The sequence below is a fragment of the Euprymna scolopes genome, chromosome 12, assembly GCF_053919585.1.
Source record: "Euprymna scolopes isolate OS-2025 chromosome 12, ASM5391958v1, whole genome shotgun sequence".
Lineage (NCBI taxonomy): Eukaryota > Metazoa > Mollusca > Cephalopoda > Sepiida > Sepiolidae > Euprymna > Euprymna scolopes.
In genome coordinates this window covers 81,235,163-81,379,341 of record NC_136493.1, presented here as the reverse complement: position 1 = coordinate 81,379,341, position 144,179 = coordinate 81,235,163, and the positions used below count along the sequence as shown (strand labels likewise).

General features: G+C 34.1%; 1 protein-coding gene across 1 annotated transcript; it reads right to left on the bottom strand.

Moving 5' to 3' along the window:
• Window positions 1-24,956: 24,956 nt before the first annotated feature.
• LOC145291376 (uncharacterized) lies at window positions 24,957-140,083 on the bottom strand. The gene is made up of 19 exons (XM_080137164.1): window positions 139,806-140,083; window positions 123,762-123,803; window positions 115,332-115,405; window positions 114,508-114,576; window positions 102,676-102,798; window positions 93,263-93,308; window positions 93,006-93,123; window positions 89,712-89,777; window positions 83,489-83,612; window positions 77,857-77,956; window positions 69,825-69,883; window positions 68,666-68,730; window positions 55,611-55,709; window positions 54,396-54,438; window positions 53,433-53,547; window positions 52,682-52,760; window positions 47,125-47,194; window positions 32,193-32,293; window positions 24,957-26,342 (listed from the first exon to the last, which is right to left on the bottom strand). The coding sequence occupies exons 1-19, from the start codon at window positions 139,828-139,830 to the stop codon at window positions 26,216-26,218; spliced, it is 1,545 nt and encodes a 514-aa protein (XP_079993290.1). The 5' UTR covers window positions 139,831-140,083; the 3' UTR covers window positions 24,957-26,215.
• Between the last annotated feature and the right edge of the window lie 4,096 nt (window positions 140,084-144,179).

Below are 144,179 nucleotides of genomic sequence, written 5' to 3'. Positions count from 1 at the left end.
GAGGATAAACTCGAGGATGAGAGTTCAAACGTGCACCGTAGTTAAATTTGGGAAAGAGGATGGAACAACTTTCTCTTCTGCCTCTCTCTCACACACTTTATCTTCTCTCTCTCTCTACCCCTGTTTCTCTTCTCTCTATATTAGCACTTATCAAGGCCAATAGGCAACTCGAGGATAAACTACACGATGAGAGTTCAAATGTGCACAGTATTTAAATTTGGGAAAGAGGATAGAACAACTTTCTCTTCTGCCTCTCTCTCACACTCTTTATCTTCTCTCTCTCTCTACCCCTGTTTCTCTTCTCTCTGTATTAGCACTTATCAAGGCCAATAGGCAACTCGAGGATCAACTCGACGAAGAGAGTTCAAACGTGCACAGTATTCAAATTTGGGAAAGAGGATAGAACAACTTTCTCTTCTGCCTCTCTCTCACACTGTTTCTCTTCTCTCTCTCTCTACCCCTGTTTCTCTTCTCTCTATATTAGCACTTATCAAGGCCAATAGGCAACTTGAGGATCAACTCGACGATGAGAGTTCAAACGTGCACAATATTTAAATTTAGGAAAGAGGATCGAACAACTTTCTCTTCTGCCTCTCTCTCACACACTTTATCTTCTCTCTCTCTACCCCTGTTTCTCTTCTCTCTATATTAACACTTATCAAGGCCAATAGGCAACTCGAGGATAAACTCGACGAGGAGAGTTCAAATGTGCACAGTAGTGAAATTTGGGAAAGAGGATAGAACAACTTTCTCTTCTGCCTCTCTCTCACACTCTTTATCTTCTCTCTCTCTCTCTCTCTCTACCCCTGTTTCTCTTCTCTCTATATTAGCACTTATCAAGGCCAATAGGCAACTCAAGGATAAACTCGAGGATGAGAGTTCAAACGTGCAAAGTAGTTAAATTTGGGAAAGAGGATAGAACAACTTTCTCTTCTGCCTCTCTCTAACACTCTTTATCTTCTCTCTCTCTCTACCCCTGTTTCTCTTCTCTCTATATTAGACCTTATCAAAGCCAATAGGCAACTCGAGGATAAACTCGACGATGAGAGTTCAAATGTGCACAGTAGTGAAATTTGGGAAAGAGGATAGAACAACTTTCTCTTCTGCCTCTCTCTCACACTCTTTATCTTCTCTCTCTCTACCCCTGTTTCTCTTCTCTCTGTATTAGCACTTATCAAGGCCAATAGGCAACTCGAGGATAAACTCGACGATGAGACTTCAAACGTGCACAGTAGTGAAATTTGGGAAAGAGGATGGAACAACTTTCTCTTCTGCCTCTCTCTCACACTCTTTATCTTCTCTCTCTCTCTCTACCCCTGTTTCTCTTCTCTCTATATTAGCACTTATCAAGGCCAATAGGCAACTCGAGGATAAACTCGACGATGAGAGTTCAAACGTGCACAGTAGTGAAATTTGGGAAACAACTTTCTCTTCTGCCTCTCTCTCACACTCTTGCTCTTCTCTCTCTCTCTACCCCTGTTTCTCTTCTCTCTGTATTAGCACTTATCAAGGCCAATAGGCAACTCGAGGATCAACTCGACGATGAGAGTTCAAACGTGCACAGTATTCAAATTTGGGAAAGAGGATAGAACAACTTTCTCTTCTGCCTCTCTCTCACAGTCTTTATCTTCTCTCTCTACCCCTGTTTCTCTTCTCTCTATATACGCACTTATCAAGGCCAATAGTTAACTCACGGATAAACTCGACGATGATAGTTCACATATGCACAGTATTCAAATTTGGGAAAGAGGATAGAACAACTTTCTCTTCTTCCTCTCTCTCACACTCTTTATCTTCTCTCTCTCTCTACCCCTGTTTCTCTTCTCTCTATATAAGCACTTATCAAGGCCAATAGGCAACTCGAGGATAAACTCGACGATGAGAGTTCAATGTGCACAGTATTCAAATTTAGGAAAGAGGATAGAATAACTTTCTCTTCTGCCTCTCTCTCACACTCTTTATCTTCTCTCTCTCTCTCTCTCTCTAGCCCTGTTTCTCTTCTCTCTATATTAGCACTTATCAAGGCCAATAGGCAACTCGAGGATAAACTCGAGGATGAGAGTTCAAACGTGCACAGTAGTTAAATTTGGGAAAGAGGATGGAACAACTTTCTCTTCTGCCTCTCTCTAACACTCTTTATCTTCTCTCTCTCTCTACCCCTGTTTCTCTTCTCTCTATATTAGCACTTATCAAGGTCAATAGGCAACTCGAGGATAAACTCGACGATGAGAGTTCAAATGTGCACAGTAGTGAAATTTGGGAAAGAGGATAGAACAACTTTCTCTTCTGCCTCTCACTCACACTGTTTCTCTTCTCCCTCTCTCTACCCCTGTTTCTCCTCTCGGTATTAGCACTTATCAAGGCCAATATGCAACTCGAGGATAAACTCGACGATGAGAGTTCAAACGTGCACAGTAGTGAAATTTGGGAAACAACTTTCTCTTCTGCCTCTCTCTCACACTCTTTATCTTCTCTCTCTCTCTCTACCCCTGTTTCTCTTCTCTCTATATTAGCACTTATCAAGGCCAATAGGCAACTCGAGGATAAACTCGACGATGAGAGTTCAAACGTGCACAGTAGTGAAATTTGGGAAACAACTTTCTCTTCTGCCTCTCTCTCACACTCTTTCTCTTCTCTCTCTCTCTACCGCTGTTTCTCTTCTCTCTGTATTAGCACTTATCAAGGCCAATAGGCAACTCGAGGATAAACTCGACGATGAGAGTTCAAACGTGCACAGTACTCAAATTTGGGAAGAGGATAGAACAACTTTCTCTTCTGCCTCTCTCTCACACTCTTTATCTTCTCTCTCTCTCTACCCCTGTTTCTCTTCTCTCTATATTAGCACTTATCAAGGCCAATAGTTAACTCAAGGATAAACTCGACGATGATAGTTCAAATATGCACAGTATTTAAATTTGGGAAAGAGGATAGAACAACTTTCTCTTCTGCCTCTCTCTCACACTCTTTATCTTCTCTCTCTCTCTCTACTCCTGTTTCTCTTCTCTCTATATTAGCACTTATCAAGGCCAATAGGCAACTCGAGGATAAACTCGACGATGAGAGTTCAATGTGCACAGTATTCAAATTTGGGAAAGAGGATAGAACAACTTTCTCTTCTGCCTCTCTCTCTCACACTCTTTATCTTCTCTCTCTCTCTACCCCTGTTTCTCTGCTCTCTATATTAGCACTTATCAGGGCCAATAGTTAAATCAAGGATAAACTCGATGATGAGAGTTCAAACGTGCACAGTATTCAAATTTGGGAAAGAGGATAGAACAACTTTCTCTTCTGCCTCTCTCTCACACTCTTTCTCTTCTCTCTCTCTCACCCTGTTTTTCTTCTCTCTATATTAGCACTTATCAAGGCCAATAGTCAACTCGAGGATAAGAGTTCAAACGTGCACAGAAGTGAAATTTGGGAAAGAGGATAGAACAACTTTCTCTTCTGCCTCTCTCTCACACTCTTTATCTTCTCTCTCTCTCTCACCCTGGTTCTCTTCTCTCTATATAAGCACTTATCAAGGCCAATAAGCAACATGAGGATCAACTCGACTATGAGAGTTCAAACGTGCACAGTATTTAAATTTGGGAAAGAGGATGGAACAACTTTCTCTTCTGCCTCTCTCTCACACTCTTTATCTTCTCTCTCTCTACCCCTGTTTCTCTTCTTTCTATATTAGCACTTATCAAGGCCAATAGTTAACTCGAGGATAAACTCGACGATGATAGTTCAAATATGCACAGTATTTAAATTTGGGAAAGAGGATAGAACAACTTTCTCTTCTGCCTCTCTCTCACACTCTTTATCTTATCTCTCTCTCTCTACCCCTGTTTCTCTTCTCTCTATATTAACACTTATCAAGGCCAATAGGCAACTCGATGATAAACTCGACGATGATAGTTCAAACGTGCACAGTAGTCAAATTTGGGAAAGAGGATAGAACAACTTTCTCTTCTGCCTCTCTCTCACACTCTTTATCTTCTCTCTCTCTCTACCCCTGTTTCTCTTCTCTCTATATTAGCACTTATCAAGGCCAATAGGCAACTCGAGGATCAACTCGACGATGAGACTTCAAACGTGCGCAGTATTCAAATTTGGGAAAGAGGATGAAACAACTTTCTCTTCTGCCTCTCTCTCACACTCTGTATCTTCTGTCTCTCTCTCTCTCTCTCACCCTGTTTCTCTTCTCTCTATATTAGCACTTATCAAGGCCAATAGGCAACTCGAGGATCAACTCGACGATGAGAGTTCAAATGTGCACAGTAGTCAAATTTGGGAAAGAGGATGGAACAACTTTCTCTTCTGCCTCTCTCTCACACTCTTTATCTTCTCTCTCTCTAACCCTGTTTCTCTTCTCCCATATTAGCACTTATCAAGGCCAATAGGATACTCGAGGATAACTCGACGATGAGAGTTCAAACGTGCACAGTATTCAAATTTGGGAAAGAGGATAGAACAACTTTCTCTTCTGCCTCTCTCTCACACTCTTTATCTTCTCTCTCTCACCCTGTTTCTCTTCTCTCTATATTAGAACTTATCAAGGCCAATAGGCAACTCGAGGATCAACTCGACGATGAGAGTTCAAACGTGCACAGTATTCAAATTTGGGAAAGAGGATGGAACAACTTTCTCTACTGCCTCTCTCTCACACTCTTTATCTTCTCTGTCTCTCTCACCCTGTTTCTCTTCTCTCTATATTAGCACTTATCAAGGCCAATAGGCAACTCGAGGATCAACTCGACGATGAGAGTTCAAACGTGCACAGTATTCAAATTTGGGAAAGAGGATGGAACAACTTTCTCTTCTGCCTCTCTCTCACACTTTTTATCTTCTCTCTCTCTCTCACCCTGTTTCTCTTCTCTCTATATTAGCACTTGTCAAGGCCAATAGGCAACTCGAGGATCAACTCGACGATGAGAGTTCAAACGTGCACAATATTTCAAATTTGGGAAAGAGGATAGAACAACTTTCTCTTCTGCCTCTCTCTCACACTTTTTATCTTCTCTCTCTCACCCTGTTTCTCTTCTCTATATATTAGCACTTATCAAGGCCAATAGGTAATACGTAAATTTAACTACTGTGCACGTTTTAACTCTCATCCTCGAGTTGCCTATTGGCCTTGATAAGTGCTGATATTGATAGAAGGGAAAGAGGGTGAGAGAGAGAGTAGATAAAGAGGGTGAGAGAGAGAAAGAGAAGAGAAAGAGGTCTAGAGAGAGAGAGGATGGAACAACTTTCTCTCCTGCCTCTCTCTCACACTCTTTATCTTCTCTCTCTCTCTCACCCTGTTTCTCTTCTCTCTATATTAGCACTTATCAAGGCCAATAGGCAACTCGAGGATCAACTCGACGATAAGAGTTCAAACGTGCACAGTAGTCAAATCTGGGAAAGAGGATGGAACAACTTTCTCTTCCGCCTCTCTCTCACACTCTTTATCTTCTCTCTCTCTCTCTCTCACCCTGTTTCTCTTCTCTTTATATTAGCACTTATCAAGGCCAATAGGCAACTCGGGGATTACAGTTCAAAAGTGCACAGTAGTCAAATTTGGGAAAAGGATGGAACAACTTTAATGGGAGGATGAGTTATTCAACGACACAAACCTATTTGGTTATATATATATATATACAGTTTGTAGAAACTACGTATATTACCACTTATCAAGGCCCATAGGCCACTCGAGGATGAGAGTTTAAAAGTGCACAGTAGTCAAATTCGGGAAGGAGGATCGAACCGCTATAACAGGAGATTGAGTTATTCAGCGACTCCTACCTATTTTGTTATATATATATATTCTATCTTTATTAGCACTTATCAAGGCCAATAGCCAACTCGAGGATGAGAGTTCAAACGTGCACAGTAGTTAAATTTGGAAAAGAGGATGGAACAACTTTCTCTTCTGCCTCTCTCTCACCCTCTTTATCTTCTCTCTCTCTCTCACCCTGTTTCTCTTCTCTCTATATTAGCACTTATCAAGGCCAATAGGCAACTCGAGGATGACAGTTCCAACGTGCACAGTATTCAAATTTGGGAAAGAGGATGGAACAACTTTAACGGGGGGATGAGTTATTCAACGACACCAACCTATTTTTTTATATATATATATATATACATTTTGTAGAAACACTATATATTACCACTTATCAAGGCCCATAGGCCACTCGAGGATTAGAGTTTAAAAGTGCACAGTAGTCAAATTCGAGAAGGAGGATGAAACCGCTATAACAGGAGATTGAGTTATTCAGCGACTCCAACCTATTTCCTTATATATATATATATTCTATCTATATTAGCACTTATCAAGGCCAATAGGCAACTCGAGGATGAGAGTTCAAACGTGCACAGTAGTCAAATTTGGAAAAGAGGATGGAACAACTTTCTCTTCTGCCTCTCTCTCACCCTCTTTATCTTCTCTCTCTCTCACCCTGTTTCTCTTCTCTCTATATTAGCACTTATCAAGGCCAATAGGCAACTCGAGGATGACAGTTCAGAAGTGCACAGTAGTCAAATTTGGGAAAGAGAATGGAACAACTTTAAGGGGAGGATGAGTTATTCAACGACACCAACCTATATAGGGGAATTCAGACTTATGGAAATATATCTAGCATAATCTATCTATTATATCTATAAAAGTGAAAATGTGTGTGTGTGAGAGAGAGAGAACAATTCTCAACCTATATACTAAACAAATTTTTTATCTACAGATTAGAAAATTTGTATATAGGGTATTCAGACATATGGAAATATATTTAGCATAATCTATCTCTTATATCTATAATAAAAGTGAGAATGTTTGCGTGTGTCTGTGTGAGGTAGCAAGAGAGAGAGAGAGAAAGAGCGAGAGAACAATTCTCAACCTATATATTCAACAAATTTTTCATCTACAGATTTTAAAATTTGTATATAGGGTATTCAGACATATGGAAATATATCTAGCATAATCTGTCTATTATGTCTATAAAAGTGAGAATATGTCTGTGTGTGTAAGAGAGAGAGAGTAAGAACAATTCTCAACTTTTATATTCAACAAATTTTTTATCTACAAATTAGAAAATTTTTATATAGTGTATTCAGACATATGGAAATATATCTAGCATAATCTATCTATTATATCTATAAAAGTGAGAATGTGTGAGAGGAGAGAGAGAGAGGGAGAGCAATTCTCAACCTATATACTCAACAAATTTTATATCTACAGATTTGAAAATTTGTATGTAGCGTATTCAGACATATAGAAATATATCTAGCATAATCTATCATATCTATAAAGGTGAAAATGTGTGTGTGTGTGTGTGTGTGTGTGTGTATGAGAGAGAGAGAACAATTCTCAACCTATATACTCAACAAATTTTTTATCTACAGATTTGAAAATTTGTATATAGATTATTCAGACATATGGAAATATATCTAGCATAATTTATCTATTATATCTATAAAAGTGAGAATGTGTGTGTGAGAGAGAGAATGAGAGAGAACAATTCTCAACGTATATATGCAACAAATTTTTTATCTACATATCTGAAATATCACATTTGTATAGAAGTAGAATTTTGGATACCTATTTTGATACCTAATAAAAGAAAGGACGCTCTTTGGGGCGGATTTTGATGATAACAAGTCACTATTAAAGAAATTATAGTAAACATTGAAATAATTTAATAAAATTGCATGGTAATCACCCAATTTCTGCCACAAAATTTTGATTGGCAAAACTCATAAACAGAAAATATATATTTTCTAATTTCATCTTTTTTTTTTTACATAATCTGATTTGATGTTTTCCTTAATATTCAAATCACTATATTTTGCTGCTTAATATCAAATACAGCAAATGAGTTATTTTTTATGCATCAAACAATTACATTTTCTCATTCATCCAAACTAATCACTGAACATCAATTTCATATTTTCTTCACTAAAATATTACTGTGCTTGATGTCATCAAGTGGAGCGGATCATTTTTTTTTTCATTTGTTCACACATTTTTCCAATTTATATATATTTTGTCTAAGATTCTTAGCCTATGTCATTGCATACCAAGCTGTTTATTAAAAGTTAAGGTTCACTGTAAACACATACGTTACACCAAAATAAAAACGCTTCAGATAATGTCTTGATATTCAATTCAGTTTCTCACATGACATCTTATGAAGTTAGTAGAAATGTTACAGACTTTTGAATCTCAAACACTTTCAATACTGTGCACTGATATTTTCTTTTTTGGAATATAAGCACATTCATGATTTTTTTTTTACGCCAACAAATGTCACATTGTGTAGCAATATACTGAAACAATTATAAAAATATTTGTTTTTATTTTGGATGATGCAGGGCATCCGAAGAGAGATTTTTCTAACAAAATGAAAGTATAATTTTTAGCAATAGGTATCTAGGAAAAGGCCACTACATATGTTATAAGTTCCAAATTTCCACAACCTGGCAAATACTGGTACACGCTAGCAAATTTAGATTTGCAATTACAAAATATGATTCTAATTTTTTCCTTTGCTCTTTATTCTAACACTACACTAAGTTTACTGTGTTATTTCGCTACAGTTGATATTGTGTAGAACAATAAGAAAATCAAAGTGAACAATGCATTCAACAAAATTTCACACACATTTCTAGATACCTATATCTAATAAGTTCAAAAGAAAGGACACACTTTGGGAGGTATTTTGATGGTCAAGTCACTAAATAGAGATTAGCTGGTTTCCCGGCATAGCCCAGGATATCATAAAGATTGACTGAAATACATGTTCTAGCTGGTTTCTAGGCGTTGCCAGGGATGTAATATAGACACATTATGTTGTATATTACCTGTTCTCTTCTCCCTAAAGTAAAACAATTTAATATACATGCTGTAAATTACCTATGCTAGGGATAAAACATGAACAATACCAGTCCTAGGGTAGATAAAACAAATAATACATAGAGATGAAAGATTCCTCTCCCCTAAGAATAAAACATATGTTCAATATCTGCTTTTGTTTTTTCATTGTTTATACGGTCCCGAGCAACGCCGGGTAGCCCTGCTAGTATATAATAAAGAAAAGATGTGTAAATTAAAAAATTTGGAAGATAAACAAATGAATTATTTTTTTTTTTTTTTTTTTACTTATCGAGTTAACAGAAAATGAAATCTTTCGTCAATTCGTGGCTGTGAAATGAATCGAACCGGAAGTTCAGTTTTATCAACAGAACAGATTCGCAGTAACGGTTAAAAAAATATATTTATTTTATTTAATATTTTAATAATTCGCGAGGTAAATTTATTTTAATAACATAAAAACATACCTCGACTCTAAAGATGGGTTGTCTGAAAATTTCAAATAAATTGGTAACGTAGAAAAATGGTTTTATTCTTTTGTAACGAACCAAATTTACATTTTTATATATATAGATATAAAATAATACATATATATATATAAAATAATATATATATACTAATATATATATATATATATATATATATATACATATGAGCAAACAGTTAATAAAACATGTTAAAAAAACACTTTAAAAAGAGTTTAAAAAAATATTTAATCTGAATTTTTTATATATATATATATATATATAGATAAATAGATAGATAGAAGAAGAAGAAGAAGAAGAAGAAGAAGAAGAAGAAGAAGAAGAAGAAGAAGAAGAAGATAGATAGAAGATGTGCTGCGGCTGGTGCATAATAGATTTGCATTTAATGTCTTGATTTTTAATCCTATTGAGGTCAAACTCAGACGGGAAAAAATGAGTTCATTTTATTTAGATAGATAGATAGATAGATAGATAGATAGATAGAAGAAGAAGAAAGAACATAGAAGATAGAGAAGAATAGATAGATAGAAGAAGATAGAGAAGAATAGATAGATAGAAGAAGACAGATAGAAGATAGATAGAAGATAGATAGAAGAATAGATAGAAGAAGATAGAAGAAGATAGATAGAAAGATAGATAGAATAGAAGAAGATAGATAGATAGATAGATAGAAGATAGATAGAAGATAGATAGAATAGATAGAAGAAGAATAGATAGATAGATATATAGATAGATAGATAAGGAAGAAGAAGATAGATAGAAGAAGAATAGAAGAGATAGAAGAAGATAGATAGATAGAAAAAGATAGAAGATAGAAGATAGATAGAAGAATAGATAGAAGATAGAGAAGAAGAAGAAGAAGAAGAAGAAGAATAAGAAGAAGACGACGAAGACGACGAAGAAGAAGAAACAGAATAGAAGCGAAAATAGACGAAGATAGAATAGATAGAAGATAGAATAGATAGAAAGAAAGAAGATAGAATAGATAGAAGAACAGATAGAAGAAGATAGAAAAGAATAGAAGATAGATAGAATAGAAGAAGATAGATAGAAGAGAAGAGAAGATAGAAGATAGATAGATAGAAGAAGATAGATAGAAGAATAGAATAGGTAGATAGATAGAACATTGATAGATGGAAGATAGATAGAAGAAGATAGATAGAAGAAGAAGATAGATAGATAGATAGAAGATAGATAGAAGATTGAAGAAGAAGATAGAAAAGAAGATAGATAGAGAAGAGAAGAAAGAAGAAGAAGAAGAAGAAGAAGAAGATAGAGTCACACCTTCTTCTGAGTAAAAGTTTATGTAAGAAGAAGAAGAAGAAGAAGAAGAAGAAGAAGAAGAAGAAGAAGCCTATAACCCTTTTAGAGAAAAGGAAATTTAATAGACACTTCATTATCTGCAACGAGAGAGCCCAAATTTTAAACCTTCTATTTGTTCGAGGGACTAAAAGAGAGAACTTTTAAACCTTTTGAAGGTTCCATTTGTTTTAAGAAAAGAGAAGAACAAAAAAAACATTAAAAAAACAAACCTTTGAGAACTCTTCTTTGCATGCTTTTTTTGTTTCAGACCCTCCTTTTACCAAGTAAGTCTTTTCATTTATTTTTAAGGGAAACCCCACCGACCTTTTTAGAGAAGTCTCGTATTTCGGGACTCCATTGTAAATTATATTTCCTCCTTTTTTTGTATTTATTTCAATTGAATTTGAACTTTGTTGTATTATTTTTTCTGTAACCTTGTTAATGTGGTAATTTTTACCGTTGCTTTGGGGAAGCAAAAAGCAACCAGCCACTTACCTTTTGCCAAATAAACTTTGGACTTTTTAATTTTTAATTCAGGGTCTTATACTTGTTCTTTCTTTTCTTTGTGTTGTTGCATTGCTATTTTCTTTTTTTTTTTTTTTTCTTTTTTTCATTTTTTTAGAACAAGTTTCCTAACAAAGTCTAATTTTGATAACAACCCCAACATTCCGACACCTTACATGAAATATTTTTTCAATTATGTTATTTTTTTGTGTGAAAATATTGAACAAGCAATGCCTAATTAAAGGATAATATCGATAGTTCAAGAAATTTATTTTTCTTCCAATTATATTGATTTCAGTAACACACATTTTAGGGGCTTTTTTCGTAACGTTACTGAAATATTAATTTTTTTATTTTAATTCTTAACATCTATGATGCGTTTTTATATATAAAAAAGCAAACAGAAATTCATGCATCTTTTTTTTTTTAGTACTTAAACCTTTAACTTTAGCAGAGGTATTTGTTGTGGGGCCGGTCATCCTGATCAATCGATCCAACAACTAACAAGGTAGACATGGGCAAAAAATAAACAGCAAAAAGGCTAAGAAAAATGACAGGCGCAGGTTGTTTGGTTAAAGACGAGGGCTGAAACTGTCGATATTTATTTGCTTCCCCACTAGCAAATCAGGCACAAGGCCGTTTTTTAACATGGAGAGTTAAGGGGAGGGGGGACCATTTCTCCCGAGAGGCAACTGGATAGTGACAATTGGTATGAAGGGTTTCCCTACAGTGACCAATAACTGATTGCTCAAAAGCAATGGTCTTATATGTGGTGCTTCCCCCACATATGGTCTTTGAGATTCATGCCCAGCCACTGCAGGGACCGGGCGAAACTGTCGGTATTTATTTGCTTCCCCACTGAGCCAATTAGGCACAAGGACGTTTTTTAATGTGGAGAGTGAAGGGGAAATGGGAACCAACTCCCCGGGGAGGAGGGGAGCTGGATAGTGACAATTGGTATGAAGGGTTTCCCCTACATTGACCAATAACTGATTGCTCCAAGAGCAGTGGTCTTATATATGGGGTTTCCCCACATATGGTCGGGCGAAACTGTTGTATTTATTTGCTTCCCCACTGAGCAAATTAGGCACAAGGCCGTTTTTTAATGTGGAGATGGAGGGAGGGGGGAGGGAAAGAGGGATCCTGCTCCCGAGAGGTGGGAAATGGGAGCTGGATAGTAACTGTGGTCATAGGGTGATCCCTACCTTGACCAAGTTCAGATATGTGGGGTTACCCCCACATATGGTCTTTGCTAGTCATAGCTGGTCTTTGCTAGTCTTAGCTTTGCAGTATCTGCCGGAACAGATGGTATTTATTTGCTCCCCCACCGAGCAAATTAGGCACAAGGCCGATTTTTAATGTGAGGAGTGAAGGGAGGGGGAAGGGGAAAAGGGGACCAGCTCCCGAGAGGTGGGAAATGGGAGCTGGTTAAAGGTCAGGCATGTGGACCCCCACATCTGGTCTTTGCTAGTCATAGCTTGCATTATCTGCCGGAACAGACACTCTGATCTTGTCCGCCCCCCGTGCCGCCAAAGCGGGGGGGGGAGGCTGTGGTCGGGCGAAACTGTCTGGTTGGGACGAGGCTGACTGTATTCATTTAGCCAGCGTGATGGTAGAAGCGTCGCTCCCAATAAGACAAACAAACGACTAATTAATTCTAGAACAAAATTTATGCAATCAAAAGTAGCTTGGGAGTTTGTTGATTCCATTTAAATTATTTTCGTCTAAATAGTAAAAAGTCAATTGCCTGAATTATTGGCATTTTGTTTGATGAAGTTGATGATGAAAAGAAAGGGTAGGTGAATAATGTATTCACTGAACCCGGATACGTTTATACATTTAGCTCATGTTAGCCTATCGCGTCCTTTGTTTAAGGGAAGGGAAGGCGAAAACAAACAACGGGGGTGGAGAAAGAAAGAAAAATGGAGGCGGTGATTTGAAACCGCGACATGTTTTTTGTTTACAAAAAATAATACATTTTCACTATAAACAAAATAATGCATTCATTATATTCTGTTATTATCAATTGATAAATGCTGACAATTTCATTAAAATTGGTTGATTTCCTGAATTTTGTTGAATTTTTTAATGAAAGGCGGGGTCAAAATGTTCATGCATTTTAGGGATCAGCCATTCATCTTGAATGTACCTATATAAAACATACATCTTGTAAACATAAAAAACACAACTATGAAAAATAACAGAATTTTGTTATTTATAAAAAAAAAATAGCCAATTCATGTGGTCATAACAAAAGACTTGTGATAATAATTTGGTTCAGTCACTGGTGTTAAATAAATGTTAACATCAAGTGTGATACACGCATTTTTTTAACGTGATCATCAGGAATTGATGTCGCAATAAGAATGGTTCAACATATGAAGTAGAAATTGCTCTAACGAATGAGTTGGAAATTTGACATATAATAATTTTTAAAAATGTAATATTTGACAACGAAATTTAACTTCCCAAATATGCATACAAATATATTAATACCAACTGGATACAGAGGTGTATGCACTTGTTACCGAGGTTGAGTTGTAAATATTATACTCTTTTGGAGGTTGAAGGTTCAATCTTCAGTGCGGACAACATTCAAAATAAAATTGCAAATTACTTAAAACTTTTACCAAGTAACGGTGGACGGAATTGACTGAAACGTTGTGAAAATAACGCTCAAGGTGAAAACAGTAGTTCAAATAATACAAATAGTATGAATTCTGCACTATCTATCCTTGTATTAAAACTGAGTTATCAATGTTTGCTTTTCACTAAGGCTTTTTTTGGGGGGGTATATATTTTTACCCTATAAAACATACAACTTGTAAACCTAAAAAAAACACAAAGAAAAATAATTTGTGTATGCATTCTTTTGCGGACTGTTATCCTCATCTTCATAGTAGTTGCTGCTGAACTTGAATAAGGCCAGAGGACGAGTTGGCCGAAACGTGGTTAAACAATGACTATTGAAGATGAGGATAACAGTCCGCAAAAGAATGGACACACAAATTATGAAACCTAATCTCAAAGGATTCCAAAAAATAAAAATGATAAAGAAAGAAAAATAACAGAGGAGTTTTGTTAAATATAAATATAAAAAAATAGCCAATTCATGTGGTCATAACAGAAGATTTGTGATAATAATTTGGTTCAATCACCGGCGTTCAATAAATGTTAACATCAAGTGTTTGATGTACTCATGTTTCGAACGTGATCATGAGAAATTGATGTCGTAGTTAAATAAATAAGAATGGTTCAACATTCAAAGTAGAAATTGCTCTGACAAATGACAGTTGGAAATTTGAAATATTGTAATTGGCAATTGTCCTGAAAAGGAATTGGAGTTCACGAATATTGTAATTGATAATTGTCCTAAAACGGTCGAGAGAAGTGACATAGTAATCGGGTTTTGGTACAGGGTTGATCAATCGGAATTGATTGAAATATAGTTGAGTGTAGTCAATAGCTGATCATTTCAGAAACTAGATGAGTAGAGTTATTCAACAGACAAAATTATAGGAACAAGTTGTTGTCAAGGAAAACTACCGAATAAACTGAACAGACCTGTATTTTTAATCTGATTCACTCCAAACAAGGCATATTGCCACTTGAAACACAACAGTCTACTATTTGCGACTATGTCTAAGGGGAGACTGTGGGGAGTTGAGCAGTGAGATGTCTGTTCACATTACATTCAAACTTCTGCAAGTTAATGCAATCATGGAAGCAAGAAATAGAGAAAGAATTTCAAAGTTTAGCTGTCTGAAGGAAGAAACTATTATAGTAGAAGGCTTTCCGGCATTTAGGGATTTCTACAGTGAAGAGGTGGGATTTTGCTGCTTGTCAGATTAGTAAGGGGTATTTAAGTCAAGGGGAAACAAATGTTGTAAATTTATCAGAGCACATCCCATTAAAGTACTTGTAAAATAGGCACAGGGATGCAACGTTGTGGCAATGGGACAGAGAGTGGAGTTTGGCCAATATTGCAGGTTTAGATTAGTCACTCTTTTTTGGATCAAGATAAGTGGTAGATGCACCAACCTAGATGTGACAACAATACTCATAATGCATACATAGATGAAGCAATTATCTTATAGTTAAATAATAAATGCTGAAAACGCTTTCATTATAATTATTTAATTTATTTTTACCTTCTGTATGAAAGCTATTTGACTTATATAGCATTATTTTATCACTTGAGACTGACTCAACCAATCATAACAATCTTGGTGCGAAAATAAAACTGATATCGAATGCACAATGGCCATTCTCAAGATTTACAGGGCCACCCTACTTTGAATTTCCGGCATTTGGGGACCTCTTAGGTGGGATTTTGCTGATTGTCAGATTAGTTAGAGGTATGTACGTTGAGGAGGAAGAAATGCTACAAATTTGTCAGAGCATATCCTATTAAAGTACTTGTAAAATAAGCATAGGGATGCGACATTGTGACAATGGAACATAGAGTGGAACTTGGCCAATACCGCAAGACCTATTAGATTGGAGATTCTTTTTTGAACCATGTCTAAAAGAGATAGACTAGTGGTAGATGCACCCGCCCAGATATAACAACAATACTCTATGCATGAGCGAATGGTGGATTTATAAAGATAAAAGATTCTGATGTGAATAATTTTCTAACATGGTAGAGGGAGCCCACCTTCTTTGCAGCAACCTTCGCAATGTCCTCAGTGTATTTATTCCAATTCATATTGCCTGTGGATGTTAAGCTGCACTGGATGCTATGTTGAGAGGAATTAACTTATCGTTCCAGTGGCAGACCAAGGTGTTGCACATAAAGACTGATTCTGTGTGTGTACTCAACTGGGTGTCAGACACTCTCAATGGGAAAGCACGAGTTCACACCAAGACTGCTAGTGAGATGTTCCTTAGAAGATGACTAAATACCCTCAAAGAATTGGTGAAGAACTATGGGCTCTCAGTAGATGTAACATTGGTTGCATCAATTCACAACATGGCCGATCAATTGACATGCATACCACAACAATAGTTCAATACCATGAAGAAGGATGCGGAACCTGAGCCACTGATCTGTTCAGTGCATGTCACAGAGCTGGATGCGGCCCAGATCATGGCCAATCACAGAAACAGTGGACATCCAGGAATACGACGGACCTGAAGAGTTTGCTCTGTGTTACATAATCACAGCATTAGATTATGTGTTTTAGTGAGAAAACATTTTAAGTTTTAAATTTCATCCTTTTTAACCAACGGAAAATATATCTTGCTTTTTTTTTTGTTTTGTTTTAATTATTGCAGAGGCAAAATAATTTAGAGAAAAAGAGGTCAAACCTGTAACGAGGGAAGGAAAGGTCATAGGGACAGAGAGAGGATGAAAGAGTCGACTAAAAGATTCAACAGGTTTTAATCTTCCCTCAACCTCGTAAGGATGAGTCAGCCAGACGATAAGGTAAATCGGTAAGAGCACACTGCCTGATCCTTTCTTTTTTTTACATTGGGGTCACCACTTATTAAGACCCAGAAGTCACTCGGGGATAAGGGTTATTGCGTGTACAGTAATCAATGAGATAGTAATTGTAGTAATCATTAGTATTCGAGATTTGATAAAATGTCTTACTTAAATATTCGAGATTTTGATAAAATGTCTTACTTAAATATATCATATGCCGTACCACACATGGAAGTGATGAAGAAGTCATAAGAGAATGAAGTAGTATGGAACATACGGTACTCTTGCATAATTTGACCTGAATTCTCGTGAATTCCCGTCAAGCATGGATCAGGCAAGACTAGCTATCATCGGTGTCAGCCAAGCGTCATAACAGATGCAGACTAATGAAAAAAAAAAAACAGGAAAAAAATACAAATACAAATGTAAATAATCAAAAATAACAAAAAAAAACTACCTTGGAAAATGAAAATGTTTATTTTATTGTAGTATTTAATTTTTTTTTTTTTGCAAAATATTTATTAACTGAAAGTTTGTTTTTTTTCTTCAAGAAAAGATTTTTAACCGTATAATTGTTAGCTGTAAGTACAAGTTTTTTTCTTTTCTTTTTGTAACCCTATTTTTTTTATTATTTTTATTTCCAAGACTTTTTATTCACTCAAGTTTTTTGGGGTGAGGGGGAGGGGTCCACAGAAATTTTAACAAATTTTTTTCTTTTCGGTTGTTAATTGCCGGCAGAAGAACCTTCTTGAGATGAGGATATTTTCTTAAGAATCTTTTACTTCAGTCGACTGTTGAACGGCCATCGCCAGTAAAGATGGCGGGAGATGGAGTAGAGGAAATATTTTTTAGGGTTGCCATTTCAAACGCCCATAAATAAATGATTTTTACTATTGTTGGAATCTCCAACTTGGATCACGCAAAAAACGATCCTGTGCATAAAGATACCTATTTTCTGCACTGTCCATTTGTACATCTCCAGGAGAAACCATCATTTACACACGATTTTTTTTAAGCAAACATTTGTGTTTACAATTGTTGCACCTCATTTTTGGGGACAGCAATTTCTTCTCCTAACAATGAGATTGTCTGCATTGGCGTTTTTATTTCTTTTTCTAACATGCATAGATTTATTTCCTTGCATGTCATTTTTCTGTTTGGCGAGTTTGAAAATATATTTGTTTGTCAGCTTTCTTCCAATTCGAATTTCGTCTGCTTCCATTTAGATAGCACTTTTTCATTGATTAATCTAACTCCCAGAAATTGAATTACAAAAAAAAAAATAATAAATAAATAAGTAACTAATGAGAAAATAAAAAGTCACCCCCCCCTTAATATCACCTTAAAAATTACTAAAAACATAACAGAAAAAAAATTAAATAAATAAAATAAAAATCGAGTTAGCGTTTCAATAGTTGAACAATGCTCGGCTGATACCGATGATTGCCGGTCTCGCCCGATCCATGCTTGACGGGATTTCACAAGAATTCAGGTCAAATTATGCAAGAGTACCGAACATACAAACAAAATCAAGTCAGTCTACCTTCAAATTCATGTAGCTAAGAAGCTGTGGTAATACCAATTAGTCAACTGCAAGGATCAGATGTATTGTTTGGCCAGATTGGAATTTGGACTAAATTCCACACCAAAAATTATGACAACAATGCTTAAGATCGTGTTGACCAAAGATGATGTCGTGAAAAGAGCCACCTAATGTACTGGTGGACAAAACAGAGGTGACTGTGGAAAGGGTGAGGGATCATGTCAAAACATGAGCTGACAGCTAACCCATCAGAGTCATTAGAAAATGGAATGGCTCTTGCATTGAAATAAAGCAGGAAAATTGATATTTGAAGGAAATGAGATTCCTGAAGTCAAGGATAGCCGAACCAAGCAAGAACGTTTTACAGTATGCGAGAGATAGATTGGTCATTACCCTGTGGTCAGATGGTTGCAGACTGCATGCAGTTTTATTAGAAGATAAACTGGTGCAGACCAATGGGAGGATGCAATTGACTAATTTATAATATGGAGTGTTGTTAGCAGTCTGGCATTAGAGGCTTTGTTAGAAATAGGAAGAGTAATTGCTGAAGATGCTGCTTGGCTATGAAAAAATAATGATAGTGCTCACATCAACATTGCGGAGCTCAATGTCCATTCCTGAATTTATCATCGCCACAATTAAATTCAAAGGAAAATGCTGCATAATGAAAATATTCATCATCAAGACCTCTTCTTTGAATATGAACTACAAAATCTCTACCCATTCTGTTGAGGCATTGGATATAATAACTTTTAATTTCATGCTTCATGTGACTATCTATCCCCAAAGAATTCTCATCACTATTCAACAGAAAGATGGAAGAGATTCCTAGATCTACCATTATTCTTTTACATCGACTTTTCCATCCCACCAATCACATTATAGAATACATTTTCATGTGAAGAAAAATATTGAGGTGGAGTTAAGTCCTGAAGAAAATGGATGCAATCTAGGTTGTCAATGGATCTACTCCCTGGTGATAATCCCTTCAAAAATGAGTGGTGTACAGATTTGCATTGACATGAGAAAACCAAACGAAGCTATTCAAAGGTTTAAATAACCCATGCCAACTGTAGATGACCTGATTGAGTATTCAAACCACTCAAGTGTTTAGTAAACTAAACTTATCAAGTGCATACCATCAACTACAGTTGGATGATTCGGTTTATTTGGATTCTTAAGACTACTGTTCTAATTTTGAGTGTCACTTTCACAACGTTTCAGTCTATGTAATCTCTGACATTCCTCAAATGTATCTTTTTGAAATCAGGAATCTTTGTTTCCAACTTTGGAATCTGTACGGAATTTCGAATGAGATCCTTTATTTAATTCACAGGGGTAGCATGCTCTTGTTCCATCAGCCATAACTATTTAGAAGTTCTGAGTAATTCGCAATTGAATTTTGGGTGTCATCTACACTGAGGATTGACCCTTCAAACTCCAGAAGAGTGTAACTTTACAACTGAATTTTACCAAGTACTTTAACCACTACGCCAGGGTTCCTTGTGAAAGCTAAGTGAATCGAACAAGCCTCACATGCTAACAGCTTGAATTCAACGATGGAATGTCTACAGAATGCCGGGGCAAGACGAAATAGAGAAAAGTGCCTTTTCTCAATGAGACAATCCACTTTCTTTCATCATACCTTCAGGGAAAATGGAGTGCCACTAGATACAGATAAAATTGCAACAACAGTGAACCACAAATTCTCGACCAATGTTAGCATTCCTAGATACATACCATGATACATCTTGTTACATACTATGTATACATATGTATCAAGATTTATCCTGCATATGCAAACCTCTGCAAGCCACAAGGACATGAAACAGTGATATTCACAAACTGATAGAGAGATGTTAGCTGTGATGTATATCATTGAACATTTTCACCTCTATTTATATGGGTTGAGATGCACCTCACTACTAACAACCATCTCAGCATTAGTAAGTATCTTAAACCAGCCATGTTCAGAATTAAATGCTTACAGCTATGCCTCATGTCATCCGAGTATAGTTTGGTATACCAGCCTGGGAAAGATGACTTAATTCCCATCAACTATATCAGCTGATACCTCCATCATACTTAGCCAAAGCAAACCATGCAGTGTATAGAATTGTCTGTATAGATGTTTAGACCTTTGACCTAGGATTCCTAAATAAGATAGACCAAGTGAGTGAGTGAATTTTGCATCATCAATGCTCTGATCCTCATCTGGCATCAATTGAAATGGATGGCTCTGGTCTTGGGGAAGCTCCATGTTTTGACTAGCTTCTGGGATTGACCTTTACTCCTGATCTGAAATGGAACACATAAATCAAATCTGTTGCCAAGATCGCTGGAAAAATGGTGGGCTCCTTCTACTGCTCCAGTAGATATCTCACTGATGATGCAATTCTCTATCTATATAAAAGCCAAGTACGTCCAAGGATGGAGTACTGCTGCCATATCTGGGCAGGAGCTGCTAAAAACAGACTATCCTGCCTTGGCAGAGTACAGAATAGACTTCATAACCTAGTGGGGGATGCCCTTTTCTCTTCCTTGCAACCTATCTCCCACAGAAGGGACGTTGCAAGCCTGTTGTTGTTTTATCGTTATTTCCATGGCATCTTCCCCATGGAGTTCGGATTATGTACAGAACTGACGGGCGACTTTTTAACATCAACAGATTTAGGGCCAAAGGTCGAACGAACACCATATCCATTATGGAGCTACAGTATGCAGACGATAACGCCCTTGTAGCCCTCTCAGAAGAGGACCTACAGTGTACACTGGTTGCCTTCACGAGGGCGTACAAACAGCTAGGACTAACAATTAATATAAAAAAAACCCAAATCCTCCATCAATCACCACCAAACAGTACTCCAGTCTCACCCCCAAACATCTCCATTGACAACGCTAGACTGGAAAATGTGGACCACTTCCCATACCTAGGCAGCATCCTATCATCAAAAGCCAACATAGATGATGAAATACAACACCGTCTCAGCTGTGCCAGTGGGGCTTTCTCAAGGCTAAGGAAGAGAGTATTTGAGAACCGTGACCTTCTGGCAAAAACCAAAATCATGGTATATAAAGCTGTCTTGCTGCCCACTCTTCTCTATGGATCGGAGACCTGGACCACATACAGGAGGCACGTAAAAACCCTGGAGACGTACCTCCAAAGATGCCTCCGAAAAATCCTCAGAATTAGTTGGAAGGACCGACGCACCAACACCAGCGTCCTGAGTGAGGCTGACATTCCCACTATCACCGCTACTGTTGCTGAACGCCAGCTCAGATGGACTGGTCATGTTGTCCGAATGCCGGATCTCCGCCTCCCAAAACAGATTTTCTACTCTCAGCTTGTTGAGGGAAAGCATGCCCAGGGTGGCCAAAAGATGAGGTATAAGGACAACATCAAAGCAAATCTAAAGCGGTTTCACATGGACCTTGAGACATGGGAGGACGTGGCTGGGAGCAGGTTGGCATGGAGGAGCGCTGTCCACGAAGGTGCTGCGCTTTATAGTAGTGACCTAAATCAAGCTGCTGAGGATAAACGCAAACACAGAAAGGACAGATTATCAACCAGACACACCCAACCCCACCCCGCCACCACTACCTTTATCTGCCCAAATTGCACAAGACAAATTGGGTCTAGGATTGGGCTCTATGCTCACCTGAGGACCCACAGAAGCCACAACGGAGGACAGTCTTACTCGGACACGAGTGACCGCCGATGATGATTTCCATGGCAAGTGCTCATCTGAGCTCCAATCTCTGCCCCCCCCCTCCCAATCTTTCATGAAAAACATCCGTCTAGCTGAAACCACTGTTAGTAATTTTCCCCACTCTTTATCTGTGCCTAAATCAAAAAGTAGGTTCCATGAACAAAGCTTCTTTCTTAGAACTGCACGCCTGTGGAACTCTCTTCTGTTTGTCTGTTTCCCACCTGACTACAACTTGGATGTCTTCAAGTCCAACATAAACAAATTCCTGATAAACCGCCCCCTTAAGTAAGAACCTTTATCAGATCTCCATTACTAACGATTACTACGATATTGTCCCATTGATTACTGTACACACAATAACCCTTATCCCCGAGTGGTCTCCAGGCCTTAATAAATGGTGACTTTCATGTAAAAAAAAAAGAAAAAAAAAAAAAAGATGTACACATCACTACTAAGCACCTTCTCAAGGTTTGTTAAGTGTTTTAAGCCAACCATTCCAGAATTAAATGTTGACGTCTATGCCTCGTGTCATCCAAGTATAGTTTGCTGTACAAGTCTGGGAGAGATGATTTAAATCGCACCAACTATCTCAGCTGACACTTCCATCATAAACAATATGGTGAGACATATGTAAGGTACGTGGCTCAACACACTATAACAAAATCTATCACTGTTGAAGAGGTGGTGATAGCCACTAGAGAAGGCGCCCTGTTGTAGAAATTGATGCATTGTGCATTTCTTTTTTTTTTTTTACACAGGCATCACCACATTATCAAGGCCAAGAGGCCACTAGAGGATAAGGGTTAAAGAGTGTACAGTAGAAATTAGACAATATAGTAATCATTAGTAATGGAAATTTGGTAAATTTGTTAACTTATATTGAACGGCTCATCAAGAACTTGTTTATGTTAGACTTGAAGACAACCATATTGTAGTCAGCTGGAAAGCAGGAAAACGGAAGACAATTCCACAGGCGTGCAGTTCTAAGAAAGAAGCTTTGTTCATAGAATCTACGTTTAAGTTTAGGCACAGATAAAGAGTGGGGGGAATTATTGATAGAGTTTTCAGCTAGACGGGTGTTTCTTGTGAAAGTTTGGCAAGGGGGACCATAGACTGAAGCTCAGTCAAACACTTTCCATGAAAATAACGATACATCAGAGACAAACTCGCAACATCTCTTCTGTGAGATAGAGGTTACAGGGAAGAGAAAAGGACATCTCCTACGAGGCTACAAAGTCTATTTTGAACTCTATCAAGGCAGGATAAGTCCTTTCTAGCAGCTCCTGCCCAGATGTGGAACAGTATTCCATCCTTGGATGTACCTGGCTCTTATATAGATAGAGAATTGCATCAGCAGTGAGATATCTACTGGATCGATAGAAAGATCCCACCATTTTTCCAGCGGCCTTGGCAACAGATTTAATGTACATGTTCCATTTCAGATCAGGAGTAATGGTCAAGCCCAGAAGCTTGTCAAAACATGGAGCTTCCCCAAGACGAGAGCCATCCATTTCAATTGATGTGGATCAGAGTGTTGATGATATAAAAAGAGAAGTTTGGTTTTAGATGCATTAAAAGCAACCAGCCACTCCTTTCCCCATTGTACCACGTGCTCAAGATCAGAGGAGAGAGAATCGGAGAGAACTTGGTCATTTACTGTCTTAGATGTGTTACCATAAATGGTAGTGTCATCAGCATAAATGTCTACAAATGATGTAAGGATGTGATTTGGAAGATCATTAATGTACAAAGTAAAATAGAAAGTAATGTAAAGAGTTGGGCCCAGGATGGAACCCTGAGGGACTCCAGCATTAATACTGTGAGCTTCTTATTTTTGACCCTCAACTACTACTCTTATGAACCTATCAGAAAGAAATGATTTAATAATTGAGAAGACATTTCCAGCTATACCATAGCTAGAGATCTTGTGAAGTAAACCTTTATGCCATACCCTAACAAAGTCCTTAGATATGTCAACAGCAATTGCCCTAGAAAGGTTGCCTCCATCGAGAGATTTGCTAATCCTATGAGATATAACTGTAAACACATCTGCTGTAGATCTAGCAGAAGTGAAACCATATTGAGTGTCACTAAGAAGGTTATTTTTGTTGAGATGGTTGATTACTTCTGTATTTAACACAGATTCCAGCAACTTACTCATGACGCACAGAAGACTTATTGGCCTGTACTGAGAGGGGGATAAGCGATCACCTGAATTCTTAAATACAGGGCATACTGATGAGATTTTCCAGGGTGATGGGAAGCTATTCTCCTAAAGACAACGTTTGAACAGTTTTGTAAGTATGAGCGCTAGTTCTGGTTGAAGTTTTTTGAGTACTATAATTGGAATACCGTCAGGGCCAGTTGCTTTACTGGAATCAAGGTTTTTGATTAGCTTGGCAACATCACATACAGATATATGCATATCACATAGTGTGTTTTCTGATACAGGAGGAAATATTGGGGGTTGGCGGCCTTGGTCGCAAAGGGTAGAATTAGCTGCAAAGTTCTTGGCAAATAGTTTGGCTTTGTCTGATGTTGACGAGATTACCTCAGGTCCATTGATGATAGTTGGGATAGAGCACACGCTTCTGTTCAGGATTCTGTTTGCTATTTGCCCAAACTAGTGGGAACCAAGCCTCTGCTCAGCTACTTTGGACTTGACAGACTGAGCATACAACTCTCTTGCTCTTAAAATGGTAATCTATGACGATGCCATCTTTCCAGATAATTAGAAATAGTCACCCAAAGAAAGACAAAAATTAAAATGCAATATTTTTATCAGATACATTTGATAAAAATAACGATTTTTACAAAGTTTTAGCCGTTTTTAGCAATATAGTCAAAATGTTATCATGCATTTTACAAGTTTTTCTGATTCTTTTTCTTAAAGTATAGATCAATGTTATGGGAGAATTTCTGAAACATTAGAAATTAGATAATTGTTCATTTTGACATAATTAGGAATTTCAAAAGTGAATGTCTTTTTCATATTTTACAAAAACTGAAGTTAATTATCCCCCAATAGCATTTAACTTCACTTCTTAAAATTAGAAAAGAAATGTAACAAAAATATACATTTCATAAAATTAATAAATTTAAACAAAATCAGAAAAACATTTCAATAAAATAAAACTAAAATAATAAAGCAACAAAACTTTTTTAAAATTTTTATATAAATAAGACCAAATAAATAATTTATTTCAATACAAATCAATGCCAAACGAAATATTTAAAACAAAATAACCATGATGCAAAATACAACTGCCGGATTGATTTAAAAGTGTCAACAACAATGTTCAAATGTTTAGGATTTTGCAACCGAAATTTCAGCCTATTTAAATATGTAATTTCTTTTTGCAAAGAAGGTTCTTATCTAGAATTCAGCCTAATTTAAAAAAATACAGAAAAACCTTTGTGATTTACATACACGTCACAAAACAAAAATATTATATTCCAAAAGTTGTGTAAATTGATCAAGTAGGTTTTTTAATAGAAAATCATTTTTTTATGATTTTTAGCGAGTAATAGTATATTGCAGCCATTACAAGAATGATTTTAAAATCTCTGTAGTTCGAAGTGAGTTGTCTTCTTTTATTAAATATGGCGGATCAAAACACAACATTTCGCTTTGTCATTAAATTTTATTTTCTTAGTTAAAAGAAATACTTAATCAATTTATGTGATTTTTTAAATATGAAACTTTTATTCTGTAACAGATAGGTACATTTTAAATATTTGTCTGTATTTTTTAGTTGAATTCTGGACTTGAACTGCAAAGAGAATCCAAAGTATCAGTTTGAAAAAATAAGAATGATAAAAAATGTTGGACTCGATTGTTTCTTGGTTGATTTTGTCCTTTTGCTTTATAATTTACATTTGTAATAATAAAAAGTTTGTAAAAGAATGTACATATTTATTTGAATGTCCCGAAACAAATACAAGCGTTGATTCAAGAAAATGTGCCTGCATTCATTTTTGTTTCTGTTTTTGAAAGAAAATAAAGCATACTTGATTTTACAAAACGTAGTTATAAAAGAGTCCAAGTTTTATGACTTTCCGCAGCACTTAGTGCCTCACCGAGATGTTGGTTTGTCCTAAATGTTAAGGTCTCTATTTTTGGTTATTAGATTGGTGGCAACTTTGATAATAAAGTATATAAAAAAATATTCACGAATGCACTGTTTGCATATGTGAAGCGAAAAAGAAACATGTTTTGTATTTCCTTGTAGGAAATATCAAATAAATATTTGACAAAATGCAAGTAAACCAATGTTCCCAGAAAATCATCCCTGCATGGTTTTGCTTCCCACTCTTTTATCATTATATATTAGTTTTCTATTAACATAAGATTAAGTAACATTGAATCGATATGATTTGTTAAGGTGATGCAAGTAAATGTTACTCGTTAAATCAATGGTGTAAGTAAAATTTAACTGATATGTAAATATCGTAGACAACAGCTAAGCCAAAATATACTGGAATGGTATAGTAAAAAGGTACGGTAACATTGGGTAATGGAAGAGGAATCTTCACTTTCCTGCAAAAAAATTTAAATCAAATAATAATTGCGTGAATGGAAAATGAAATTTTAACAAAAACAAAGAAATAAAAAGAATAGAGTCGTTTTCAACATCGGTAATTAGTAGGGCTATGACCACAGAATATTCTTTTCATTGTTTTGACTCTCGAGTATATATCTGACACAGACACAGTTAATCAATCTAGAACCACACTACTCTATATAAAAGCATATAAGATATCAACGGATACACACTCGAGAGTCAAAACAATGAAAAGGATATGCTGTTGTCCTAGCTCTAATAATTAGGCACAATTTTTTTTCTTTTATCTTTTTTTTTTTTATTCCAATACTGAAAAATATATAATGAACAGGGTATGATTACAAAAACTTGGACGGTTCTATTTATAAACAGGGGTGATAGGAACTGACCAGTCAAATGGAACAACACTCTGCTATGGATCAATCAGAAACTGGAATCACTCCATAAAACATACTGGCTCTTTTAGAATTCCTGCAGATAATTCTTTGTGTCCATACGAGAAGGAATTTTTCTCTTTGTCTGCAAAGTTTTACAATTCAAGACTTTTATAGATTGACTAACGGAAAAGTCTTCTTTTTTCTTCTGAAACTAAAATAGCTTCCTGATTCTGATTAATCGTCCTAAATGTATTTGTTCCAACTTATATTTTCTCTGAATGTCAAACCAAAGAATTTGAACAATGATATCTTAGGCAGGGTGCTATTTGTCATGACAATCGGTGATTGAGTCTGGTTTTTTTTTTTTTGTAATTGTTAAACTAATTTAAAAAAGAGTTTCTTTCTATTAATACATACTACTAACAAGATATCTTTCACTAAAACGTTCAGCATGTCATAATCTCAAGATGAAATAAAGATACTAACATTTTAACACCTATTAGTAGACTGACCCGATGCTGCCAGTATTGAGTGGGGATCAACGAATATTCTACACTTTCAATACTTTTATTGTCATCAAAGTCGGTAAAATCACCCATTTTTCAATCAAATCTATTGATTGCCTGCTTTAGTCGGAGAACCACCATGGTGTACCAGGAGTAAACTTTATATGCCTCTTCACATTGACTTAGTTCACAATACATTATAGTCTACATTGTCAATGTAGACTGTTGATTTTATAAAATTATTCTCATATAATGGCTTGAATTAAAGTCTAATATGTAAAAGTCAAGTATCATGGTTTAACTGTGCTCTAAATAGTAACATTCATTTCGAACACGCCCCTGCTTTATAAAAGAACCTGCTTTTGCAGGAGAGCCCGGCATATAAAATCAACAGTAAATTCGTACTGCTGCTATTTACAGGAAGGGGTTAGTTTTCCCATGAATAATAGCAGCAAGAGAAAACATCGTAATATTACATGGTTAAGACTAAAATATTTAATTTCATTTTTTCCCCAGCAACTATCCACACCTGCATTTGCATATGCATCTAAACCTATACATATAGCGATAATCTTGAGTCATCTACACCACTAGCCACATAAAAAAATGCACCATCTCTTAGTGCATATATATATATATATATATATATATATATATATATATATATATATATATATATATATATCAGGTTGACAAAAAAGTTCTTGCAGTTTTTAACTTTTAAATTCAAATGAACATATCTCAACCCAAACAAAAACTTATTGATCAAAATAAACACCATCAGAATCAAGACACTTTTGTCAAGTGTATTTATGCCAGTAGCGTAAAAATCTTGTGTTCTTGTGACGATGAAATCGCTGAAGGCGTTTTTGATATTGCTTAGGTTTTTTAAGCATTTCTCACACAGAAAGTTGTCAAGATGCTTGAAAAGGTGATAGTCAGTAGGTGAAGATTCTGGAGAATATGGCGGATGGACAGAGTTTCGTAGCCCAATTCGTTCAACTTCTACAGGGTCGGTTTAGCAACGTGCAGTTGGACATTGTCATGGAGGAGAATTGGGCCTTTTCTGTTGACTAATGCTGTGTATTGTTGTCAAAGTTTCTGATGCATTTCATCGATTTGTTGACTGTACTTATCCGCCGTAATATTTCACCTGCATTCAATAAACTGTAATGGATGAGACCGATCACAGACCACACACCAGTTAGCATGACCTTCTTTTGGTGTAACTCTGACTTGAAATGTCGTGAAGCTTTGTCAGCGTCTAATCACTAAACTGAGCGTTGCTAGTTGTCACAACCCGGTTGAGAAACAGGTCGTTCATGTTGTGTAAAAGAAGGCAAGATGACACTTCATAATGGTGTTTCTTTTGATTGTCGTTCAATTTGTGAGGTACCTATTCATCAAGTTTTTTGTCTTTCCAACCTCTCTTAAGTGGTTGGAAATCATTATATACATTATGTCTAATTCAGAAGCAAATTCTTGAACTGTTGTGCATGAATTGGCTTTGACTAAGGCTCTTTATTGGTCATTGTCAACATCTGATGGCTGATCACTACACTCATCATGTTCAAGACTCTTGTCACCACCACAAAATTTCTTAAACTACCATTGTACTGTACGTTCATTAGGGCCAAATGATATCGCGGGCTGTTTCAGCAGCTTTTCGGCCTAGCTTAAATTAAAATAAGAAAATTGTGCGAATTTGCTTTTTGTTTTCATCTTGTATTCAAAGTTCTAAAAAGAAGACAATTGTTTTAAAATGATTGTAACTTAAACGATTAGATAGAGTGAAAAACTCCCTATAAAATAATATATAAAGTAAAGGTGTTATAATATATAACATATAATAATATATATAATAATATATATATAATAATATATATATAATAATATATATATATATATATAACCTCATATTAGTCTCAATGCATCTTAAACACTCTCTTTATTTTTCCTTAAGTTTGCTTGAATCCATATCGAACTCTTACATTGCATCTCCATATAAAAATCTTTCTTACTCTCTCTCATTTATGTGCTCTCCAACCAACTCTAACATATCTAACTTGAATAGTAACTGCTCCAGGGGGATGTACAAGGTCTATCCTCTGGAGGATAAATTTCCTACTTAGACATGGTGGACAGTGAGAGCAGAAAGATTCTAGATTTAGGGGCTTGTGATCTTAAATTTGTGCCTATGTCTGCATCTGGCCTTCAATTCGTATGTGTTATTTAAAACTAGCAGGACCCGTGTACCAGCATTGCCAGGTGGAATTACCCCCCCCCTACACACACACATCACCTATATAAAAAAAATACAATTAAACTACGATTATTCATGGGAGTCACTTCTGGCCCAGTAAAATAGTGGGCACTGGCACCCGTGGGCAAAATGAATGTAGTGTACTGAAGTTACATTAGTATCTATAAACCTATTCTTAACACAGGGATTTGATTATGTGCTGTGATTATTCCGTGCTTTCACCTAACATGTCAACATCGTGTCATAAGGAAAAGAAACAATCAAAAAACAATGCTGCTGACCTGAACAATGATTGCCATAGCCTTTTAAATTTTTTCTTTTAAATCTGCCATATTTTTTCCTGGCGATTATCATCGAGTACAGGTTTAATTTTCAGATAAAAAAAAAATAAGGTAGTATTTTTAATGGCTGTAATAGTCGGGGATCAATTTGTGATGATAACGTTCGAATAAATGGAACACACACTTTGTTTTCTATGTTAGTTTTTAATGCTGCACGTAACCTTTAAATATTTTCCTTTTCTGTTGGTAAGATATATTCAATTTTTCCAAAGGTATTTTGGTAATATGAAAGTTAAGTGTGTAATCTATGAAAAGCGCCATAGAAATATGCAAAAAATTGAAAAGGAAAAATCTAAATGCTAGTGGCAGCATTAACAACCGGAGTGGCCAAAAAGTGGGTGTTCATTCTAGTTGAATGCTATAATTCCAAATTTAAGACTGTAAGCACTAATAATCGCCTGTAAAATTTACGAATAAATGAAAAATAAAGAAAGGAAATGGTAGGGGCAGCATTGTTCAGGTCCACCAATCCTTTTTTTTTTTTAAATTAATTTGCAATCTGAAAGTTAAAAACGCAATTTTTAGTCTATAGTCTATCTTGAATTTAGTCTATATGGGATATATAATAAAAATAAAAATTGTTGGCAAAAAATAAGTTCGTATTTTTCGTCCGTCCACATTGTGCTTGTGAAGATTTGTGATGTTTTGAACCGATGCATTTCATATATATCTATATATTGAAGAGTTTATATTCCAAATAATCGCATGTTTTTATTATGATTTGTTTTGAAAAAAAATTACGAAATTTTATCAAACGAAATACAGTGCAGAAATAAAATAGTTGGCAAAAAATAAGTTTGTTATATTTCGTTCAATAAACTTCTTTATTTTTTTAAATTGCACGGAAAAGATAAAATAATTCACAAATAAACTTCTGTATATTTTTAATTGTTTTTTGTTTATTTGTTTGTTTGTTTGTTTTTTTTTCTTAAGAAGTGTAGAGACACAAATATTTGGAAACTAAACTCCTTAATATATAAATATATATGAAATGCGTCGGTGTGAAACATCACCAATGTACACATAGTGTGTTTAATGGTATATAAAGTCGATCGTAAGGGTTATTCAATTTATTTCTTGTTTTGACAAAGACGTCTTAATATCTCTTAGTGATGCCATATTTTAATGGTAGAAAGTGTTTCGTTATAAAGCGTAGAATTGCATTCAAGAATATGAGAATTGTTGAAGCTCAGCCAATGGACAAACTTAGGCGAGGGATCCTTTATTATTTACGAATAGGAAATTGAAAGGATTATGTTAACGGTGGTAAGACTAAATATTTAGAGAGAAAAATGGTGACTCCTTCCTCTACAGATGTTGCGATCGAGATGGTGTTGCTTGTAGGGTGCAATGTAGCATTTTATTATCACTATTGAATGTGTCTAACATGGTGTGCAAAAGCTACATAAGATAGTGACTTGATATATTGAATTTGTATGTGCCATCTGTTGTTGCAAACCTATGATACTTTGGTCGAGAGGGGAATTTCTGCAATCATTTTATTATATATGGAGATGTTTATGTTCATATCTTAGTATTTTTGTCTTTCCCTCCAAGCAAAGATTGCATCTATGTATAAATCCCCTTGACTGTTATTTCATGTAAGTTGGTTAAACTTACATAAAATAGACCATGTAACAACTAGTGTAAGTCTTTCATCTTTAAGAGCGCACAACTCATTTCTTTTCATTGATCGATTCAGAAATGAATATCTGTGAACATACAATTGATGTTTCCAGTTACCCGCAGATGTACCGATATATACTCTCTTGTCATTAGGGATTTTATCTGGATAAATTGTACAGAACACATTCTACTTTGCAATTGTCATTAAGTAGACATTCACTTTTGATTTGGCAGTTACAGGCTTTAACATTAGTATTAGAGTTGTCTTCTGGTGTATCCAATATTTTCTGGTTATGTGAACTTATTATACTGTCCATGTTCTTGGTGTAGGAGTAGCTAATCTTTACTAATTTTCTAAAAAAATTTATGAAGGGAGTTTTTCTTACTTCACTTCCCTGCCCCCTCCCGTCTCTCTATTTGATACATACTAATACAGTAAGTTTATCACTTTTAAGTCAGCTACAGATCTGACCAGTTTGTCTCGTTTGATGAGACCCACACTGGTTGAAATAAACTATAAATTTATAATGAGACTAAACTAAGTTTGTGTTGTTTTTTCCTTTTACCTTTATATATGTTTTTTTATCTTATATATATATATATATATATATATATATATATATATATATATATAAAGTTTTTATAAAGAAATAAATCAAAATTGCCATAAAATTAAGACAAAAATATTTTTTAATATTCTTTTCATACTTACTTATTTTCTTTATTTCTTGTACTCACAAACATCATAAAAACTAAAATATTCATAATATTTACAGCAATTGATGTAAATTTCTCCATCACATCAAGAAATCCCTGCAAAATTAGATTTTTAAAAATTTTAAGTAGAGAGATTTATAGATATTATAAATGAAAAGCTTAAAAAATACAAATTGAAGGAATTAAGGATAATTACACACAAATACAAAATAATATGGATTACAGAGATACATTTATTGTAGAGACGTGTTCATTCCCAACTTTTAAATATTTCGTGGAGATCGTATTCTTCAGTTTTTGTGGGCTCTGATATCAACAATTCCTTACATTTCTTTCCCTTCTACCATTAGCTTTGGTCTTTTCAAGACTAAGTGAATAGGTTTGTGTTTGCAATAATCATCTTTTATTCATTTTAACTTCTTCCATCAGTGGCTTCACGCCTTGTTTGCAGCCAATTACATAAAAACAGTAACTTAAACGTGACAAACCAATAAAAAATAAAATTTCCAATTTACATGAAACACATCAACTGATGTAGATATGCAGGAACCTATTTGAATCAAGATATCTTTCATTTTACTTGCATGTTTCACAATTCAAATGGGACAGATTGAACAAGTTATTTCAAACATTAGTGGCATACAAACGATGGACAGAAGTGTATATAGTGATAATTAGACACATCTCTAATTAGATGATTAAAAATAATTGTAAATAGACCAAAATGATATTTTAAAGACAAGCAAAGCATATACATGACAATGTTTTTTCGAGTTGAAAATGGCAGAATGGCAAAAATGCTATTCTAAAATTAAATTTAAGAGAAAATGAAAATATTATTTCGAATTTAAGCACTTTTGTCAACACCATACATGATTAAATTGGTTTGATAGATTGAAATTGTTAATTTTGAAAATAGAATCTAAAATGAAATTCTGGGCATTTTACTACAGACAACAAACTGAAAAAATGGTAAAGAAACAAATATATAGCAAATAAATGTTACCAAAGGCAAGATAAGTTACTCCTCTACATATCTGGATAAGTTTTTGGTGTTTTAACGTTCATGTAGTCTTTTTGTTGGTTAGAGAGAAATAGAAGAAAAAGAAAGTGTTTATTTAGTTAGAAATACAAGTAGTGTTGAGTTGTTAATTTGGAATGATAAATTTGGGGGTGAAATGTAACACAAGTTAACACGATAGAGAGTGAGAATTCGAGCCAAGGAGTGGACAGTGTGTCCATTCTTTAAGTCACCAACCATTGTTATTGTGAGTCCATTAACGATACCAATTTCTTCTCTGATGGTAAACACATCCAACAAAGCCTGGGTGGGATGTTCCCCGGTGCCATCTCCAGCATTAATCACAGGTTTGCGACAATGCTGAGCCACTTTCCTCACAGCCCCTGGCTTAGGGTGTCGCAGAACAATAACGTCAGCATAGTCAGACATTGTCTGAATTGTATCTTCCATAGTCTCACCTTTCTGTACGGAGGAGGTGGCTTCATTTAAACTGATCACGGTACCTCTCAGACGTTGCATTGCTGCACTAAATGAGCAACTGGTGCGTGTGCTCACCTCAGAGAACATTGAAGCCATCACTTTTCCCTTGAGGACGTGATCGATGGCTCGGTCTCTCTGGATGGAAACACGGTAGTTATGGGCCAGATTGAATAATTGATGCAACTGTTCCTTATTGAAAGAAGAAACGTTGAGCACATGTTGACCAACAAGTCCAGTGTATCCAGTTGTATGGGAAACTCCAAGAAGAGGTGAGGTTGATGCTGGGAACGTGTGAGGTACTGGTTGGACTACCGGTTCCTTCTTTGACCCAAGTTCCGTATTGGAAGCTATCCCAACTACGACAGGGAGTTCCCTTGTAACCGATTCTGTGCTTTGGTCCTTCGTGGAATGCTCTAAATGATCATGAATATGAGTCCCTGTGTGAGCTTCATGAGTTTGACCAGGCATTTTAGTAATAGCCCTAGAGGGGAATGCAAATGAGCCGCCTGGAGTTTCCATAGTACCAGGGTGTGCAACCTTCCTGGGACTGGTTGGTTCTGAAGTAGGCTGAGACAGTGAAGTTAGATTTCGAATTTGGACTGTCAACTGCTCAGGGAGCGGTATTTGGATTGGTGCTGGTTGTGGCATAGAACGTACATCCATGCCAAATCCTGGTTTTACCAAAACCTCGCCATCAATGTAAGCGACCTCCCCTCTCACAAAAACCCGCTGGACAATACCAGAAACTTGGTGACCGGCAAAAGGTGTCCATTTACACTTTGTGAATTTGGTATATGATGGAATTGTAGATTTGGTGTCCAGATCAACTTCAACGTAAGTGTCCGGCTGGTGAGGAAGATTGAAAATCTTTTTTAGATTTGTGTGCAGTCGAAGACTGATATCATCTAAGGTAAGTCTTCCTTCATTAACTGCTGTCAACAGCAAAGGAAGCATAATTTCCAAACCAGGAAAGCCTGGAGGAGGTTCGTTGCTGTCTTTTTCTTTGACACAGTGAGGAGCGTGATCAGTAGCAAAACAGTCAATAACATCCATGTTATCCCAGCTGTCTGCAGACGAGGGCGAACCTGGCATGGGCCATACCAATTTTGGCTTTATCCTCCACAGACAGGAACAAGTGGTGGGGGGAGGCTTCACAAGTGACAGGAATTCCCATCTCCATGGCGGTTTTGATCATCATAACCTCTTCTTTGCGTGCTACATGGCAAATATGCATGGATCTTTGATAAAGTTCTGCTAACAGAATTACAACTGCAGTTGTAGTTCCCTCAGCATGTACGCAGAGAGGTAGATGTGATGGCCAACTCTCAAAATGCTTTTGCCAGTCGGCCATGCTGTCAAGCTTGAGTGTAGTAAAAGTTTCGTTCAGATACATTTTCAAGGCAGTTATGATCGTTGTTTCCAGTATTGAAAAAAAACTTATATTTTATAACTTTCTTACTAGACGTGTTTGATAAAAATTGATATTTTCTCCCAATAAATATTTTAATGAGAATACTAGATACTTTTTGAACTGAAAATATTTAAATGTAAATCTTTATCAATTCTACTTTACAGTTATCCTAAAAAATATTAAGTACTAGCATGAGTACCCAGTGTTAAGACACTTGTAGTCTGTCTAAACTGTACGAACGAACTGACTAAACCAAGATGGCCGACTCCTATTTATATCACCACAAGCAAGGGAGGTAACCATGTAACTGAAGCAAGGGAGGTAACCAATGTCTACATTAACATTGCTGCTGTCCTCAAGTGAATAATTTATTTCTGATTTAACAAGTCCCTTAGAAGCTCAGACGAAGCTCCTGCCTTGGTCAAACAATCAGAGACCTGATCACAACCCTTGATCCATTCTATCTGTATCTCTCCTCTACTCTTCATTTCCTTCAGCCTTGCTACATCTATTCTCAATCGTCGATCGCTTACCAGATTGTTGGAATTCAATGTCTCCACAAGTGATGCATTATCTGTCTTGCAGAGAACGTCTGGCAATTTAGATAACTGAAATACCTCTTGTATCATAACCGCAGTCAAAACACCAGCATCAGCTCCCTCATTCAGAGCAAGAGTCTCTGAGGCCAATGGGCTTTTTGTCACTCTGTCCAATTTCTTTGACGCCCAACACATGGGGGCCATTTTGTCAGTACTTCCTCCAATAAAGACAACAAAACCACTCTGTGAAGATCCATCTTCCAGACTGGCATAAGAGGCATCAGTATAACACAAAATGTGTAAATCTGAGGGCTTTCCCAATTTTGGAAATGTTATAGAACCCTTCTTGGATTTCAATTTTGATAAGGCTTTATTCGCCTCAAATAAGGCTTTTACTTTGGGATGCTTTCCAGTGTTGCTCATTTTACACACATCAAAAGCTATATCAGGGCGTGTTTGAGTTGAAACCCACATCATCTGACCTGCAAGTCTCTTCAACTCATGCTTTTCTTCTTCATTCAGTTCATCATTTTTCCTCAGTATCCTCCCTTTGCTTATTTCTATTGGAGATATGGAAGATACATATAGATCTTGTTCTACAGTGATCCCATTTTCCTGTTGATTAACATTCAGTCCAACATATTTGAATGTTCCACTTTCATGAGATCCCACCTTAAATTTTTCTTTCAATGTTGCAATCACATCCCTTTCAAACTCTGTGTTTCCACAGAAAACAAAATCATCCACGTGCATAGCAAGAATTCCAGTCAAATTTCCTTTAATATCATGCCACAAAAACAATGCATTATCATAAGCACTTGGTACTCCTTTTAATTCAATCAAAGCCTGAGTAACTCTCTTGTACCATGCCCGTGGAGCATCATTCAATCCATAGATGCATCTTTTTAATTTCCACACTTGAGATTTAGGACAAACATCAGATGGTGGCCTCAGGTACACATCTCTCTCTAAAATACCACCTTGCAAAAAGGCTGAGGTAAAATCTATGGTCTGCAGCATCCAATTCTTTATTGATGCGGTTAGCATGACCATTCGCATAGCTTCACGGCTACATGTTGGGGAGTCCGTTTTCAGATTACTATTTTCTTCATAGCCTCGTGCTACAAGGTGAGCTTTCATTGTTTTCTGATTATCCTTGAATTTTTCAGTAATCACCCATCTTGTGGATATTGTTTTTTGACCTGTGTATGGCACACATTCAAATACTTCATAGGTGTTCATGTTTTTTATTTCTTTATGCTTGGCATCCATTACAGCTTTCGACTGCTCTTGTTCAGCGGTGAGCAGGACTACATTTTCTTGTTCAGTATATTGGGGCACTTCTCTCCAATGATCAATATGATTCCAGTTGATACAAACTTGATCCTCGTTTTCATCCTCAGGTTCTATATTGATCCAATGACTATATTTGCCAGTTGATTTAGGCTGTACTGACATAACCTTTCCTTTCTTCCACTCCCCACTTCCATTTATTTTATAAGTTATGGTCTTATTTCGGCCAGGTTTTTCAGTCTTATCTCTTAAACTGGTAGAACTATCAACAACTTCTTCTCTGTCTATATCTTCACTTTCTACCACTTGATTCTGCAACTCCTCCTCCTCAACTGTAAGGTATTCATTCTTCCCTTCTGTAGTGTTTCCCAGCATTTCAGCTTTTTTTGTTCTTTTTTCGTTGTTTTTATTCACTTTCATCAATTGGCACGGATGCATCCTATAAAATGCTCCGCCATATCTGATTAAGACAAACTGGCCTTCTCTGCCTAACACTTTTGCTGGACCACGCCATCCTTTAAAACCCTGCCTCCGATAATAGATTTGGTCTCCGGTAGCATAATCTTCATCAGCATAAGTTCTGACATTAGACCTGAGAGCTCTCCTAATTCTCTCACTGGACTCAGCTTCCAAAAAGTTTCTCCTTGCACTATGGAGAGCATTTAAATTTTTTCTCACCATGTCACTTGTAGTAGAGGACTCCATAGCAGGTAACTGGTCTGTCAGAATTGAGGGTGTATTTACATTGAAACCGAATACAAGTTCATTTGGACTGTGTCCAGAGTAATTGAGGAGGGCATTTTTTGCACAAATAGCCCATGCCAAGGCAATTTCAGGTTCACACTTCTCATCGTCAATTGTTTTTTTCATTGCCTCAGCAACTATCAAATTATGACGTTCTACAGTACCGTTGCTGAATGGACTTTCTGCGGCAGTAGTACAGGTCTCTATGTTGAGTTTTTCATTCATCTGTCTATAGTGTTCGTTGTTGAATTCACCCCCATTATCACTCAGAAAACGAACAGGAGATCCGAAATAGGTAATCCACATCATAAAGATGTTTTTGATGATCTCCTCCTTCTTCTTTGTTTTGATCAATGTTGCCGCTGAATACCTGGTAGCGGCATCAATGAGATGTAGTATCCACACCTCATTGTGGATGAACTCTTTCAAATCCATGCAAACTGTGTGATTAAATCTATTGCCAAGAGGCAATCCCACAACCGGTCGCAGTGGAGCTTTTTTAAATCTAAGGCAAATTTGACAGTTTTCACAAACCTCCTCAATCGCCTTTATAAATTCCTTGTCATTGAATTTGCCACTTTTTTTAACCAAGGAAACAAGTTTTTCCTTCGAGGCATGAGCAAACTGTCGATGAAGTTTTTCTGCTTTTTTTTTTTTTTCTGTGAAAGAACACTGACCAAAATTCTGAACATGTAATACAATGTTCTTAGTACCACTATGATCCAACAACTTATTTGTTAAGGGGAGACAATAGTGCCCTGAAGTTGTGGTCTTTAGTTCAATACATTTATCAAAAATCCAGCACATATCTTTCCGGAAATCTAGCACTATTCCTGCTGTCTTCATTGATTTGTGACTTAATAGAAGAGGCAAGTCGTTTTTCACAATATCTGCTTCGATATAAACTCTTATACCTCCGAGTGTAACCGGAAATTTAGCAACTTTAATTGCTGTGACAGCCACTCCATCACCAAAACAAAAACTCCGGTCTGAGTTCGTATACTTCACTAGTTGCAGGTCACTTTCATTTAAAGTATCCAAATAAACATCAAGCCACACTTCGCCAGCCAGTGTGCGAGTACAAGCAGAATCCAAGACTGCCATTCCAAATGTTTCCTTTACAAGATTTGAGATTTTTTCATTTGTACTGTTCAAATAAATATTTTCTTGAATGAACAACGTAATGTGTATTTGTTCTGTCGCTTCCGTAAACCTGGGCGTATTTCTAGGACACTCTCTAATTAGATGGTTCGGAGACTGACATTTGTAACACAACAACACGTTTCCACTTCGGTCACATGGATTAGATTGTCCTCGACGAAAACGCCTTTTGTTGTTACCCGGTTTAGAATAATTATAGTTGACGATTTCGGGCTCTGATTTCACTGCCGGTACATTTTCATCACGATAAATGTCACCAAATACTTTCTTTATCGATTCCTTCATGTTTTGATACGTCAAAACAGAACACGTTGTCCGCGCTAATTTTTCGTTCTCTTCCGATATGTTAACCGCGTTCAAAACAAGAAAAGCTTGCACTCCTTCCGGTAGAATAATGTGGAATTTTTTTAATCTTTGGTACAAAAACTCATAACGAACAAGAAAGTCATTTATACTGGTACCTGACGATCTTTTATAAGTGTAAAATTCCTTAAAAGTCATGTAAGCGCGCGTGTGTTCATCCTTTAAATATATGTCATCCAGTTTCTTTATTAAGATCTTCAAGCCATCTCGTCCGCCGATGTCACTTGTTGGCAATTCACGGACACATTCTCTAATATTCGGTGGTAGCGTCAAAAACACTGCTGGCCCTTTTTTTTCCTCAGAAAGATCCGTGAACAACGACCACATTTCAACGTCTTGTTTCCAGTTCTCGTAAACATCCTCCCCCTCCAACAATGGAGGTTGTTTGTTCGAAGTTGCCATATCCGATATCCGATCTGTCTAGTGCTACAGACAAGCTGTACAAAAAAAAAAATTTTTTTTTTTTTTTTTTTTCGTTTTGTCACACACAGAGGGATATCTCTGCTACCATTTGTTAAGACACTTGTAGTCTGTCTAAACTGTACGAACGAACTGACTAAACCAAGATGGCCGACTCCTATTTATATCACCACAAGCAAGGGAGGTAACCATGTAACTGAAGCAAGGGAGGTAACCAATGTCTACATTAACACCCAGCGTTGCCTGGGTTTACATACAGTTCCGTTTGAAACACACCTGCTACACTAATCATTTTCATCATGGGTAACATGGATACCCTCACAACAATTCCATAAATAAAAGAACGGATAAAAACATGTAAATTTAATCGTTCCTTAAAAGAAGAAGTACCTGATACCCTCTCCACCAGATATTTCGGCAGAATGGATACAGATAGAAGAAACTATTTCCCGGATATTGAGTACTATAAGTACCCACCCTAAAAATAAATAATTAAAAATAAATCATTAGAACTTTTGTTTCACTAAAGATAACAGCGAATGCCCGCGTGATCGCAAAAATAAATAAATAAATAAAAATACCAAGTAGATAGAACTCCTAAAAAAATGAAGATCCATCAACAATTAATTTCAAAACAATTAAATTAAATTTTTCATCATTTTTTGCTTCTAATGTAATCTCCCTCCAAAATAACAAAAATGAATTTGTGATATGTTGGGGTTCATTTTGTTTATAAAAGTGTAAGGTGAAACTACAGAATGGTGTCATAAAAATTAATTAAATTTATAATTATTTTATACTTCAAATGTAATTCCCACGCCCACCAAACAAAAAAACTGTATTTGTCATGTTTTGCCCCATCCATCTCGATCGCTAAATTTGAAAAAAAAAAATGCTAGAGATGATATATCTCGTTGAATGCTTTGTGGCCAAAAATGGGTGTTCATTTTTACGTTAAATTTATATAGAAAAGTGATCCCCCACTTTAAAATGTTAATTTTCTTTTTTTCGAAATTACTTCTTTCATATCATTTATAAAGATTGTTTAAACGTATTAGGGCCCCCAAAAAGTAGGTCCTAATTTTTTTAGGGGTTAAAAGACACTGAGTCACGTCGTAAAAATTTACCCTTTTTTTAATTAGAAATTAAAGTTTGTAATCGATGAGATTAACGTGAAAAAAAAAAGAAAGAAAAGTATAAATTGTGGAATTCAGAGGGGGGCAGTAGATCCTATTTTTTAGGTATTAAACAACGATGGGTCACATTGTAAAATTTGCGATTTCTGTATAGCTGTTTAAAGAATAATAACAACAAACAAATGAAATGATCGGAAGATTCTAAGGGGCAAATAACTCTAAAAGTTTTTTAAAAATTCGATGTTGAAATAATAATTCCCCAAAAAATAAATATGTTATCAATGTAATTATTGTTTAAAATGTATTAAAAAATTTTAAATAAAACACTTAAAACAATTCTCTCGCTAGAAAAATTAATCAAGATACCGCTATTTAATAAAATCGATTTTTCTTAATGTCATATGCAAATGACATAATCTTTTTATTGTATCTAGTTTCCAAGAATGAAGCTATATATAGAAATAAATGAAAGAGTAAAGTAAGGAAACTTTTGTATATATTAATCAAATTGTGAACAAACAAACAGACAGGATTACGGATTTATATATATAATAGATTTTTCAGAGTAAAAATTATAATAAAAAATTTGCTTAACTTTGTTGAATATTACATCTTTTATAATCAGCGCAATTCCTGCTCCAATTAACAAAAAGAGAGTCTTAACGATTAGATGGAATCAGCTTATAAACATGAATATTTGACACAATGATAAAGAGCCCTTTCTCTCTTTAGCTCTCTCCACATATAAAAGCCTTCTACCTGTATATTCTTGTCCTCGGTGGAGAGACACATAAATCAAGTCTCACCTCAAAATGTCAACATACATCCAACCTAGATATTGACAGATGTTTATAAAATTTCAGCACAATCAAGGTACACAGGTGCAAAAGGTCAAAATTACTTGACCAACACTAGAATTTGAGCAGCAAAATAACATTTCAGTCTCCTTGTTTCTAATATGTCTCTCTCTCTCTCTCTCTCTCTCTCTCTCTCTCTCTCTCTCTCTCTCTCTCTTCAATAAGGGGAGAATTATAAATCAGTCGGGATTCGATCACAGTTAGTGATGGACAAAATAGTTGGAAATTCAAGTTGAAATGCTCTCGCAGTTGAGTTGCAAAATGTTGGAATCCCGACTTTGTTGAGAACGAGTGAATCTTGATTCAAGACAGCTTCTTAAATGTTTGAGTGAACAAAATTCTATTTTTATAAAAAAAAAATATATATATATATGTTGTTCGTTTATTTTAAAATGTTCAATGTGGTCAGGAATTAGTGGTTTGCCAGGAATGATGCCAAAAGAGAATTCGAAGAAAAGACCCACCAGCTGACGACATATCACCATGTTTTTTTTTATTCATTTTTTAAATATATATTTTAATTTTCTTTAATAAGGGAAGAATAGGAACCATCATAAACATACAATGGAAATGTTAGTCAATTATGTATCACTTTGACAATCGGTACATGTTCATTAGTAATATAATCTTTTAGGTCTTTGAGAATACTCATATCTGGAGACTTGGTTGCTACTAGTGTAACATTGTTTAGAGCTGCATCTCTATCTACAGGCTTATTTATGTAGAATTGTGGAGGTATTATGTGCATGGCAGCAATTGTACAGGCAATAAATGGATAACTATTTGATGGTTTGCTGTCATCAGTAAATGATAAGCTAACACTACAAGGTCAGAGATATAAAATATACACTTTAATTTAGGTCATGCCATTGATGGGATGACAACATCTGTCGCAACGTTAATATTAATGACATGATTGTTCAAAGAAGGACATTGAGAACTTTCACAGCAACGCACACATGTGATACCTGATAAATCAATTGTGATAACTCTAATGCATCTGTTCATTGGCATTAGCATCGGCTCTTTCTTAAGATGATCAATATTGATAGGACAATAGTTATAAGGTAATCTAGTATATTATGTGGTACTACGATTAAGTCCCTTTGCAAATGCAGTAGGTTAGATTGATGCATGGCTAAAAATCTGTCTTTTGCGATATTGGTCACGTTTAGGTCATGCTTAATTTCACCAATTGTGGTGATTTCTGTTGAGGATATGGATAGTAATTTGTTTGCGGTAAGTATATGTTTGCCTTAAGCTTGGGCAGTTGGATACTTAGCCAAGCAAGCCATGCAATGTATGGCATTGTATAGATGGTTAAACCTTTGACATAAGATTCCTGTTTGTACAATAAATTTGCATATTTAGCAAGTTGGCACATTGCGTTCTAATGCATTTGTAGTTGTGAAATCTGATATGATGTTTGCTATACCAGTAACGTGTTGAAATTCAACCTGATATTGGCTAGCGATGGACAAGACACGAGTTAGTTGGTTAATAATAAATTCACTTGGCTTTTATGTCTTCTTTATATTGTCGCCATATGAAAAACAAGGAGAGTTAAGTCTGAATTAGTCAACGAAAATTACTTCCCTTGATTTTTATCTAAAAAAAACATTATTTGGTATAAACTACAGCCAACTACTTATGGAAATAAATAAGAGAGATCAAGTAAGTGGGTGAGAGATAACGAAATATTTTTTATTCAAATAATAATATTATTATTACTACTAATACTACAACTAATAATAAAGATAAGAATAATACCACAAATCCTTTACCATGTTATGATTTCTATTTAAATTTTTAAAAAAAGCCTAGAAAGTCAATATCAATTTCACAATGAACACATGATAGTAGAATGAACTCTCTATTTTTTAAACGTTGGTTATTTCACTAAACAACATACTTATCACTAATCATTTTTTAATTTAAAGCATTGGTCAGATTTAATAATCTCAGTTTCTTAACAAGAAATATTATATTTATATTGTTGCAACATTTTCGATATAATAGAGTATGATCAACGAAAGTTGGAAAGTTCCACTTATAGACAAAGGCAATAGGAATTGATTAATCAAATAGAGCCATAACCAATCAGAAACCAGAATTGCCCATAAAATTTTGAATCTTTTCTCATTCTGACACATAATTTTTTCATGTCAACACAAGAAAGATTTTTTTGTTCTTTGCCTGCAAAATTATAAAATCCAAAACTTGTACAGAACAGCTACTCATCTCCAGGATTTGTACAGAACAGCTACCTATTGTAAACTTTTCTGAAATTAAACATGGCTTTCAATTCAAGAGGTTATGGATTTGGCAAAAGACTTTACTTTGATGGATCGAAAGCAAAATTCAAATTGTAGCAAGTGAAATTTTTAGGATATTCACGAATTCAAAAGTTACACAAAGTAATTCAGGTACAACCTGAAAATAGAAACGACCTTGAGTTTATTGAAAAGAACACGATTGTCTTTGCAGAATTAATACAGTGCTTACATGATAGAATTCTATTTCTGGTAATGCCAGAAGCTTTGGACGATGGCTGCAAAGCATTGAACATATAAAGAGAGCATCATTTATCAAAAAGAAAATCCAAAATTATCTCTTTATATACTCAACTGATGTCTCTAAAATGTATGGAAGTCAAGACAATTACAGATTATATTATAAGGACCAAAACAACAGCAAATTCATTAAAAATGTCTGGCAAAGTTACTAGCCATAATCTGTTTGAATAATCCAAATAATATAGAAAAAGAAATTAGTTTGCTAGCATGTGTAGAAAGGTATTCTATGATAATTTAAAGTTATGGAAATATATATAAATTTTTTTTTTTTTGGGGGGGGCAATTTCACATATTTAAAATTGCACTGGTCATACCTCTCACACCCCCAAAAATTTTCATTGAAAATCAAGATAAAACAGTGTTTTTTTTTTTTTTTTACATAGGAGTCACCACTTATCAAGACCCGAAGGCCACTCAAGGATAAGGGTTAATGAGTGTAGTCAATGGGACAATATTATAGTAATCATTAGTAGTGAAAATTCGGTAAAATTGGATTACTTAAGGGGACGGCTCATCAAGAATTTGTTTAAATTGGATTTGAAGACAACCAAATTGTAGTCAACTGGAAAGCAGGCAAACATCAGAGTTCCACAGGCATGCAGTTCTAAAAAGTGGCTTTTTTCATGGAATTTACATTTAGGTTTAGGCACAGATAAAGATTGGGGGAAATTATTAATAGTGACTTCACTAGACGAGTGTTTTTCATGAAAGTTTGGCAAGGGAGGGGGGGCATAGATTGGAGGTCAGACAAGCACTTGCTATGAAAATAATGATAAAGCAGAGACAGGCTTGCAACGTCTCTTCTATAGGAAAGAGGTTGCAGGGAAGAGAAAAGGGCATCCCGCACTAAGCTAAAAAGTCTATTTTGAACTCTGTCAAGGCAGGATAAGTCTTTCTAGCCGCTCCATCCCAGATGTGGCAACAGCACTCCAGGTAGAGAATTGCATCAACAGTGAGATATCTATTGGAGCGGTAGAATCCTACCATTTTTCCAGCTACCTTGGCAACAGATTTGATGTATGTGTTCCATTTCAGATCAAGAATAAAGATCAAGCCCAGAAGCATGATAAAACATGGAACCTCCCCATAAGTGAATAGAAATAGAAAAAGCAGTATATTCATGTTCGTCTGGGCCTCTGCAGATAGAAAGTAGCGAAACTGAATGGTTAATTTGTGTTTGTGTTTCACTCTCTATTTGTGTGTGTGTAAACAAAAACTATGTATAGAATGAAAGCATATGATACAATAAATCATAAGGTGTTTCCATGTGTATGACTGGGTGTTTCTTAGATGAAGCTGGTGAAAAGGTGACCTTGTTATTCAGCAAGAAAGAAACAGATGAATTTCTTTTGTTTGTTGGCTGATGCCATCTTGTTTACTTTTAACCGTTTGAAAAAAACATAAACTGATTGTTTACTTTACCCAGTTGTGTCCCTTGAACACTCTCCACAACAGAGAATTATCTTCCCTACCAGAGACGGTGTAAAAAGAACTTTTGAAATATATAGCGCAAGCGGTACACATGTGTTAAATAAATGCTCTTCGATCCTACTCCAGTTGTCCGTGTTTATTTGCTTTTACACTGATATTCCCGTAATACAAGAAATGCAAGCAGACAGCTAATGAAATTGCCCAGAGTTATTGGAGAGAGAGAGATCTTAAGAAATATTTTAAGAAATGAAAATAAAAGAACTAATATCAAATGTATTTGCAGAAGAAGCAAACATGGACGACGCTGTTTGGAAAAGATGTGGCAAATGTATCGAGGTTCCCGGTCACATTGGGGAGAGGAAGATGAGAAGATAATGAGAGAGTAATTATTGTACTACGAATTTTGAAGATGACATGTTTATGAAAGTGACTCTCCTAGAAATTTATATAATAATATGATATATTATGTGATAACAAATGAAAATGACTGGTAATAATCGCAAAACCTACACTAGATACTGGCTAGTAGTGGGACCATATTGAATTTATATGTGGGATCTGTGTTTGCAAAGTTACAATGTCTTTTTTGTAGAGGGGAAAGTTATCATTTTATTAATATAGACAGAAGAAGATAAATATATAGAATGGAAGAAGATAGAAAAGAGACTAGAAATTTACTATCATAAGCATGTTTCAGGTAAGAATAACCTTATGAGGCCCATCCCCCTCCAGGTTTCAGAGCACATACAGAACTTTTTAGCACTAACCAGGCTCAACGTCACTTGCCTAAGACATGTCGCATAAAATAATGTTTGTCTGGGCCTCACAACCCTGGAGAATTAAGAGGCTCATCCATCATTAATCCATCCACTATCATAAGGTCAGTTTGTAATGCTGAGAAAATCAAGCTACCTAAAATGGAGCACTCTGAATGGGAACAAATATATCTCTATAGTATTGTTGTAACTCCTTTCTACATGAGAAAGCCTCAAACAACAAGCAATAAATACATCTTTAAATAAAATATAAATACATTGGTTTTATTTTTGAGGGGAGCACAGCTTCCCCCACTACTGACAATAAATGTACTCATAGATTCAAAAATTACTGGACAGATTTTTATGAAATTTGAAACATAATAAGCATAAAAGAAGTGTTTTATTCATTTTTAAGGAAATAAATGAGGAAGAACTCAACATTTGAAAACAAATGTGGACAAATTATTTCTTACATACTATATATACTGTTGCACCCTAACCCGATAAACCTTGCTAGTATTAATACAAAATAACTAAACAAAGATTTATCTCATCAGCTTATTGACTAATTCACCATCTTATTTAACTTTCTTTGCTATTATTCAATCTTTTTATTTTTATCTTCTCATGCATCAGCAACATAAGATCAACAATGTCATATGCTAAACTAATTCATTATGTTCTCCAAGAATGGGAACATTTCAAGTAAAAAATTTAAAAAATGTATATTTACTTACCTTTGGATTTAACATAGCAATTACAAATATTATTGCAAAGAAAATGAATGAGATAAAACTTGAGGTACATCTGAAAAGAAATAAAAAATGATTCAGCTTTTGAATAGAAAATATTTATTCACTAAATCAATTATTGGTTAAGAATAGAAAAGAATTTTTGAACTTTTAAAATTATTTCTTTATAAAAAATATTCGTATTATTTGGATTATTCAAATTATTGTTCTCATATTGAGTATTATTTTCACAACATTTCGGTTGATGTAACCCTCAACCTTCTTTGGGTGCATCGCGTTGAACTCAAGAATACTATTAGTGTCAATTAAAAAACTGATATGTTCCACAAAAGAGATATCGTTGAAGTAGCTGAGCAGTTCATGCTATCTTTTTGAGTAATAATCTGGTAAATTACCATACAGCATGAGTGTCGTAGTTGAAGCTGGTGTTCCTTGCATGAAGCTTGTGTACCTTTTGACGTCTGTCCTAGGTGGATGCACCAGTTGGTCATTATGGCTTAACCAGCCAATCATAATCTTGTAAGAAGAAAAGACACAGATGTACTCATATTCATTATATCACTTCCCACTGAGCTTAATTCGAACATAAAATTTTGCTTAAATATTTTCCATTTTTAGGGTTTGGACATAATCTTTCACTTTTTTCTGAGTCCTTTCGTATTCAATCCTTCTTGCTGCGGTGACGTTTGATACACTGGTACTTCTGGTCTCGAATTTGAAGATACCTCCATTGGAGAATATTAACCTATAGGGAAAGGAATTTCAAATACATCATATAAGACTTCCATTGGAATTTCTTCAATATTTTCTGTGACCTCTGTAGTGTGCATGGGTCTCAATTGATTCCAGTGTCTTATGCATGGAAATCTGTTTACTTTTATATCATATATGACTTGTCCAATTTTTTAAGTTACTATTCCTGGAGATGATAGGGGATATGCATGGTCTCAAACAGTCATTCAACCCAGTCCAAAAAATCAGCCTATACTCTGATTTTTTAGTTTTTCTTTTTTATGTATACGATTGGTAGTGCCCAATCCAAATAATTGACTTTTGAAATTACACAATTTTTTTCAACCCTTCTAATTCATCATTTATTGCCTCTAGTGTTAAAAATGGTACTCGTTGTTTGTGTTTAAAAATGGGTTTAACATTTTATTTTAGTTTGAAGTCAACTTCTGCTTTTATGCACAGACAAGTATTTCTGAAAAAATGCGAAGGAATTCGCTTTTCAAATCCATAATAATTCTTTCCGTTTGCTTCATCTTATTTTTCTCTATGACATTAATAGCAATTTTTTCTGTGTTTCTTTACTGTGGAAAACCTATTTTTTTTACAAATTTGTCCAATTATTACCAAGGTATCACTTCCTGATTCGAGTAATAATTTTATGGTCTACCATTTTCAATTACTCCCTTCTTTAATTCTCCTTTGTTTTGTTTTTAGACAAAATAACGTTCACCTTTGATTGTGACTTTGTTTTTACTCATCTCTGTTTTTATATCCTTTCCACAACATGCATTAAATATAACATTTTTTTTTATTTGGATTCCACTTTTGACTTACAGTCTTTATTCATGACTAGCAGGATCCATTAAGCAGTGTTGCCTGATGGTAACATTTAAAATACGGCTGCTGTTTTTGTCATTTTCCAACTTCCAACCTCCTCATGTTAAAAATGGCTTTCGGAATAGAAACCCCATTTTGTGCCTGACGGTGGGATTGTCACAAAATTTGCTGGAAGGTTGAGGTTATTTTTCAGGGTATGGTTGAGGGTAAAGTTCAGGGCTAGGTATTTTAGTTAGCAAGACTGGAGTTATGGTGACAAAATACTATCAAACCCTGTGTCCCTTAAACTAAATTCCTGTAGTCACCTGCATGTTACCAAATATAAATATAAACACTATTTAAGAAAGTGACCGTTTTAATTAAGCTGTAAAAGTAAACATTATAAGCAGAACGGTTTATTTAAATAACAAACAATGGTGAATTTGCTTCTTAAACTTAGAATAGGTAAAATTTAATCATGTTATTATTGAAAATGTAATCATGAGAAAAGCTGAAATAATAATGTTACTATTCTGAAAGCCATTCTTTACATGGGGAGGGTGTTTAGTAACTAATCTGTGCTTCAGCCTTACAATATAAGAATAAAATATCGTAAAACATGAATTTAACTGAAAAAAACTATTTCAAAATTGCAAGGTACCAAAAAATTCATAAGCATAAAGTTATGCTGGCATATAGTCGCATTTGGTATCGTGCTCTACCATCGTATGTATTCTAGATCAAGACCCTCCCCTCCCCAATGTAAAAATAATTACGCAAAATTGTACTTTGTATTGTTCAACACTTTTAATTATAAATTACAAAATGAAGCACATTTACTCATTGTAAAACTTCATCTTGCATCTTTTCTTTTTTTGGTAATCTTTCCACCCTCGAAAAATCCTTTAAAATTACCACTTGTCAATGTTTTCGGTGCTGAAAACGAAAATAATGTATAAAAATCCGGCGTACGAGTAGTTTCCAAGATAGCAATAAATTTTTTTGATAGGGTATGGCATAAAGGTTTACTTCACAAGATCTCTAGTTATGGTATAGCTGAAAATGTCTTCTCAATCGTCAAATCATTTCTTCATAAGAGTAGTAGTTGAGGGGCAAAAATCAGAAGCTCACAGTATTAATGCTGGAGTCCCTCAGGGGTCCATCCTGGGTCCAACTCTTTTCCTGATCTACATTAATGATCTTCTAAATCACATCCTTACATCATTTGTAGACATTTATGCTGATGACACTGCCATTTATGGTAACACATCTAAGACAGTAAATGACCAAGTTCTCTCTGATTCTCTCTCCTCTGATCTTGAGCACGTGGTACAATGGGGGAAAGGAGTGGCTGGTTACTTTTAATGCATCTAAAACCAAGCTTCTCTTTTTACATCATCAACATTCTGATCCACATCTGGCATCAATTGAAATGAATGGCTCTCGTCTTCAGGAGGCCTCAAGTTTTGACAAGCTTCTGGGCTTGACCGTTAATCCTGATCTTAAATGGAACACGTACATCAAATCTGTTGCCAAGGCCGCTGGAAAAATGGTGGGATCTTTCTATCGATCCAGTAGATATCTCACTGCTGATGCAATTCTCTATCGATATAAGAGCCAGGTATGTCCAAGGATGGAATACTGTTGCCACATCTAGGCAGGAACTGCTAGAAAGGACTTGTCCTGCCTTGATAGAGTGAAAAATAGACTTTGTAGCCTCGTAGAAGATGTCCTTTTCTCTTCCCTGTAACCTCTATCTCACAGAAGAGATGTTGTGAGTTTGTCTCTGCTTTATCGTTATTTTTATGGAAAGCGTTCGACTGAGCTTCAATCTATGGTCCCCCTCGCCAAACTTTCACAAGAAACACTCGTCTAGCTGAAAACACTATCAATAATTCCCCCCACTCTTTATCTGTGCCTAAACCTAAACGTAGATTCCATGAACAAAGCTTCTTTCTTAGAACTGCACGCCTGTGGAATTGTCTTCCGTTTTCCTGCTTTCTGGCTGACTACAATATGGTTGTCTTCAAGTCTTACATAAACAAGTTCTTGATGAGCCGTTCCATATAAGTTAACAAATTTACCGAATTGATTACTATATTGTCCAATTTCTACTGTACACTCTTTAACCCTTATCCTCTGGTGGCCTCTTGGCCTTGATAATGTGGTGATGCCTGAGTAAAAAAAAAAAAAAAAAAAAAAAACTTATTCATGATGTACAGGAGACATATTAGCCTGTACTGAGAGGGAGATGACCGATCACCTGAATTCTTAAATACAGGGCAAATTGATGAGATTTTTCAGGATGATGGGAAGCAATTCTCCTTAAAGCAACGTTTAAACAGTTTTATAAGTATGGGCGCTAGTTCTGGTTGAAGTTTTTTGAGTACTATAATTGGAATACCGGCAGGGCCAGTTGCTTTACTGGAATCAAGGTTTTTGATTAGCTTGGCAACATCACGTACAGATATTTGTATATCACATAGCATGTTTTCTGATACAGGAGGAAATATTGGGGGTTGGCGGCCTTGGTCGCAAAGGGTAGAATTAGCTGCAAAGTTCTTGACAAAGAGTTTGGCTTTGTCTGATGCTGACGAGATTACCTCAGGTTCAATGATGATAGTTGTGTAAGCATGATAAATTTTTGTGTGCAATCTGTTGTTGTAAACCTACAGTGTTTTTGTCCAGAGGGGAAAAACCGCCTCTTTTATTATATACAAGATATGCCTTTCTCTTTAATCCAATTCTTATCCTTGTTAATATTTCTTAGACACTGGCATTCCTCCATTACCTTTTGCAGCATAATGTTTCGGTCCTGTTCAATAATACTACGAATTCTTGATCTAATTTCTTAGTCCTTCAGTGTTGTTAGACGTTAGACAAAAATTAGACATTTGAACACATCGCTTGATGATTCTCTTAATTTAAATACCTCACACAATGTGTTAACGATACTTGCATATGTGACAAAATCATTGTCCCCATGTTTGGTATTACTTTTTACAATCCTTTTTCAATCAAACATTGTCACCTCCTGCTGAAGATGACATTTTATACTAACTACATCTGCATCATTATTTCTTTAAATTATGTGGAATACAGAAGTGTACTGATACTAGCAAATTAGTCTGCCTAATTAGCATAAAAGTATGAAAGACCCAATATAATCCTTTCTAAGAATAGTTAAGATGAAAATTATCTCGCCACCGACAAGTACTAACCTGTCTCTTTGATTATTCATATTATTTTGATTCTTTAAGCTACTGTTCTCATCTTAAGTATTAGTTGCACAATGTTTTGGTCAATCTAACCTCGGACCTTCTGCTTGTGTATCCTATAAAACTTGGGGATCTTTCTGTTGGCATAGTGGATAAAATACTTGGTAAAATTCAATTGTAAGTTACACTCTTCTGGAGGTTGAAGATTCAATCCTCAGGGCAGGTAACATTCAAAAATACAATTTTCTTAGCAATCACCCAGTCATGGCTGATGGAACAAGAGCATGCTACCCGTGTGGATTAAATAAAAGGCTTTGTTTGAAATTCTGTGTAAATTCTTGAGTTTGACAAAAAGATTTCCGAGTTCAACAAAATACATCTTAAGAAGTTCAGAGGTTTTATCAATCAAAATGTTGTGCAAATAACATTTAAGATGAGAACAGTAGTCTGAAGAGTCAGATAATACATATACGCTTCAAACTTTTAATCCAAATGTTGAAAAAATAAGACATTAACAAAAAAATTTTTCTCTATAGATGAGGATATTAATATTTCTTTTAAAACTATTAAATTCATAAACATTTTTAATTACTTAACAGTTTTTTTGTTTTTATTTTAATGTAAATCTCCTTAGGCCACACTAAATTCAATGGATTAACATAAATAGCTAACACCCAACAAATCATAATTGAAAATAAAGTATTTCTATTATTTTTCTATCTTCGGAGTAATTTTTTTATAATATACAGAAAAGAAAAAATAGAAGATAGGCTTACTTTTTGGCAATTTGTGCTTTTCTTTTTGATTCTAGCGATGAAAAACAGGATGAAAAATTGGATTCAATAATGCCGCAAACTATACAAAATAAAAAAAATTTAAATAAAAAACAATTTTTAAAGAATGGAGTAAAAAAAAAAAACATGTAAAGAAATTAGATGCTTGTTCAGAAACCCCTACCCTCTGAAAAAGAAAAAAAAAACACAAAAATAAAAAAAAAATCTGTATGACGTACATACTAGTGGTGCAAAGAAAATATTGTACACCAAAAATCATATAAATTAATCAAGTAGTTTTATTTTTAAATAAGAAAATAAAATGTTAAGCTATGAGTAACAATCGCACAATGCCATTTTGAAAACAGTCTTAAGATATATGGGAGATAACTCCAAATAATTCAAACTAGAGTGGTTTTAAAAAGCCATTCTTAACATGGGGAAGAGGGTAGATTGTAAAAAGTTAAATCCACTTAAAAATGATTTTCTTATTTCTTATTTAAAAATAAAACTACTCAATTTTTGGTGTACAATAATTTCTTTCTTTCATGGGTACATAAGAGTACATCATACAGATTTTTTTCTTTATTTTTGTTTTGTCATGGAGTGGGGAGAGAGTTCTGAACAAGCACCAGAAATTATAATTGTATAAGAAAACAAAACAAAAATACAGAACACTCAAGTTACAAGGTCAAAACTGAAAATGTGTCTACAAAAGTGAACAAGTATGCTGATATGGAATCAAAAGACTTACTAATATGATGCATAACTGTACCAACTGTGAGGAACGAGACAGTAATACTGATGATTATGAACACTTCGACAACCGTGGCTACCCAAATGAAATATGGATCTTTATGGCGAATGATCTGGTGCCAAGAAAGAAAAATGGAAAAAAATAAGTTTAGATGTGATAAAGAAATAGGTTAAATGGTCACATTAAAAACCTATATATTCCTTAATATGCTTAATAACTTTAAGATGGTATCAATAAAATAAAATAAAACAAGTAGAACAATGTGTGGAAACTATAATATTTATGCATCTGTACATAGTTTGTTACATGAATGCTATAGATAAGAGTTTTAATTCTTACATCTAATCTAGCATTCAAACAATGTATGATAACTATAAAGATAACATAATTTGCTGCAGATTATAGGTATAGCAAAGACATTTCTCTGTCATCGTGTCCTCTAGTATAAATTCAAACACAGAAAAACTATACTTATACAATGAGTGATTTCTTAGCAGCAATTCTTAGATCAGATGTTTGTAAGATACTTGAAGTGCACCTTTAATATTCAACCATTAACCAAGTAGCTGAAATAATTAAAGGATACTTTTTCATTTACTAGTAGTCCAGGGGATTAAAAAAAAAATAAAACAAACAAAAAAGCAATCAATTTTTTCTCAAGAATAATAAAGTTAAAAAGAATCAAATAATATACATCAACAATACCATCTTTGTGATTAAAAAATGTGATTCGATAAATGTTAAATAAAACATATTCAAAGAAGCAAAAAATACAGGTGAGCCAGGAAGAATAATTCTCCATTTTATTTTTGTAAAATGAGCATTTTTTCATAAATATTATAATTAAATTTCAGATGTAGAAAAAATTTTAGCACCAAATTTTATGCAAGACATTCGTTTAGATTTCATCTGTTGTCTTAATTTTCTGTGAATTATATCAAAGATATTAAAAAAACTCACTTTTGTGAGTGGCACCGTTGAAATTTCTCCATTTTCTTTTGCACTAAAAAAAAAAGAAAATATTTCTTAAATAACATTTTCATACTTTAGAAATTTGTTATTTTTTTGTTGTATTTTCTTCTTATTTTAAATCAGTTAATCAACAATAAAAATGTGTCCAAAGGAAATGTTCATATTATTGTGTGTCAAAGAAAAATACGTTAAAAAAATTAAATGAAAACAATTGAAAGATTTAACAACAACGGCGTTTAATTATATATTAATAGATTTATTAAAAATGCATACAATTGAATTAGTATATTTTAGTAATTCTATACTGAAATATTCTTAAGTGTTTGGAATTTTATATCATGTATTTTATATCATTCTTGATGGTGTGAAAAAAATTGGCAGTAATCTTACTCCTTGGAAAGTTCTGTATGCAAATGATATTGTTATCAGTGCAACAAAAGTGAGTACAACATTCAATGGAAAGAAATCAGCACTCCAAAGGGACAGTTTCAGGATTATTATGACAAAGACAAAGCATATAATCTCTGATGCTAATAGAGAGGATATCTATCCAAAAAAGCAAAAATGCAATAAGTGGTGTCATAAAAGATTTTTCAAACTATCAGTACATGTAACAGATGCATTTTTCATTTGCAGAAATTGTTGAAATTTGACTCCCATGGAATCGAAAGAGTCAATAAATTCTCCTAGGTAACAGAATTGATTCCAATGACTATATGACAATTTATAACCACAACATGGAGAGTTTTCAGATAAATGTTGACAATTTTACAAAGCGTAGAGATTCTATTATATGCAAGAGTGGTAGTATACAATATGTCTGAACTATGCTCTTGTATGACTGCAAAACATGATCAACGACAAAACATCAAAATGACAAAATACTGGCTGCATTGCCAATTTCACTCTACAGGTCTCTATTAGAAAGAACATTGCACAATAGTGTCTTTTCTAGTCATTCAACCATTTCATTTGCAATCTGACCAAACACTGTTTGCTGCTGACTTTGGGTCAGTTATTATTCTGGATTTCCACATAGTGTAATAAAAATATCCATTAGTATGAGCTTTTATATAAACTTCAGTAAATAAAATTACAAAACTTATTACAATATCAAAATTATTACTTTGTACTTAAATCTATGAATTATATAATTCTAAATTGAAAAATAAAAGTTAAGAAAAGATTTCTTGTTTATTCTACCTTTTCAATGAATTGCAAACGACTGGTTCATGTGAAGATTGGTTGGTTCTCAGTCTGGGTGAACAATGCTGAGGTACAATATCAAACACAACCCAACACCTGAAAAATACAAACAGTTTTAAGAAAACAACCTCTCACTTTATTTATATATATATATATATATATATATATATATATATATATATATATATATATATATATATATATATATATATATATATATATATATATTTAAAAGAGTGTAGCCATCAACAATTGTGGGTTTTTTTAAAATGTTTTCATCATATTTTTATTTTAAAATATTTTTATAACGCGTTTCGAGCTTTGGGTGTGCTCTCTTCAGATATTTTCGTAAAAAGTTTTTCTTTAAAATGGGAGTTTGTAGAATTGCCTCCGCTGATATTAAATATGTTTTTCAGAGTGGTGTTCAGACATTCTGTTGTTGTTGGTGTTCAGACATTCTGTCTCCAACTGTAAGTGTTCAGTGTCCGGTCAAAGTTATTTTCAAAGAGTGTTTTTTAGTCCATATGGTGAAGGTTTTTATGGTTTTTTTAGGGTTCTTTTTAAAGACTTTCTTTCCCCATGTATAGCATACACTCACACACAATCACACACGCATACATATACATTCATGTACATGTACACATGCACACGCACGCAGGCACACACACATACACACACGTACATACATAGAAATATATGAAGGAGCATACATATATACATATATACATACCCACCTACACACTCACACACGTACTCGCATACATCCACCGCTAACAATTATTTTTATTTTTTTATTTTATATATATATATATATATATATATATATATATATATATATATATATATTATATATATATATATATATATATAAATATATATTTTTTTTTTCCAAAACACGTATGTATACATGCGCTTAATCATTCAGATATACGTACACGCACCCACACACACACAAGTAAGATGGAGAATAGGTAGAAGACATATATACACACATACACACATATATGTACACACATATATGTATGTGCACATACACTCACAAACATCCACATACTATGTGGGCACATACACATGCGCACACACACACAGACATATGCAGGGGCTCACACATACGCGTATATCCATATCCACACGAACACATTTACCCACTCATACACGTGCATACATATGTATATATATACATATACACACACATACATACGGATGTGTATACACTCATCCACCCATATATAGAATCATGGAAAAGGTACTTAGATGACTGCTTCATCCTATGGAAACCCACATGGGGGTACATCACAGACTTACACACCATACTCCAGAACCTACACCCAAAAATTAAATTCACCATAGAACAAAGCTCTACAGAATTACCTTTCCTAGACATACTGATAAAGATTAAAGACAATAACATTATCACAGACATTTACCGCAAACCTACAGACACCCAACAATACCTACACTTTAAAAGTCACCACCCTAAAAGTTGCATAAAATCAATTCCCTACACCCTAGCACGTAGAATCTGCACCATAATCACGGACAATAACCTTCGAAAAATCCGACTCAAGGAACTACGAATAAATTTAAGAAAAAGAAAATACCCATCACAACTTATAGACAAAGGGATCCAACTTGCGACAAATATACCAGTAGAAGATTTGAGAACCCCTAAAGAACAAAACAAAGAACAAATCCTAACATACGTCTCCACACACAACACAAACAACCCAGAGCTTTTCACAGAGATAACGAAAAACCTCGTCCTACTTAACCAAAACAGTAAACTAAACAACTTCCTTAAAACAACAAAAATAATAAAAAGCAAACGCCAACCCAAAAACCTAAAACGCATTCTTACCTCATCCAAACTCAATCAAGACGAAACAAAAGGAGTCACAAAATGCAACAAACAACGATGTGGAGTCTGCAACATAATATTAGAGGGAAACACATACACATTTACGAACCCCATACAAACATTCAAAATTAAAAAAAACCTGGATTGCACCTCAAAAAACGTGATCTATGTAATAAAATGTCCAGCATGCGATAAATCCTACATAGGCGCTACAAAAAACCTTAGTAATAGAGTAGCCCTACACCGATCTAACATCAAAATCGCGGAAAATAGACACCTACATGTATCACAACATATGCACACATGCAGTGGAGGCAGATTCGAGATAATGCCCATCTTCCAAACTGACAACTACTTCTACTTGCTAACACAAGAAAAAAATTTCATAGCAAAGTTTAACCCCGCCTTGAACATCTCTCCATAATTATACACATAAATAGGCAAAACACAAAATACACTTGCACGCATGCATGCTTGGGTAGGTGTGCACCCTCACACACGAAACAACAAAAAAAGCACAATAAGGCACACGCAAACTTTCGCGGGTGCACGCGCCCATACCCAGTACAGTACCATTTCTCTTAACTAAACAAACAACTAGAAATTAAACGTATGTATGGGTATGTGCGCGCGTGTGTGCGTGTGTATATGTGTGTGTGCGTGGGTGTGCACATATGATTGTGTATGCGTGCGTGTATATGTATATATCATCTGTTATCTATGCTACATCTTGTTTGTATGTGTACGTGCACTTATGTTTGGGTGACCGAATCCATGTATGCATATGTGCTTGGATTGGAAAGGAAACTTCAACCAATATATACATAAGGTGGGATGTATGAATATGTATGTGTGTGTGTGATTGTGAGTGCATGTGCCCATATATATATATGGGTGGATGAGTGTATACACATCCGTATGTATGTGTGTGTATATGTATATATATACATATGTATGCACGTGTATGAATGGGTAAATGTGTTCGTGTGGATATGGATATACGCGTATGTGTGAGCCCCTGCATATGTCTGTGTGTGTGTGCGCATGTGTATGTGCCCACATAGTATGTGGATGTTTGTGAGTGTATGTGCACATACATATATGTGTGTACATATATGTGTGTATGTGTGTATATATGTCTTCTACCTATTCTCCATCTTACTTGTGTGTGTGTGGGTGCGTGTACGTATATCTGAATGATTAAGCGCATGTATACATACGTGTTTTGGAAGGGAAAAAAAAAAAATATATATATATATATATATATTTATATATATATATATATATATAAAATAAAAAAATAAAAATAATTGTTAGCGGTGGATGTATGCGAGTACGTGTGTGAGTGTGTAGGTGGGTATGTATATATGTATATATGTATGCTCCTTCATATATTTCTATGTATGTACGTGTGTGTATGTGTGTGTGCCTGCGTGCGTGTGCATGTGTACATGTACATGAATGTATATGTATGCATGTGTGATTGTGTGTGAGTGTATGCTATACATGGGGAAAGAAAGTCTTTAAAAAGAACCCTAAAAAAACCATAAAAACCTTCACCATATGGACTAAAAAACACTCTTTGAAAATAACTTTGACCGGACACTGAACACTTACAGTTGGAGATAGAATGTCTGAACACCAACAACAACAGAATGTCTGAACACCACTCTGAAAAACATATTTAATATCAGCGGAGGCAATTCTACAAACTCCCATTTTAAAGAAAAACTTTTTACGAAAATATCTGAAGAGAGCACACCTAAAGCTCGAAACGCGTTATAAAAATATTTTAAAATAAAAATATGATGAAAACCTTTAAAAAAAACCCACAATTGTTGATGGCTACACTCTTTTAAATATACATTTTTTCTCTCGTTGAAACTACACAACCATCACTTTAAATATATATATATATATATATATATATATATATATATATATATATATATACACGCAAACAGTTAATAAAACATGTTAAAAAACACTTTGAAAAAGATTTAAAAACATATTTAATCTGAAAAGGAAACTCTTGATAAGTGGATAGTCCTTAATCCGCGGATTTTGAAGAAATACTTTCCTTCTCATCAGAGGTTAAGAATTAACAAAATGCGGGATCGGATTTTGCATACAAAAGTATTTGATGAAACAACAAGTAAGTCAAAGATCTTACTTGATAACAAAAAAGTGAAGCATAGGGAATATGGTGAAGAAAAAGGTGATTACACATGAATGGATAGTCTGGTGAAAGATAAATAATCCAATGACGGTAAAATCCAAAAATATAACTTCAAGAAAGTTAATTGAATTTCCATTTGCACAAGTAAAATCCCAGGAAATCCCGTAATTGGAAGATGGTCTAAAATAATCCAAAGGCCGAAATCCATGGAATAATTCACAAATATGTACAAGGGAAAAGGAGAAAAATTCCAATAATATTAATAAAAGAAAAATAAGATATGCTTTTCACACTGCTGCTGAGGCATAAATATAAATAAGAAAGATCAGGGAAGAAGAAGAAAAAAAATTAAATGGTGATAGAATTAAATAGAAAATAGAAAAATAATGTCAAAATGACCCAGACAGGAAATGTTTAAAGGCGCAAAAAAATATATAGGGCAAAATAATATAGGTCAACTGAAATGTACACGTTATTACTTAAGAAAAATGTCAGCAAGAGTTGTTAAAAGACACTAAATGGAAAATAAATAAATAAATAAATTAATGAATTAATTAATTAATAAAAAGAAAATAAATAATAAATAAACAATGAATAAATAAAAATAAAAAATAAAATATAAAACAAAAAATTAAAAAATAAAAATTATTTAAGGGGAGAGGATGGCCGGTATCTGCAAATTCAGGAAAAAGCAAGAAAGTAAGTAAGTAAATGCATATAGTAAAATATAAGTAAATATACATACAAGATATGAAAGTGTGGGTAGATTGATATATTAGATAGATAGGAATATTTAAAGACTAAAACAGAAATTGCAGATAAAAAACCGGCCAAGCAAAGAAGAAATAAAGAATTAAAATAAAGGATTATTAAATTATAAAGTATTAATAAAGTATGTAGAAAAAAACGATAAAATTAAAGAAAAAATTATATATCTATCTAAAAAGTAAAAGTAATAACTATGTAATTTCAAAATTGCCATAATTAAATTTGGACTTATGTTTACAGAAAGAGATCAGTTCATTTTTAGAATTTATTATATTGTTACTTTGAGGGGAAGTGATTATAGTTATAGCTTTGGTTGTGCAGAGGCGACATGACTTAGAGCCTGGAGTATAAGACTTAACTTTTTTTATGATGATCCATTTGATTGAGAAGGGGGTATTATTAAAGTTAAGTTTTTTAATTAAAGTGGTTAGAGAAGTTCCTTGGTTATTATTAGAATTATGGTTGTTAAAAGAAGAAATGTGGTTAGATATTCTTTTCTTAATTAATGTTGAAGCAGCGCCGATATATGTATGTACTTTATTAAAAGCTCGAGGTCTGGTATTAATATTAATTTGCTGATTTGTATTAGTTAAATGGTTTGAATTTTGTTCATAGTGTTCAACAAATGGTGGGACAATGTTTGTATGAGGACTATTTTGGAGGGGATAATGAGTGTTGTTAGTGTTAGGATGGCTGTTAGGAGAAATATTATTATTACATTATTATTATTATTATTATTATTGCTAGTTGTATGATTGTAGATGGAGGGGCTGCTCGAGTGGTGTATCAGATGGAGGATGGGAAGAAGGATAACTTGAAGACGAAATATTAGTATCTGTTATGGGAGGATTGTGTGGGAGCTCAGTAATTGTGCAAGAATATATAACATCTTTATCATATATATATATATATATATATATATATATATATATATATATATATATATATGCATACACCTCTATCTTCTCTTCTCTAATATAATAAAATAGGACCATTTTTTCCCTGGCATTTTTAACAGTATAGGATTATAAGTAAACATTTCCTATGTACAACTTTTACATCTACCACTTCCAATTACTAATAAAGCATGTTGTTAACCCACAATACATACATTTTGTCACAACTTTGCAATTATTTTTTTATCCTGTTAGATGCACTCTCTCAAATATGTAAGCCCACCAAGAGAGTAACCAAATCTTTCACTCCGATGCAAATTTTTTCTCCTCCATAACACTAATTTACTGCTTCCCTTTCTTTTTTGGGTAACTTTAGCGTATGTAGTTGGTTTAGTATTTGCCTTTCATCGTATTACTTTTTTATACATAATACATTATGATTACATATCCACTTACTGAATGCTTCTTTATTCTTTATCGTTCATCAGAATAACAGCTTAGCCCAAACCTACCAGATCGCTATACATATTACACTTGCATATACTACTTTAAGAATAAGAGATTGTCACATTAACAAACATCTAAACTTGATCCAACATGGCTGCTTGCACATACGATTTGCATTAAACCTTACTGCATTCTGCCTTATCATCACACTAAATTGGCTTCCTTTCAGTCGATTTCACTATACTTTCATATCAGCTTAGTATACATTCAGCGCCGAATTTATTCGCTTCCAATAGAACGTGTTGCTTCTTTTACTTTAATAGGATATTCATATTACACTTTTTGGAACATGCAACATAATATTAGTTACTTTTATTTTCCCTACCGCTCTCTCTCGACCCAGGACTGCTTACCACCCCCTCCCTGACTTTCCTTTGTGGACAGACGCCACATTAGACGATCTGGAAATCACCCCCTCTCAGGTGCATGCCATCATAAAAAAATCTTGACACTTCAAAAGCATGTGGACCTGATCTCATCCCGTCTATGCTATTAAAAAGTGCTCCGCCGAAGTAGCTCCGGTTCTCTCCAAACTTTACAACAAATGCCTTAATGAAGCTTGCTTTTCTGCCTGCTGGAAAACTGCTTCTGTGGTAACAGTTTTCAAGAATTCTGGCGAAAGAACTAACCCAGTAAATTACTGTCCTATTAGTCTCCTCCCACTTTCCGCCAAAATATTTGAGTCCATAATTAACCAAGCTCTAGTCCATCACCTTACAGATGCTAAACTTCTGACCGACCAACAATATGGATTTAGGCAAGCCTGTTCCATGGCAGACATCCTAACTTTAATCTCAGAGTGCATATACCATTCACTTGACAAAGCACGGTAGGGTAGAGTAGTAGCTCTAGATATATCTAAGGCTTTTGACAGGGTATGGCATGAAGGTCTTCTTAAGAAAATCAGATCATACGGTATCACTGGAAGAATACTTAACATAATTAAATCCTTCTTAGATAAGAGAAAAATCCAGCTTGCCATCAATGGTCGTACATCTAAACAATATGATATAAATGTGGCAGTGCCCCAGGGGTCTATCCTTGGACCTCTATTATTCCTGATATTCATAAATAACCTCCCTAACAAAATTTTCTGTGAGATGGGTATATATGCTGATGACACCACGCTCTATAACTGACATGACAGGAAAACAAATGAACACATATCTAGAAGAATGGCAGAAACATTAGAGGACGACCTCCAATCTGTAGTGGAATAGGGACAAAAATGGCTGGTCACATTCAATGCTGCCAAGACTAAGCTTGTTTCCTTCAATAACTACAAGAAACCTTCTCTACCACCAATAGCAATGGCCAAAGAATCTTTATCTGAAAGTATATCTTTTAAACTCCTCGGCCTAACGTTCACAGAAAACATGAGTTGGAACAATTACATTGAGAACATTGTCAGGACCGCTGCAAAAATGGTAGGTTCTCTTTACCATGCTAGAAAGTTACTAACGCCCGAAAGTATCCTGTACCTCTATAAGGCCACCATTCGCCCATGTATGGAGTACTGTTGTCATATTTGGGCTAGTGCATCTGCTACTAGTCTCTCACTCCTAGACAGGGTTCAAAAGAGAGTTGCCAACCTAATAGGTCCTGAACTGTCATCTAAGCTTCAGCCTCTGTCTCATCGACGAAATGTAGCATCCTTCTTCCTGTTCTACAAGTATTTTAATGGTGAATGCTCTGACGAACTGCAAGCATGTACCCCCTTGATATAAATACCCCCAACAAACCCGACAAGCACAAAAATCCTACTCCTTCACAGTTGAGATCCCTAGATGTAAGAGAGCCTTCTACTCAAGTAGTTTCTTCCCCAGAACAGCTAGACTTTGGAATTCCCTTCCGAGTTCCTGCTTCCCCAACTGTACTGACATGCAGAAGTTCAAGTGTAACGTGAACTGACATCTTGCTGCCCAACTCCCCACATAGTACTCCTGTAGCTTATGTCCCTGATAGTAGCCCCCTACACCAAAGTGGAAATGTGCCTTGTTTGGGGTGAAACTGTAATAAAAAAAAAATAAATAAATAAATAACTCAAAAAAACATTCTTGGAATAACTCCACTTACACCAATTATCTGTGCAAGGAGAAAGGTTGCCTTTTGTAATATTTATTTTTTTCTATAGTAATTTTTTCTTTCTCTGGACGTGAGAGGTGATGAAAGGACACATTGTTTGTCTAAGACAGCTCTCCACATTTTCATAATAGCTGGAGCAGCAGACACCTGCTACATCACAGGCAGGAGCTACTTTTCTCGACAAGATTTGAAATCCATTTTCTCTCTGGCTTGCCCAATCACAAGCCAGCTCTCTATCACGTGACAGAGTATATAAAAGGTGAAATCTGAAACCATTAACCCTCTTTGAGCCGGGCAGTGGACATTAGCCTGGGGTGAAAACCGCAGAATGTACTACAAGCTAGCTATGGCTCTCTTCAAACTAACATTTATTGTCATGTGCTGTACCCAAACGAACATTCTTTGTCATGCTAAAGAACATACAACTCACACTCACGCATGACAACATGCAAACACTCTGAAGACTTTGCCCTTTCTTTCTCTTTTAACTGGCTTCCTTTGCTCCGGCGACTACTAGTTATAAACACGTGTAAATGGAACTGAACTGTTCTCTTTTTCAACCAGCCTGCGTGATATTAATTCTATCTTCGCACAAGAACACTTCAACCTACTAACCCGTTTCTCTCTTGGATGCATCTACATGCTACTAACGAGGATAACAAATAAAGTTGTTTAGTAATATAGAATGAAACTCCATTGCATTATCTCTCATTTCTATATAGCTTTCGAAATTATAATGTTACTTTTAGAAATATACTCCTATAACATTCATTTGATATAGGAAACTAATCAACAACTATTTATTACTTTTGTTAACTTCCTTGTTTTAACATCTTTTTAAGCAGTTAAACCATACTAGATTTTCACTCTGTGGGAGGGGAGCTGCATGCGATTGTCAAAATTTACACTTTTGAAGGATTTTGCAAGTTATTTTGATTTTCAGGAGTACTTGTGTACAGTACATTGTTAGATGAAAATACAAAATAAATAAGCAGAAGAGTAACTTATCTTGCCTTTGGTAACATTTTTAGGAGAAAAATGGGTAAGATACTAAGACTTTATTTTTTCTTAAAGGATTTACAATTTGCAAGTTTATTTATTTTTTACCACTGGTTGTGTTCATTAGATTATTGGATGAAAGTACAAAAGTTTTAATTAGGCCCCCACTCGTCTTATGTTAAGAATGGGTTTTTAAATAATAATGTGCTTTTAACATAGTACTTGCTTCACCATACGACCAAATTTTGACACAAGGTTGGTTTTTGATGTGGGATACATCCAGCTGCTCAAAAAGGGGAGAACTGTAAGTTGGAACAAAGAAATTATTGATTTAGTATGGAACGATTTTTGCCTCATAGCCTAAGTCTAGCATCAGAACAGATACTACTCTTTGTAGTATAGAAAAATGAATGTTCCTGATGTATAGGTAAGGAAAATACAAATACATTGGTTTCAGCATTTTCCAATACTGCTTCATTTACATATCATATTTCCATTGCGTGCGTTGGTTAGCGGATTCTGAAAATTATTTTTGTACATGATACCTCGTTTCCTATTTCATTCAATGAAATTGGAAAAAAATGTATTACATGCCCTCAGAATTTTGCCATTATTCAGGCTGAAGTAATATTTATTTCTTCTGTTAATAAATAATGCCTTTAAGCAGCTTCAGAAAATATGCAAAAAATGATGATGTCACCAATTCTAAGGAAAGCATAGAAAATCCCTATGGATTACTTAATACAAAAGAATACATTTTCATTAATTCTGAGACTCAAATAACAATTAGCACAGTAAATAAGAGTATAAAATTATATTTTGGGGTGTTTAGATGTAAATGTATACACAAATATATTAATTTTAAGCATATATTCATTAAAAAGAATACTTAATATATTTTTACTTAGCTTTTTTTTTAAAATAACCATAGGCCGAGACACAAGGTCTGCTAGTATATATATTATTAGGCCGCCTAGCATTGCCTGGTTGTAAAATACACTTAAATATTATATTTTAATCTATGCCGAATTCATATTTCTTCTTTTAGAGCAAATTCTCTATTAATTATTATATTGTACCTAAAATATATGGTAATAATTTCAAAGGTTAAAAAAAATGTGAATTTAGTGCCATCAGCTGAAATCAAACCCAAAATATTCAGTGCTCCAGACATAGTTATTTAGAACATCAGCCTTTGTCGTTACTGTGGTAGCTATCGCTAGATGGATAAAAAAAGTTAAAAATTAACTGAGTTCAAGCGAACAAACGTATATGTACACATGCTCAGAAGTTAGTCGATTTACTCCTACCGAGGTCAACTGTTTTTATTTTCAATTTTCACTTTTTAGCAACTATTTTTACAGGCAAGAATTCCCAAGGTCGATATAACATACATATCAAGTTTCAAGTCTGTAGGTCAAATATTTAGATATGAGTTTGGTAGAGGCGTTATATAAAAACATGTCTGTGCTAAAACATTTTCACATTAAATTCCACACACTTATACATGATGTAAAAACTATGCAAAAAAGAATTAAACATAATAGTTAAATGAAACGAATCATCTAATAAGAAACCATAAAAAATGAATAATTAATGAACACTCGTTTGTAAAATGAAATTAGTTAGCTGTTATGAAGTTGTTCACATATCCATAACTGAGTATATTAAGAAATTGGTTTTAATAATTTTTAAATAAAAAAACTAGGCTTTTAATATCGACGTCAAAACAAGAAAAATATTAACTTTATAGCTATATAGATATACAAAACATTATGTAGAACTATTCATACTTTTTAGAACCACTGCTAACCTGCGTCTGTGCAAATGATTACCACAAGACAGAGCAGACAGCAGACAGTAGACCGTAGGTTTTACATTAGAGTTTTCCTTCTCTTAAATGCTTGTGTACTGACTGAGACTAAGTGTACTTCTCTCCCAGTGGATGTAAAAAATATGTATATAGGGTGTTTTTTTAGAGGTAGCAAACTTTAAATCAAAATAAATGACAGAAAAAATATTTTTATTCTACAAATACGTGGTTTATTCCAAAGTTTAATTTTCGGCATTTACAATCGACAGTTGCCAAATCTGCAATTAATGAAATTATAATTGTCAATTTAAAGTTAGCTGCCTCTAAAAAACACCCGACATATATGTGTGTGTGTGTGTGTGTGTGTGTGTGTGTGTGTGTGTGTGTGTGTGTGTGTGTGTGTGTGTGTGTGTGTGTGTGTGTGTGTGTGTGTGTTACAGGAAATTAAAATTCAATGATTTTCAAAAATACCTGTCCTTAAACTCAGACTTAATATGAGAATAATAGTGGAACTCTGTAAAAATCAGAGAGTGAGAAGAATAATTTAACTTCAAACTCATACCAAAATTTACTAATTTACTTTTCATATAAACCAGATAATAACTCTAATTAAACTTCAGATAAGGGGGAAATAACTCCAATTAAACTTCTTCATGCATCAGAAGATAAAATCACCCCTCAATAAAACTTTTAGCCAACATAAAAACGTTTTGATGATACACTCATTTTATAGTATTTTAGGCAACGTGGTTCAAAAGAAACTACTCAAGCATAATTTATTCTGTCATTATTTAACATTGTATTTTTTTAATTCCTAATCTTACAGGCTATAATGTTATCGAGCATTAAGACCCCAATAATGCCAACTAGGGAGATATTCTGTTTATGCAAGATTGATAAGTCTAATAATTCTATGCAAATTCAAATTATTATACATATTTGAGAAAATTTTTCTAATCACAATTCCAGAGATCAGTAAATTTCATAGAGTAATATCATAAGTTATTACCGATTTTACAAGCTTTCAATATATGCTAGACTATTTGGGGCTTCACAGTTTTTAAAAGATTTTTGGAAAATTTCTTTATTTCTTTCACTCACACTATGCATGTTGACTCACAACCATATATATATATATATATATATATATATATATATATATATATATATATATAAATACACCTATGGTAAGCAAATCCTGCAGAAACGTTCATGCCCCACTCCCACTCAGGCTTATTGCATGGATCTATGCTTTAACATTGCTATTATATCTAAATAATGTTTACTCTAGCTGATTAATCCATCAGATACATTGGTTCTATTACCTTCCCCCCAGCTTATTATAATTTCTACCAGTTAATGGTTATGAAGTCCCTTTTTGGGGGAGGGGGTCGTTTTGGTGTTCCTCACTTTTTAATGGGTCAAATGATGACCTTACTTATGACGTATGGGAACTGATATAATGTATCTAGTCAATTGTATTGTAGCCTGTCATCATTTTGTCATATATTTTTTAGTTATGTAGTTTGTATTTTAGTTTAGCTTTTTGTTTATATAGTTATTATTAATTTTATTATTAGTCATCCTAAAGTAAAGTTTTTTGTGTCAATAGTTAGTATCTGTGACTTCGTAATATTTTGCTTGTTTTTATTTTTAATTTTAAATTTCTAGTTTCTTGTTCAGGCATAATTTACACAGATGGTCTATCTGGATGCCTTGGACCATCCTAATAATTTCCAATAATACTTTGAAATCTCTGTAATTCTTTGATATCCTTTAAACACAACTTGCCTGCATTTTTATAACAAACATATTACATCGAAGTTACCAAGATATATTTTAAAACTAGGTATTTTAATCACAAAGGCACATTTAATATCAGAAAATTCTGATTGAAAACATCATTATTGAACCATTATCATAAATAATATTTCTTTGATTACTTACCATACAAGATTGAGAACAGCGCAAGTGATAAGCCCCATTAAAACTGCAAGTCGATATTTCAGAATCTGAAAATAAATAGAAAAGCAAAAAGTAAAAAACTGATTTCATCATGAATTTTAGTTGTAAATGATTTGTTGACTTTCATGATAAAATAAACATGTAAAATTGGAAGTATGTGAGATTGCATTCATTAGTGTTGTTGTTGTTGTTGTTGTGAATAGATCTAAACTAATGAAACTTCATTTGAATGCTGTTAATAGCAGCCTGATTTGAAACTTGCCTGTTATTGTGTGTTGATTTATAATCTGTAATCAGAGAAATAAAAAGAAATAGGAATCCCCCTTCCTTCCAATAGATATGCAGACATGAAAGGAAGCAGATAGCAATACTGGGAATATCCTTCCTTCCAATAGATATGCAAATTTTATTCTTTAATAGAATGAGGACTGATACCATTTTCAAATTATATATCCATACTCAATTTAAATGAATTAAATAAAATAGAAATAATAGATACAACAATATTCATGTAAATTAGAAATTTAGGAAATTATGTTAGAAAAAAAATCACACATTAAGCATTATGATTAGTACAGTGTATTTCATTAAGTTGATTATGTTAATCTAAGCTACACACACGCACACACACATATATATATAAAACTCATCAAATGTTTCTAAAAAATATTTCAAAACATTTCAAAATTATCATTTCTTTTAATGATTACAGAAATAGAAGATAGCAAATATCAAAAGCATTTATTTTCATAGTATTTTAGTGAATATTATTATATTGATGGTTTAAATTAGATGCTTGTCTTTTCATGCAAGGAAACATTTATTGGGGAATATTTTGTGTCTATAGTTTAACCATTTGACTTATCTCTCATACATTATTTTAATAAGATTCACGTTACACATACATCATATCATTCTCATATCATTCTCTCCATGCAACACACCTCCTCAAGTCTTACTGCCCAGGTTTAACTTTCATACATCATCACAATGGTAACACATGCTTCATTTGGCTGACAGTAGTAACACTGCTGCTTACGAATATTGGAAATTCTCCAAACTTATTCCCTCCACTCCTAACTCTTAAACTAAAAACAAAAGACATGGTTGATTTCATCAAGCAAAAAAAAAAAGAAAATACCTGTGAGACATCATTTTCAATTTTTGCAAACAAATAAGGCATAACTAAAAAACTTCCACCTGCAATAAAAGAAGGAAAATTTAATTTTTTGTGAATACAAACAATAATTGAATACTTTATTATGTAAAAGTTTCTTCCAATATTTGAGAAAATTAGAACATAAAAAACATTAAAAAAATAAGTCAAATCTTATTCATATTTTTAAAATTAAAGAATAAAGTTATTTTATTAGTGATAATTCTATATGTATCATATCTTTGTCTCTGTCTAAGAATGTAATCTATATATCTATAAAAGTGAAAATCTCTATCTGTGTGTGTGTCTGTGTACATTTCCCTACCAAATAACTCTGTCAATTTTCGGTCAGAGACTCACGATTTGATGTAAGGAGTATTGAGATTTGGGAAAATCTTTTTAATTGGTTTTCAGCCAGAAATTTGGCTGTCAAGGGGTCAAAGTTTAACAATTTGACATTTGAAAACTCTACCAAACTCCTCCACCAATTTTGGGTCTAAACACTTGAAATTTTAAATGTAGGTTACTTGGACATGGATTTAGTATCCAGCAAAATATAATTTGCTTTCTTCCTTCTAGTTTGTTTGTTTTAATTATTAAGTTTGTTATTAGAGAGCTTTCTCTCTTTTTTCCTTTAGGACCATTAAGACAGACAATGAGTCGGAATAGATGACAAAATTTTGGTTATGGTCTTCTGCTACACTATCAAGTGCCATATCTATGGCAATTGCTACAGCACTAAAAATAGTTGCTCTATTTGGTAATCTTTTTTTTTTTTATATAGTTTTTCCAGTTACTGCAACACTACCAGTGCTCTTTGTATTCTTAGAGCCATCAATATAGATACTTTGGTGGTTTAAGTATTTTTCTGATATAGCTGATAGTTGTTCCAGGTATATGGTGAGGTGGGTTTTCATTTGGGGGAGTTTATTAAGGTCTAATAGAGGAATATTTATTAATTTGGTTTTATGAATTTTGTATAATGGGATATTTGTTTCTTTAATGGTGTGAGAAATTCCATATACAGTTGGCATCTTTCTTTTTGTTGCAGCTGCCCACGCATTAGTGGACGGCCATCACTGGTTTAAATTTGAATGTGTCAGGTGATTCACTTGGCGTGCTTTTTGTATCATGCTTTTCCTTTTTCAGTCTACACAGAACTCAGCATGGAGAGAGACTCAAATCTAGCAGCTCCCACTGGAGGGAGCTAAGGCAATTCTTTCATGAACATCAAACAGTTGGTGAACAAGAGACTATAACTCTACAAGCAGAGACAACTTATCCTGATGAATTTATCCAAATTAAGGGTGACATTCAAGAACTGTTCTTCATGTCTATTTTCCAAATATTGGATCTTATCTCTATTCTTCTTGAGTCCTATGTCACTCACATTGTGCCTAATTATAGGCGCCAACATTCCTGCCGAGTTTATTCATCGATCCTTCCGAGGAATAACGAACTAACATTCCGACAATAGGAATACATACTAAAGGCTCCAGGCATATGGAGGCAAATCGGGCCACCGTTTTGCAAAAGGACAATGCCAGAACCAAACAAGCTTTCATTACTGTTACTTGTGAATAAATTTGGAGTTTGAAAGGTATGGCTTTTGTATTTGTGGATTCTTTTGCTTTTGTCAGGAGGAAATTGGGATGTGAGAATTAATTTCTTATAATGGTTTGATCCATTCGGAGGCCAAAAGTCTTTATTTTGTTTATATTTTCGTTGAATAATGTTTGATATGATGGGTTTAGTATACAGCAGTTATAAACTGGATTCGAGTTACAAGATTTTGATTTAGTGAAGTATTGCATGGTTAGCTTTTTTCATCTTAGTTTTAATGGTTGTTTACTTATCTTTACATATAGGCTTTCTATTGAAGAGGTGGAGAAAGAGTCAAGTGCGAGTCTAAGTCCCTGATGGTGTATTGTATCTAGTGTTTGTAGATATGATTTTCTGGCTGATCCATAGATCATAGAGTTGTAATCCAGTTTAGAGAATATTATTGCTTTGTAGAGTTTTAGTAGGGTCTGTCTCTCATTTTATGTGAGCCATCACATGTAGTAGTTGTAGAGCCTGATTGCATTTTGTCCAGAGTTTCTTGATGTGTGGTATAAAAGTTAGTTTCTTATCAAACATTATTCCAAGAAATTTGAATTCTACTACTACTGGTATTTCATTATTATGAAATTTTAAGGCTGGGTTTAAGTGTAACTTGGATTGTTGGCAGATGTGAATGAATTTCGTTTTTGTTTTTGATATTGTGAAGCTATTTGCTGTACTCCATTGGAGGATTTTATTGATAGCTTGTTGTAGTTGCCTCTCTATGGTGTTCATGTATTTTGATTGATAACAGATCATAAAGTCATCAACATATAGTGAGCCATTCACCTCAGGATCAAGGCAATGTATGATGTCATTAATTTTAATATTGAAGAAAGTGACTGGTCCAGATTCCTTTAATTTGGTTTTCTGGTTCTGATAAGTTTGATCCTATTTTTACTTTGATGATTTTTTTCTGATAGGAAGTTTTGGATAAATATTGGTAGTCTACCTCTTTTGGATAAACATTGGTAGTCTACCTCTTTTGGATAAATATTGGTAGTTTACCTCTTAATATATGCTTCTGTAGATCTCTTAATATTCCATGTTTTCATGTTGTGTCAAAGAAGACGGCAACAAGTTGTTCTTTTTTATTATTGGTTTTTCTGATGAAGGTTTCTAACCTGATTAAGTGATCATTAGCGCTCATTTCCAAAAACCATACTGATATTTGATTATACTGTTGCTTTTTTTTCAAGTGCCACAATAGTCTGTTATTTATCATACATTGTAGTGTTTCGTATAAGCAACTAGTTAATTCTATTGGTCTATAATTTTGTGGAATGCTGTTGTCCTACAGCTTTAGGATCAGTACAAGTTTGAGTAGTTTTCCAGTTGTCCAAATATTGTTGTAGGCATATAGTAAGTATTCCAGGGACTCCTGTGGGAGTTGCTTAATAAATTTGTATCGAATTTCATCAGGTTCCTCTAATGTGTTGTGAGACATTTCTTCTGATTCATTGAGTTATTTCATAGTGAACAGTTTGTTGTAATGTTCCATGTTTTTAGATAAAAAGTTTAGTTTTGTTTTTTTGCTTTTTTCTCTTTTGTTTTGATTTTCTGGAATTGTTGATCATTGTTTGCCTTGGAGTTTTCCACGTAGGTTTTGGCTAGTAGATTGGCTATTTCCGTTTTGGTGGTGGTTTTGTTTTGTCTTGTTTCTAAGAAGGTTGATGCTTTCCTAAAAATTTTCTTATCATTTCCCAAATGTGTTTGAGTTTTGTGTTTGAGTGGAGCTTATTTACACAGTTTTCCCAGCATTCATTTTCGACTTCTTTTATTATTCTGTGTGATTTTGCTCTAATTCTTTTAAATTCTATTAGATTTTGAATAGTTGGCATGGTATTGAACTTTTGCAAGAAAGCTATTGCTTTTTTGGCTGTTCTTATTGAACCATGGTTTGTTTCTTAATCTTTTTGTTTATCTTTTACCTATGCATTCCTCTGCTATATTTTGTTGTTATTCTTTTATAAGCCTTTTTTTGGGGAAGAGGTTGTATTCACTAGTGGATTTGGTTTCTGTTTCTATGGCTTCTGGTTCTTTGGGTTGAGTTAATTTGTCAGTTTTTATGCTTGATTTATCTCTGTTACTTGAGGTTGAGTGAGATCATGGTTTGGTCTTTGTAGAATTGATTTTCTTCAGAGTATTTTTCCCATGTTTGTTTTCCTTGTTTGTTTGAATATTTTTGCAGATCTTTGCTTTTCGTGTTTGTTGTTTTTGTCTGTTTTTGTGTAAGAACTTTTGTGAAGGATTGAAGGACTCCTTTTATTGTGGGTATTTTGTTCTTCAGAGTCTTCTGTCTACAACATGCTAAAGCTGTTGGAGGGAGAATTTTTGGGTTTATTTGTGGTTTTTGATTAGTTAGTTTTGGTTCTAAGTTTGCTTTTAAGGATTTGTTTCTGGTTTTAATCATTTCTGGAGGTAGTAGTAGATGTTATTTGATTCATGTTAGCTTATTTTTGGGTCTGTTTAAGGATTTCGATTAGATCTTTGAATTCACATATTAGTTTGTTGAGGGGATCTTGGTAGTGTTACATAACGAGTTGTAGGTACATAATGGGTCTGTTGTGTATGCATGTATATATTCTGTATGTATATAATGGTTGTACCAAATTATGCAGATGTTAGGTTGTCAGTGGCAGACCAAATCTTATAGACGTATAACTTGTGTTGTGGTGCTGACACAAAATGATGACATGGATCTATTGACAATATGTTTACAGAGGGGAAGAGACAAATACTTGTACAAACGAATGCTTGTACATGACCGTCTGTACATTTAAAATGTTGGGTGATGATGGCATGTTCAACAGTTGTAGACAGTACATGTAAAACAGCACATTTTAAATGACAAATAAACACATACTTGGTTGTTCAAAGACGATATGACACAATAGTCATATTTATATATAACAACATTTATTCTCTGCATCAGCTGAACATTTTTAGAGATTACAACATTCTGTTCACATTTTGGCTATCTTGGAATATGCCGTTTTCTAGCATCTTAAGCAAGACTAACTCTTCTCCTGACTTTAAGTTCCATCTGGACTATTTGACATCTCCTCTTCAACTCCCCTCTTTCAACTAACTAACATGCCGTATATATTAAACATGCTGTATATATTAACATGCTGTATATACTAACATGCCGTATATATTAACATGCTGTATATATTAACATGCCGTAGTAAAACTAATCTTTTGTACTTACATCATTCGACTACACAAAAAACTAACAGGTGACTTCTCAGTCACATTTTCTCTGGCCAAATTTATTGTTTGTATATAAGTTTGAAAACCTATTTTGTTTATGTATTTGACATTCCTATTCATTTGTTTATTGTTTCTAAGATCTCCACCACATTCCAAAATTTGTAAACATTATTTGTCCTTGTAACACAATCTAACTTTTATACCGATAATCATAATAATGTTCTTTCATAATAATGAACATCTAATTTTAAATAATAATAGTCGATCTTACAATTGACTATTAGTAAGGCTACTTAGGCATCTTCCAGAAGGTTAATATATGCTTGCCAGTCGGTTTGCCTCAAACTCCACACTGGACCCTTCCAACCACCCCCTACCTGACTTTCCTATGCGGACAGACGCCACACTAGACGATCTGAAAACCACCCCTGCTCAGGTGCATGCTATCATAAAAAACCTCAAAAGCATGTGGACCCGATCTTATCCCAGCTGTGCTATTAAAAAAGTGCTCAGCCGAAGTAGCTCCAGTTCTCTCCAAACTCTACAACAAATGTCTTAATGAAGCTTGCTTTCCGGGCTGTTGGAAAACTGCTTCTGTTGTACCAGTATTCAAGAATTCTGGCGAAAGGACAGACCCATCAAATTATCGCCCCATTAGCCTCCTCCCACTTTTTGCCAAAATATTTGAGACCATAATTAACCATGCTCTAGTCCATCATCTTACAGATGCTAAACTACTGACTGACAAACAATATGGATTTAGACAAGCCCGCTCCACAGCAGACATCCTCACCGTGATCTCTGAACGTATATACCAATCACTGGACAAAGCGGGGGAAGGCAGAGCGGTAGCTCTAGATATATCTAAGGCTTTTGACAGGGTATGGCATGAGGGTCTCCTCAGGAAGATTAGATCTTACGGTATCACTGGTAGAATACTTAACATAATTAAATCCTTCTTAGATAAGAGAAAAATCCAGGTAGTCCTCGACGGTCGCACATCTAAACAATATGATATAAATGCGGGAGTGCCCCAGGGTTCTATCCTTGGACCTCTATTGTTCCTGATATTCATAAATGACTTCCCCGACAACATTGCCTCTGAGATGGGTATATATGCTGATGACACTACACTCTATGGCAGACACGACAGGAAGACGAATGAACACATTTCTAAAGAAATGGCAGAAATACTAGAGGAAGACCTCCAATCTGTAGTGGAATGGGGACAAAAGTGGTTGGTCGCGTTCAATGCTGCCAAGACTAAACTAGTTTCATTCAATAATTACAAGAAACCCTCTCTACCACCAATAGCAATGGCCAACGACTCTTTATCTGAGAGTCCATCTTTCAAACTCCTTGGCCTAACGTTCACAGGAAACATGAGTTGGAACAATTACATTGAAGGCATTGCCAGGGCCGCTGCAAGAAAGGTAGGCTCTCTCTACCGTGCTAGAAAACTACTAACACCCGAAAGTATCCTGTACCTCTATAAGGCCACCATTCGCCCATGTATGGAGTATTGCTGCCACATCTGGGCTGGTGCATCTGCTACTAGTCTCTCGCTCCTTGACAAGGTTCAAAAGAGAGTCGCAAATCTGATAGGCCCTGAACTGGCATCTAAGCTTCAACCTCTGTCCCATCGACGAAATGTTGCATCCCTCTGCCTGTTCTACAAGTATTTTAGTGGTGAATGCTCTGATGAACTGCAATTACTTGTGCCCCCACGACGCGAGCACCCTCGACAAACCCGACAGGCTACTAGATCCCACCCCCACACTGTAGAGGTCCCTAGATGTAAAAGAGCTTTTTACTCCAATAGTTTCTTCCCCAGAACCGCAAGACTCTGGAATTCCATTCCAGGTCCCTGCTTCCCCAACAGTACTGACGTGCAGAAGTTCAAGTGTAACGTGAACCGACACCTTGCTGCCCAAATCCCTACATAGTACCCCAGTAGTTGTTGCCCCTGATAGTAGCCCCCTACACCAAAGTGGCAATTTGCCTTGTTTGGGGTGAAAATGTAATAAAAAAAAAAAAAAAAAAAAAAAAAAAAATATAACAGTAGTCTGTTTGGTCTGATTTTTGGGTGATTTCTACAAAGTGGTGTGTTGCAAGGCCACAACTTTTTGCACCTAGGTCATGGTCTGCTCAACCACCAAGATCCAATCCCAAGGCAATACAAGCCACTACTTATGGCCAACAAGTAGCCTCATTGAGGGACTTTTACCCTTTGCAGATAGGCAGTCGGCTTATTCCTATGACCTATCGACAGGGCGTAGTAATTTTGTGGAAAGTTTTTCATGCTTCAAATTCTTTACATTTTTTTCCATTAATTCTTAGTGGTTGGTTTGGTTGTCCTATATTAAATTCCGTCACTTTCATTTCCGGTCCTGCAGAGCATGATTGAGCTTTGCAAGGGGAGTGGGTCACAATATTATTTTTGATTCGTTTTAAGTCATATAGTTAGTAAGGGAGTGGAGAAGGGAAAAAGTAAGAGGGGAAGGGAGAGGGAGAGGTGGGGAGGGAGACTGTTGATTTTCTTCTTTGGCTTTGCAGGACATGATCAGGTTTTGCAAAGATATAAAAAGACAAAAACTTTGATGTACGGTGCACTCAAGTCAGGAGGCCAGTAGCACCAGACAGAATAAAGGAAAAAAATAATAAAGACAAAAAAAAATGATTGAATAAGGAAGGTCTGGTAATGATTCAGTTCAGTTTTAACATAAGAAAAGAAAGGCTAGTTGCTTTTATTTTCCAATGCTAGGTTAATGAAGTTAACCAAAGTAACAATATTAATAATAATAAATAATAATAAAAATGTAAAAACTAAAAACAAAGACCAAAAAAGAGTTATTGAAAAATAATATCGTTGGACACAGCGATAACCAGAAAAGATTATCTTTGCTTTACAATATCCAAATTCTTTGGGTTTTAGTAGTAGCAGTAGTAGAATGCAGTGTGATATCCTTAAAAAACTATTGATGACTTAACTAATCATAATGTGTTTTAAGACCAAAATAAAAATAAAATGATATTCATCACAAACTCTTAATTTCTTGTTTTTGATTTTTGTTATTTTTAAAACATTTTTTCCTTACCAATTCCGGAGTAATGATAATATGCAGTCAAAGACTCTAAAAGGACAAAAAAAAACCAATATCTGTATATAGTTGATCAGAATATTCAATAATTTTCTTACCTAAGGTCACTATGGTCATGAGTAAAGAATCTTGAATATAAATAAAATTATTCTCAGCATTTGTTCGAACTCCTGAAGTTACAAAGAATGTCACAATCACCTAAAATAAAAGTAAAAAATATTAGATATATAATTAGAAAAAACTGCTTAACTTGGTTAAAGAAAACAATTTATAATAAACCAAGTTAAACAGATTTTGTGATTACAAAATTCATCAGATGATTTTACTATTACAAAGTTTCTATAGACAATAACCATGTCATTAGTTAGTTTTATTTGCATATTAATCAAAGAATTTCAACTGACAGAATAGTATATTATACTGTACATGTACAGAGTGGTATGCAGGTAGGAAAGTCGATCCTGTAACTCATTAACAAGTATTGTGTTTCTGGATTTTTGAGATGAGGGTTGATTATTCGTATTATTTGGATTCTTCGGGCTACTGTTTTTATCTTAAGTGTTATCTTTATAATGTTTCGGTTGATGAAATTTCCTGTCTTCTTCAAGTGTAGACAGAAGAACAGTGGAGAGTAAGACTCAAAGAAGCAGCGCATATGCTGGGCAAAGATCATCTACTAAGCAGATTTAGTATAGAATTTAACACAGTATGGGAACCTATATATATATATATATATATATATATATATATATATATATATATATATATATATCATCATCATCATCATGTGCTGTCCTTCGTGTCCAAAGACGACTTCCTGTGAACCATCATTGCCCACTTGTCACGGTCGCAACTGAGGGTCTGCCAGCTTCTAGTAGGGATCAACCTGTCCTTTATATTTCGTTTGACGGTGTCACGAAACCTAAGCTTAGGTCTGCCTATGCCTCGTACCCCATCCTCCAGTTGTGAAAATAGTATCTGTTTTGGTATATATATATATATATATATATATATATATATATATATATATATATATATATATATATATATAGACAAATATTATTGAATAGCATGGAATTATTCTGTTTTACAATTTTCTTTTTATCTTCTCCAATCTCCGAATAGTCCTTTTGTGTTTTTCTCGAAATTGTATATGTTATATTTCTAACCAAGAACTAACAGAGCATCAAAAAGAATTTCTAGCACTCGGACCTAATTTTCATTTATTTAGCACTTACAACCACCAAAATAAAAAGGCCGAAATAGAACTCCTATATGAAAATCTTGTTAACCTAGAAAACGAACAGAAAATTACTACACATTCAGGTATTAAGGATATGCTTAGGGCTGAGGCTATGAAAAATAGATTTAAAAAATCTAAAACTATTTTAACTGATAATTTAAAAAAGGCTGCCAATGAACTAAAAAAACACCCAAATTTAATTATTAGAAAAGGGGATAAAACCAATATGTATGTATTACTTAATAAAACTGAATATTTTTGTAAACTCCAATCAATTTTGGATGATCCCAGAAAATTTAAGAAAGTCAAAAAAAGCTCTGTTAATGATCTTAAAATTCAAGTTAACAAACTTATCACCGCGAATAATGCTGTAATAGATAATTTAAAACTCCCCCTAATAATTGGAGATTATAAACCTGGATATTTATATGGCAACATAAAAACACATAAAACTAATTTCCCACTTCATCCCATAATTTCACAGGTGATAACACCAATATATAACTTAACTAAAAAAATCAACGAACTCATCACACAGTATTTACCTTGTAAATACTGTGTAAAATCTATGGAAGAACTAATGCAGATTCTACAAGTAACTAAAATCGATAATAAAATCACCGCCTCTGCAGATGTTGAAAATCTGTTTACAAATATACTAGTGAACGAAACCATTGAAATTATCATAAAGAACATATATAACAATCCGACCCTTCCTCCACTTAAAATGAGTTCAGTAATCTTTAAAAAATTATTAGTAATGTGTACAACCAAAGTCCCATTCTTTGATCATCTGGGAAATATATACACACAGATGGATGGCGTGGCAATGGGTTTTAGTAATTTTTATATGGCTGATCTAGAAAACAAGGTATTTAATTTAATAGAGAAACCTTCTATTTACGTTCGATATGTAGACGATATACTAATTCTTGTCAATAATACAGAGGAAATAGAATATTTAAAGGGTGTCTTTCAGAATAATTCAGTTCTTAACTTTACATATGAATTAAGTACTAATCATAAAATCTCGTAGCGATAAATTTATCACCTCCGTTTTTAAAAAACCTACATCCATTAATTCCTGTATTTAAAATTTTAAAAGTGAATGTCCATTCTGCTATAAAACGAATATAATAAGGAATCTTATACACCGCGCAAAGGTGATTTCCTCTAGCAAAAAAATATTCTTTAATGAATTAAAAAATATAAAATAAGTGTTAGTAAATAATCAATTCCCTAACTCTCTTGTAGATAAGAAATAAAATTAGCCATTAGTAATTTGAATCAGATTAGTAATATTCAAGAAAATTATCAACATGTTAATATATATTACCGTAACCAGTTACACAAAAACTCAAAAATCGATGACAGTATTCTTAAAAATATAATCCGTAGATATGTGGCTCCCAAAAATAATTAAAAAAATAAAATTTATTATATATTATAAAAAAATACAGACAACAAGCCTTGTAATGAAAAACAACATTTCGCAAACAAATGACCTGTTGGAAAGGACCAATGTAGTTTACAAATTTAGCTGCCCAATAGGAGAGTGTATCTCCAATATTAATAGCTATGTTGGTTTAACAACTAACACATTGTCGCGAAGATTGACTCTCCACCTCTCTGACTCTAGCTCCATATCACAACATTTGAAGGGACATGGCTGCCAACATTCGGAATTTCGAAGAATTATGGTAGAAAATACAAGAGTATTGCAGAGTAAGAGAAATGCAAATAGGCTAAGAATACTCGAAGCATTGTACATTAAAACAAAGAAGCCTCAAATAAATAATATTAATTATGAGTGCAGCCGGAACATTTTGAAATGTTTGGGATAAATGTTTAATAATGTATATATGTGTTTGTATATATAAATCTGTTTAATATATGCACAAAAAAAAAAATTCGCCCACTTAACTTGTAACAAATTACCACGTGACTAGGAAAAAAATATATATATATAAGTAAATTAAAAAAACAATCCCTACATTTATTTCTACAATATGCCTGAGGATGATAGAAGTACTTCTGTCGAAAGTGCTCACGATTATGGATCCAACATATACAATTTTGAGAAAAACACAAAAAGGACTATTCGGAGATTGGAGAAGATAAGAAGGAAAATTGTAAAACAGAATAATTCCGTGCTATTCAATAATATTTGTCTAAATGAGAAAATACTGCCTAAATATACACAATATATATATATATATATATATATATATATATATATATATATATAGTAATCATATGTTGTAATGAATAGTAAAAAAAATAGAGAGAGAGTTATAATATATAGTAATAAATAGTAATATATAATGATAAGTAGTAAGATTGTGCATCTAAAAATGAAATAGGTTTAAGGCTCTTAAAATTCGTATTAAAATTGCTTGCAAGCACCTGTAGTGGATAGAATACTTGGTAAAATTCAGTTGTAAGTTACACTCTCCTGGAGGTTGAAGGTTCAATCCTCATTGCGGGTGGCACACACAAAATTGCGAATCTACCAAATCATGGCTGATGAATCTACAGTATGCTATTCCTGTGGATTAAATCTATATTCGCAGATTCCAAAGTTTAACAGAAAGATTCAATGAGTTCAACAAGATACACCTGAAGAAAGTTGGAGGTTTCATTGACTGAAATGATGTGAAAATAAAACCAAGAGACCATAAAAAAGATATACTATAACACATTCAAATGGTCAATTAATGAAAGTAAAATTAATGTTCTTCACTTCTTTACAAAGTAAGCATTTGAGAGGTAAAAGAGAACTTCTTTAGAATATCCGAATATCTACGTACTATCTCATATAGCGATCAAGTGTTAGCCAAGAAGAGTCCCCTTTTATTAGAACTTTGATTGAAATAAAATGAAACAAAAGTGCATATGCATATAGTATTGTAGGGAGCTACTAGTTGTAATTGTTTACTTTTTTTAGGAATTACTAGCATGGATACCCGGCGTTGCTCAGGTCAACATGAAGTTCGGTTTGGACACACCTGCTATACTAAGGATATTGAGCACGTTCATCGATACCCCCACAACAATTTAAAAAATAAAAGAACGGATAAAAACACGAAAAGTAATCGCCCAAAAATGTAAGAAGTATGCGACAACCACCCCACCAGATATTTCGGCAGAAGGGATACAAATAGAAGAAGCTATTCTCCAGATATTGAGCACTTTTTGTTGCCCTTGCACTGAAACTCCTTCCCCCCCCCCCACTCCACCAAAATAAATACATAAATGAATCAAAACAACTTTTCTTTCGGTCAAAATAACAGGGAGTGTACATGCAACAACAAAAAAAAATGAGCCATGGCAGCCAGGCTCGAACATGAAACACAAAAGAGGAAAAGAAGGGAAAACGCATTTGCCCACACTGCCACCAGTGCTTAGACATCATGACATTACAAACTAAGGTTTCTAAGCATAATTTTAGTTATTTACGCATGCGTGACTTGCAAAAAATAGTGATGCAAAAAATAACCCCCTTGCAAAAGTGGTCCAGTTGACTGACAAAGAATTAATCTTTTTTTCTAATTTTCACATATTATACATCCAATAGTATTGCTCTTTCAGACGGTACTGGTTTCGACCCGGTCAAATGCGGCTGGCAAAAGTTTTTAGCAGACATACATACACACATACACAAACACAGACAGGTCTCCTTTATATAATAGACTAGGGCGGGTACTTGGAGTTGCCCATGAGTAGAGAGGTTTTATTGTAAAGGTATTAAGCAATCCAGCCTTAAAAAATGTTTCAATTGAGCGAGCACAAAGAAACAAAAAGAAATATAACCAACCCCCTAAAACAAAAATGAAAATAGCAGGGAGTACTTGTGTGAGCATAAAAAAAAAATTAGCCACACTAGCCAGGCTCGAACCTGTAATGCTAAAAGGAAAAGGAGGTGAAAAAACAAAATGCTTTAGTCACCGCGCCCACAACGATTACAACGTCGAGGGCATTCAAAATAAGCTTTGCCATTGCAAGGCATATGATGACTTTGCAAAAATGTTGATGCAAAAAGTGACCCCTCCTTGTAAAAAACAACGCAGTTGATAGTCAAAGAATTAATGTTTTTGGCCAACTTTTGGATATTTGTCGCCCGAGAAACCAATCTTTCTATCAATTTTGTCAGTGTTGGTCGCATCTGTCAAAAGTTTTAGAGAGACATACAGACATACATACATTCACACATACACACACACACTAAGATTGAGTGAAATTTATATTATAGATGAGTTATATATTGAAGCTACAAATGAAACAGAAAAATTTACTCCGATTTTAAGGAGTTGTGACTGAAGTAACTTCTTTTTCAAAGAATGGAGTGTAGCAAGAAACCGCATTTAATTTTGAAGAAATGAACAGGAAACATTCAAACTTAAGTTTAGCAAGTATGTCCTGCTTCTTAAGAACAATTTTTTCATGATAATAAATGCACTTTGTGAAATATTTAAAACGATACTTACTGACAACGTGAAAAGGCTGGCCTTGAAGAAAGTGAGTATAGAGACAATAGGTTGGATGAGACTGACAGCAAAAAGTATGATGAGTGCAAGACACCAAATGAATACAGGAATTACGTATATATGCCTAAAATTAGGATGAAAGAAATATGAAATAATAAAAGTAATAATTAGTAAATTAATGGATGCTATTATTTTCAAAATATTTTAACAAAGAATTTTGTTTAATTATCTGAGGCATTTTTTGATTTTATATAATCTCCATATATAATAAAATGACTGCAGAAATTCCCCTCTGAACCAAAGTAACGTAGGTTTGCAACAACAATGCCACATACAAATTCAATACATCTAGGCTATTAACCACTATCTTATGTAACTTTCGAACACCTTTGCAGACACATTCATTCATGATAATAAAATGCTACATTACATCCTAGGAGCGAGGATAGAGGAAGGGGTACCTATTTTCCCCTCTAAATATTTAGTTCTACCACTACCACCACCAATCAACACCAGAAGGAAGTCTACACTTTCCACATATTCTAGGCTTACACCGCCCTTAACTAGCTTTCCTTCTTTCTTTGTGTTCATCAAAACAAAAACTGTTTATATTTATTTCTTATTATTGGCAACTGTTTTCCCGGGGTTTTTGTGGGTTTTTTTTCAAGTTTTGTTTCTTTGCTTTAGTGAACACATATTTTTTCGGGTTCTGTTTCTGTATGAATTGTTAGTTTGCTACTTTTTCGACGTTGATAACAAATGATAATCTACTTCATTTTTTTTTTTTTTTGCCTGATACATTTAAACAGTCTTTAAAGAAGTATTTTTATATGTCATTACCCGGCGTAGCATAAACACCTCCAACCTCCCTATGTTAAGAACAGCTTCCAAGGTTGGGGGTGCTTATTTTGAAAGTTGTTTTTTCTTTCTTTTTTTCATCAAAATAAACTACCTACCATAATAAATTTATAAACTTTTCTGTTTTTATTTATTTCTTTATATAAGCAACTGTTTTGTTTTTTTCTCTTTTTTTTATATAGTTTTGTTTCTTTGAATTAGTAAACAAAAATATATTTTTGTTTTGTTTGTGTATGGAAAGTTACTTTGGTCTTTTTTTTACAATGTAATTATTTAACCCTTAACAAAAATGATAATCTATTTTTTTTTTCAGCCTAATACATTTAAACTACTTTTAAAAAGGTATTTTTATATGCCATAACCCAGCGTAGTATAAAGACCACCAACCTTCTCATGTTAAAAACGGCTTACAGAATAAATACTGATAACCTCCCTATATTAAGAATGGCTTCTGAGGTTGGGGGTCTTCTTCCAATTATTGCCAGTCAGCTCGCTTGCCTCTCTTTTTGCTCACTCTGTATAATCAAGCGGTTTTCGTTGTTTGCCGGGCGTTGCCAAGCAAGACTCATAGAAAAATAGGATTTAAACTGCAGAAATACCCATTAACTAATTTATTAGGATACATTACTTTCTTTTCTCATTCTGATCGCCTACAAGGGGAGGACAATGTTTGGACAAAACATATATGCCGTGGTTTCATGAATAATGTTAACTTATTATCTGTGAGATGGGTATATATGCTGACGACACCACGCTCTATAACCGACATGACAGGAAAAAAATGAACACATATCTAAAGAAATGACAAAAATACTAGAGGATGACCTCCGATCCGTAGTAGAATGAGGACAAAAATGGATGGTCACATTCAATGCTGCCAAGATTAAACTTGTTTCCTTCAATAATTACAAGAAACCTTCCCCACCACCAATAGCAATGGCCAATGACTCTTTATCTGAAAGTACATCTTTTAAACTCCTCGGCCTAACGTTCACAGGAAACATGAGTTGGAACAATTACATTGAGAGTATTGCCAGGACCGCTGCAAAGAAGGTGGGTTCTCTCTACCGTGCTAGAAAGCTACTAACACACGGAAGTATCCTATATATCTAGAAGGCCACCATTCGCCTATGTATGGAGTATTGTTGTCATATTTGGACTGGTGCATCTGCCACTAGTTTCTCGCTCCTAGACAAGGTTCAAAAGAGAATCGCCAATTTGATAGGTCTTGAACTGTCATCTAAACTTTAGCCTCTGTCCCATCGACGAAATGTTGCATCCCTCTGTTTGTTCTACAAGTACTTTAACGATGAATGCTCTGACAAACTGAAACTACTTGTGACCCCTCGACGTAAATACCCCCAACAAACCCGACAAGCAGCTAAATCCCACCCCTTCGCGGTAGAGATCCCTAGATGTAAGAGAACCTCCTACTCCAGTAGTTTCTTCCCCAGAACAGCTAGACTTTGGAATTCCTTTTCGGGTCCCTGCTTCCCCAACTGTACTGACATGCAGAAGTTCAAGTGTAATGTGAACCGACATCTTGCTGCCCAACTCCCTACACAGTAACCCTGATGCTTATGTCCTTGATAGTAGCCCCCTACAAAAAAGTGGCAATGTGCCTTGTTTGGGGTGAAAATGTAATAATAAAATATTTATTTATATATATATATATATATATATATATATATATATATATATATATATATATATTCATACTTTTTCTCTTTGGACATTTATTATATTCTTTTAGGACTTGTACATTTACTGAAGTGCAATGATTTAATCATGTGATTATTTAGAAAGTCATTAAAAACGTAAGAAGGAGATATTGTTTTGCAACTATAGCATACTTTCACCTAATAAATTAATAACAGATGCTGTAAAAAAATCCCTTCTCTACAGGAGGTAATAGTGCTAAAAAACAAATACAAACATAATGGCTCCAATACATAAATTTAACTACTGGTAACCTTAAAATTACCCTAATGTTTTATAAATACTGGCAACTTGCTTTGAACAATTTAGCATGTTAAAATACATGCATAAGTAAAAACAAAATATGCATAATGTCTATTAACACTCGATAATCACACAAACATATACAATTACATCAACTTCAACACATGGTGCAATTCTGTTAAAATACATACACAGCCTCTTTGAAATCTGGATAATTACTCAAAATTTAAATGTTAAATACTGGAACCCTAAAAATTTTGTTATGGTGAGCTCTGACAAAAGGTTTTAGAATTATTGGAATTTTAACATGCATTTCCTAGCACACACAAAACTAACATAAAATATAATTAAACACATATTGTTCTTTCCTGGCTCAAACAGAATACTCTCAAAATGTAAACCCAACATTGGTTTGAGAATGTAGATACGCACAAAATACCGACACATCACTACCTTCCCACCCCAAAACGGCCCTAAAAAAATTTCTTTTACAGGTAACAATATTTAATTTTCGATTGTGGAGCGATTATTAAGACTTTAATGATCTTATATTTTAATTTTTTTCAACTTTTAAATCCTGTTGATGATTAAATTATTTGTTATATATTTGTTTTCTTACACTGTTACTTCCTGTCGAGTATTTTATAATTTAGAAAATGCACTAGAGCTACTTTTAGAAAAAAAAATGCATGTAGTATACCGAGAAGAAAAATGATGGCTGACTTGAAAGATGCTGTCATCGATAGAAGGCAGTTATCTACTTTCTTTTCACTCAATCTAAAGAGTTAATAAATGCTTTCTTTAGAATCAGCCAGTACCTGCAGGTTATCGCACCAAATCAACACTAATCACTAGTAACCAACAGTAATGACAATCACAGACAGTGGCTTCCACTAGCTGATACTGGAAAAAAAAATGCCCAACAATGAAAGCCAGATTATTACATTTGGGCCACAGCCGCCAGTGTCCACTATTTCCAGGGGCTGCAGTGGCCATCAGTAACAACCATATTTTAATTTGTTTTTGAGGGGGGTTCTTTAACCATTCTGTACTGGATCTGTCATGCTTCCACCAGGCAATGCCGGTTAACAGGTCCTGCTAGTAAACTATATGAGTAAAAATGGTAAATTCACAAATCTCATAGATTTTGTTTGATTAAAAACTGACGATTGACTTTTAACCAATTTGTTAAATATCACTGCTATTTTTCATTAATATTCATTAACTGATGGAAAAAGTAAAATACTTTTAAAAAATTGCTTAATTAAAACTTGCAATGACAATCCAAATTTTGCTGCATACATTAAGCTAAACTTTATTTTTAATTATTCATTTTCTCCCCAACAGCAAAGTTGGACATAAGATCAGTTTTTAATGTAGGAGAAATTCAGCTCCCCAAAAATAATAATATGGATTAAGAGAAACAATAAAAACTATCTCAATTCAGAAGAATTTATCCTCCTTTAAGTACGGAACAGATATTACTTTGATCATAGACCAAAGACTGGATAAAAAGCTGATGTAAAAACTAAATTATCTCAAATTATTATTTTACCAAGTAATATATATTTTAATATACACACACACACACATATATATATATATATATATATATATATATATATATATATATATATATATATATATATATATATATATATATATGGTCAAAATTATGGAGCACGAATGAAAATCAAAATTATGATTCAAACTTATATATTTAAAGGTTAAAAATAGTGAAGTAAACATTGATAAATCTATTTTAATAACAATCAATATTTGGCATGTCCTGCTTTTGCCTTTATAACAGCTTTTATTCGTTTTTTCATATTATTGGCTAAATTGTTGATGGTATGATCTACTTTCTGTCACTCTTTATGAAGTTTGGCTTCTAATTCTTTTTTGATGAACATTTGTGGATTCTTACTCTTTTCTCTAGATGGGACCACAAAATTTTAATGGTATTAAAGTCTGGGAATTGAAGGGTCTACTTCATCACTGTAATCCATTTTATCTCAAACCAACCCATTGAAACTTTTGACTATGGATTGGGGCATTGTTTTGTTTGAAGATTACATCACTTGGAATGATATTATTAAATATTTTAGTCAAAGAGGTTTGGTAAGCCTGGTCCAACATGTTAGTATAAATTGTAGAGTTCATTCTACCCTCATATGTATACAACAGTCCAATGCCTGAAGCAACCATTCAGCCCCAAACCATTCTGCCTCCAAATTTGACAGTTGGAACTACACAATCAGGATGAAATGCCTCTACTTCCCTACGGTAAACATAAACTGTTTCAGGGGTGCCAAAAATGTGATGAGAAAAATTAGAATTTGCTACTATTTTGGAATAGATGTTATGGCTGTGTATTCACATAAAAATTTCAATTGTTCCTTCCAAAATTAAGGAAATAAATAGAAACTGTTAACTTATTTCAACGTTACTTTTGGCCCAATAATCAGGTGTCCAATTTTCATGTTTTTTTGCAAATTCCAGTAGTTTTTTCTTGTTGGCCTGAGACAAGTATAGCTTCTTCCTTGTTTTGCATTCTTTTAATCCTGCTTCTAATAAGCTTCTTCTCACTGTTTGAGCTGATGTGTTTTTGTTTGCATCCTGCCTAAGTTCACCAGCAAGTTCTAAAGAACTTTTCTTCCTATCTGCAAGAGATGCTCTTTTCAAAGATCCGTCTTCCCTGGTGGTTGTAGACTTTTTATGGCCCTGTCCTTTCTGTTTTTAAAAAACTTAGTTTCCTTGTACCTTTTAATCATTGTTTGAACTTCCCTCCTTGAACATTCCATCTACCTGATAATTTCTACCTAAGAATATCCTCCACCAGATAAAGCAACAATTTGTGCCATTTTAATCTCTGAAAGCCGCTTCTTTGGAGGCATTTTCAATTAAATATACTATTATAGATCTGGCAGGAATCAAATATTACCTGAAAAGTAAGAAACAACTTTTAGTATGACAATGAATCATTTTTAATATTGGAATGAATTTAGTATGAAACTCAGCTAAAACTCTTGAAAGAGGCTTTAAAGAAAATAAATACTACAATCTACTGTTAAATATTTTACATTTGCTCTCAATTGTTCACTGTATAATTCTATACCTTTAAATACGCAGGTTTAAACTATTATCTAAGTTTTTTTTTTATAGATGCTCCATAATTTTGACCATAGCCGTATATACAATGTAAACTAAAGTACAAACTAGCTAAAAACTTATACGTTATTTAAAATTATTATTCATGCTACTTACATTTCTTAAAGTTCATTTCAACTTACACATGCATGTTTTTTAAAGTTTTCTGTACACAATACATGAATTGAAATTTAAGAATTGATTTTATATTGATAACTAAGTATAAAATAATATGAAAATAAGATGTTCATACTTGACACCAAGTACTTCACCATAGGCTTCACTCCCTGCAAGTGAAAAAGCAATCAGCAATGTTATCCTAAAAGCATAAAAACAAAAAAATATATTTAGTTGATTTAAGAAACAATTGTGCAGTTTTAATTTCAGCTTAGACATACAACAAAGTCAGAATAAAAGAAACTGAATGAGAATCAAAGGTAAAATTGATAATCAAATCATACAATACAAACCATTAAAAAATTGTGGGGATAATAATGTGCTCCAAAATAATCATATTAAATACATCTATATGAATGAATGCAAAATTTCCGAAATAGTTCTAATTCCACATGTAATCAAAATGAACAGCATTATTCTTAAATAATTATCATTCTATATTTAATTGAAATATTGCTTAAATAATATCTTTTAAATATTTAATTATAATTATTACACTATATTTAATTGAAATATTGTTTAAATAATATCCTTTCAATATTTAAATAATTATTATTTTATATTTAATTGAAATATTGCTTAAATATCCTTTTATTTAAATAATTATTATTTAATATTTAATTAAAATGTTGTTTAAATAATATCCTTTAAATATTTAAATAATTATTATTCGATATTTAATTGAAATATTGCTTAAATAATATACTTTAAACAATTAAATAACTATTATTCTATATCTAATTGAAGTATTGCTTCAATAATTTTCTTTTAGATATGTATACAGTATTAAATCTATATCGTGGGGCATAAATTATTATCATTTATTAAGCTAATTCTACACACAAATTTAGAAATAAATTTAATGCTATGTTTTTTTTTCTATTTAAATTCAATTTCTGCTCTTGAAGAAGTAAATATTGAATGACAAACTAGAAAATCATTTAAAGAATAAAGGTAAGTTTTGCCTATAGCAGTTATTGATTTTTTTTAATTAACTGTTCTGTTATTCGTTGATGTTATATCATTTTGCTTATTTTTTTATTTTTTTTTTTTTTTACATAGGCGTCACCACTTATCAAGGCCGATAGGCCACTCAAGGATAAGGGTTAAAGCGTGTAGAGTAGTCAAAAGGACAATATACTAATCAATAGTAATGGAAGTTCGGTAAATTTGTTAACTTAAGTGGAACGGCTCATCAGAAACTTGTTCATGTTGGACTTGAAGATAACCATATTATAGACAGTTGGAAAGCAGGAAAACGGAAGACAATTCCACAGGCGTGCAGTTCTAAGAAAGAAGCTTTGATCATGGAATCTATGTTTAGGTTTAGGTACAGATAAAGAGTGGGGAAAATTATTGATAATGTTTTCAGCTAGTCTAGTGTTTCTTGTGAAAGTTTGGCGAGGGGGGACCATAGATTGAAGCTCAGTCGAACACTTTCCATGAAAATAACAATAAAGCAGAGACAAACTTGCAACATCTCTTCTGTGAGATAGAGGTTGCAGCGAAGAGAAAAGGACATCTCCCACCAGGCCACGAAGTCTATTTTGAACCCTATCAAGGCAGGACAAGTCTTTTCTAGCAGCTCCTGCCCATATGTGGCAACAGTATTCTATCCTTGGACGTATCTGGCTCTTATATAGATAGAGAATTGCATCAGCAGTGAGATATCTACTGGATCGATAGAAGGATCCGACCATTTTTCCAGCGGCCTTGGCAACAGATTTGATGTACATATTCCATTTAAGATCAGGAGTAAAGGTCAAGCCCAGAAGCTTGTCAAAACTTGAGGCCTCCCCAAGACGAGAGCCATTCATTTTAATTGATGCCAGATGGGGATAAGAACGTTGATGATGTAAAGATAGAAGCTTGGTTTTAGATGCATTAAAAGTAACCAGCCACTCCTTTCCCCATTGTACAACGTGATCAAGATCAGAGGAGAGAGAATCGGAGAGAACTTGGTCGTTTACTATCTTAGATGTGCTACCATAGATGGTAGTGTCGTCAGCAAAAATGTCTACAAATGATGTAAGGATGTGATTTGGAAGATCATTAATGTAGATCAGGAAAAGAGTTGGGCCCAGGATGGACCCCTGAGGGACTCCAGCATTTATACTGTGAGCTTCTGATTTTTGCCCATCAACTACTACTCTTATGAACCTATCAGATAGAAATGATTTAATAGTTGAGAAGACATTTCCAGCTATACCATAGCTAGAGATCTTGTGAAGTAAACCTTTATGCCATACGTCAAGAGCAATTGCCCTAGAAAGGTTGCCTCTGTCGAGAGATTCGCTAATCCTATGGGATATAATTGTAAGCACATCTGCTGTAGATCTAGCAGAATGGAAACCATATTGAGTGTCACTAAGAAGGTTATTTTTGCTGAGATCGTTGATTACTTCTCTATTTAACACAGATTCCAGCAACTTACTCATGACGCACAGGAGACTTATTGTCCTGTACTGAGAGGGGGATGAATGATCACCTGAATTCTTAAATACAGGGCATACTGATGAGATTTTCCAGGGTGATGGGAAGCAATTTTCCTTAAGACAACGTTTAAACAGTTTTTTAAGTATGGGTGCTAGTTCTGGTTGAAGTTTTTTGAGTACTATAATTGGAATACCGTCAGGGCTGGTTGCTTTACTGGAATCAAGGTTTTTGATTAGCTTGACAACATCACATACAGATATTTGTATGTCACATAGTGTGTTTTCTGATACAGGAGGAAATATTGGGGGTTGGCGGCCTTGGTCGCAAAGGGTAGAATTGGCTTCAAAGTTCTTGGCAAAGAGTTTGGCTTTGTCTGATGCTGACGAGATTAACTCAGGTCCATTGATGATAGTTGGGATAGAGCACACGCTTCTGTTCAGGATTCTGTTTGCAATTTGCCAAAACTGGTGGGAACCAAGCCGCTGCTCAGCTACTTTGGACTTGACGGACTGAGCATACAACTCTCTTGCCTTCTTTATTACTTTCTTACAATGGTTGCTGGCAGTCCTGAAAGCGGCTTTAGTTTCCATACATCTATTACGTTGGAAGCAGTGGAAAAAGTGATTTCTGTGCGCAATAGCAGCAGCACATTCTGGAGAGAACCATGGCTGGCTGTTAGGTTTTTGCTGGAACTTTTTCGAGGGTATGAAATTGTTTATACCTACAATTAACCATTCTGTCAGGTCTGATACTATAGACGACACATCCTTTTTAAACATGGAACGCAAAGGAAGATCCAATATAAATGTACGGAAACTATCCCAGTCAGCCATAGTGTATCGATATACTGTACGATGGAGAGGTATGTCTGAGGACTTATTACATTTCATTTTTATCTTAATTGATACAACTGATTGTATAAATTGATACTCACACTTCAAAAATAATGAGGAAATCAAAGACATGTTTAAATCCATAACCAAGGAACAATTCTCCTAAAAAGTGCAAGTCGGGTGGTCTTATAGCATTTTGCTTGGAAGGTATGATATGACCTGAACAAAAGAAAAATACACATATAAAGAATGTACAAACATTATTAAAATCATCCATAAAACGTTTCAAAAGTTCAAAACCAGATAAGTTATAAATAACAAAATACAATAAAAACAATAATTACTAGATAAAACTTACCTTTATTCTCCAACTGATTTTCTAGTTCGTCATTCAACATTTCCTTCTTCAAGGGGAGAAATTTAGTTTAAAAGAAAAAAGAACACAACATTAAATTTATTTCTAAATTTGTGTGTACAATTAGCTTAATAAATGATAAACTTATTTCCATTCACAATTTTGTGAGTTAGTTATACTAAGATTGTTTTAAAATAAAGCATATATTGATGAAAAAGAGTATATGAGAGGTGAATCAAAGAAACAAGCATTAGAGTACAAATTCTGACGATATTTTCTACTGCAATAAGTTCCAAAGTCATTTTGAAGTAATGTTTTCGGTTCTTTTAAAAGTGATTCTTTTTAAAAATCAGCAAACTGAAAGAATATTAATTAAAATGTTATCAGAAGGTGATTAATGTGACGCTATTGCTTGGATGGAGCTCCAGTGTCTCATCAGTGTGAGATTTAATCCCTAGGTCAAGTGAGGTGGGACTGATGTCTGTTAACTAATTGCTATAATTAATAGAAGTATTACAATATTTCTAATGCAGACACTGATTATGTTAGCTATTCATCTACTAGTATATATCAGGATGACTATAAATAATTTGTATATGGCTAACTGTTAAATTGAACTAGAAAAACAAGTGAAGAAAACAATGGTTGTTTTGACCGAGGCTGATTCCTGATCGATGAGAATTACTAATTTTGTGCAGTTCTCAAATTGTTGATAAAAAATGTCATCTCAACTAAGTCAAGATGGATGATGCGAGTGACTCCTGAACCAGAAATGGGTTGTGAGAATCACAGGTGACCTTGAAGCTCAGTAGATAAGAAACAAGTCTAGCATAGACGATTGACCAGTTGTCTCATAGCATTTGCTGAGTTGGAGAGTGGCATAAGGTTCTCTGGTATGAAGCAAACTAGTCCTAAGGATGGACAGTCGAGGAAATCTTCAAGATCTTTGAAGGTTTGCGAAGCATCATAGAAATTAGTGACTCAAATGCCCAAAAAGAAAATAAAAAGGACCATTGCTCAATCTTTTTTTTTTTTTTTTTTTTTTTTTTTTTTTACTCTTCTGCACAAGCTTTTTTTTAAGTCTTTCTTTCAATTTTTCCTTCTTTTCTACCTGTTTGATTGGGGTAAACATTGCTTTTAAAGTAAAAAAATTGGAGTCACAATCTTCACTATTTATATACTGTAGCCCACCCACTCCCACCTCCAAAACGTTGTGTTGTCACCTGACCTCATCATGGCCTCGTTTTTCCTGTATTTGCTACTACCACTGAATCTGAACCGAGAAGATTGCCTTTTCTTTCCACTCCAGTAAGGCGCTCCTCTATGCAGCCATGAGATATGTTATTATAATCTTTTCCACTTATTTTCTAATCTTAACTTGCATGTTAGAAAACAGTATGTATTTTCTGCCCTCAATTTTCAGGAATTGTAATGGCGAACAAACCAGAAAATGGACAAAGGGAGGTAACTTCCTGGATATCGAAAACAAGAGTTAACTACCATATGGGCTGCAAATGGTACGAAAATAAATCCCTATGGGTCGATAGCAAAATTTTTTATATGCAATAGCGACACCAAAATACTGGGTCTAAGACCATGCATCCGACTTGGTTTAGTAACTGTCAACTGTAGCATAACCAAGGTGCACACACTGAAACAAGTGCACAACATAGAGGACCTCACAAAAAGAATACCCTGATAAATTTCAAGGTATAGGGAAATTCCCAGGTTTTCAAAAGATACATCTTGTTGAAGATGCAACACCAGTAGTCCAACCGCCAAGAAAATGTCCAATGCACCATACAGAAAAACTAAAAAAAGGAATTGGACAAAATGGAATACACAGAAGTCATAAAAAAATTAAAAAAATGACAGAGCCTTCTGAGTGGGTCAATACTATTGCATGTAGCAGAAAGTAAAATGGAGATCTATGAATTTGCCTGGACCCCAAACCACTAAATAAATGCATCGAAAGGATGCATCATAAAACTCCAACATCGGAAGAAATCTCACACAGATTATCAGGTGCAAAACGCTTTTCGAAGTTAGATGCAAAACATGGTTACTGGGCGATACAACTTGATGAAGAATCAAACCTGCTCACATGTTTCAATACTCCATTTGGGAGATACAGATATCTGAGATGTCCTTTCAGATTAAAGGTTTCACAAAATATTTTCTGATAAAAAATGGACGAAATGTGAGGGAACCGTCGGTATATCTGACAATAGTATGATAAAGACAATGGACACAACCCAAAAATATCACCTAGTCTTTAACAGAGAAAAATGTACCATTAGACAAAAATGGATAAAAATTTTTATGGTCTCATCTGGTATGAGAATGGCTCTCACCCAGACCCTGACAAATGTGATAAAATAAAGTCAAAGCCAGCATCAACCAATAGAAAAGAACTCCAACAACTCTTAGGTATGATCAGTGGCGTAGCATCGGTTTTTGCCACTCGGGCGGTCGGAAAATTTGCCCCACACCCCCTGCTGGCATATAATTACTTGTTTCTCCCCCTTCCCGGCTGGCATATAATTACCTGTTTTACCCCCCCCCACACACACACAGACCATGCTGACATGTAATTACATGTTTTGTCCCTCCCCTCCTGCTCGCATATGATTACCTCCCCCCCCCCCTCGCTGGCATATGATTACCTCTTTTGCTGCCCCCCCCCACTGCTGACATATGACAACCTGTTTGAACCTTCAAAATTCCCAAAAGCCCTCAAAATATTTATTTTCACTGAACAAATGTTTACACAGTTCCCTTCAGATTAATGTTTACACAACTCCCCCCTTTTTTAAATTTTAATTTAATTTAACAATTTCTTTTCAATAATTTGAATAATAATAAGTATGTAAACATTAATCTGAAAGGAATTATGTAAACGTTAATATGAAACAAAAGAAACCAAATATTTTTTTCAAAACAAAAACGTATAATTCAAATTATAAAAAAAATGTTAAGTTAAATTAATTGGCTGCACAAACAAATATAATAATAAATTTAAATGAGAACATTTGGACATCTGAAAATGTTATGAAATGATAAAATCATTTTTATTTACGTTGTTGTTGTTGTTGTTGTTGTTGTTGTTGTTGTTGTTGTTGTTGTTGTTGTTGTTGTTGTTGTTGTTGTTGTTGTTGTTGTTGTTGTTGTTGTTGTTGTTGTTGTTGTTGTTGTTGTTGTTGTTGTTGTTGTTGTTGTTGTTGTTGTTGAAGAAGAAGAAGAAGAAGAAGAAGAAGAAGAAGAAGAAGAAGAAGAAGAAGAAGAAGTCCGAATTTTCACCAAATAACATGGCTATATAAAAGAGAGGATAGTCCGATTTTTCTTTTCTTTTTCTCCATAATATTATTATTAAGAGGTTGAGCCTTTCAAAGAGAAAAAAAACGTCTTGTATCGGCGCTTTTTTAAATCCTTGTGTGTATTAGAGGAAAAATTCCAAAGAAACAATCAAGGAACATGCATCATGAACATTTCAGAATGTTGCAGCAAACATTTTTGAATTTAATGGTCAACAGTTTCCACTGATCGCTGATCAGTATAACAAAAGATACTGAAAAGCACAACTAGCACCAGTTGTATTGAATATTTCAAAGCAATCTGAAACGCTATACACGGATAATGCCAGGTACTTGTAATTTAACAAATTCCAAAATTTTGCCACTGAGTGGAAGTTCACTCATATTATATCAAGCCTCAGGTACCCACAATCAAACGAGTTTATAGAATGCATGGTCCAAACCATAAATAAAACATTGATGAAAGCGAAACAATCAAAAATGCATTGTCAAATGGCCCTTTTATGCCTCAAAACAATCCCACTTGACAGCCATCTGCCATCCCCGGCAGAAATTCTATACAATAGGAAAATAAGATAAACATGGACACCCCAAAAGATTATGAGATCAGAGAACGATTGTGTGCCAAAAGAAAAAACCAGCAACAATACCACAACAAAAATGCAGAGAATTTTCCAGAATTAATTGTTGGTAGTAAAGTGTCTGTCCTACAGGAAAATGACACCTGGCAACCGACGACAGCGGTTGATAAAAGCACCGAGCCATGCAGCTACATCGTCAAAATGCACAGTGATGGAATATTACTGAGGCACAACAGACACTTACAAGAGTTATATAACCCTCAGAGACAAACCACCTTCAATGCACCCATTCCAGAGACTAGTTGGGATGATATAACACCACTGCCCAAACAACACACTGACCCACTAGAAATCAGCACTCCATCCAATAACACAGGACAATCAGTTGAGTCGAACCAACAGCCAGAGATACCAACCCAAAAGAACATGGCGAGCCCCCCAAAAATACAAAGACCTTATATTATTCAAGTAGATAATAAATAAATAAGCAAAATAATAATTAAAAAGAAAAAACAAGCATAAACATCTTTAAAAGACACAATGAACATCTTTTTCTCAATAAAATGGATGCAACAGTATAAGAAACTCTTTAATATATCATTACTTCTTCTTGATCATTCCTTGTCTCAATAGTAGTCAGCACATGAAAATAAACGAATCTACATTATAATCGATCTTGTCTCTAGTGTCTTCATTAATATACCTGCTATATTATAGTGCTGTAGTAGATTTGTCAATCACTGTGATTAGTACCAGCACCCCAGGTTGTGACCCTTGCTTACCTGCACGATGATCGATGTGGTATGAAATTCTTGTCTGATTTTGAATCGCATTGAATCTTTCAATAGCTCAGATAATATCACCTGTGTGAGCTACATTTACAAGTGAAATGCAGTAGTCTCTCAATTAGACTGGTTAACCCTAGCCGTTGATCAATGATTGATTCTACTGCTCGGTGTCTTCTGTGTCCTGTCGTTGGCTGGTTCTTTAGTTCTTCCATCAAAGCACGCCAATGTCATGCTGCTCCCCATGACATCACCAAAGCCTCGTTAGCCAGTTCAGGTTCTACATCAGTCTGACCACCATGGGTGGCCCTATCAGATTACCGGGGAGTATATTCTTATTCTGCTACAATTTAGGTATGAAATGAGAGTCTCTTTCATCCAATGGTATAGCCTAATGAAGCAATCCTAGATTGTTGCCACCTCTGCACAAACTATGACGTAGAGTTTGGTATTGCGAAGGAATTGAGAAAAGATCTCCTTTCTTAATATCAAGTTCCTGTTCAACAATTAGCTGAAATAATTGGTCTGCCACTACTGGTCCATTTCTAAGTAGTTTTTCAAAGTGTACTTTTTGAATGTGCATTTTCCAAAGTGTTTGCCTTTAACTTGGCTTTGGCAAAATGTCTACACCCAGATATCTCATTTACTACTTGCCAATCCAGAGATGATTGTTTGTTATCCACAGCATTTTGGATTCAATCTATTTGTTCTTGAACATATTTCTGTTATTCTGATAAGTACATCATATTAAGCTTTTAAAGGATGAGTTTCCTTAGCTTTGTATTCTGATGAATGGAGTACTTGTGATGCTTTCTGCTAATGCTTTTCAATTCTTTATGTTTTGATATTATCTTGTAATTTTCCCACTTCACTTTATCTTGGGATTCAGAGGTATACACACCTTTGCTGCTTCTTAGTGTGATCGAACAAAGTTTTCATAGATGGAATTAGCAGTTGGTTTCTGCTCTTATGCTTGTAAAGCATCAAACCTTTTTTTGCATTTCAATCATGAATCTCTGTTTGATTTAATTGTCATGTGACAGTGTTGACCAGTTGTAGGGTTGTCTAAATGAACTTTTAGTTTTGTTCACCTGTAGACTTAACTTCAACATAGAAGTTACAATTGTACGATCAATGGACACATCATAGAAACTGTTGACAGCTTCACAGTTATGACAGCTATTGATCCTATTCATAAAAGGATAGTCCAGCTGTGCCTTGACTCTATTTGGGTATTGATGGATCTGGAGCTTACTGGATCTTTTCTGAAAATGATAATTCATGCAGTGTAGGTTGTTTTCGGAAAGAAAAATTTGAAGATATTGTCCGTTTCAGTTCGTGGAGTCATGGAAGGAGAACTTATGCTTGTTGTTGTTGCGTCCTATGTGAGCATTCATGTCATCCCTGATAACCAATAAATTATGTTTGGGGACTGAGTGGACTATTGTTGAGAGATCGTCATAGAAATTCAAAATCTCTTGCTCATCACTGATGTTGGTAGGACTGTAGCAAAGTAGCAATAATTGATATTGAGAAAGGAGATTTTACAATGGAAGAATTTCTAGCTGCACTAAAGAAGATCAAGAATCGTAAAGCTGCAGGTTTAGGTGACATTTCTCAAAAAATCTTGAAGACAGATGACTTCAATGACATCCTTCTAATTCATGAAATGCTGTATATAATCAAGAGATTATCCATGTGTGGAGAGAAGGATGCATAGTTCCCTTCCCCAAGAAAGGTGACCTAAGCATACCCAGCAACTACAGAGGAATAACACTCACTCCAATTCTGCAAAAATCTAGAACACCATGCTTCTCAACTGTTTCGTACCAAAGATCGAAAAAGTGCTCAGAAAGAACAAGAATGGATTTAGGAAGAGTCGCTCTACTACTGGTAAAATTCTTACTGTCAGGAGACTAACTGAAAGAGTTAAAGCCAAAAACTTTGAGGCAGTCATGCTCTTTGTAGATTTCTTCAAAGCGTTTGATTGTACATCATGGAAAAATGGCTAGTATCTTAAAGCCAAATGGCATTCCAAATGAATTCATTAACGCAATTATGATGTTATACAAACACACTCGAGCAATCATCAGATCGCCATATCATAACACTGAATTCTTTAATATTCATGCTGGGGTTCTTCAAGGAGGCACTGTTGCCCCTTTTCTTTTCATTGTCTGTCTAAACTGTGTACTTTGCACCTCTTTTGATATGCACAACACACTAGGTTTCACCTTAAATGAATCCAGAAGCAGACGCCATCCATCAGCACACATAACTGATGCAGATTATGTAGACAATATTGTTGTGTTCATGAATAATACTGCTGATGTGCAAACGCTGTTACGGGAGCTAGAAAAGTTTGCAAATGACATTGGTCTTTACGTTAATGTGGATAAGACAAAGTTTATGACACTCAATGTGGAGGGAGAGATCAAAGCTCTAGCTGGAACAATACAGAGAAGTCACACAGAGAGATATCGAAATTTGCATCTCAAAAGCATGGGCTGCATTGGATAAGCTGTGGTCAGTATGGATTTCAAGGCTAACTGCCAAACTAAAAAGGTATTTCTTCAGAGCAATGGTGGAGTCTATCCTTTTTTAAACTGTGTTACAACTTGGACACTCACCAAAAGATTGGAAAGAAAGCTAGGTGGCATGTACCCCCATATGCTACGAACAGTGTTAAATATATTTAAATCTATCTTGGCAAAGTCATCCCATGAAGCAGCAACTTTATGGCAACCTACCTGCCATATCTACTTCTATCAGGGAGTGACATCTACAATTTGGCGGTCACTACCAGAGGAGCAAGCAAGAGCTGGTGAGAATGTATTGTTGTGGACTACATAGCACATGAGCATAGAACGACCTAGATCCATGTACATCCAGCAAATTGCACATAATGCTTACCGTGATTCTGAAGATCTGAGGTAGTTGATGGAAGACGGGGAGCTCTGGAGAGAAAGCGAGTCACATTGGTCCGGGCAAGAAGCCTGACTAGATATAGATATTCAGGATTAAATTTGTTTTTGAGAATTATATTTTAAGTTAGTAATTTTTAAAAAAAATTTTTGTATTGACCAAATGTCATAATTAAGTATAAAATCACTTATTAGTAAGAAAAAATAGATCGTTTTACAAAAGGGATGAAATAATTAATGTCCATTCTACATGCATCTGGTTTCTTCTGTTTTTGATTGCTTTTAAAATGAACAAGTAAATATCAAAAGCATGTGAATGTATAAAAATATCAGAAGGGAAAACTGGTCTTAACTTCAGTATTAACTTTGAATCAGTACTTACTTATAAGGTTTTAGACAAATTGTATAATCTATAACAATAAGCGATAAAATATGAAGCAACATTTTTGTTTAAAACAGAACATAATTCATAAACAAAACTATTTTGAGATTTATAAGATGCTAGCAGGGCTACCCAGCATTGCAAGGGTAAAAGTTCAACATAACTTCTATTTTTCTCTTTTACCATTCTATTTCATTCTTCTTCATCCAGCCCATTCCTTTCTCTAGACACACCCACACACATAACTCGAGTCGGTACAAGGTAAATAACACTGAAAAAAAGTTACTTCCTTTTACATGATAACATTAAAAGATGTGTATATATTTTGATAGCCATTTGACCCCCAAATAATGAACCTTTTTTTATTTTAGATGTTATACATCCAGGATTACGCCAATAAAAAATATATATATATAATAGATTGCCATAGTAATAAGAATTTTTATCTTATATTAAATTACAATAAAACTTTCAATAAACAAAGTTTATTACTATACTATAAACAAAGTCAATTGAATGGTTAAAACATTAAAAACTTTTACAGAACTAATGAATATATATCTTTATGGTTCAAAAATATCTTCATAGTCTGACAAAATGGAGACATGTGTCAATGTGTTTCTATGCATGTTACAAACTAGAAATCTTCACTTTCAATCTCAACCCTGTTTAATTTCATTAAATAACCCGCAGCTCACCATACCATTGATAAGCACCATTATTGCTATTATTATTACCTTTAGAATTTAATAATTTAAATAAATAGATTATTAATGAAAATGGTAACGAGTTTATCAAATACTGAAATCTGAAATTCTTGATTATTTTATTGTTATTTACATTTTTTCTCATACCTTTTCTTTTTATTAAGGTTTTGAAACACATTTGAAGCACTTTTATTGTTGCAAATTGCTAATTCTTATATGAAAATTAAATCTGTCACATTTTAATGTTGAATGTAGTGAACTATTATAATACGAGAGTCATTCTAAAAGTAAAGCCTCCTATTTTTTAACTCAATGGTTAAAGAGCTACTAAGACGAGAGCAGTACCATTAAAACGACTAACCTTTTGAGCCCCAGAATTTATTTTTCTACATAGTCACCACTATTCTCAATGCAATTTTTCCAGGAATTCACTAAGACATTTCTGCTTCTGACACACATCTATAACAGGGTTGCTTTCTTAGTCTCATACTGTCAATATCTAAAATAGAGATGATACTTTCAGATCATGAAGGCCCAAGTTCAGTCATCATAACAATGCATTTTGCAATCCCCACTGATCCAGTCAGGCGGAATAAAAAATAGGCAGCATTACTATGGGAACGCAGTATATCATTTTGACTTCTGTCTTTTTTCTTTAAATGATTTCAAATAGAAAGTAAGAAAGTATTATTCCTGAACATCTGATTCATATAAAACTCTTACCTTAAGATTTAAGGATTTCATTTCAGATTCCGTGTCAGTTTGGGTTGAAGAATTTGTTTCGGTCGTTTTGCCTGAAGAATCTGAGGGAGGATCCTCAATATCATTAGCATCTTCGTCATGTTCCTACAGTAAAGTTAAAATATGAGAAGAATTTAAAAAATACATGACGATAAGTTATTATATCCTGGCTTTATGAGTCAACTAGCAGGCCGCCTGCCATTATCCGGTCGTAAAATATGCATAAATATTATATTTTAATTTATACAGTAACTGAGACATGTACATGCGAGTATTATGTTTTCCTAAACAGTTCACTTCTTGTAAATAAAAAAGAAAAAAAATACTCAAACTGAGATCAAAATTAAAACCTAAAGACAGTGAGTCAAGTACAATAACCATTAGGTCAGCTTGACACAATCTTTAAAAAAGTGTTTTCAAGCCTATTTATTCTTAACATAAGGAATCTGTCCTAGGAATAATTGATGCATATGCATTCGTGAAACAGTTGACAAACAGATATCTGAGGTCCCCCATGTACCAATCTTTCAATTTGGGGCCCTTAGCAACCCTTTTCTTTGGATGAAAACCAATTAAAATTTTCCCACATGTCTGAATACCCTACATACCAAATTTTAAGTCTTTAGATTAAAAATTCGTTGAGTATCTGGGTTGAGAATTGTCCTCACACGCACACACATTCTCACTTTTATAGATATATAGATTTTGGGATTTAGTGATGATGGGGGAGACTATATATAAAACGTGGAGCCCTGTTTGATGTTGATTTCATTTATTTTTAGTGTAAAAAAATATATATGTTTTTTGACATTTTTGTATATGTTGTGAAGGAACATAACTGGCTATACACCGGTTACAAACTGTATATATATATTGGACTGTTGGGCAGACAGCGGCAGACAAGCAGTCGCAGTAAGACGGATAGTCTTACGTGTTGATTATCAGACTTTCTTCCCCATACTTGTTACTATGTACTTCTATTTACCTTAGGCGAGCAGCCTTACGTTTCTGTATTATAAATAAACCCCATTACACATACCACTCGGTGTAACTCACGTTTGTCTTTATTTCCTAAGTATTTAGGAATATAACAATGGCGACGAAGATGAGATGTTCTTTCTCTTAACAGAGATAAATTACCGTACCAAGGACTGTGTACAATGCAAGGATTTTTTGTTTTACGAAAAAAACAAACTACACAAGGATTTTTGACCACGTGCGTCAATGAATTTAAAAATTTTTCCTACCTAAAGTAGCGAAAAGTACGAGTTTTTTCTTCGTAAAGAACTCACAAGAAATTATAGAAACATGTTCAAGGTAAAGTGGAATTTATATTTATTTTGACAAGTAAAAAAAAAAAAAAAAAAAAAATGGTCGCAAGTTGAATTCGAAACTACACTAAAGGATTACGAGTTTCGAAAGAAAAAATATAAATACAACGACTATTGTACCATTTTATGCCACGTGGGAACGGCAGCCATATATTTTTTTTTTTGGAAAATTAATTGTTTGTTATTGCCTTTATATAAATAATTGGAACTATTTGTCGTGGGAAGTAAGAAATATTTTGTGTATGAACTTACGTTGTTGAAAAAAAAAAAAAAAAAAAAAAAAAAAAGAATTATTTTACAAAGCCTGTTGAATTACTATGGATGAACTTTGTTGAAACGTGTTGTGTCTGCATATTGCTACTAATTTACGATATACGTAAATTTACGATTTTTCTTTGGAATTATTGTGTAGAATTCGAAAAGACATTTTTGTACTAGAAGCTAACATGGAACAATTAGCAGAGTTAACTAAGGCTCTAGCCCTTAGCATCCAGGAACAGACAAAAATGACTCAACAATTTTTAGCGCAACAACAACAACAACAACAAATTCAACAACAACAGCTACAGCAACAGCTGCAACAACAACAAGAAAGAACACAAAAAACTTTAGAGGCACAACAAGAACAAACAAACATACTACAACGACAAATGTCGACACAGCAAAAGAATTTAGAAAAGCTAATTCTAACGTCGACCGGGAAGAAGACTAATTTTTCTGCCGAGGGTATTTCAAATTCACTAACGGAATTTCGTTACTCCCCGGATACTGGTGTTACTTTCCCTGCATACTACAGAAGATACGAAACAATTTTTACGAAAAGATGTTTAGACTGGACCGATGAGGAAAAAGTTACCCGGCTACTACAAAAACTGGGTACTGATGAAAACACCAAGTATGCAAATCTAATTCTACCAAAAAAACCGGAGGAGGTTTCGTTCGAGGAAACAATTAGTACCTTGTCGAAAATATTTGATAAAAGGGATAGCCTATTTCACTCTAGATACAAATGTTTGAACATTCAGAAGGCAGAAGCTGAAGACTATCTAGAATATGCTTGCACTGTGAACTGTTTATGCGAATCATTTAAATTGAATGAAATTTCCGCAGACCAATTTAAATGTTTAATCTTTGTACAAGGTCTCACAGCACCAAGGGACAAAGATATACGTTCACGGATCCTAACAATTATGGAGGCGGATCCTAACATAACATTGCAAAAAGTCACTGAAGAGTGTCAACGTCTGATTAACATAAAGAAAGACAACACTCGCATTGAAGAGAAAAATATTTTTAAGGTGCAGCAAGTAAAAAGGCAAGGGACCACAAGAAAGTCCAGGTTCCAAGAACACAGGATCCTTAAAGGATACAAAGACCCAAAGCTAAAGTGTAAATGTTGTGGTAGTTTAAGACACAACAATAAGACCTGCTGGTTTAGGAACAAAATATGTTATGAATGTGGTCTCAGAGGTCACAAGGGAACATACTGTGCCCAGAAGAAAAGACAAGGGACCGATAATGTAAATACGCTTCGCATGAATAAAGAAAAAAGCTGCGAAAGACGGAAATATGTTGATGTTCGGATAAATGGACATCTGGTTACATTGCTTCTGGATAGCGGTGCAGATATTAGTATTATAAATGAAGATATATGGAAAAGGATAGGTCGACCTGAATTAACGAAAACCAGAAAGACGGCGAGAAGTGTGTGCGGCAAAAGATTAGAGTTCAAGGGAGAATTAAAATGCAAAGTGACATTCGCTAACCAGACTCATAAATCCAAAGTGTACGTCGTACCAGGAAAGAATACATGCCTGTTTGGGGTAGATTGGATTGTCCTGTTTAATTTATGGGAGAAACCCATAAATTCGTTTTGTAACGTTTTAACTGCAGAAAAAGCAAACCAAAGGGAAGACTTCCTGAAGGATTTGAAAACTGAATTTCCCAATGTTTTTGCCGAAGGACTAGGACTCTGTATTAAGACAGAGGCAAAATTTGAATTAAAGAAAAATGCCACTCCAGTATTCAAACCTAAAAGGAATGTGCCTTTTTCAGCGATGGACGCAATCGAAAAAGAGTTGGATAGACTTCAACAACTGGAAGTCATTGAAAAAGTTAACCACACAGATTGGGAAAGTCCAACCGTGTATGTAAAGAAAAAAAATAACAGAATAAGGGTCTGTGGAAATTTTTCAACGGGTTTAAATGACTGTCTATTGGACCATAATTATCCCCTTCCGTCCGCAGAAGATCTGTTCTCTAAGCTTAACGGAGGAAAAATTTTTTCTAAGATAGACCTCTCAGATGCTTACTTGCAAATTAAGATCAGCGATGAATGCTCCAAATACTTAGGCATAAATACTCATAAGGGCATTTTTAAGCTAAAGAGGCTTCCTTTTGGATTAAATGTTGCTCCTGCTATTTTCCAGCAAATTATGGACACGATGCTGGCAGGGTTGGAATTTTCAATGGCCTACCTTGACGATATCCTAATTAAAAGTGAAAATTTGCAAGATCATAAGAAGCATGTAAAAGAAGTATTCAAAAGAATACAGGAATTTGGTTTTAAATTGAGCCCAGAAAAATGCGATTTTTTTATGAAAAAAATTAAATATCTAGGTCAAATAATCGACAAAGAGGGTCGAAGACCGGATCCACAAAGGACTGAAGCAATTGAAAAGATGCCTGCTCCAGATTCAGTGACAAAATTAAAATCGTTTTTGGGATTAGTTCAATACTATGCAATTTACATCCCTAACATACATAATTTAAGAGCTCCTCTTAACGAGTTACTGAAAAAGGGTGTTAAATGGAACTGGAATAAGGAATGTGAATCTGCTTTCCAAAATATCAAAAGATGTCTACTGTCAGACTTAGCATTGGCACATTTCAATCCAGAAAAGGAACTAATACTAGCAACGGACGCCAGTGATTACGGTGTTGGCGCTGTATTACTTCACAAGTATGAGGATGGTAGGACAAAAGCTATCGCCCATGCTTCAAGAACGTTGGTTGCAGCGGAGAAAAATTACAGCCAAATTGAAAAAGAGGCGCTGTCGATAATATTTGGAATTACAAAGTACAATCGATTTCTCCATGGACGATCTTTTATTTTGCAAACCGACCATAAACCCCTACTTACCATATTTGGATCAAAGAAAGGCATTCCCACACATACTGCGAATCGATTACAGCGATGGGCTGTAACCCTCTTAAACTATCAGTTTAAGATGGAACATGTATCCTCAAAAAAGTTAGGACACGCAGATGCATTATCACGGTTGATCCCTAAAAGAAGCGAAAGTTTCGAAGAAACGGTAATTGCTGCGCTTAAAGACGAAAGTGAATGTACAAGTTCAATGTGTAATATGATACGTGAACTTCCGGTAACTTTCGAAAAAATAAAAAAAGAGGCAGTAAATGACATTTTCATTAAGAAAATGAAAAATCAATTGGGATGGAAAAAAAAAAATAAAAAGGTAGATCAAACAACGCCTTTTTCCATCTGTGAAGATGTGCTCATGTATGGTGAGAGGATCGTAATTCCACTAACGTTACAGAGGAAAATTCTGAAGGAATTTCATACAGGTCATCCGGGCATTTCGAGAATGAAATCCCTTATGAGAGGATATGTGTACTGGCCTGGTATGGACAAGGAAGTTGAAAAATGTGTCAAGACATGCAGAGGATGTCAATTAGCAGCTCGAGATCCTCCAGTAAAAACGACGCCATGGCCAAAGACGGACCTACCCTGGTCACGTCTGCATATTGATTATGCGGGACCTATAAATGGTTATTTTTACTTGATTATTGTAGATTCTTTTTCAAAATGGCCAGAAATATTTAAGTTTAGACATCCAACAGCAAAAAACACTGTGAGTGCGCTTAATGAAATTTTTAGCCGTTTTGGAGTGCCAAAAACCTTAGTGAGCGATAATGGAACAGCATTTACTGCTCATGAATTCAAAGAATTCTGTGACTCACTAAATATTCTACATATGACAACACCTGTGTACCATCCACGATCGAATGGGTTGGCCGAAAAATTTGTAGATACGTTTAAAAGGGCACTTAAGAAAAATCTTACTATGGACACAAACGAACAATGTATTCAAACATTTTTAGCAATTTACAGGGTGACACCAAATCCTAATAATAATGTCAATTCTTCCCCGGCTGAGCTAATGTTTGCAAGAAAGATAAGATCTGTCTTCGATAGGCTGCTACCAGAGAAAAAGAAAGTTTTAAAAAAAGAAAACCTTAATACCAAGTGCTTCTCCCCAGGTGAAAATGTATATTTCAAAAATTTTCAAAATGGACGAAATCAGTGGGTTGAAGGTATTATCAAAAAAAGGATTGGGAGCATGGTCTATACCATCCAAGGATTAAGTTTTGTCTGCAAAAGACACAGAAATCAAATACGTCCCAGACTGTCTCCAAATGTGGAAGAGACACCAATGGAAACATTGTGCGATATTTTTGATATACCAAAACCAGCGTGTGTACCGCAAACAATGAATATTTCGCCTGAACCGACCATACGGGCTGGACAGAAACCTTTACCCCGGGTAACGCTGACCAGAAGGAAAAGCGCAAGAAAGAGAAAAGTTACCAGGAGATTAAGCCCTGACCCTAAAAGGAAGAGGTATTTAAGCTAAAATCAGGAAGATTTCAGCTTCAGGGGGAGGTGTTGTGAAGGAACATAACTGGCTATACACCGGTTACAAACTGTATATATATATTGGACTGTTGGGCAGACAGCGGCAGACAAGCAGTCGCAGTAAGACGGATAGTCTTACGTGTTGATTATCAGACTTTCTTCCCCATACTTGTTACTATGTACTTCTATTTACCTTAGGCGAGCAGCCTTACGTTTCTGTATTATAAATAAACCCCATTACACATACCACTCGGTGTAACTCACGTTTGTCTTTATTTCCTAAGTATTTAGGAATATAACAGTATAATATATATTTAAATTTGGAATAAAACCTGTTTGAACCTTTTTTTAAGAAAAAAACAAAAATAAAGTAAATTTCACTACACAGAAAAAATAGATTGAAAAAGTCTAAAGTTTGCTTAAGTTCTATATTTAATAATATAGGCCTTTTCTGTAGCAACTATAGCAACTAGAAATAATTGTAAGAGTGAAATAGCTACAGCCAAGAGAAGGCATACTAAAATCATCAGAAAACACTTTGCATCACAGAAATTAGGAACTCACGATTTCTGGAAAATTTATAAGAGTGTAGTAATTAATGGGCAATCAACAATTCCTCCACTATCCGACAATCTTGAGATTGTTTGCACAGCAATTGAGAAGGATAAGTTGTTTGCCCCTTGGCCTGCCTCCAACTCTACTTTGGACCCAGCAAACCACTCCCTCATAGATTTTTCTTTGCAGACAGAAACCACACTAGATGATCTGAAAATCACCCCTTCTGAAGTACATGATATAAAACACCTAGACATCTCAAAAGCATGTGGACCTGATCTCATCCCGACTGTACTATTATAAAAATTATTTGCTCTGTTGAGTTTGCACTAGTTCTCTCCAAACTTTTCAATAAGTGCCTTAACGAATCTTGCTTTCCTGACTGCTGGAAAATTGCTTCCGGGGTACCAGTTTACAAGAATTCTGATAAAAGAACCAACCAATTAAATCATCACCCCATTAGCCTCCTCCCTCTTTTCCAAATCTTTGAGTCCTAAATTAATAAAGCATTAATCCACCACCTCATATATAATAAAATTTTCCAACCAACAGGATAGATTTAGGCAAGCCCATTCTACTACAGATATTCTAACTGTAATTTCCAAACATATATACCATGGACTGGATAAGACAAGGGAGGCTAGAGTAGTAACCCTAGATATATCTAAAGTCTTTGACAGATTTTGGCATGATGGTCTTCTGGTGAAAATTAAATCATATAGGACTTAACATACAATCAAATCTTTCTTAAATAAGAGAAAAATCCAGGTTCTACTTGATGGTCATAATACAAAACATGATATAAATGCGAGTGTGTCACAAGGGTCAATCCTTGGAGCTTTATTATTCTTGATATTCATAAATGACCTCTCTGATAAAATTGTCTCTGAAATGAGTGTATTTGCTGATGACACTACACTCCATAACAGACTCAAGGGGAAAACGAATGATCACACATCTGAAAAAATGGCTAAAACCTTAAGAGGAAGACCTTCAGTCTGTAGAAGAATGGGGCTGTAAATGGATGGCAATGTTCAATATTACCAAGACTAAGCTTCTTGCCTTTAATAATTACAATAAGCTTTTTTAATCACTGATTGCTATGACTAATGATGCACTACCTGAAAATACTTTGTTCAAGCTCCTCGGCTTAACATTCACAGGCAACATGAATTGAACAAATATATTAAGGTAATTGTCAAGGCTGCTGCAAAGAAGGTCGACTCTCTCTGCTGTGCTAGAAGGTTACTCACACCTGAGAGTATCTTGTATCTCTACAAAGCCATTATTACCCATGCATGGAGTATTCTTACCATATCTGGGCTGGTGTATCTGCCACTAGAAAGGATTAAAAAAAGAGTCGCCAACCTAATAAGTTCCGTACTAGCAACCAAACTCCAACCTCTGTCGCATCACTGAAATGTTGCTTGTTTTACAAGTACTTTAATAGAACTCAAAGCACTTATACCTGCATGTAAATACCCTTGACTAATCTGACAAGCAACAAAACCCTCTTTTACAATGTAGAGATCCCTAAATGCCGGAAAATCTACTCAAATAGTTTCTTTCCTCGAACTGCTAGACTTTGGAATTCCTTCCCAGGTTTCTGCTTCCTTGATTGTACTGATATGCAGAAGTTCAAGTGTACTGTTAACAAACATCTCACTGCTCAACTCCCTATAAAGTATCCCTGTAAATTTGGTCCCAAGTGGCACTATGCTTTGTTTGGGATGAAATAACAGTAAAAAAAAAAAAAAGGGGGGGATAATATTTGTCCATTATGCTAAAGAAAAAATGTACTACTAGTTGCATTGTATACACTTATTATTGTTTGTAAGTGTTTGCTGGAAACAGGTAACAACAGTTTCAGACAGTTACTATAGCATAGCAATTTATTATTACGTGTATAAAGAGGAATAAGACTTTTTTTTGAATCAAAAATAACAATAACTTAAAATCGTCCAAACAAGTTTGTAAGCAAGCAAAATTAGTTTTTCTCCTTTTGTATTAACTTTATGCTAATAGTTTTCAGTTGAAGCAAAAAAATTAGAACTTAAAAGAACTTATTTAATACTTTTATTTTTCTTTAAACTAGCAGGACCCATTTCTTGGTGTCGCCTGAGGAGATATAAAAGAATGTTAACTAATTGAATTGCTGTTTTTATGTTTACACGTAAGTGTGCAACTCTTCCCTGGAAAATTCACCTGAAGCTTTGCTTTGTGTTTATGTGTACATGTGAACTGGAAACATTTAATATAATTTATGCATGTTAGATGAAGTTTAATCCTCACGCTTTGTGAGTTGAGCTCTCTAGTGAGGGAGATCACTTTTGCTGCATAAATAGATTAGCTCCTTATAAAAGAACTGAGCATCTCAGGTTGTTAATAATGTACATCCACACACACACACACACACACACACACACACACATATATATATATATATATATATATATATATATATATATATATATATATATATAAAATGGATTAAGAAATTCCAACGAAAGAAAGATTTGGTTATATATATATATATATATATATATATATATACATGATTTTGCGCTACGAAACAGATACTGTTAAGAATTGTATAAGTCAACTGATTTAAAAGAAATAAATTATAAGATGGTCAACATCATGCATTTTGGAATATAACTTTTTGTCATTTGTTCTATATGTTGCTCTGTAATCACATTGAGCTTCTTATATAAGTATTGATATATAATAAGAAAATATATTTCTACAGATATATATATATACATACATATATATATATATAAAATATATATATATATATATATATATATATATATATATATATATATATATATATATATATATAAACTATTTTAAGAAAAAATATCAAGTAGGACAAAATATTAAAATAAAAAAAGCGATCAAAATTAAAATTTTCTAAGAACATGGACAATACGTAATCCAAATCACTAACAAATTTATGTATGTGCATTTTGTTAATGAAGCTATTGATGTAAAAGGGAAAACTGACTTTATTTTAAGATTGATGGAAAATTTCTTTAATTTATCTTTTGCAGAATGTTAGAAAAATCTTAAAAGTGTCTTTGAAGTTAACTCAGAATTCAGTTGTCTGTGCAATCAGTAAACAACTGTGTTGAAATGTTTATAAACCTTATAAAACATGAAATTAAAAACTAAAATAATTTTTAAAAACTGTAAGTTATTTTATTTTACGACATTGGAACTAAAAATAAAATAAAAATCTGTAAACTATTTCTATTTTAAAATATGAATATAAAAACTAAAATTAAAAAAAAACTGTAAATTATTTCTATTTTAAGACAGGAAACAAAAACTAAAATAAAGAACAGTAAACTGTATCTATTTTAAGACATGAAACTATAAAGTAAAAAACGGTACACTATTTCTATTTTAAGGCATGAAACTATAAAGTAAAAAATGATAAACTATTTCTATTTTAAGATATGGAAGTAAAAAACTGAAATAATATCACTTGAACAAAAGGAAGAACAGATTTTAATGAAGCAATTTGTAAATAATGGCTATTTTAATTGGATTTTGAAGGTTTGTAAACTTTGGCAAACATTTGTAAAAAAAACTCCAAATCAAACAGTTTTTAATACAGCTTTTAATACCTTCATCTACCGGATACTGCACATAACTTTGGACTTGTGATTTCATCTTACAAAAATTTGGACTTGTGATTTCATCTTACAAAAATTTGGATGCACATCACATAGTTTCTCCAATATTATTTTCACCCATAATAGATAGCCATTATGCACTGTTATTTTATTTTTGTGCTTGAAATTGGTTTTATAGACTTTTCTTTTTTGACCATCTGAGCTGGATCACAATCAATACTTTGAATAACACTGGGCGAAGACAATGTTTCTAATGTTTCTTGCAATCGTTGGGCATATGTTAAGCAAATTTTATCTTTCTTAGAATTAGGACTGTGCTGAAATTATTTCTTCCTATGTTATTCTACTAAAGGTATTAGCATTTCACGTGTTGCATCTTTTCCTATACCACAATGTAAACTCATATGATTCAATTCTTGAAATCGCTGGCATTTTTACTATATTTGCAACTGTTACAAAACGTTATCACAATTTTCCTGTTTTCATACTTAATTTTTTTTTTCGTATATGAAGAGTAATGAAGGAGGTGTGGCTTTAACTGGCTGATAGCTCTTTCTTTTTCCTTATTAACTTCGTAGGAATAAGGTGGTAGAGGGTGAGCAGGTAATCGTATAAGGTGAAAGAAAATGAAAGAGAAAAAGATAGGGACATTGGAAGCTAGCAGCCGATCTTTATTTTCTGGCGAGATGATTTGTTTTGTTTCTTTTTTGTTGCTAGATAGTGAAGCTTTTGAAATGTGACAAGTCGGATGCAGGTAGTTGAGTCGAATATGTTCAGTTGAGGAATAAAAAGAGAAGAGAAATGATAGAAACAATAAAAGAAATATCCTATCACAAAGAGGAAAAATTTTGCCTATTCAGTAGACTTTAAAGATGGACTCTATATGAAAAAAGACCATATTCATTGTTGTTGCATACATTTTTTTTATTGTTCTGATATAAAATTTTACTGTTCATTTTTAATCATTGCCTTGTGTTTGTTTCTTTTTTTGTTCTCAATTATCTCATTTTCTATATTCTGATGTTAGCCATATTGCAGAAAACAGGAAATTCCCTTCCAAGACAAACTTTCCAGTAAAATATAAATATTAATGTGGGACGTCTGGATATTAATATCTACATAACATTATTTTTATCAGAGTCATAACAGTTCAAAATGATGGTCAACAAAGGAAGCAATTCCCAGTCTCAGCAATGCATCTAATAATATACAACACCAGGCAAATTACATATTTATAAATATAATCAACTAAAATTTCAGCATTCGAAAATTAACTGGTGCCATAGTTATTAACTATGAAAAAAGAATGGCTCTATGCTCTGATATCAAGTTTTGCTTAATTAATATGTTATCCATATCAATTATTTAACTGAATGAGAGTCTCATTGATTCTTCCTACCTTTATTGTATAGACCATAAATCAATAAAGTTATTATCCATATTCAAACATATTTTTCATAAATACAACGGTCTGTAATGTTAAAATAAAACAAGACAAATATTGTAATTCCTATAAGTATTGTTTATAATAATGAAAACAATCGCAAACTAGAATAATGAACGTTTGTTGTGAAACAATTGTAGCAGCATAAAAAATATTTAAATAAAATGAATTGAAACTAACTTTCAAATATTTTGCTTGAATAGCATGGGCTTTTTGCAGGATCTCAACCCCAATCAATATGATTAGAGCCTGAAAAAAGATAGAAAAAAATTATGTAAAAAAAAACTGAGATAATTTAAAAAACATCAGTTTGTTCTTGAATCAGAATACAAGGTTACAAAAGAATATACATAAAAGATAATATACAAAGTGTTGAAATGTAAAACAATATATTTTTTTAATGATCAAGCAGCTTATTTTACAGTTTTAACAAATCAAATTATGTTTAACAACAAAAGGTTAATTTGATTTATCAAAAAAAATTCATGAGTTAGATTAATTCGCTATGCATGGAATATTGTTGCCACATATGGGCTAATGCTTCAGCCATTAGTCTCTCACTCTTAGACAGGATCCAAAAAAATCTCCAATCTAATCAGTCCCACACTATCGACTAAACTCCAACTTCTGTTTCATCACTGCAATGTTGCATCCCTGTGTCTGTTTTACAAGTACTTTAATGAAATGTCTTCTGATGAATTCACAGCACTTGTTCCTCCGATATACATAATCCCGACTGATCTGGTAAACAGCAAAATCCCACACCTTTATTGTTGAGATCCCTAGATGTCGGAAAGCTTTCTACTCTAATAGTTTCTTCTCTCAGACTGCCAGACTTTGGAAAGATATTAAGTGCTTCAAATATAATTTTAAAAAAATTATGGCCATTCTTTGAATTAATATTTTCTTACACAAATTTCAAATAGATATAGCACAAACATGAGACATATTAATTGTGTTTTATAATAGATAAAAATGAAAATAAATAAAAAAGAAATACTTACTTGCATAACAAAAGCAAACAAAAAAAGCAGTAGGAATGGGTAAAAACCACATCTGTACAAAGTTACAGGTAATCCTAGAATAGACAAAATAAAAGAAATTTTTCATAAGTTGATATAAAAAGATATTTTTTAAATTATTATAGCATAACTTATTTCCTCATGAACCTACTTTAATGTCAAGAACCTACATTTTGTTTTTTGTGGATTTAGATAAAGCTTTTGACAGAGTGATAAAATGTCTGGTGAACTTTGCATAAAGCAAGAACAATCCATAGATGTCTTCAAAGCTACGCTAGAATAAACAGTTACCTTCAAGGGATTGCACGTGAATAGATGAAGGAGTCTCCATGACATAGGGTGACATGGTGGTGGTGTATAACCACATGCTCATTTCCAATGATCGTCAACCTCAACATTCGTAGGCTATGGTTTTCTGTTCGTTTTCATCTTCTTGATATAGGCATGTCATCTATTACATTAACGATTGCTGACAAATGTGCTGAACATAATCTCCATTAGTTTGTCCTTTCGAGTATTATTTTCAACAGCATCTGAATATTGCTTCCTTATCTGGATCGTTAAGAGAAGCTTGCACATTGTGTACTTATGAAATAAACACATTATAATAATTTTGAATAAACACATAATAATTTGGAATAAACACATTATAATAATTTGAAATAAACACATTATAATAATTTGGAATAAACACATTATAATAATTTGAAATAAACACATTATAATAATTTGAAATAAACACATTATAATAATTTGGAATAAACACATTATGATTTGGAATAAATACATAATAATTTGCTCACACAAGAAACTTTGCAGTGATGATACATTTTCTGGGGCTGGCATATTTTTTATCACGCTAGCTCGCTCTGGTTCTGATCTTACCATTTTTGTTTATATTTTGATCAAGATATTTTATTTATTCCATGAAAAACACATTTAAATCCGTAGTTGTGGATTCTCTTAAATGCTTTGTGAACATGTGATTAGTGTTGCTTGTTTCTTTTATTGATCGCTACAATGTCACCTAAATAGGCTGAACTAAAATTCCAGTTCACCAAGCAATGTGTCCATTACTTGTTGAAAAATGGTTGGGACAACCATAGTCCCAGATGGTAATCGTTTAAATTCATACAAACCCCTGTGGGTATTTATGCAAAGTAGCTTTGAGGACACTTTGTCCACGGGTACTTGTATATAAATATCATTTAAATCAACATTTAAAAAACTGTCTTTTGTTGTGTTTAGTAAATATCTCTTCTGGACTAAACAGAGGGTAGTAATAATCTGTATTTGATACTAAACCCTTGCGAAGATTAGACATTTAAAATTGTTAGTGCTCAACTCTGACAATTTTAAATCATCGTTAACTACACTAGCAAAAGTAGTGTAGTCTTCATCTTCTTTCATTGTGAGATTCACATATTTCAATCTTTTTATGAAAAAGGGACATTTTGAGGCTAAACAATTTAGTTAATAATTGTACCACTTCAACAGACATATGGTTGCAGGCTTTTTGTGGTAATATATAATTAATGGATCTGACATGGCCAAACGTACCTAAATTTCTAAATAGCAAGCAAACCTTTTTAAAACCAGTCTAATCCGCACAGTCTTTATTATATTGGTGTTGTCATATAGGTGGATATTTTTGATGATTACATGGTTGACTTGCACAATTTTTTATGGCTCTCAGAAAAGTCGGCCTAAAATTAAATCCTGCAAAATGTATGTTTTTTGCCAATGAAGCCAAATTTATCAGTTGTATTGATAAGAGTGACGGCTTTAGATCTGATCCAGAATACATTAAAGATAACTAAAAATGAAGCCTCCTTCAATGAATATCTTATTTATATCTGTTAATTCACCGGAACATGTCTTAACGAAAAGGATACAAGATTTAGAAAATCTTACTTTCAGTACAAAAGAAAGTCAACTACTGAGTGTGAGACATTTCCCTAAACAACTTTGAAACTGATGTAGACTTTATAACAACTCTATATTAAGCAAGAGTCTTGTTACTTCAATCTTAGGTCGGCATTTCTAAGTTCTTTTTTTTTTTTTCAATAAATCAAATTTTTTTATCTAAATACATATTTCTTACAAGCAAAAGTTCAAGAATGCAGTATAGCTGGATCAGTACGTTTTTATGATTTCTAGCGACCCCAAAAAAAAAAGTGAGTAAGCTTCTTTTTATTTTTATTCACTCTAAACAAGGTATATTGCAAGGGTGATGCAAGGGAATACTGTGATTAGGGCCCAGATTTATAGGGATTATCCAAGATGCTTGTTCATATTACATTTGTTTTACAGTTCTGAATTTTTTAGGTGAGGAATGATTGTTTATGTTATTTGGATTTTTTATACTTCTGTTCTCATCTTGAGTGTTATTGACATGTTTCAGTAGATGTAATTTCCGATCTTTTTCAGGTATATACTGTCATGCATCTTTTTAGAGATCTGTTGATTACTGAATTTTAAACATTCAGAGGGAATCACTCACATATTTTCTATAAAAAAAGTTGAGTTATCAACCTTCAATTGTTGTTTTCATTTAGCATAAGTTAATCTTGAAAATTAGATTTTGATTAGTAATATTCGTTTTTGTCTTATGATAGTTACTAATATAATAAATATATAAAAAATGTTAACATAAAAATTAAAAATAGCATCTCTTTAATGGAAAGCAAGAATATTTACAAGTATAAAATGTGCTTTTAATAATAATTTGTTTTGTCAGTGTTTCTTAGTATTGTAAATTATATTTTAAGAACTTATGATTGGCTAATAACTCTAATTAAATTTAGACTTTTTTATTACAAATATTTTAGAATAGTATCTCCTAGGGTTTTGTTTGATTTTTATTTTTAATTAGAACCTAAATATGAAATCTCAGACACATGAATATAACCTTCTTCCAAAATCAAACATGGCAGCTTAAGATGTCTCCTTGTGTGCTTTGATTTCAATTTTTTCTGGAATAGGTGCCTTTAAAAATAGTGACATTTACATCTAGAAACAAAAATAGGTTTAAGGTTCCTAAATTCATAACAGAGACAAACTTCTACCCAATCATGGCTGATGGGACAATAGCGTGTTCCCCCATTGGTTAAATGATGGATTTCATTTGAAATTCCTTGAAGATTCCCAAGTTTGACAAGAAGGTCGGAGGTTACATCGACTGAAACATACTCATAACAACAGTCAGGATAAGACCAGTAGAAAGGAGTTTTGTCTTAGTAGCATTAAATATAACCATCCATCTATGGTTCCATTCAACTACATATTGAAGGTCATCTTCTAACAATTCAGCCAATGTCTTGAATATGTATCCATTCAATTTGACTTCATGTCAAGAATAGGTAATGATTTCATCAGCAAATATACCTATTTTGGACGTGAATTCATAAAAGCGATAGTTTATGAAAATCAAGAATAATAAAGGTTCAAACATCAACTCCAAGAGCACGCACATGATAGATGTCTGGCTAGTGAAGAAATGGATTTTTATTTTTGGATAAGAAGGATGTGATTATATTAAATATTCATCCAATAATATCATACAAATTAATTTTCTTAAGATTTTCACGCCAGATCTTAGTACAGTCGTGGAAACAGGAAGCAGAGAGAGAATTACAAAACCAAGCAGTTTGAGGAAAGAAACTATTAGAGTAGGTTTTCCGACATTTGGGATCTTTTAGCAAAGAAGTGTAATTTTGTTGCTAGTTGATGTTTTCGAGAGTATTGAGGAAGTATCAATAATCTATCTATGTATATATAAAAATGAAACGTCCGGTTTGCTTGAAATCACTAAACTAGAAATCTAGAAGCGGGTTTTTTTTTATTATATTTTGCAAGAATGATTGTATCTAATCGATCTGTGTTTTTAAATATTAAAAAGTAAAAAATATTACCACATTAAAAACTTTTTTTCGTTCGTATGGTATCGCCTCAGCTGAAATCAGAACCGAAAATAAGCGAAAAAAAAAATTTTAATGTGGTAATATTTTTTACTTTTTAATATTTAAAAATACAGTAGAGTTAGATACAATCATACAAATAGTTCCGCTTTATATAGTTTTTATTCTGGTTTTTATTCCTGCTTTCATTATTTTTTTTTTTCCTTCCACCTTTTTTTTTTCCTTCATGCTTTTTCTCCCCGACATAACAAAACAATTATTATAAATAAAACTACTCGCTGAGATTCGGCAATATGTTTAAATACTTGCAAAAAAAAAAAAAAAAAAAATTACACAGAACAGTTTGTTTCACTTTTTCTGAACTATAAAAAAAATAACCTCCCCATGTTAAAACCGGTTTTTGGATTAAATAGTCCCCAAACCTTGAAAGTTGTTCTTACCATGGAGATGTTGGGGGGGGGGTATTCCGAAGGCCAGTTTTTACATAGGCAGGTTGTGGTGTTTATAATACACTGGGCCAAGTCGTAAAAATTAACGGATTTGCTATTATTTATTGCAAAAATAGCTTAAAATTTATTTGACAAAAAAAAAAAAAGAAATGACATTTTCAAATACAAATGACCGACGGTAGGTTTTTGGGTTTTGGGGTTTTTTTTCTGTTGATGTTTTGTTTCTACATTTAAAATTTTACTTTACAATTTCTTTCGCATAGCTTTGTTGTTATTACATCTGCAATGCTCGGCTTTATCCAGCTGTTGACGTCATGTTTTACAATATCTTTTTGTTTATTAAATTGTTAGGTGAAAGTACAGATAACCCGGTTGGTTTCTAATGTGTGGAAACTCTAGCTCCGGAAAAAAAGGGTACTCTGGATAGTAACAAAAATAAAATTTGCCTCGGTCTCAAAGGATTTATCCTCTTCTGATTGAGGAAAAAAATGGTGAAGTGTAGTTCACCCTCCGTTTGTCTCCCCCCCTCCTTCTTCCTCTCTTAATATCTCTTTCCATTCATCTCTCCCTCTCTCTCTCTCAATCTGTCACAATCTCCCCACGGCTATCTCCCCACGTCCTCTACCTGGCTGGAAAAAAACGTGTCGGTGGCCAGCTAAGAACGTGGCTCGGGACTATCAAAGCCGACGCTGAACTTATTTCGGGCCCGCTCATCTATGGCCTGTCTCGTTGGAGAAGTGACTGGCTATTGCTCACTCGAGATCTTGCCTCCGATCGCCGGGCTTGGGCCGCAGCGGTTCGAGATGTGCATCTTCATGAAGCCAACTCAACTCCTCCAGGGTGAATGTCGTTTCAAGTACAAGTACAAGTACAATCTGTCACCATCTCCATGTCTCTTTGAGCCCCTTTCTCTCTCTAACTCCTCCCTTTCTCTCTCCTCTTCTCTCCTTTCCTCTGCCTCGCTCCCTCTCTGTTTCTAACTCTTCCCTCTCTCTGTCTATCTCTTAATCCCTCTATCTCTCTATCTCCTTCTGTTTATTTCTCTCTCACTTTCTCTTTTCTAGCTATATATCTTCCTATCTATCTATCCATCTCTAATCCCTCATCCTATTTTAGTCTCCTAAATTAATTACAGTGAATAAGGCATTGTCAAAATATGGATAAATCCTATTTTAGTCACCTAATTTACTCACTGTGAGATTAGAAGATATCTGGAAATTACTGCTACCTTGAACAGCACCAGGTGTAACTGGTAAAAGATTTCTAATTAAATTGATTTTGGCAGCCATTCAGTGACAAAATGACATAGCCTTAGCCCTTGCTGCAAGCAGAATACCTGCGACAGCAGAATACCTGCGACCTTGCTACCAAGTAGAAGAACTACTTATTCTACTTTAAAACTACTATTAAACATACAATTTTTCAAAAATCTCATGTTCAGCATCTCCAAAATGTCCAGTATGGGGAAAAATATTGCAAAAATGCAAACTTATTGTTTTCGATGAATGCACAATGGCACACAAGAAATCACTTTAAGCTCTTAGTCGGTCCTTGCAAGATTTGCATGGTAATGTCAGACCATTTGGGAATGCAGTAATATTGCTTGCAGGAGATTTCAGACAAATGTTACCTGCAATTCCTCAATCAACACCAGCAGATAAAATAAATGCTTGCCTCAAATACTCTACTTTTTGGTGCTATGTGAAGGCATTAAACTTAACTCAAAATATACGTGTCTAGTTGCAGACTGCTCGATCCGTACAGAAATTTTTGCATCATTTATGTGAAATTGGATATGTAAAAGTGCCGGCTGATCCGAGTTAAGGGCGAAATTCTTTGACTCTTAACTTCTGTAATTTTATAACATCAAAAGAAGAGTTAGTTAAAAAGGGTTTTCCAGATATTCAACTTAATTATACAAATTCCACTTAGCTGAGTGAATGAGCTATTCTTGCAGCTCAATACAATGACGTCCATAAACTTAACACTATTATTCAACATAAAATTCCAAGTGAGATAGTCACATACAAATCCATCGACACTGCTGTGGAAGCAGATAAAGTGGTTAATTATCCAACAGCTAGATTTGCCAGGGATGCCACTGCATGTACTGCAACTGAAAATTGGCATACTAATCATCATGTTGTGAAATATAAACCATTCCATGCTTGGCAATGGCACATGGCTTGAAGTAAAAAAAAATTAACAAACAATATCATAGAAAGAACAATCTTAACATAACCTTTCACAGTGAATATATCTTCATTCCACGCATTCCTATGATTCCACCAGATACACCATTACACTTTGGGAAATTGCACTTTCCAATTTCATTGTTGTTTGCAATAACCATCAACAACGCTCAGGGAACAATCTTTACAACTGTGTGGCTTACAGCTACACACTGACTGTTTTTTCACATGGACAATTTATGTTACATATTCAAGAGTCACCAAACCAGAAAATCTCTATATCAGCTAAGAAAATGGAACAACAAAACCTGTGTACCCATACTAAATGGGAAATGAAACCTATAAGAAAAATGCATTTTCTCATTTTGGATTTTTTTCCATTGTGCCACTTTGAGCCACAGCAACGCATGGCAGGGTACAGCTAATAAGTTTATATATAATAAGTGTTTGAATATAAGTTTGAAAACGAAGGCATAATGTAAATAAAGGAAAAGATATGAGTAAATACGTACCAATATATCACAATTCAGATGCAATTTTAAATTTTGGTAAACCTTGTGCAGTGTTTGTTACTGAAAGAATTATCAATCTAAATAGATTATGTAATTGCTGAAATCAATTTGAATTTAAATTTTATTTAAAAACAACAGAATAAAATTTACATAAAGATTTTTTCTTTGCATGTCTTTGAAGTGTGTGGTCAGACTACAGTTTCCCACATTTTTACACAGTCCTTTGCAATATTTTTGTAATTTTAAGCTTCATCAGTATGATAGTAAAGGGTGGACAAATCAAGGTTCCATTGTACGGTCCTTCTCTTTACATTCATAGAGGGTTAGGTCAGTTTTGAAGCCCATAACAACTTTTGATTGCTATATTCTTGTTTTCAAACGGTTAAGTGTTTTCTATTGGAGCCAGGGTGCTTCTGAATCAGGATGGAGAGCCTCAGAATGGGAGATTCTCATGTCAATATGAGGAGAACCATTCTCTAGCTGTCTGGTCTACAGCTGTCTGGTCTCTTCATAAAATGTTATTAGGGCTTCGAAATGGCAGAAAAAAGCTTCTCCTTGATCATTGGACAATTGGTTCACATTCATGAAGGACTTTTTTTTTTACTTTTTTTTTTTTAATTCAATTTTCACCCCAAACAAGGCACAGTGCCACTTTGAAGCAGGGGGCTACTATCAGGGACTTAATTAGCAGGGCCATTATGAAGGGAGATGAGTAGAAAGATGTTTGTTCACATTACACTTGAACTTCTGCATATCAGTACAGTTGGGAAAGCAGAATCCCGGAAGGTGCTGTTCAATGTTCAGTTTATTTTTTGGTATGTGTGGATCTCTCCAAAACAAAACAAAGATACTCCACAGAGCAATAGCACAAGGCCAAGGTACTACATCTTATTGAGTGTGTGCTGTGGCTCCACACTTAGAGTTGATCAGTTTCCATAGGATGTTGTTCCAAGAATTGATTTTTATTTTTGTCTTCTTTACATGTTCCTTGAATGATAGGGTGAGGTCAAAGGTTATGTCAACCTAGAGAGCGTCGATACGATTCTCAAGTTGTATTCCAGACCACACGGTTGGCCTCCTAGTTCTTCAGATGAAATGAGCAAACTTAAAGTTTTTGCAGGTCAGCATGAATAAATGACTGACTAGTCAGAATCAAATATCGATATCTCAAATGCATTGCTATTTAGGTCTAACATGAAAAATCTAATCAGCTTAATTTTATTGCAACCATTGCATAAACTTCAAGAGACATAGTAATAGGAAATAGAAAAAATATTAGAAGATTAAATAAAACATTTTTTTTTTTGTTAATTTTGAGTGTAAATAAATTGTTACTTACCTAAAATACCTGTTCCAAGGACACATGCTATTGTTACGAAATCTACAAAAGTAAATTTTTAAAGTTTATATTTTTAAATTGGAAACAATTTATCAAAACAATTCATATATCTTCAGTTAACTTTCATTCATACCACAGTATAGAGAAAGAGAAAATATACACAAAATACCACTGCAGTGTAAGAGTTTTAAAAATAAAAAAAAATGGTTTGAAAATAATACACATAAAACTGGCACAGTGTCCCAACCCTATATTAGAGATTTATCAGAAAGAAAGATTGCTGAAAATTGTGGTTCATACGATATCAGATCAGTATTCAGAAGTAGCTTGACTCTTCAAAATCCTCTTCATAGTTATGCCTCACATGAAAGAGAATATGATAAACCGTGTGTGTTATATCCCATACAATTGTAGCAGAGAATAAAAAGCCTTGTAGTCTGGAGGAAAATAGAAAAACATTGGCGTTCAGCCTTACACTTTACATATATTGTGGCTTTTATCAAGAGTGTCTACTTTTTTTCCCCACCTTAAAAACAGTAAGTTGAGGCATTTTTTTTAAAACCTTTCCTTCTTCTCCTTCTTTTCTCCAAATTCTTATTTCCCTCTTTTATTTATGTGCAAACTTGCAGAAATACATAGTTAACATTTAAGAAGACAAAACTTGCCACTTTTTCACTATACTAAAAAAAATAGATATTTGATATATTCAACCACCGATTATTAAACCTCATCTTTTATTACTTTCTTATGTTCTGATGCTCCCTCTTTTCTTAGTTGTGTCCCATGAATTTGTTCAAGATTAATTGTTCTATTTAGAACATTTTCATAACAATTGAAAATAAGTAGTACAGTTCTGAATTTTTTAGATTACAAATGATTTTTTTGTATTATTTGAATTAATCTGACTACTGTTCTCATCTTGAGTGTTATTTGCACAACGTTTCGATCGATGTAACCTCCGACCTTCTTCAGGTGTATGTCGCCATATTTGATATTGGGAATTGAATATAATCAGACTTATAATCTTAAGTATTTTGTAGTGTGCAAACTACTGATTTCAAGAAAATGCCCCACCTACTACAGAGGTCTACACCAGTTGTGAGAGGATTTTACCTACATAGCATTTTCCCCTCTTTTGGACGTTTTTATTGAAGGATAAAATTAAGGATTTCTCATCAGTTTTTATAGAAAACTCACTTTTATAGGTTTTTATGTGAATTGATGTTCTTTTTCAACTACATCTAAAAGAGAATAGGACAGGTTCTCATGTGTTTTTCTTCCTCCAACAGATAGAATTCCGAATTAGAATAGATCAAAGAAATTCTTATTATAATGGTTCTCTTGAGAACTGAATTCTTGATTGTATCAATAAAAATCTCATAGAATTTGAATTTCAAAACTTTTGGCTCTTCAAAATGTTCCGTCTATATAAAATGGCTGTAGCTTAGTGAAATCAGTTTGCTACAATAATCATAAATAATGTAATTAGCCTGTTTCTTTTTCTATTTTTTTGCTGTTGTCTTGTATTTGTTTTTTGTTGTTGTTTTTTGTTTTGTTTTTTGCACAAGATCTATTTCTTCGTCGTTTTATAAGGTAGATTTGCCTTCTATCAAAAACAATTGCATTTGTAAATTCAGTGTGCTGCCATAGGAATTTAGAATGAAATAAAATGGTAAGTTATGAGGTGAAAATGGTAAGGCTGCATAACCTTGAACAGGTGTTGTTGCATAAATGTTAAAGACTGTAATGGAACATGTGTTGAGATGATCACAGATTTGAAAAATTAAATCATAAGAATAAGGGGTTGTTTTAAAAAAACTGTTGTGAACTACTATGAGTATAAAGGAGGAGATCTAAATGAAGGCATTTACATAAGTTTAAAGTTGATCGATTAGATGATCCTGAAAGTAATTGAGATAATAGTTAAACAACAAATAAGAAGTCAGATAAGCATAGATGCAATCCAGTTTAGTTTTATGCCTGATAAAAGTACCACTGATGCTATAGTTATCCTGATATGATTGCAAGAGAAGTATCTTAGTAAGAAGAAGACCATGTATTTTGCTTTTGTGCATTTCAAAAAACTTTTGACAGAGTGTAAAAAAGATACTGTCTGGTAGACTTTGCATAAATTAGGGACAAGTGAGTGCTTTTACAACCTTCACCAACCAAAGTACAAAAATGCTCAAGGCCATGTTAGAAATAACAGCACAGTGACAATTTTTATATTCAAGTGGGAGCATGTAAGGGATTTATAGTGAGTCTGTTGATTTTCCTTTATGTCTTAGAAGCATTGTTCAGGGAATTTCATATGGGTTAAGCATAAGAAATGTTTTATGCTGATGATTTAATGCTTGCCTGTGAAACAATGGGAGATTTATTCGTTAAGTTAAAAACCCGGAGGAATGCTAAGGAAGGTAAAGGATTGAGATTAAATGTTATTAAGACCAAAGTGATGATTAAAAGTTCCTCTTGCTTTTGCTCTTCCCTTTCGTCACGGTTATTTATTTTCTTATTGTTTCCAACAGTTGTCTACTCATGATATGTTAGACGAAAGAGATCATAGAGAGAAATTTTAAATGCATTTATAAATCCTGCATAAATAAATTTTGCATATGAGAAAATATATACTTTTTATTTCTGGCCGAATGTTTTTATCCTGTTTTGTTTGCATTGTACTGAAATCAACAAAAACTCAAAAAGCTCTGGCACTCAGACAGCAACTGCTTTACCTGCTAAACTATGTGTCATAGGAGAGATTTATTAAAAACATAAATAAATACATTTCTAAGCAAATGTCAGACAATCACAAGTAAAAACCAATCATTTTATCTAGTCTATGTTAATTAGGTCAAGACTAATTGTTCTTTACAAAACCACAAAAAAGTTGATCATTAACATAAAAGTGTGAGTATTGATTTCAATTTGTTAAATAGAAAAAAATATAGAAACAATTACATTTAAGAGACTTGATATGAATGAGTCAAACAGGGAAACATGTGTTTTAGACAAAGAAAACAATAGATAAGGCAGTGGCATAGCTAGGGAGGTGGGGGGGCGGTCTGTCCCAAGTAACAGTCAAAGAAGGGTGACAATATTTCACCCCAAAAAAATTTTCAGCTAGGCTTAGGTGTGAAAATAGTCGGAAATAGAATTTATTTATCATGCAATTTTTAAGGTTTTCATTTTTTACAAAGTCTTTTCTAAAATATTACAAACTCTTAATAAAATTAATCAGTTCTTGAAGAATCTTTTTGATGATTTTTATTGAAAATTTTAAATACTATTTTTGAAGTTTTTAATAGTACATTTGAAATCATTTGATGACACTCATTTCATTTTTTTAACTGTGAAAAAAAAAATTAGAAAGAAAGGATTAAGTATTGGATATATATTATTACCGTTTTTATCTGCTTAGTTACACATGTTTTCACTACAGAATTGAATTCAATTCGGACATGCGTAACTAAGCAGATAAAAACGGTCCTAAAATATTATTTTTGCTCTACAATAGTACTGAGCACTTTTTTCAGGTTTTTACAACTTACCATTTAATTACTATATGTGTGTGTGTGTGTGTGTGTGTGTGTGTGTGTGTGTGTGTGTGTGTGTCCTAGACAGCATTGGCAAGCCTTAAGATGGTAAAAAAGTGTGAAAAAAACTTTCAACAATTTAAAAGTGTTGGCATCAAATAAAATGGGTATTAATGGAATTAATGAATTCAAAATTTTTCGCACCTCTACGCAAAAACACATTTGGGAACATTTCTTCTTTGGTTTCAGTGTGTCTGTGCAGGGAAATATAAGGCAATAAAATCTGTGCAGGGAAATATAAGGCAATAAAATATTTTTGCTAATTGCTATCTTTGATATCGTTTGACAATTTAGTTTTTGTTTCTCAACTCCAGACAAGACACACAAAAGACAGTGTAAATTTGCCAAGATAAAAGTGTAAGTGTATATTTTTAAAACTATTTTAAAGACAGTCAAAATGTGTTTCATGAATTGAAAATTAATTATGAGTTTGTTTTTCAATACACATAGGTACGAAAAAGTTGTCAAAAACAAATATATAAATGTTATTAAAGGCAAGATAAGTCACAATTCTACCTTTCTGCATAAGTTTTTAGTGATTCTATTCACTTACAAATGTTTATTTGGCCCGAAAATCAAATCGTATCGAGAGTTAAGTGAGAATAAGAATAAGAAAAAAAAATTTTTTTCTTATTCAACATGATTAAAATAAAATCTTATTCAGAAAGGTAGAAGAGTGACTTATCTTGCCTTTGATAACATTTATTTACTATATAATTGTTTTGGACCACTTTTTCGTACCTATGTGTATTGTAAAACAAGCCCATTTAATTAATTTAATTTTAACTACTCTGTACTTATTATGAATATGTAAATAATGAAATGAAATATCTAAGAAATGATTTTTTTAACTATACTGTAGTAATATTTTTTTATATTTGAAAATTAAAATGTTATTAATAACATTTTAATTTTCAAATATAAAAAAATATATTCATTAAATAAATAAAATAGTTTCTTTTAATAATTACACAATACCTTCACGTTTATTTTTGATAATCTTTCAGAATAACAAACAATGCAAAAAATGGGTGAAACAATAAATAAACAAGAAACAAATGTTATCAAAAGCAAGCTAAGTTACTTTTTTTTACCTAACTACATAAGTTTTTTGTGTTTTAATTTATTATTTACATTTTTTCACACTACTTTTATTTTTATTATTAACATATTCATAAAAAGTACAGAGTAGTTAAAAAATCAAAACAGGCTTATTATTAGTTGTTGTTATCAGCAGTCGAGTTGTTTTTTTTCTCTTGCTAAGCTGTACAGTTGACTCGCTAATTTCGTTTTGTTAAAGTTTGCATTCTGTTCCATTTTTTTACATCCGTTCACAGCTGCCATCTTGCATACGACTTTTGTTAACATTGCTATTTTTGTTTTGTGATTAAACTTTTATTTTAATGTAATACAAAAGTTCGAATTGTTTTTTTATAAAATTAAATAGATATTAAGTTCTTTTACTAGCTAGAAGAATAACTTTTCTTGTCTTTGGTAACATTTTTCAGTTACATATTTGTGTTAGACCAATTTATCGTTTATCGTTTTCTTGGTTATATTGGAAAATGCACAAACTCTCAGAGTTTCTTCCCTAGGACTGTCTGTTACAGGAAAAAGGTTGTCCCCTTTCCATGTAGAACATTAGATAAGTTAAAATGAGATTAGGATAAGCCGAGACTCGAACCTTGTAAGCAAGGTTAAGAAATAGAATGTTAGAAATCGGAATGTTAAAAGGTCTATTGTTAAATTCTATTAGAAATAGTTAGATATTGTTTATATTGTAAAAAGAATTGATTGTTCATTCTTTTATAAAACTGAATATTAAAAATGTCAGCTAGAAAGAATGAACTATACAAAGTAAAAATATATTGTTAAAAAATAGGTTAGGTTAAAAAATAGGTTAGGAGAGGGTTCTTTGTTTGCAGAAGTGTGTTTTGGACAAACATGCATAGCCACGTGAATTAGTCACGTTTGAAAAACACACTTCTGACGTCATAGACAAAGGACGATTCTCCATATAGTTCTATGGGTTCGAATTTCAGAGTCAGTCTGCTAGTCAGTCAGAGAGAGAGTTGAGAGTCAGTCAGTTGGAAGTCAATGGTCAGCTGACCCTTTGAAAACGAAGGGTAGAAGATTAAACCATGTAGATACAAGTGAATTCCTGACGTCATCAGCATTCGACCGGTCCAATGAATAAAGAATCATCTTTGTGTTTTTGTAAAACTGTTGTCATGTGTCATCGTGTTAAACATCTTATTATGAACATTGCGTAACCCTTCCAAGAATATGTATCTCTCCTCCTCTCTATATATGTGTTATAAGAAATATAAGAACTGTGTAACTATCACTCTATCACATATATATAGTGAAGTATATACGTGAAGTCCTAAGCATCTCAGAACAGAACTGTATATGCATAAATGTCTCCTCTCCCCTTCATCATAGTTATATATGTCCTTGTCTCTCTTCAATATGAATCCTCACAACACAACATGTCTGCCTGTGGAACACAATACCATTCATCTGCTTCTCAGCTGACTATAATCTGGTCATCTTCAAGTCTAATGTAAATAAATTCATATTGAGTCACCCACATATGTAGTCTGGCCCTACCCAAGTTCCACCATGACTGATTTTTGTTTTGCCATCTATCTAACACTTAATATTATCCCTGAGTGGTGTTTGTTCAAGTAATATACTAGAAAACGAAGGAATAGATATTAAGTTCTGTCACAGGCAAGGGTATGATAATGCTACAAGCATGGCCGGAATCGACAGTGGTGTGCAAAAAAAAAAACAAGGACATTAATCCAGGGGCCGTTTTTGTACCTTGTTCTAATCATTCTTTGAACCTTTGTGAGAAGCATTTGTTTTCTAACAATCCCTAATGTGTAACATTTTTCGGGAGTCTTGAGGCACTGTACACTTTTTTCGCATGGTGACCCATTGCTGGGATGTGTCAGTAAAGTACACAGGTCTTACAGTAAAGAGATTGTCCACAACTCGCTGGAGTGCACATGCTGATGCAGTGAAGCTGGTGATACAGAGATTTAGCCAGTTTGTAAATGCTATCGAAACTCTGTGTGATGTCAAACAAAGCAACAAGAAAAGAAGCGCTGCACACAATCTGTTGTAGTTATATGCGACTTTTCTCTCATTGCTTTCTTGTTATTTTACAAGAAGTAAATGTATCTCAAAAGTACATGCAAACACCAGGTATTACCTTGGACATGGTTGCTACCAAACTAAGGGCTCTCAAGGTCTTTTTGTTTTATATGAATACAATTACAAACCAGAATGAAAAATGAAAGAAATGAAAATTTCTTTTAAATTAGATATGATGAAACAAAACTGTAAAAATAGCATAAAAATCTTTTTGGGACATGTAGTTTTGTTACCGTGATTTTTCCAAACTTTCATGAGTGCTTCTGAGCAGATATCTGGAAGAATCAGGATATGCCGATGCAGAAACGTGATGAAGATCAAAAACCCAAATAACACAAAATAGTTGCTAATATATCTTAAAGGAGAAAATGATTAAAAATCACTGGTAATATTAAATTTTTATTTTAACAAGAAAGCGAAAACCAAATAAAAGAATTTAAACAAGATATGAAAAAAAAAATTGTAGATGTCTTTTTATGAAACCATTTAATTTTAAACAAATTTTGGGATTTATTGTTGTTTGGGGGCTATTGTTATTATTTTTTTTTTTCTGGGAAGGAAATTGTTATGGATTTTTTCTTGCTAGTTATTAATTTTTTTTGCCGATTTATGTTTTTTTTTGTTTGTTTGTTTGTTTGTTTTCTTTTAATTTTCTTAATGATTTTTTTCAATATAGAGGGTAGGGTGGTTGGCAAATTTTATTTTGCTGCAAGAGCAGATGATAATCGCGAAAGTAGAGAAGAGGGCATAGAGAAAATAGAAGGAAACTGAGGGTTATATTGAGCTGCATGGTTCATTATGTAGGCGAAAGGATCTTTGAATTTCTTTCTCCACATGAACTCTGTCAGGTAGCTTTCTAATAGTTCGCTAGTGGTAGCACATCCAATTTTGTTTCTTTGCTTTGCTTCCCTCCACATTCTCTCGATGTGGTTCGTTGTCGTGTGTGCAGTAGGGTCAACAAAGTTTATAGATTCATTATCTTAATTATTTGAAAACTTTGGCAAAAAAATTTATTAAAGTGTGAACTTTGACAAAAAATAATTGATTAAAAATATTCACTGAATTTTTTAGCATCTGCTAACTTGAATTTGATCAGCTAAGTGGCTCAGCATATGCCGGTTCTTCTCGATATCTGGCCGGAAACGACCGTGAAGGTTCGGAAAAATCGTGGTAACAAAACTGCATAAGTACCGTTTTTCTTATTAGTGTAGATTTAAATATAAAGCAAAAAAATCCTTAACTCACAGTTTCTTTTTTTTCTATTCCTTTTTAAGTGTCTTATTTCTTCTTTTCTTTGTAATTTTGTTTTTCTGACAATTCATTTATTATTATCATCATTATTTTATTCGCTTCGTTTCATGAGTTGATATGGTAAGTCGGCTGTTACGTGTCTTTTTGTTTTCAAACAATTTTTCCAATTTTACTCACTAACTGATTTTTCCTTTTTTTTTTTTTTTTCGGGATTTCTATTCGACTGCGTTTCTAACGCCCCCTTTTCTTCATAGCAACAATTAATTTATTTATTTATCCATTTACTAAGTGACTCGTCATTGTATACACTTATGTTTTTCTTCCTAAAAAGGTTTTCATACTCGGTTTTCATATATATATATATATATATGACATGAATTGTGGACCGGACAATTCCGGGTTGTCTTGCTTGTTGTGTAAAGAAGCAGTTGGGTTTTCTGAGTGGTCCTTCTGACATGAGTTTAGGAGATTTCACATTGTTAAATGTAACAGTGGTGATGATGATGATGATGATGATGATGATGATGATGATGAAATCAGTTTTCTTCACAGATAATTAAAATGCCCCCCCCCCATAAAGCTAGATATATAAAAGAGCTAGTTGGAATCATAAAATGCTTCCAGGCTGTCAGGTTGCACTTCAGTTTTTTTTTGGGGGGGGGGGACCACCAGGAAAAAAAGTTAAGTAGATAAGTGTGTCAAGTGGATCTTAATTATTGGATTGACTGTGAAATTACTTTGGAAAGAGGGTCATCTAGATGACCAATTTCCTTATTGTACCTTATACAGATGGCCTTTGGGAAACCCCTCCCATGAGTGGTGGTAAAAAGGTACAGAGAGAGAGAGAGAGAGAGAGAGAGAGAGAGAGAGAAGGGAAGAAAGACAATGCCCCAAATTGAAGGGGGACATAAACTAGAAGTTAGAGAGATAATATAAAGGCATTTGGGGTGGGGGCAGTTTGGGAGAGTTCGGTGGTGAGGAGAGTTCGTTGACAACCTGGCTGTAGGATGTGACATCTGATGGCCTGAGTGAAAAAACTTAATTTAAACCATTACAATCCTTCACCCAGAAGTCAGTCTGATTTCCCAAGTTTATAAAGGCCCTGAGCTCATGTTCTTACATGAGACTATACTTGTAACAACTTTGAATAATTAATGTTACTAAAAAGACTGCCTTTGTGGGTTTTTTTTGTTTGCCTGTAGTTGTGAAATGAATTTTTCCCCAGATTGATGTTTCAAGATACAGCAGAAAAGAGCGACACACCTGCCTGTGAAAGTGGACCTCATCCTCAACATCCAACCTCAGATGACCAGCCAAAGGACCCTTGTGGTAGGGTTACCGACCAGCCATCATGAGAGCAGAACTGCCACATAGACTTAGGGTTATGCACGAGTTGTGTGTTTGAGTAGAAAAACAATGAGTTCCAGCAACCAGCGAGCATCTGGCATAGATATTAGGGCCCTAACTACTAGACGAAAAAAAGATGAAGACAAAGATAAAAATTAGATAATCAAACCACGAAACAGAGTTATCAATAAGTCTTTGCCAGTTTAAAGACTTTATTTGAAAAGCTTTATTATTTTATTTTTATTTTTAAAAATGTAACCCCGAGTCGTCAGGAGTGGGGATTACCTTTAAGGTGCAGCCCAACTCTGCCCCAGCAATGAGCAATGCAACCCATAGGGTTTTATATATATATATATATATATATATATATATATATATATATATATATATAGTGGAAATGGTAATTAATAAAAACTGAAGAAAGTGCTCAATACTGTTGTAGAGCAAATATGCGTTTTATTTTTTATTACCGTATCTTTCTGTTAAGTTACATTATTGTTTCAGCTACTCGGCCGTTTTTTTGGCCGTCTGTAGTTTCTTCAGACTTTTACAGAAATATTCGCTATTTTGGGATGAAAGAGTGAAAGTGTGAATGAGGTCGGGGGGGCGAGGAGGGCGGAAGAAAGAGAGGAAGGGAACAAGGGGAGAAGGTGGGAGGGCGCTTGGTATGTCGGTAAGGTTTTAGTTTTGGGGTTTAAGGAACCTGTTGGGGAGGGTCTGGGAAGTTTATTTCTGGTGTGGCTGAGGGCATAGGGATACATGGAGGGAAAGGGAAATATGTGGGGGTACTTTAAAATTCGAGTCTTAATGTTGAAGTTTTTATACGTCTCGTTGGTGAGATTGTTTCTTGGTAAGTATGTCTTGACCTGTTGGGTGTTGCTTATGTTTGGAGGCGGGGGGGGGGGGCTATGATTCAGCTTATTTATTTTTAGTTTTTATTTTGTTGTTAATTGTTTGGAGAGGGTTAGCTAGCGGTCGCGGGCAGGGTACACACATGCGCACGTACACACATATATACTTAAAAGAAACGGTCACATGTACACATACATCCCTGCCCTGGCATGCAAATACATGCACATACGTGCGCCTGCATGCATAGACACCCGCGTTGCTCTCGCTTACGTCAAATTTTCTTTAAGGTGCTAAAATTGGGTACGCGTGCGTAGGCATGGATGCGCTCATACACAGATACATACATACATCGACGCCCCTGCCCGCAAGGAGGGGTTATATGGGCCCATATGCACATATTGATTCAGGCATACTTGCACCCCACGCATACATGCAAGCACGCGCACATACAGATACCAATACTCGTGAACACATACATCGACATATATACACAGTGCACACTTTCACACACTATGTGGACAGCAGGCAGTGGGCACATATACTTTCACATCCACACACGCATACACAGGCACGTACACATATACATCGGTACCCCATGTACATACGCACGTATGTGCATGTATTTGGACGCCAGGGTGCGGATGTATGTGTACATGTGACCGTTTCTTTTAAGTATATATGTGTGTACGTGTGCATGTGTGTACCCGTGCCCGCGACCGCTAGCTAATCCTCTCCAAACAATTAACAACAAAATAAAAAATAAATAAACCGAATCATAGCCCCTCCCCGCCTCCAAACATAAGCAACACCCAACAGGTCAAGACATACTTACCAAGAAATCATCTCACGAACGAGACGAGACTCATAAAAACTTTAACATTAAGACTCGAATTTTAAAGTAACCCCCTCCTCCCACCCCCACATATTCCCCTTCCCCTCCATGTATCCCTATACCCTCAGCCACACCAGAAATAAACTTCCCAGACCCTCCCCAACAAGTTCCTTAAACCCCAAAACTAAAACATTACCGATATATCAAGCGCACTCCCCATCTTCCCCCTTGTTCCCTTCCTCTCTTTCTTCCGTCCTCCTCACACCCTCCCCTGACCTCATTCACTCTTTCACTCTTTCATCCCAAAATAGCGAACATTTCTGTAAAAGTCTGAGGAAGCTACAGACGGCCAAAAAAACGGCCGAGTAGCTGAAACAATAATGTAACTTAACAGAAAGACACGGTAATAAAAAATAAAACGTATATATATATATATATATATATATATATATATATATATATCAATGGCTCCATTTAGTCTCAAGAGACAATGGACACTCCTGTAAGAGTAGCTCTGCATGTAATTGTGAGGCAAGGGTTGTGCAATCTCCAACAACACCTTTGCTTGGATCCAATGGCCGAACATTGCTTAACTTTGATGATCTGACAGCAATTGGTGTGATTATATATTATATCATACATATATTATTACTAGCATGAGTGCCTGGCGTTGCCCAGGTGTTTAGGTGTGTGTTGAGCAAAAAAAAAAAAGTGGTAGTAGGAAGGCAGGCTCGAACTCGTACTGCGAAGGAGGAAAAGAATGTGAAAAAAACGTGATGTCTTTGCTGTTACGACCACCGCCAAACTGGAAGTAACATAGGTTTAAATTAAGGCTAAACAATCGAAAAGAGGGGATGACTTTCGAAAATATCAGCGAAAAAAGCGACCCCTCCCTGTAGAAAAGTGCCCAGTTGAGGGTGAAGATATTAATATTTTTAGCCAATTGTTCGGTGGGGTCAAGCTTCAAAACGATACTGATCTTGTGAAAATCCATCGCCTCTGTCAAAAGTTTTAGGCAGACATGCAAACATACATACATAGATTTATATATTTGTAGCTCAAATTTTCGACCAAACCGATTAAAAAGCTTGCACTATCTCTGAATACCCTTTATGTAAAATTTCAAATGTTTAGTCCAGAAATTGTCTGAGTAATTTGGTAGAGACTGCAGAGGTCAAATCTTTTTAATTTTGACGCCTATTATAACCCCTTAACATTTATTGTTTTGGGCTCAAATCAAGTTATTGAGTTAGATCCATGTCCAAGGAATCTATATCTAAAATTTCAAGTATTATGACCTAAAATTGTCGGAGGAGTTTGGTAGAGTTCTCAAAGGTCAAATCGTTGAACTTTGACCTTTTAACAGCCAAATTTCTTTCCGAAAACCGATTACAAAGATTTTCCCAAATCTCAGTACCCTGTATATCAAATTTCGAGTCTGTAGACTGGAAATTGACAGAATTATTGTGTAGGGAAATGTACACAGCCAGCCAGCCAGACAGACACTTTCATTTTTATAGATATATAGATTATTATAGTATATAATATGGATTGCAATTTAACTCCCTTATTTCATTCCACTAGCTAGCAGACTTCGAGACATCAAAAAGCAAACCCTGCAAGAATTGAAGGAAAACATCAGGAACGAAATAAGGGAGTTAAATCGCAATCCAGAGACTCTGCAACCTGTCATGAATAATGTTTTGGAAAGAGCACAAATGTGCGAAGATGAAAATGGGCAACATTTAAAAGATATTATTTTTCATACATAAAAATTGTTTAAAGTTTACATTTTTATTTTCTTTTAATTTCCCAATGTCTTAGTCAAATTGTGTTAAAATTACAAAGATATCATCAAAAATAAAGAATTTATTTGAATTCAAAACTCTTCAATGACTTTTTAGACACCCTCTACAAATAATGAAAAAAAATCTCCTGCCATCAGAATCTAAATGAAAAAACGGACATTATCAAAGTGAAATTTTATGCACAATGTCCTCAAGTGGTCATGAAACACTGAAAAACACAAAATTAAGAAAACAGAAAAATTGACCCATTTTTAACAAGATCTAAATTATTCAGAAGAAATAATAATAATAATGATAATATATATATATATATATATATATATATATATATATATATATATATATATATATATATATTTATTTATTTATTTACCAGTGGTGAAAAAACCGAACTAGAGTGCTCAATGTGTAGTCAGAGCAGTATATAGGAAATTTATTACTGTGAGTCCAGAATGAGTTTACAAATTACTGTGAGTCCAGAATGAGTTTACAAATTGTTTCAGCTAGAAGAAAATCCTCAAAGAGGAAAAATCCAACTAGCATCGTCAGAATTCATAGATGTCAATCTATGAATTCTGACGATGCTAGTTGGATTTTTCCTCTTTGAGGATTTTCCTCTAGCTGAAACAATTTGTAAACTCATTCTGGACTCACAGTAATAAATTTCCTATATATATATATATATATATATATATATATATATATATATATATATATATATGGGATCAGTTGTTATTTATTTACCGATATTAGCATTTTTTTTACTGTTGCTTATTTTTATATTTTTAATTTTCGCTTCTTAAGCGAGTGAAAAGAGAAGTTATCTCCCTTTTATTTTCGTTTTTTTTTTTTTTTTGCATCACCCTACCTTCTACTTTTTTTTTTTTTTGACAGGACGTATTTTAATTTTGAGCTGTGAAACAGTGAAACAGTACTGTATGTGGATGATTATAATGCTCCCTATCTTAGGTTGAGCATTTGAGAAGCAATATACAAATTACCGTTAGCGTATGAGGCGATGCTCTTTGTGTAAACAAATAGAGCTTAAGTATTTGGACAATGTCAAAACATTCTTAATTCACTGCCCGCATAGCAGCAGCTGTATAATGCAACGGTTAGAAGCTCCGCCTGTCGTTTGGGCGATCGGGTTTCGATCCTGGCTTGAGGTAGTTGCTTGTCTAGCCGCACTGATGAGCTGTGAAACAGCGAAACAGTACTGTATGTAGATGACTATATATATATGTATATATATATATATATATATATATATATATATATATATATATATAAAATGCAACTTTGTGTATGTGTGTGTGTGAGTTCGTTCCTTATAGACTCCGAAACAGCTGAACAGATTTTCTTTAAAATCTTACTTAGGTTTTATCTCAGAAACCCTCCGATAATTACTGATAATCGATAATCGAAACCGTTATTTTAATTTGTCTATCATCAGTAAAAACATTTTTCCATGTCGTCGCTTAGCAACAACGATAGAACAACAAGCCGTGAAAATTCTACTGTGGGTAAGTTGATAGCATGTTTTTATGTTTTTTTGCATGATGTGGTCTGTAGGTTCAAACTCTGCATGAAAATTTCTTAATTTTTTTTTCATTAACTGAAAAGAATTTTATAAAACTTGAAAATTTATGTATTTTTAGCAGTGCAAAAGTAAATTATGTTTCTGTTTTTAAACATCCATTGAACAAGCAACTGATCATGAAGAAATTGCAAAACAGTCTACATACATATTTAGTGAAAATGTGATTCAAACGTTTCCTATATGTCGATTTAACAAAACACAGGCTCTCAACAACCAAACACAAGTAGTATGCCTGGCAAAATAAGATAAGAAATTTTTGCAACACAGCTGACTAATTGTAGAACTATACGATGACAGCCACATAAATTATTACAGCAAATAGATAATCGATGTTGATCCTGTGGTTTCTTTCGCATACGGTTAAAAAAATCATGCCCCCCCCAAAAAAAAAAACCTTGCCAAAGTAGTTGGTTTTGAGCTGAAAGAATAGCAGCTAAGGGAGAAAGTCAGAGAAATTGGATTGTTGCTGGCACATTGCATCCACTGTGTGAAGGCTAAGTTGATCAGTAAGGTGTCAATATAACCGAAATTTACTAAAATAATTTTAAGATTACAAAAAAAAAAAGAAAGAAAATATTGGAATTACCAAAGATATAGATCAAAATAAGCATAAAAAAGGCATCAATGCAACGCCCGAGCAAGGGCGGGTAATGCTGCTAGTATATATATAAATGCCATATCGAACTTTTAACTTCTAAACTGTTACAAAAATTAACAAATCTACATTAATATCTATTTATGCACATTGCCTGTCTCAATTTTGTGGTAGAATTTTAACCTAACCATTCAAGGAGTATAAATCTTCCAGATCTAAATATTCTTGCACCAAATCTGCAAACCTATTCATACTAGCACTACAGATTTACGGCTTTTACCAATTTTCAATTAACTTCATTAATTGTATTTTATTATTATGTGACTGCATCTTCATTCATCACCATTACTTCAAATATCCTATTTTACACGTTATTACTCTCTTTCAAACATTACAGTTTTCAATTTTTTTCTGCTAACCAACAATGTTATAGCAAGATAGACTTGCTAAAAATTTTTGCTAATTATTTTCCACTGAAGAAAAAAATCCTAATTCTTGAAACGCCATGGAATAAAGAAATAATTGTTTCTTGTTTTTGAACAATAAATTTTGTAAATGTTAATTTGCATAATTTAATTCCCTAATAATGCTCTATCTCGAATATTGAGCATTTTTTTTATGGTTAAACTATAAATATTAATATTGATACTAATATTTGTATTACCATATGTAGGTATGCATACACACAAAATTAATTGCAATATACTTTAGATTCATGTAAAATGAAAGTGCAATACTCTGAACATCTAAATGTTAATGTTTATGTTGAACTAGATATATACTATGTACGTTCAAGATCATATTAATTATTCTGATACACAATTTCAGTCTATGTTTTCAAAGTTCAAAAGCAAAGATTAACATTACTTTTCTTTAACATTATTTGTGGAATCAATTTTTATAGAATCTTACTATTTTAGATAAAAGTTTTATTTTACTGCTGAAAAATAAAGCAGAGCAAAACCATAAAATTAAATAGGAAGAATAAAAATATAACTTACACGTTTGAAGGTAAACGGTATTCATGAAGATGAAGATCTTTGACAGAAAGGAATAACTTTGTTTGCACTAAAAACTTCTCAATAATGCTTAATAAAAAAAAACTACAAAAAAATATTGTTGATTAAAAAAGTCATTATTAAACTAGCCTGGGTTTGTTAAAGTTGAAAGCATAAACTAATGATTAGTGTGAAGTTATCAAGATGAAGACAACAAACTAGAGTGAAAAAAGCGTTCGCATTGCAATAGTTTTATCCATTTTGTACAGCTGTCACAACTGAGTAATATTCAATGCTTCTCTTAGATTCCTGTTATGAGTCAGAGGATAAAAATAAGTTCAGTATTATTGTTATTTACTCTGTGTGTCTATAGATAGATAAGTTTGTCATAGTTTAGTCTAAATTAATCAAACAATGACTGGATTTGTAATATATTAACCAACATATCAGCCAAATATGAGCGTATTTACAAATAAATCTACTGATGTAAGTTGACCATAAAAGAAATCGTATACAAAACAGAATATGTCTTAGCAAAATGGTTGTACTACAATTTTGTAGCAAAATGTTTTGAAATTAAATATTTATAGATGCATCCTTGCTTTTCTACAAGAGGCTTCCTCAATTGGACATCCATTACTTTTCAGTTTGAAATAACATTTTCATTGCCAAATGTAGATTACGGCAATAGTTTAAAAGAGTCATCAAAAATACACAAAGGCCTTTCCATTGCAAAAAGCTAGAAGAATGGGCCAACCAAGAGTGTGCAAAGTATTTTCTGGATGAATCACCCAAGACTATACAGATAAGAAACGTTCTATAGACAAGCTAAAAAGACGATGGCTTCACTATGATCAGAAGAGGATAATAATGTCTGCCCAAGATCAAGGATTAATGACCAATGCTTTTAAAAAGATGAGTGGTCTCAGCAATGACAACATGTGCATATTCTTCCACACAAATATAGAGAGTGTGAGCCACTCTGTAAGGTTCTACTGGGGGACGGCTACCATACGATGCAACACAGTGGAAGAAGTAAATATGTTCAGTGGACTATCTGTAAAATGTTAAATATCGAATGTAACAGCAAGTCTTAGAAACATATAACAGAAAGAACAGTTGGAAATAAGTTGTACACCATCCACTATGGCTATGCAATCCCTACAGGTAGATACCTTGAAAACAGAGCTATTAAATCTGACATAGTGATACGGGACAAGAAAGAGAAACAAGCAACCTTAGTAGAAGTGAGTGTTTCCAACAATGCTGGGTTAAACAGAACTGAAAAGGAAAAGGTAACGAAATACCAAGGCCTTGTGTATAACATGAAAAGAAACTGGACTCTTTTGAAGATCTGAGTAATAGGTGTAACCGGACTTATGAAAAAGAATTTAAAATCTACCTGGCAATTATACCCGGTGAACCAAATGCAAGAGAGATACAATTGCACTTAAAGAGACGGTTAGAATCTTTAAAAGATCTCTTGGTTGAAATGTATGAGATAACAGGTGAACAATTATAGTACTCAAAAAACTTCAACCTGAACTAGCGCCCATACTTACAAAACTGTTTAAACGTTGTCTTAAGGAGAATAGTTTCCCATCTCCCTGGAAAATCTCATCAGTATGCCCTGTATTTAAGAATTCAGGTGATCGCTCATCCCCCTCTCAGTACAGGCCAATAAGTCTCCTGTGCGTCATGAGTAAGTTGCTAGAATCTGTGTTAAATACAGAAGTAATCAAACATCTCAACAAAAATAACCTTCTTAGTGACACTCAATATGGTTTCCGTTCTGCTAGATCTACAGCAGATGTCCTTACAGTTATATCGCATAGGATTAGCAAATCTCTCGACGGTGGCAATCTTTCTAGGGCAATTGCTCTTGACATATCTAAAGCCTTTGATAGGGTATGGCATAAAGGTTTACTTCATAAGATCGCTAGCTATGGTATAGCTGGAAAAGTCTTCTCAATTATTAAATCATTTCTTTCTGATAGGTTCATAAGAGTAGTAGTTGAGGGGCAAAAATCAGAAGCTCACAGTATTAATGCCGGTGTCCCTCAGGGATCCATCCTGGGCCCAACTCTTTTCCTGATCTACATTAATGATCTTCCAAATCATATCCTTACATCATTTGTAGACATTTATGCTGACGACACTACCATTTATGGTACCACATCTAAGACAGTAAACGAGCAAGTACTCTCCAATTCTCTCTCCTCTGATCTTGAGCATGTAGTACAATGGGGAAAGGAGTGGCTGGTTACTTTTAATGCATCTAAAACCAAGCTTCTCTCTTTACATCATCAACATTTTAATCCACATTTGTCATCAATTGAAATGAATGGCTCTTGTCTTCAGGAGGCCTCAAGTTTTGACAAGCTTCTGGGCTTGACCATTACTCCTGATCTTAAATGGAACACGTATATCAAATCTGTTGCCAAGACCGCTGGAAAAATGGTGGGATCTTTCTATCGATCCAGTAGATATCTCACTGCTGATGCTATTCTCTATCTATATAAGAGTCAGGTACGTCCAAGGATGGAATACTGTTGCCACATCTGGGCAGGAGCTGCTAGAAAGGACTTGTCCTGCCTTGATAGAGTTCAAAATAGACTTCGTAGCCTCGTAGGAGATGTCCTTTTCTCCTCCTTACAACCTCTATCTCACAGAAGAGATGTTGCGAGTTTGTCTCTGATGTATCGTTATTTTCATGGAAAGTGTTCAACTGAGCTTCAATCTATGGTCCCCCCTCGCCAAACTTTCACAAGAAACACTCGTCTAGCTGTAAACACTATCAATAATTTCCCCCACTCTTTATCTGTGCCTAAACCTAAACATAGATTCCATGAACAAAGCTTCTTTCTTAGAACTGCACGCCTGTGGAATTGTCTTCCGTTTTCCTGCTTTCCGGCTGACTACAATATGGTTGTGTTCAAGTCTAAGGTAAATAAGTTCTTGATGAGCCGTTCCATATAAGTTATTAAATTTACCAAATTTTCATTACTAATGATTACTATATTGACCAACTTCTACTGTACACTCTTTAACCCTTATCCTTGAGTGGCCTCTGGGCCTTGATAATGTGGTGATGCCTTTGTAAAAAAAAAAAAAAAAAAAAAAAAATATCTGACATCAGATAGAACAAAATAAAAAAATATTTAAAAAAGTTAAATGGATGTATTTTATTTTAGATGCATCCAAAGATCTTTATAAGATACTCTGCCTGTTAGTCAATATGTTAATCTGAACTTTGAATTAGCATTCTTGTTAATCTGTGATATGATACCTGGCTTTGGTGGAGGCCATTTTGGAATGACGATAGCGTCTTTGAACCAAGAACCACAACAACATTCAATCTAAATTGATTATAAAAGTTGTGTTTTAGTGAAGGAATAAAATGAAGCCGAAAATATAAGCATGCGTGCATATAAATTTATATATAAATTGGGAATCAATGAAATATTAAGAAAATAGAAGGGTCACCAAGTAGCAAGTGCTACTTAAAACATAAATAGAGTTTTGTAAATGAAAAAAAGGACAAAAACGAAATTTCATAAAAAAACATTTTTATTCTAGAGATAAGAATATAACAGTTACTTACTTTCAATCATTCATGCAAACACATGTTTAGTGAAGAGAGTTGAGTTAGTAGTCACAAGGCTTAGAAACTATAGTACTGATGTCACAAAGAGACAAAGAGTGTGTTCTTTCTGCCACTCACACATGGAATGAAGAAGAAAAAAGAGAAAACGCAAGAAGTGCACTTGGTTTTATGCAAGAAGACATAAAGAACGTGATAAGCCCAAGTGACTGGGCGAGATTTGTTGCAGATAAAAACCCCAGCTTGAAGGGAAAGGAGGCAATTCTTTGTTACGTCTTGCATGAGTGGAAATCTTACGATCAGTTGTGACCTTGCAGAACAAGCTAATTCCCCATTAACTAATAATCAAATCAAATGGCAGACAAAGCGTTTGACATTTGGTTGATTCCCTGAGTTTCATGGTGTTTCACCCAATCACAGTGTCTGAATCGTTGAAACCATTAGAGTTGGTGTGTGAAATGTGCAGTGTTGACAATGTCGAGCATGTTATACCACTCAGACTGAGAGATGAGACTCTGTCAGTATACAGACGATTAATCCGTGACCAAAGGGAGGATTTAAAGCAGGTGAAACAAACCCTCCTCATGGCTTTTGCACCAGACCTTTTTGTTGCAATTGACAAGTTTATCTCTCATCGTTTGCGCCCTGGGGAAACTGTGGATGAATATTTGAGTAACCAACAAGGTCTGCCATGTTTGATTGAAGAAAACTCCTCTGACCGGTTGCTCTGTTGTGCTTTCATATCAGGACTCCCCACTTCAGTTAGACAATAA

Coding starts and splice junctions, on each gene's coding strand:
- LOC145291376 (XM_080137164.1), bottom strand. CDS start 139,830: ATGAATACCGTTTACCTTCAAACGT. Junction 89,778..93,005: donor TTCCTCATTATTTTTGAAGT/GTGAGTATCAAT, acceptor TTATGCTTTTAG/GATAACATTGCTGATTGCTT. Junction 77,957..83,488: donor CCAGCCTTTTCACGTTGTCA/GTAAGTATCGTT, acceptor CTTTTATTTTAG/GTGATTGTGACATTCTTTGT.